The sequence below is a fragment of the Tenrec ecaudatus genome, chromosome 16 (genome assembly GCF_050624435.1).
Source record: "Tenrec ecaudatus isolate mTenEca1 chromosome 16, mTenEca1.hap1, whole genome shotgun sequence".
Classification (NCBI taxonomy): Eukaryota; Metazoa; Chordata; class Mammalia; order Afrosoricida; family Tenrecidae; genus Tenrec; species Tenrec ecaudatus.
The window spans coordinates 101,511,134-101,655,312 of record NC_134545.1 but is presented as its reverse complement, the minus strand read 5'-3'; the positions used below and the strand labels follow the sequence as shown (position 1 = coordinate 101,655,312).

The following is a 144,179-nucleotide window of genomic DNA, read 5'->3' as shown; positions in this document are numbered from 1 at the left end:
GGCAGTCGTTTGAACAGAATTGTAAGCCAAATAGCCAAATATACTGCTGTCAAGTCTATTATGACTCATTGAAACCCTGTCAGACAAGGAGGAACTGTCACTTTGGGTTTCTAAAGCTGGGAATCTTTCCAGAAGTAGAAAGCCTCATCTGTCTCTCATGGAGCAAGTGGTGGGTTTGAACTTCCGATCTTGTAATTAGCAGTCCAGCACATAACACATTACTCTAGCAGAGCTCGTGGCTTAAAATCAAGAACAATGTGTGTGTGTTATCTTTTTTCATCGTGCTTACTCAATCTTATGCTGAACAAATGAGCCAAGAAGTTGAAATATATGGAAAAGAATGCAGCGTCAGGGTTGAAGGAAGGCTTATTAACAACCTGAAATCTGCAGATGGTACAACCTTGCTTGTTGAAAATGAAGCCTACTTGAAGCTTGTACTGATGAAGATCAACAACTACAATTTTCAGTGCAGATTATAATTTAATATAAAGCAAACAATAATCCTGACAGCTGGAACAATAGACAGCATCTTGATAAACAGAGAAAAGACTAAAGTCAAGGAGTTCATTCCACTTGGACCTACAATCAATGCTCATGGAAGAAATAGTCAGGAAATCAAACAATATAGGGCACTGAATAAATCGCTAAAGAGCAATGAAATCACTGTGAGGACCACAAGGTGCACCTGACCCCACCATATTACTTTCGATGGCCTCATTTGCATGGGGACATTAAGCAGTGACTAGGGAGGGCCATGACATAACTGATGTCTTTGGGTGCTGATGCTGGTGAAGAGTAGGGAAAGTGCCTGGAACAAACACAGCTAGCTTGGAAGACGTGCAGACAGAACGCTCCTTTGATGTGAGGGTGGCGAGCCTTAGTCCCACATGCTTTGGACCTGTTATCCGGGAGGCTGGTCCCTGGAAATGGACATCGTGCTTGGTAGAGGGTCCATGAAAAAGAGGAAGACTCTTGATGTGGGGAACTGACCCAGTGTCTGCAACAATGGGCTCAAACCGAACAAATACTGTGAGATAGCACAGGCTCAGGCAATGGGTCTTTCTGCTGCGTATCAGGTCACTGTGAGTTAGAGGTATGCGGAAGGGACCCCATGCCATCTACATGTGGAGAGTTCTGCGTGTGAGGCTGGAGGACAGAGGTTTCATGAACGTGACCTCTATACAAAATGAGTGGTTTGTTTGCCCATCCTTTCGGCAATCGACGGTCTGCCCTCTACTTTGGTGCCAATTCCTGCTCACCCATTGCCATCGAGAACAGGCCCGGAGGGTTCCTCGGACTGGCTTCTCGGCAGGGGCAAACCTGCCACATCTTTCTCCTGTGGGTGGCTTGTGGGTTCAGCCCACTAATCCCTCCATTAGCATCCTAGCACTTAAAGACCAGGGCGCAGACAGGGCTCCTTGCTGGGGGGTTGGGGGGGAGGGGGGTCTCCACCAGGGCTCTAAGTAAGTGCAGGATTCCGGTGAGCGAGAAGCTTCCTTCTACATTTCTGGACTTTCGGGTTTCCATATTTTTGTAAAGTACGTATTCTGAGAAACTTTCAGGAGCTGTTTTTCTATGATTCCACCCTCTTCCAAAGGGCGGCTAAAACACAAGTGTCCAAGCGAGTTTAAATGAGGCCTGAGAATGGCAGAGCATTTCACGAGCCTCCACAGAGACCCGGGAGGGGCAGAGGCAAAGGGCAGAGTCGCCTGCGACTCCGCATTTCACGTTTTTAAACATTGCCTCTTCAATTATTGACGTTTGGCATTTGTGAAAAGTACTCTCCTGGATGACCCAGAAATCCCAGTGTTCTCCGTCTGAGGAGCGGGACACCTGCGTGGTAGCATGGCCCATCCTGGCATCTGTATTATTAATGCGTTTCGAACCCAAAGGCCATTACCTCATTCCCTCATCCAGTCTCAGGACCAGAGAGACAAAATCCCTCATTATGATGCTGGGGCTGAGTATATATCAGCAGAAACCGCCCGGCCTTTGCAGAATCTCATAAATAGACAGCCCTCCATTTCCACCCTGCCTATCTTTCCCCCTCTTATCAGTCCTGGGTTGAGAAATCCATTTGTAAAAGGGACTGCAAAGAAGTCAGTGCTTCTCTTACAAAGGTTGCCAAAGAAGTCCTGGGGGTGGGGGTGGCCAAAGGGGTACCGTGGGGGTTGTCAAGAGTGCAGCTTTGGGGCTTTACATGTCAGATCTCAAAGAACCATCAGGTCATGCAGGTGAGCGGCAGGGAAGACGGTTCAGAGCGACATTCTGATGGAGAGGCATCAATCAGGCTGTCCCTGAGCACCAAGTTGTTTGGTCAGTCAATGCACAGGTTCCTAAACGAATTTGGCCTCCCACTCCCTATTTAGAAAAAAATACTCGGCACTCCCCTGGCAACGAAAAGCCCATAATCCAGGGAAAAGTGTGGGTGTCTGCTTTTGTAGCCCTCCCCTCCCCACCTCCGGCATCGTGTTCTGGGGGTGGTATTGCTTCCTTTGGGAAATTCTGATTCAGCACTCAAAACTCTGGAGCCACACTGCCTAGATCCGAAAGGTGCCTGGTGACACAGAATGCTCCTGCTAGCCCCGGGGTCAGTAGTTCAATCCCAACAGCTGCTCCATAAGAGAGAGATGAGGCTGTCTGCCCTGGAAAGATTTACAGCCTCCGAAACCTGATACAGGGCTGCTATGAATCAGAAGGGACTTGATGGCAATGGGCTGGGTTTGGGTTCATTCATCAGCTAAGGAGCCCAGGCGGCACAGTGGTCTCCCTGGGCTTATCTGATTTATGGGCAGCTTGTCACGTAAGGAGAAAGAGATGCACATATAGCTGTACCAAAGAGTGTGCAAAAAACTTCAAAGAACTGTGCTAGCCTCTCTGTGTGTGTGCCTTCTGTTATTTACTTCTAAACTAGCTTTACCAAGACCATCTTTGCTTATCTAGACCTGGCCTGAATAGGAAAAGTAAAGGTGTGTACAAGAGTGACCATAAGTTGATCAGGGAAGAATGTCCCAGAGGCACAATGGCTCCTTAAAAATTTTCAGCCATTGATGAGAAGAAAGCAAAAGGCGGGAGCTATTGTGTCTTTATCGCTGTTGCTCTCTGCGGAGGAAATGACATGTAACCATCACCTTTCCTACCGGTCTTAGAACCTTTCAGGAAGATACTTCCCCTCCCTCTGCTTCAACAGTAAATATTTTTGGACTTGAAATTTCAAGAGGAATTAGTATAATAAATGAACACAGCCACTGTGTCAATCCACGTCTATGATGGTGGTCTGTGTTAAACACATATTATATTATTAGATGTCATACATATTAATACTTTGTACTAAATGATGACAATAGTACATCATAAGCATTTACCAAAAGAGTTGAGCCCTCAGCAGACTGTCAGTTGTTTATAATCTGACAGAAATCTCTGGAAATTCATTTAGAGCACTTCATTCAACAGCCCCTACCTGGCCCTTAATGAAGAGTAATTAAAATTCACAGTGGCATCCCCACTAGGTGACAGAGGGCTATTATGCACGCTGTCTATCAGAGGTAGACTGCAGATCGTGTGTGTAGTCTGCCCTTCCAGGTAGGCTTCAGCCCCAAGGAGGAAATTGAGACTTAATTCCAGTTTTCCCATTTCTAAAGGACTAAATCTAAAAATAGACAAAGAAAGAAAAGGACCACTGTCATCACATCAATCCCATCTCACAGCGCCCCAACTGCACTGCCACGCTTGGCGTGCGACGCTCCCCCAGCATCAGCTGCAGCGCCCCTGGGAGAGCTAAGTATTCTGTTCAAAATAACCGTTAGTTCCAAGGATGGACATTTCGACTTGATCCGTTTCCAGTGTAGCATGGGGTAGTTGAAGAGTACCAGTGGCAACGTCTAGCCCTGGTGTTGCCAATCCACGGTTTTGTGATGGACCTAGGGGAAGATCACCAATGTACGGTTCATCGAGTCGCACTAAAGACCTAGCTGTGATGTTCATTCTTCAAGAGACAGGAGATCCATGACAGTCACCCACTTGAGATCTTGGAGCAATGGACACTTGAATCATTTAGAAGTTTTACTCTCCCACTTCAAATGAGCCATGTCATGAGCAGACTCAGACCACCCAGGTTCAAACATGGACTAACAGGGTTGGACTTGAGAAACCAAGAATTTATGTATTTGGTTTTACTCTTATTTTAGTTTTCATTCTCCCCCAATGACTTTTAATTTCCCAGACAGGGGCAGCCAGCCTTTTGAAGAAACTCATTTATTTCAGCATTGCTCTGAGTTCTGAATGTAAATGTTTCGGGGGACTGTTTGGAAGAGCTAGGACAAACATTTCCACTAGTGCCGGGAGGCAATTTGCATCTCTTAAAGATGAAGAGACAGAGGTTAGACATCAGCTGAAATTCATCATGACTTATACACCATGAGTTTTTTTTTAAAAAAAATATCATTTCACACAAATCCACTTTTTCAAGTTGAATATGTGATTTCTAAAGTCAAATATCTGCAAAGGAAATTGGACTGACCCAGATCTGCCTTCGATGTTTAATGGTAAGGACGCTGTGAAATTTGAAGCAATTTTGTTTTCCATGCACATATTCTCTTTTAGGAAGAAAAATCTTTCTGTGTGCCGCATTCCTCTTTGTGCCCACAGAAATGCTTGATTTGGTTTGGTATGAGTCAAACAAACTGTTCTCATCTCAAGTGGAGCAAAGGGGAGAAAGGCTTTTCATTCAAGTGATGGGTTCTGGAAAAATTTGTGTAAAGGCTTTCTATGAGCCGGTAGTTTCTGGCCACTCTTTTGTGAGCTCTCTGCACCATCGTTATTTCTCTCCCTTACCCAACAGCAAAATAATGGGACATGAAAAACTTTCGCCCATTAAAGTGTAGGAAGTATGAAAAATGTGCTGTAGACCACCCTCCTCCCTGCTTCCACTTCAGCCTATGAAAGTTCATGTTCATCTAGAGAGAATTCTTTCTATCCTGACTCTTTCCAAGCTTGTGCCCGGCCTGTCTAACAGGTTTAAGAGTTGAGCCACAAGACAGGAACAATATCCAAGTCCGAATTTCACGTGATGGCAGGCTGCTGTGCTTGTGCTTAGGTACCGTTGAGCCGGTTCCAACCCACAGTGACTCTGTGCACAACAGAATCCAACACTGCTCAGTCTCGCACCATCCGCACAAATTGTTCCTGTGCGTGAGGTCCTTGCAACCACTGTGTGGATCCATGGCAATGGTAGTGGGCAGTCTATATTAAATCATCCCGACCGCTCATATCAACCATGGACTTCCAGAAGAACAAACACACCTGTCTTCAAAGAGGCACAGCCAGAGTGCTCCTTAGAAGTACGCGTGGCCAGACTTCGTCTTGTGGACCTTGCACATTATCAGGAGGGACCTTCTCCTGTCCCTGGAGAAGGTCGCCCTGCCTGGTAAAGCCGAGGAGCCACAAAAAAGAAGAGATGGAGTGATGCTATAGCGGTGGAGTGATGCTATAGCGGTGGCTATCGCTGTGGCTGATGGATGCCGGAGAGGACGGCGCAGGACCCAGCAGTGCTTCATTCTGTTTTAAGTAGGAATTGCCTAGGAATTGGAACGGACGGGATCACACTGAACAGTAATCACAACAACACTCTTGCTCTGAGTATGATTTAGTTACTGTCCTTTATTGAGATCATTACAATCCTTACATCACAGTATTTCGAGGTAAAGAGTGAACAAGAGAAAAATTAAGTGAGTTATAGATAGATGTGACCTGGCTAGACATTTCTTCTGATGCAGAAAGTTCCTCAGCAAATAACAACATAAAATACCACCAATGATCCCAGGGGCACAAAACCAAAGCCTTAGAAATGGCTCAGCCCGATCATCCTTTACAATCACGAGCAGATGCTAAAATCACCCCATGGTCCTTGGACAGAACTCACGGCAGCTCTGCAGGGATGTGGGCCACCCTCTCCTTAAGGCATTTTTTACAACTAAAACTCAAAAAACAAAGTCCCTGCTGTCGAGTCAATTCCAACTCAGAGTGACCCCATAGGACGTGGTAGAACTGCCCCTGCGGCCTTCTGAGACTGTAACTCTTCCTGGGAGCAGAAAACCTCATGTTTTCCCAGGGAATTGCCAGTGGGTTGAAACTGCTGACCTTGTGGTTGGCAGCCCAGCACGCCATCCCCTGTACCATCAGAGTTCTTCCACAGCAATGCTAGCAAATTACAATGTGTAAATTCCATAGAACGTTATTTTTTTTAAAAATCTAGCATATTCAGCAAAGCTGGAATATTGAAACTCGAGTTTGAACTCAAAATCAAACCAAAGGGCCTGGCACTGAGCTAACTCTGAGTCCTAGGCATGCTCTAGGACAGACTAGAACTGCCCCTGTAGCGGTCCAGCACTGTAACTCTTCATAGGAGTCGGAAACCTCATCTTTCTCCCTTGGAGCAGCTGACGGGTTCAAACTGCCCACCTGGCAATTGGCAACTCAACAGGTAAGCCACCAAAGCTTGATGGGACCTGACCAATCAAAGAGGGTTGGGTCACTGGTGAGGAAGCCTGGTGGCTTCAAGGGAGATGGGCTGACAGGCCAAGGGAGCATCATGACTTGCAGGAAATGACTTAAGAAGTCTCTTAAGCTCCTCTAGGTTTTTCATTGACTGATTTTTGGACATCGAGCTCCATGCCTTGCTTCCTAGTCTGGCTTCGTCTGGTGTGAAATAAAATCCTACAGATCACAACAGTCTGTGAGCGACATAATCACAGGACTGGTGCAGACACACCTGCGACGTTCCCGTGGGCATATAGGGTCTTCACGAGTCTGCGCCCATTCAATGACCACTAACAACCACAGCCTCGAATCCTCAGTCCAGGAAGAAGTAGTCAGCACCCCATGTCTGCCTGCAAGTCCCCAACCATGTCCACGTGGAAAAGCATTGAAGTCCAGCAGGGGATTAGCCACGACAATTTAGTTGCACTGTTGCAAATAACATCTTGGAGAACAGGTAGGTAGCTTGTCTTCTTGTCTGGGAAGCCTATATCGCACCAAAAGCATTTGTAGTTGGCTCCACAATCGCTGTTTGTCCTCAAATAAATCATCGCGCACAAGTGCCCACCGTGTCTGCAGTAAGGCCTCCAACTTCTCAAATCAGCTTTGGAAACGCTCACATTTTAGATGGTCTGTCATTCTGGTTTGAGATCTAGCCTGACTTAAAAACACTAACCCAATGTGTAAATGTCAAAAGATGAAAAAGGATCTTCTCCCATGTTCTGTTTTTCATAAAAAAAATAGAGATTTAATAAGTTTCTAAAGAAGAACAGAATGGCCATGCGAAAACACTGCCAAGCTTATAAACTCTGACAGTCCCACATACCGAGATGAACAGGAAAAATGCATTTCACCAGAAATAAAATACAGTTTTTGTCTTCTGGACTCATTGAAGATGAAGAAAAAACATCTGTCCTGCATTTCTTTGAAGCAACTGGATGACGCTCCATTTTCCTGAGCAACGATGCTCATTCTTTTCTACTAAGTTACCTTGGGTTAAAAAAATTTTAATGTTATAATATCATAGTTTTACACAAATAATGTATGCACAGTACCTTTTTCTTTATTTTTTTGGTGCGAATCACAGCCCCCTCACAATTTCCCATGCATACTGTGTGTGCTCTCCACTCGAGGGCTCAAACAAACAGTATTTGTTAGAAAGACAGTCAACAAACAAAATCAAGGAGACAAATTGAAAAAAAAAATGTTTGTCTGCATTAACCGCTCCGGGCTAGAACTAAACATTTTTCCCAGCTGCAGAAAGCATACCAATAAAAGGAATCAAATATTCATGATGTTGTCACCACAAAAGGGTTGCGTAATTACTATAGAATAATTTGTGGTCTTATATTGTCCTTTGCCCAAGGGGGATTGCCATATCACTTCATACCTCGCAGGAAATAGTATGTCACTGCAGTGCGCGTCAACACTGGATGAAGACGGCACAGAGACAGGAGCAATAGTGGAGCTACCCCCGCTGATTCACATCTTAGCACTGCTTCGCCATGGGCCAGATTCTTTACCTGCCTATGCCTCCATCTCCTCATCTCTAAAATGGGAAGAATCATAGTACTGGCCTTACAGAGTGGTTCTCAGGAGGAAACGCATTAAAATCAAAACTGCACTCACTGCCATCAAGTTGAGTCTGACTCATAGCAACCCCCTAAAAACAGCGAAGAATTGCCCTGGTGTGTTTCTGAGGCTTTATGGCCATGGCAAGCCTCATCTTTCTCCCGCGGAGCGGCTGCTGGTTTCCAACTGCTGACCTTTCAGTCAGCAGCCCATCCCCTAACCCATTGCACCACCAGGGTTCCAAAGTCGTGGTTGTTAGCTGCCACTGAGTGGGTCCCGGACAGACACTTCATGGACTTTCTGCAAATCATTCCTACTACTTCTGCTCTTAGGTGGTCTACTTTGTCTAACTGGTTGACCTGGGGACAGGTTGTAGTCACCTAAACGGCCAAGGATCTGGGAAGGCAAGCCTCAGGCCGCACCTTCACTGGAGTGCTAAGTCAGAGGTGAAAGGATGGGACCGCTACCGAGTCTAAATGATGGGACGATGCCACCAGGTCGCAAAGGGACAGAATGAGAAGAGCTTGTTTGACTCTAAGCACAGAGCGGGTCATGGGAAGGCCCAGGTCAAAGTGATTTCCGGTACCTCTCCCAGGGCCCAGCGGTGCTTTGGAACTCTCCTGAAGCTGCAGATGGGTGTGGCCTAGTGATTTAAGAGTAAAGGCAGGGACGAGAGAAGTCTCAGTACATTAGCTTCTTCCAACGGAGTTTAAAGCATGTCCTGGAAAGTATTACAAAATAACAAATATTAAAGACCTTTCAAATCAATCCCCCCCCCCCCTAAATAATAAAGTTAAAACATCGATTGTCCCATAGGAAAAAACAGTCTGAATCTGGTACTCTTGGTTTTCTTCTGGCTTTCCCCAAGCCATTTTATTGGGAGCTAATACAGACATCATACTGTTCCATAGTTCAATCACATCAAGCAGGATTGTAGAATTGCCAGCACAATCAATTTCAAAACATTCTCGTTCTTCTTGAACTCCTTGACATCAACTCCTTTTTACCAACACCCACTCCACCACCACACCCCCCAGAAACCCTTTATTGCGCTTGCTAATTCTAGAGGCTCATCAATTGGCCAATGCTCTCTGCAGTTGTAGATGATACATCAGGACCTTGAAGAACTGAATCAAACTGTCTTTCTAGATAATGCTGACCTTCTATCCCTCCATGGGGGCCAAATGATCTCTTCTAGCAGCACCCAATCCAGTAGAGATCCTTGAACCCATGTAAAAGATTGCCTGCGCGATTGTGTGACCTCGTGACTACTTTGGTAATTCACTGGGGAAAAGTTCAGTCAAGGCGTTGGAGACATCCATCCACCATGTGGGCTCTCTGTGGACCCAAGACCTGCTGCAGTGGTATTTGAACTGGATGTGCAAAAGTCCCTGGATGCGCAGAAGTCCTCTCTCTGTAGACGTGTTCTTTGTGCTCAAGCACAGACCACCTCCTCCTCTAGGAGAAAATAATTTACAATCATTCCTTTACGTTGGAGAGAAAGAAGTAGGGAGAAATTTCCCCAGACAGTTCTGCTCAAACGCCACTGGCATTAGAAATGCCTGCTGTGCTGGTTTGAAGAATGCAGATCCCTGGGTCCCACACTATACATGAGTTAGCATCTTTGGTCTGTAAGAAACAGTGGGGCGGTGCATCCAAGGATCGCAGAGAAAGATGATGGTCACAAAGTTTATGATCTGGGGACTTGATTCCCAAGCTTAGAAAAGAAGCCTCGTGTTGGAGTTATCTCCAAACCTAGTTCCCAAACCTCCCCTTGACTCACTGCCACGGAGTCAATTCAGACTCATGTTGACTTGCAGGAAAGAGTAGAAAATCCGAGACTCCAACTGTTTATGGGAGTAGAAAGCCTCATCTTTGTCCCGTGGGGCAGATGGTGATTATGAACTGCAGACCTTCCGGTTAGCACCCAGCACATAACCCAACAAGCCACCTCGCTCCATCTAAACCTGGTTTCCCTTGGTACGCGTTTGTGTGTGCTTAGATAAGTCCTGCTTTTCATAAAAAGCATGGAGTTCCCTTGTTTCTGACGAAGGCACAGTCGTATGGCATGAACCAGTACATAAATAAAGAAACGCATGCCTAGAGGCGTAAACGAAAGGGAAAAAAAGTCAACTGAAGACAAGAGCTTTCCCTTTTTACTATCTATGTTTTACGTGGCAGGAGATTCTCTAGTTTATTTTTAAAAGGATGTATTGTACCATGTGTGCCTAAAGAAATAGTCATAAGCTGTTCTTTCGTGAGAAGACAGATTAGACCCACTGAAATTCCTAAATACTACATTTTGGGGGCAAGATCGTAGCAATCACAACGCTGGCCTGTGTGAACAAAACTACTGCCATCCAAGATTGTAACTCTCGGGCTCTTCCAATACATCACAACCCTGTCCATTTTACCCCTTCAAGGGAAGTTTCTGAAGAGGAGATGATTTCCTGAGTTTGACGGGTGCTTCTCAGGTACTGAGTTGCTGTTTAGGGCGAGGAAAGCAGATCAAGGTCAAGAGTGGTGAAAGTTGTCCAACCAATCCGGTGATTCCTGCCTCCAAACTGTATGCTGAAAAGTATTTTAAGTGGCAAGTATTCTCAAATTTATACTTTTAGTTGCTATTGAGTCTGTCTTGGAAGTAGTACAGCTAGAAAGTGACCTGTCCCACAACTTTGGATGTGTTCTCGGGGGACACCAGTCCCCGGACACCAGACACCATGCTTGGTGAAGTAGAAGGGCAGTGAAGCAGAGAATGACCCTCCTTCACATGAATTGACACCGTGGCTGAAATAATGAGCGCAACCAAGAATGATGGTGAGGATGACATGGGACCAGGCAGCGTTTCCTTCTGTTGTACCTTGTATCTCTGTGAGTCTGAACTTGACGACACAGTAACATGGAGTTGGTTCTGCCTCCGAATGGCCTTTTACACAAGAGACTGAGAGGTTGACTGGTCCTGTGCCCTCTCCTTGTGTTTGAGTCCATTGGACATTATTCTGTGGGAATCTGCGGAATTCTCATTGGCTCATTTTTGATGTCAAGTCAGTTTCAGTTTTTGAACTCTAAAAGGCAGCCACTTGAAGTTCATTACCTCTCTACGATGGGTGATGTTGGTGGCACTTGAAAGGCTCATGGTGTAATTTCCAGCATCACACAACATGTAAGTCACCACAATACAATAAACCTGGGCGGTAAATATGAGTTTTACCACAATAACAACAAATGTTGTCCTTCCCTTCAACTTTGGAGTAGTGAATCCACCCTGATAAATGCCCAAGGACAATTTCTAGACATCCAGGCACTTGCCTTTAGTTTTTAGGTACCCCCAAAAAAGGTAACATGGACCTGCCCAATATTCACCTTTATGAAAGGAAATGATCAGTGAAGATAAGGAAGTGTGGTGAAGGAAACAGACGGTGCCCAGCTATCCAATTGGAACAGTGCCTAGGGTCTTAAAGGCTTGAATTCAAACAAGCAGCAAGGAGTCAACTAAGTCCATATAGAAGAAGCACACCAGCTTGTGTGATTCAAAGATGACAATAACAAAATTCAAATACAATAAAGGGAAAAGTACAAGAGCTAAAATTATGACCGCCCAATTGGTAGAAGGCTACGGAGGACAGTGGGAACCCAAACCCCATCTGCAGAGTAACTGGTTAGATTAAGCCACTGGCAGACCCGCTCTAGCCACAGGCAAGCATCTCGAACAGCCTTACTATCAGACAGAGATCATTGTCATCTTGATTATGTGTGATTAAACTTGATACATGGTCAGCTGACCTCCCTATTGATCCAACCTGAATTTGTTCAAGGTGCAATTATTTCTTATGTTTCCATGACCAAAATGTCTTCCCTGGCTTTTTAAATATTGAGGGTGGTCTTTTCTTTCTTATTAATTATTAGTATTTCTATCTTTATATTATTATTATTTTATCCTTATCATTTTATTTTGAATTCCGTTTTCATTGTTTCTATTGAGTTTCCCAGTTTGCAAAGCACAGACGGAATGGGTGCATAGAGATAATAACTGATACAAGGGCTTCTAGGGCATGTAGAGGTATGGGGTAGGAGATAGGGAGGGTGATAAGATTTGCGGAGTAAACAATGAAATGAAGAGGGGGAGGGAGCACTAGAATTGATTGGGATTACACAACTCATTTTAAGGGGGATGCTGTAAAATCGATTGTGGTAATGATTGTACAATTCTTGTTGATATGATTGAACAATTGAAGGATTGAGTTGTATGATATGTGGATGAGGTGCCAATAAAATGTAAATAGAGGTGAATTTTTTTAAAATGGTATTCAAGGAAGAAGTCCATGATACACTGAGACATCAAAAAGCAGTAATTGACAATATACCAATGAAAATGTTTCAACAAGTTGAAGAAGCACTGGATGCATTCATTTGTCTGTCCCAAGAAATGTGGAAGACAGTTACCTGGCCAACCAGCTAGAAGAGAGCCACATTTTTGCCTATTTCTAAGACAGGTGACCCAACAGGATTTGGAAATTATCAAATAATATCACTAATATCACATTTAAGTAATGTTTGTTGAAGATAACTCAAACTAGTTGCAGCAGTACATCGACAGAGAGTCAAGCCAGATTAAAAATAGAATTTGGGATGAGGAAGTTATCAAACAAAATCATTAATAGCACATTTAAGTAATGTTTGTTGGAGATAATTCAAAATAGTTGCAGCAGCATATGGACAGAAAGCCAAAGAGAATTCGGAATGAGGAATATCATTGCTAAAATCATATAGGTCTTGGCTGAAAGCAGAGAACACCAGAAATATGTTTACTTGTGTTTTATTGATGATGATGCAAAGTCACTTGAGCATGTGCCTCATAACAAACTGAATGACATTCAGAAGAAAGGGGATTTCAGAACATGTCATTAGGCTTATGTAGACCCTGGACATAGACCACAATACAACCATTCAAACAGAACAAGAGCATGATGCAGTTTAAGATCAGGAGAGATGTGTACCAAGGTTGTCTCTTTTGACGATATTTATTCAATCTGTACGCTGAGTGAAGAGTACTCAAAGCTAGGCTATATGAAGAAGATCATGGCATCAAGACTGGAGAAAGGCTTATTAACAACTTAAGATACACAGAGGGTACAACCTTGCATACTGAAAGCTCAGAAGGTTTGAAAAACTTGCTCATGAAAATCAACAACTGCATCCTTTATACCGGATTGCAACTCAGTGCTAAGAAAATCAAAATTCTCACAACCAGACCAATAAATAGCAACATGATAAGTGGAGAAAAGAGTGAAGTTGCCAAGGATTTCATTTTACTTCAATTCATAATCAAAGCTCCTGGAAACAGCAATCAAGAAGTCAAACAACAAATTGCATGGTGCAAATCTGCTGCACAAGATCTCTTTAAAGTGGTGTTGAAGAGCAAGGAATGTTGTTTGAGGACTAAGGTGCCCCTGAACCAAGCCATGATATTTTAAATAGCCTCATATACATGTGAAAATCGGACAATGGTTATAGAATAGAGAAAGTTGATGCACTTGAACTATAGTGTTGGAGAAGAATGTCGAAAGTACCATGGACTTCCAGAAGAACAAACAGGTATCTTGTAAGAAGTACAACCAGTACACTCCTTAGAAACATCAAACCAAAGGCCAAATTCATTGCTATTGAGTCAATTCCAACTCACTGCAACATGATAGGACAGGACAGAACTGTCCCTATGGGTTTCCAAGACTGTTTATGGGAGTAGAAAGGCACATCTTTCTCTCAAGGAGCTACCGGTGGATTCAACCTGTTGACCTTGCGGTTGGCAGCCCAAAGCATAATATAGAAGCACAGATGGTGAGAATCCATCTCATATACTTTGGACATGTTATCAGGAGAGACTATTCCCTGGAAAAGGACACCATGCTCGGTAAAGTAGAAGGGCAGCAAAAAAGAGGAGGACTCTCAAGGAGATGGACAGACACAACGACCGCAGCAATGGGCTCAGACAACAACAGCTACAAACAACAATAGTAACATAATATTCTCTGTCTCCTTTTCTACTTGATATCTGAACTTTGAGGATGGCTTCCCTCTGCTTCCTCCCTCATTTATTTCCTCGGCCATTACTTACTGGTCATTTCTGTCTAGGGGCTCAAGCACAGGTCCCTTCAGTGTCATGGATGTGATATCTGATGTGGTCACATGGGGTACAGATGCGCCCTGTTTCTGCAAAGAAAACAGCATACTTGGAAGATCAATGAATCAGAGCTGAGAACTAAGTCACACTAACAATAAGATAGCAAAAAAAATCACCATTCTTATAAAAGGGTCTTAGATGTTAACTTTTCTGGAAAAAGAAGAAAAGTTCAACCACCTCAACAGAACTATTCACTGGCTGAACTTGATGAGAAAATTAGTGCCCTCAAACAAGCCCTGCTCAGAAAATCAAGAGATGCAGAATCCATGGCAACTCACCACCGTGTGTGAACATCTCTCATCCTCGTCATTTTACATTGTCTAGACCTGTGTGTAACTGACACAGTAATGAAGTGAATGGATATGTAGTTTTCCATGTAGACTTCCCTGTGAAGTCAAAGTTTATTTTCAAGTGAGCCCAACTTGTAGCAAGTAATCTTTAAATATTCCAGGGAGTTTAGAAATAGTGAATGCATTAAGAATTGCATCGTGGAATTGTTTTCCCTTCTGTTATAAAGGAGATATTTTGGAAAGTGAAAAACCTAATTTGAAAGTACTTTTTGGGGGGTGGGGGTCAGTTATTTGTGGACCACAGAAAGGAGGATTTATTTTGCATAGTTACATTTAAAAGGACTTTATATTTGTAACCAACTTAATCAGTACCTTGTACATAACAGTCATTTGACCAAAAAAAGTTAACTGAATTTTAAATGCAAAAGTCTGGTCTGCTTTTTCCTTTTCAAATATCAGAAAGTTGTAATGTAAATAAATGCTGTATTGTTTCATAAAAAAAAAAAAGGTCTTAGAAGAGAGGTTTCCCAGAGCTTGTGGACTGAACTTCTACACCTGGCATGTTATTGTCACTATCCTTGTAGAAGCATCAAGAGCCGCTGTCTGATTGGATGCAGCCAATTTTAGGAGGGTGTTTACTCAAATGCTTCCCAAAGCCAAGCTGAAGGGATACTGCCCCCTTCTCGACCCGGTGGTTTCAAGGTGGGAAACGTGTCATCAAGGAATTCCTCAGCCTCTGGTCACCTTTGGTTGCGATTTCCATTCCCACTGCCCATGGAGAGAACACCCAGGGAGGGGAAACATGGAAAAGTGGTTTCAGTGACTTGGCCAGTTGGGGGTTTTGCTCGATTCAGTCAGGAGGGCCGGCTCTGAGGGTTTCTCTCGTGCTATAGCACTGGGCAAGTGATGTAAGTACTGTGGGGCCTCGGTTCTCTATTTGTAAAAATAAATTAATTGGACTAAATAGTCCCTAAAGTCATCTCTGACATGCGATGTTCTGCGTTCACTTGAGTAGATGTGATTAAGACTCATCCTCATTTCCTTCTTTAAAATCATCCCAGATAAAGACCTATTTCCCAGGACAAATACTGCCAAACCAACTGACACTAACTGGCTAAATACCCCCAAAGCCTTTTTCAACAGGATAGAAGGCCATGTAATATAACTACATATATGTAATGATAAATGGCTTAATGATAAACAAATACACAGATAGAATGCAGATGTTTATTGTTTCAGAAAAATGCCTGTAGCCTCTGAGGTATGGGAATGAAGCAACCGAAGGAAGTTACATATCCATCTCCGAGTCAAACCAAGCTCATAAACTAAATTGGATTGACATACATGATAGAGATCTTCTGGGAGTTATCTTTTAAGAAAGCTCTGACAGGAAGAGGTAGAAGCTATGTGCTTTCCCCCAGGGCCCTGTGCAACAACAATGGATGGCTTGCCTTAAAAAATGACTTGAGTGCTTCAAAAGGAGGTTAGCTAGCCAAGAGAAAATGGACTGAGCTGCTCCACCCACAGGGAAAGAAAAAAGACATGGATAAGGGCAGTGATTTTTCACCAGGGATAAATGAGTAAAACCTTACCGAAGGAACAGAAATATTGGCTAAGTACTCAGGTTAGCACTCTACTCTCACTGCAAAAGGAAGACCCTCTTGTTCTTCTTCCTCTTTTTAAAAAATCATTGTACTGGGTACTCATACAGCTCTTATCACGCTCCATCCATCCATCCATTCATTGTGTCAAGCACATATCTACATTTGTTGCCATCATCATTTTCAAAACATTTTCATTCTACTTGAGCCCTTGGTACTGGCTCCTCATTTTGTTTCCCTCTCTCCTTTTTCCCATGAGCCCTTGATAATTTATAAATTACTATTATTTTGTCATATCTTACACTGACCAATGTCTCCCTTTACCCACTTTTCTGTTCTCCATCCCCCAGGAAGGAGGTTATATGTAGATCATTGTAACCGGTTCCCCCTTTCTCCTCTCACCTTCCTCTTACCCTCCTGGTATCGCTACTCTCATTATTGTTCCTGAGGGGTTTATCTGTCCTGGATTCCCTTTGTTTCCAGATCTTATGTGTACCAGCGTGAACTAGCCGGATTTGTAAAGCAGAATCGAGGTCATGATGGTGGGGATTGCAAGAAAGCATTAAAGAACTAGAGGAAAGTTGTATGTTTCATTGTTGCTATACTGTACCCTGACTGGCTTGCCTCTTCCTTGTGACCCTTTTGTAAGGAGATGTTCAATTGTCTATAGAAGGGCTTTGGGTCTGCACTCTACATTCCCCCTCATTCACATTGATATGATATTTTTGTTCTGGGTCTTTGATGCCTGATACCTGATCCCATCGACACTTCATGATCACACATGCTGGTGTGTTTCTTCCACGTGGGCTTTGTTGCTTCTCAGCTAGATGGCTGCTTGTTTATCTTGCTATATCTTTTGATAACCAGGCACCATCAGCTTTCTTCACCACATTTGCTTATGCACCCATTTTGTCTTCAGTGATCGTGTTGGGAAGCTGAGCATCACAGAATGCCGGGTTATTAGAACAAAGTCTTCTTGCATTGAGGAAGTGCTTGAGTAGAGGCCTGATGTTTGTCTGCTACCTTAATGCTTAACGTATAAATAAATGTACATAGGTCTATTTCCCTATTGTTATATATAAATATATTTACATACGTACATGCCTGTATTTGGACCTCTATGAATGCCCATTTGCTTCCTAGTTCTTTCCTTCATTTCCTTTTATATTCCTCTTGTCCCGCTATAATGTTCGGCTTTCATTCAGGTTTCAATAATTCCTCTCAGTTATATTACCCTTGATCAAGTCCTACCAGGCATCCTATTCTCTCCTTGTCATCAATTTTAGATCACTTGTTCCCTTGTCCCTGGGTTTGTTAACACCCATTTCCTTTCTTCCACTTCCCCCTCTCCTGTGTTCCCCCCACCCCCTGCCACCAGAACCGTTGGTCCCCTTTTTTTCTCCTCCAGATTGTTTACCCCTTCTATCTTATCTAGATGGACATGCAGACAAAATAATAAGCACAAAAACAAGACAGAGTAAAACCAAACAACAAAAGGAAACTAAACAACAACAACGAAACCCCAATCACCGAAAAAGAGAGAAAAGCCTATAAATAGTTCCAGCTCTGTTTGTGGACCTTTAGGAGTGTTTTCCAGTCCAGTCTGATGGGTGCCATGAAGGAAAGGAATCATTCCAGTAAACAAGCAGCAAACCCAAACCAATCTCATTGCCATTGAGTCAATACCGACTCATGGCAACCCTACAGGGCAAAGTAGAACTGCTCCTGTGGGTTTTCAAAACTGCAACTATTTAGGGGAGTAGACAACCCCATCTATACCTCTCAGGGGGACTGGTCTTCTAGAACTGCCAACCTCACAGTTAGCAGGCCAATGCAGAACCTCTATGCCACTAGGGTTCCATTGTCAATAAGCACATTACAGTACAAATAAATTCTCCTTTGGAATTAAATATATAGAAGGACTTGTATGGTGAACAGGACTATTCTATGGCAATCTAATCTTCTATAGCAATTCAATTTCTGCTTGATGCCCTAAAAAGGATGAGGTGTGCTTCTGAACATTATAAGAACCATCATAATCATTTGCCTTTCCTAGTTTCCTGGAACTTCTGACTCAGTTAGGCTGTTAAGGGTTTCGGGATTTCCTAGTTAAATTTTTCCTTCGGAGCATGCAACTCACATCAAAATGAGCCCTGGTTGTGTCATGCACAACATTAAGCTGCTAATCACAAGGCCAGTGGTTCAAGCCCACTCACTACGCCACAGGAGAAAACTGAGGCAAAATTGTACTTGCATGTGATATCAGTGATATCTGGATAGATTTTGATTTGAGTATTCTATTAGGTCAACTTTCTTTGGAATAGGTACAAATATGGATCTTTTCCCTCAGCTAGCCAAGTAGCTAGCTTCCAAGTTGATATCACATGCAAGTTTAATTTGTCTGGAGATCATCTAACAATGGTTGTAGCAGTACCAGAGGTTCAAGCTGAATTAAGAAGAGGACATGGAGCAGGGACATCATTGCTGATGTCGGATAGCTCTTGGCTCACAGAAGAGAATACAGAAAGATACTTACTTGTGTTGTATTGACTATGCCAAGGCATTTGGCTGTGTGAACCATAATAAACTATGGATAACTTTGAGAATAGGAAATCCAGGACACTTCATTCTGCTTATATGGAATGTGTGCTTGGATCGGGAGGCAGTTGTGTGAATGGAACAAGAGAAAAGGTGTGGACAGGGTTGTATCCTTTATCCATACTTATTCAATCTGTATGGTGAGCAAGTAATCGGAGAAGCTGGATCCTATGAAGACTAATGTGTCGTCAGGATTGGAGGAAGGCTTATTAACAACCTTCGGTATGCAGATGACATGACCTTGCTTGCTGGGTGCGAGGAGGACTTGGAGCACTTGTTGATGAAGAGTGAGGATTGCAGCCGTCAGTGTGAATTACAACTTAATGTCAAGAAGATGAAAACCCTCACAGCCGGACCAATAAGTAACATTATGAGAAATGGAGATGAAGTCTACATTGCCAAGAATGTTTTCTTACTTGAATCCACAATCAAAGCTCATGGAAGCAGCAGTCAAAAGTTGAGTCACTGTTGCATAAGACCCCCTTAGAATCTTCAAAAGCAAGGAAATACTTTGAGGACTAAGGAGCGCCTGACCCAGCCATGGCATTGTCATTGCCTCACAGGTATATGCAAGTTGGACATTGAATAAGGAAGACTGAAGAAGAAAATTCGATGAATTTGAATTATGGTGCTAGTGAAGAATATCGAAAGTGCCAACGAGGACCAGCAAATCTGTCTTGGAAGAAGTAAGCCAGAATGTTCCTTAGAGGCAAGCATGGTGAGACTTTGTCTCATGTACTTTAGCCATATTGTCAGGAGAGGCGAGTCCTTGGAGAAGGATGTCATGTGCATAAAGTAGAGGAAAAGCAAACATGAGCTTCAGCAAAATAGATGGACACAGCGGCTGCAACAATGGACTCAGACACCAGAGCACTGGCGAGGGTGACCCAGGGCTGGGCAGTGTTCCGGTCTGGTGCACACGGGGTCGTATGCAGCAGAACCAACTCGGCAGCACCTAGCTCAAACCAACAAGAGCACACGAGAGAAGAAACCAGGGAGCAGGAGGGCAGTTGGCATGCACAGCGTACATCGGAGGTGTCTCCATGGAAGTCGGGTGCTTGTCAACTGCTCCTCATGGATAACCAGGAAGCTCTTCGACTTAAGGATCGCCGCCCAGCCTAGCAGTGAGGAGAGTTTTCCTCTTCCCAGAGGATGAAGCTTGCGTCTGTGGGCTCAATGTCTGAGACAAAGGTGGCTCTGTCCAGCCTGAGAGCTGACTGTGCTTCTGAAGCACACCGAAGAGGAGCCAGCTCCCGAGAAGACACAAGAGACTTTCCCACAGTAGACCATACCATCATCTACTGTTGGCTTCTAGGAAATAACGTGGACAGTAAGGCTTGAATGGACCCCTCCATTTTAAAAAATAAACTTTTTCTTAAGCATTCAGTTATTTTTATTAATAGCCTCCTGAGCAATATATCAGATCCGTCCCCTGTCCCCCCCAAAAAACCCTTGCCATTCGGACACGTAGTGATACTCTCTCTCTGTAGACACAGCGGGGTTTTGGAGCCTGAAAATCCCTACAGGAGCAGATAGCCCCCCCCCCTTTCTCCCGTGGAGCGGCTAGTGGGTTGACCTTGTGGTTAGTAGCCCCATGCTCTGTGGAGTGCCACAGGGCTCCCTGTATGCCATGTGGAGAGATAAATAATGAGCTACCCTGGGGGATGCAGGCATAGGAGATATTTCCCTTAATAAAAGGGCACCTTGTTTAATTTGCTCATCTAATTACATCATCTTTTCGGTCAGAAAGTTTTAAGGGACATTTTGAAAGGCTTACCATTTTCACTGTACACCACTGAAGATAGCTTTTGGAATGTGCCAAGAGGCAGTTTCCCCATATTGAATCCTGCCTTCTTTAAGTAAAAAAAAAAAAAACTCTGATTCTAATAAGAATTGCCCTAAAAAAAAGTTTATCAAGAGCTCTGTTCCAAAAAGCATAAGTCAGGTCGTTCAAAATGGTACCACTTGTTTCTCCTTAGAAATAGCAAGCTGTTTCTCACACCCGGACAACCTGCCTGATCTCCATGGCTGCATGAACAAGTGATATTATTCATTCGTTCATTCATCCAATGGAGGTAAATGCCAGGAGTATCCGGGCTCTCCAGTGGCGTCCCTCTTGGGGTGTAGGGGGTGTGCACTGCACCAGATGATAAATGTGTGGGTCATGTTTGTGCCATAGTGCAAACGCATCGATTCTTCTTCAGCGACTTTTATTCGGTGTTCAACTTTCACAGGCCTGTGAGCCAATGGAATGGGTCAGGCGCACCTTAGTCCTCAAAGTAACATCCTTGCTTGTCTACAACCATTAGTTCGGTGTCAAGAAATGCACCCTTCTCCATCCTTTCAGTCTTCCCCAGCTACCAGACAGCTACCTCAAGATCCACTCTACGATGTGCCCCCTTGAAGGACCAGGAAATAGATCCTAACTGTCTGTTCATTCCTATCTTCTGTGCTGATTCATCCTCAGTGCACACCTCTGACTAGGTGTAGGTGTTGGATTCATGGATGGGTGTGGGAACAGAACCAGGAAGAGAGTGTATGCAAGTGGACACAATCTCTATGTTCATATGTTAAGGAGATTGGGAGGTTGGGACTCTTGTGGGGGGAGACCTTTCATGTTTGTGGGTTGGAGATGGGTCCCACTCACGATGTCCTCCCCACCCCTGTAAAAATGCCCATTTTAAGGTGCTACTTGCAAGCACGTGGTTGCTACTATATATAGTGGATCTAAGGGAGGTTGTCTGCCATGAGAGTAGTCAGACCCAATTGTCTGTCCCGCCCTAAGTGTCTGTCCTGCTCCCTTCTGATAAGGATTATAGACTGTTTCCCCAGAGAAGAGCTCAGAGACACCCAAAGTCAAGCCAGCTTAGAGACGACTAAAGGCAGGCTGCCATCTTGACTCTAGAATCCGCCCATCTTGTTATGTATGTACCTTCCTGTCACGTGTGTGCCTCTAGTCCCCCCACTTCCTATTGCGTGTACACACCTAGCTCATGCCCCTCATGTTACACGGATGCATCTAAGACAGTGGTTCTCAGCCTTCTTGATGCCACAGCTCTTTCATACAATGCGTCATATTGTGGTGACCCCCAACCATAAAATTATTTTCGTTGCTACTTCATCACTGTCATGTTGCTGCTGTTGGGAATCATCATGTAAAAATCTCGTAGGCAGGATGTCTTTTCATTGTTACACATTGAACATAATCAAAGCATAGTGATTTATCACAAAACAATATGTCATTCTACCTTGTAAAATATTTATTTCTAATGACATGTTATCTTGAAGCATGCGTAGCATGGGTCACAGTCTTCATGGCGGGGACTCATAGGTGGGCATATGTGCATATGGGCGGATCCGCTTGGAGACGGATAGAAGAGGGGGTGTCTCGGTTCCTAAGACCATCAGAAATATGTGTTTTCCAATGGTCTTAGGTGACCCCTGTGAAAGGGTCATTCAACCCCCAAAGGGGTCATGGCCCACAGGTTGAGAACCGCTGCTCTAATACAACCCCTTCCTGTTATGTAGGTACATGCTTACTCTGGATTGCATGCCTGAGATTATATAAATTATATAAGCTTGTGAGAGAATACATTACTGCCTCATTCTGGTTCCGGTCACCATGGAAGAGGCGAGCCTTTGCATGCCTGTCTCATGTCTCGTTAATTTACCCCTCAATCACACAGCTGCCCTTGAGGACCCATCTGGATGTGGGGCTGGATCCCACAGATGGATAAATCAATCTGTTCTAGAAGAAAGTTCACCCTCCTCTGAGCCCATGCTCTCCCTTTATAGCAGCAGTTCTCAACCTGTGGGTAGCAACCTCTTTAGCGGTTGAATGACCCTTTCACAGGGGTCGCCCAATGCATAACAGTAGAAAAATGACAGGTATGCAGTAACAACAAAAATAATTTTATGGTTGAGGGGTCACCACAACATGAGGAACTGTATGAAAGGGTGGCGGCATGAGGAAGGAGGAGAATCACCGCTTTATAGGGTGTACTCAGCTCCCTTGAAGTACTCTGCCTATGTGTGCCTCTTCTCTTCCTGCTCCCCTTTCTCTCCCGTACCACGTAGTTGCCCGTGCATTGCAGGTGTTCAGTGACTGACTGATGGACAAATACATAAGCAAATGACTGAAATGGATGTTATCAGGCAACTTGTGACTGTCAACTTGCTTAAGACACTGGAGCCATTTCACCCTTGTCAAGATCCTCTAGAGGAGAGGTTCTCAACTTCTATGTCATGCCCTTTTTGGGAGTTGAATGACCCTTTCACAAGGGCACCTAAGACCATTGGAAAACACATATTTCTGATGGTCTTAGGAAACAAGATGAGACACTGCTCCCCTATCCGTCTCCAGGAGGGTCCATCCACATGCACATACGCCCACCTATGTGTACCCAGCATGAAGACTGTTACCCATGCTACACCATGCTTCAAGACAACATTTCATTGATTTGTCATTAGAAATAAATATTTCACAATATAGAATTACATATTGTTTTTGTGATGAATCACTATGGTTCAATTATGTTCAATTTGTAACAATGAAAAGACATCCTGCCTATCAGATTTTTACATGACGATTCCTAACAGTAGCAAAATGACAGTGATGAAGTAGCAATGAAAATCATTTTATGTAGATCTATTTGCACATAGCTCTATTTCCACACCCTCCTATATAAATATATTTACATATGTACATGCCTGTATTTAGACTTCTATACATAACCTTTGTCACTTAATTCTTTCCTCTTGTCCCACATCATGCTCAGCTTTCATTTGGGTTTCAGTAATTTCTCTCAGTTACATTTCCCTTGCTGAATCCGTACCTGGCCTCTCTCACTCTCCTTACCACTAATTTTGGATCACCTACGTACATATAGTTATAGGTTTAGTATTAAGGCAGCCGATGGACATTGGACCTCCACTCAAGTACTTACTCAATGCAAGGACATGTTGTTCTATTAAATTGGCATTCCATGATGCACACCTTCCTGACACGATCGCTGAGGACAAATGTGTGCATAAGCAAATGCGGTGAAGAAAGCTGATGGTGCCCAGCTATCAAAAGATATAGCATCTGGAGTCTAAAGGCTTGCAGATAAACAAGCAGCCATCTAGCTCAGAAGCAACAAAGCCCACATGGAAGAAGCACAACAGCCTGTGTGACCATGAGGTGTCGAAGGGATCAGGGATCAGGCATCAAATAATGAAAAATTATATCATTGTAAATGAGGGTGAGTGCAGAGTGGAGACTCAAAGCCCAATGGTAGCCAACCAGACACCCCTTACTGAAGGGTTGTGGGGAGGAGATGAGCCAGCCAGGGTGCAGGGTAGCAATGATGAAACACATAACTTTCCTCTAGTTCTTAATTGCTTCATTCTCCCCCACTATCATGATCCCAATTCTACCTTACAAATCTGGCTAGACCAGAGGATCAACTGGAAACACAGGGAATCCAGGACAGATGACTCCTTCAGGACCAGTGGTGAGAGTGGTAATGCCTGGAGGGTGGAGAGAATGTGGGTTGGAAAGGGGGTACCGATTATAAGAATCTACGTATAACCTCCTCTCTGGGGGATGGACAATAGAGAAGGGGGCAAGGGGAGACGTTGGACACTGTACAATATGACAAAATAATAATTTATGAATTATGAAGTGTTCATGAGGGAGGGGGAAGGGGAAGGATGGGTAAAATGAGCTGCTATCAAGGACTCAAATAGAAAGCAAATGTTTTGAGAATGATGATGGCAACAAATGTACAAATGTGCTTGACACAATGGATGGATGGATGGATTGTGATGAGAATTGTATGAGCCCCCAATAAATGATTTTTTAAAAATCATTTTATGGTTAGAGGTCACCACCACATGAGGAACTGTATGAAAGGGTCGCGGCACTGGGAAGGTTGAGAACCACTGCTAAGGAGGGCCCACCGAATTCACCAGTCGAGGCAAAGAGCATCTTTCTGCTGAGCAATGAGTATCATAGATAGCAAGGGGCAAGACACTCAGGATGCCCACGGACCTGCTGGACTCTTTGCTTTTTGAGCCACAAACTCACTTAGTGTAGTTTAGCCCATTACACGTTTGCTCAAGAAAACGCTAACTGATGTCAGATGCCATCAGAAACCCCTTCAAAGAAGCATTGCCTGTAGCTGGATCCAAAGACGAACACCTGGAAATGAGGCATGCTCTCAAACCCAAATAAATCATGCTATCCTCTCTATCTCTTAGAAATTTGCACATCCAGCCCCCAATGGCATCCATATTTTCTTAAAATGTAAGCCCACTACAAAAAAAGTTATAAATCATGTCCAAATAATAAAAAATCAAAACACTTAGGTATCTGAGTGAAGAGGATTTAGCCTGGATTTCTCTCCTTTCTCTTTGCAGTTACTCCAGGCTGTGATGCTATTTTTAGCAGGAGAAATGAACTCAAAGATCATCCTATTTATCAAATGAATAACCATAATAACAGTAATAATGCTTGACTTGCCCATAGGTAAGTGTCCATGAACTTCAACAGTTTAAGTTGACTTTAGAGAGCAAGGTGACCAATTTTAACAGCGGCCAGCACCCTCATCTAGGTTAAATGCCGGGCTCCAAACAATAGCATTTGTATCTATTCTTTTCTTTCAACTTCAGAAAACCAAAATAAAACTCGTGGTCCCTGAGTCCATGCTGGCTCATAGTGACCCTGTTGAACAGAGTAGAAATCCCCCTCTGAGTTTCTGAGAACTTAAAACATGATGGGAGTAGACAGCCTCATCTTTCCCCAATAGAGCAGCTGGTGGATTCGAACTACTGACCTTGTGGTTAGCGGTCCAGTGTGGAACCCTTTAGAGTTGCACAAGGCCAGTTGGTAGACAAATGATATGACTGTTATTACGGTTGTTTTCAGCTGCCGTCAAGTTGGTTCCCAACTCGCAGAGAAAATTGTAATCCATGGTGATTTTCAGAACCAGGTGTTTCTTCCTTGTTGATTTGTCTGGAAGTGCTGCTGAAACCTGTTTAGTATCCTAGCAACATGCAAGCATCCACTGACCAACAAGAGATAGCTGAGCTTTGTGGCACAGCCTAGAATTGAACCTGTGTCTCCTGCAAAGAAGGAGCAAATTCTACCCCTGGATGACCACTGCCTCATAAATGACCCAAACACACACACACACGCACAACAACAAACTCAAACTCACTGCCATCAAGTTGATTCTTACTCTAGAGGACAGGGGAGAACTGCTTTTGTGGGCTTCCAACTTTTTACAGGAGTAGAAAGCCTCATCTTTCTCCCATAGAGCACCTGGTGGTTTTGAACTACCGACCTTGAAGTGAACAGCACAACCTAACCTACCAGGGCTCCTGCCATAGGTGAGAGTTACCCCAGTTTTACTGGAATCATTTATATCTTGGCGTTTCTACTCACTCAGACCCTAATACCTCTTCCACTGTGCCTCACGGAATGTCAAATACTCCCAGGCGACGTTTTGCCCTCAAGATGCTCTTTAGCCAACTGTCAGAGGCTCTGGTCAAGTAGCTGTACTCTGTTAAGAATATGCTCAACGTCGTTGCCAACGTCTGTGTATCCGCAGCGCTTTCCTAAAGAGACAGCAAAGCTGGGCTTTCTGAAAGTAGTGTGGGAGAAGGAAATGAGATGTGGGAAAAATTAAGACTTTTTTTCCTCTCCTCCTGGTCATTTTATAGCTTGAACGTGGTTTATCTGAAATTTTGTGAACTTGATATGCTATTGTGTTCATGCATCAAGGCTGCCGAGTTCAAAAAGAGATGGTTTGTTTGAAATTATGACACCAAAATGTGTTTCCACTTTAGATTTTACAAAACAAATGCAGCAGGGGTTTCAAGACGGGGCGGGCTTGGAATCAGCCAACACTCGGGCTTCAGCTTGCAGAGCTCAGCATACAGTCTTTTGGTCCCAGGACCAAATTGACAATCGCATCTGTCAAGCCTCCTTTGGACTCTTCTCAGCCTTGAATGGAACACTCGAAAATGCCCCGGGGGGGGGGGGGGGGGTTTGTGCCTCTAGAAAACACGAGTCCGCTGTCCTCTGAGGACACTTCTCAAAAGATTGCTACTTCCCTGCAAACGCGGCTCCACTGAAAGCTACCGGGCAGCGAGCCTCGGCTCCCTGAGCTCCGAAGATGGAAAACTACAGAATGAACTGACTGAACAAAAACGTGTTTCCAAGTGGACAGTTTTGTCTTGAGATATTCTTCCCCACTTGATGGTGAATGGCCTGGAATTTAAATTTAATGGGGGAAGGAGTGTGTGTGTGTGTGTGTGTGTGTGTGTGTGTATTTGGGGGGTGGCAGTAGGCGTGCTTTGTGGTGCTTGGGTCCCTGCCCCCCCCCCACCTTCCCTGCGAGAGGGGCTGAGCGTGGTTAATTGTGCTCAGCCTTTTTGTTGCAACTCACAGGGAAGGGAGGGGGGAGGGGGGCCCTGTTAGAATGCTTGTGGGGGGCTGCTGCTGGGGGAGCGAGTGCACTTCAGAATGTCCATCCTGCCGGGAATCGGATCCCCTTCTCCTCTGAATCACTCCCCTGTACCGTGTAGCTTTAAAAGGCTGAAAGGCAAGCACGTAAGAGAGGCTCTTTGAGGAGCTACCGTTCCAAAAGTTATCCACAAAAGGCCTGCTGAAGGGTTGGCATATTCCAGCATCACTGTCCTGTTAGCCACTTAATCCTTGCTGGCAACTTTGTCTTAATTTTAAAAGAAAACCAACAAGCAACCCCCTCAGATTCATTTTGTTCAGCGCACGTAAATGCTTTCCAGGACCACACAAAATGTTGATGTGCTGCACATACGTACATATGAATATACATGCATACATTCATACATACATTACACATATATGTGAGCAGGGGGCTGCAACAGGTTCATGGGAGAAGGCCCTGGTCTTCACATTCCATTCTTCCACGCACTTTTTGAAGCTCCTTTATACACACATACCACCACCGCCCCCAATTGCTGTCAAGACGATTCTAAAACATGGCGGCCTCCCATATGTCAGAGGAGAGCTGTGTTCACTCCATAGGCTTTCAATGGCTGATTTTTCTCAAGAGAATCACCAGGCCCTTCTTCTGAGACGCATCTGGGTGAACTCTGTCAACCTCTTCCTAAGAATGATCACACACATGTGCACCTGTATGGACACAAACACACACAAGGGTAAGTCAAAACACACTGTACACACCCATAGAAACTTGTACAACACCAAAAAAACCAACATTGTTTTCAACGGGCTTGTCAACATCTTCCCCATCCGTCTATTCCCTTCGGAAGGTGGTGGTCTCGTCTCTCTGACCCTGCTCAGAAAGAGTCTGAGCTCTTGGATCTACACCACCTCAAAACGGCACTTTGGGGCATTCTCAGAAGACACAAATCATGTTCTTTGAATTTTGAGAACAAAAAGGAGTTGGAAGGGGAAAGAGCAGTGCTGTGGGTGGTGGTGGGGGGGGGGGTTTGAGGAGGGGCAGGTCCTGTGTTGTGAGGGAAAAGTAATCCTTTGGCACAATTCCTCTGGCCTTTTCCTCACCAATGTAGTTTCCAATGTTCTCAACGTCCCTTCAGGACAAATCCCTGTGGTTGTCCGCTGCCTTCAAGAACATCTATTCAGACGGCCCCCTGGGAACCAAAAACAGGATCACCAGAACTTTCTGAGCTGACCCTGTGCCCGGACTGTCACTGCCCCGCGACTCCTTCAGAAGCCAGCTTTGGTTGAGGCTGTGTTTTGAGGGCACCTAAGGAGACTCAGACGAGGTTATTGTTGAGCACAGTGGGGCGTTTCGAATTGCTGGCCTTGAGGCTAGCAGTACAGTGCATAACCCACCGGGGCTCCTCATACGTGTGTGTACCCCTAACCCGCTGCCCGAGTCTATCCCGATTTACGGTGTCCCTGTATGCATATATGACCATGATCTATGTATACAGTCATTATATGTGTGTGTTCATGCATGGATCTATTATAAGTTACATATTCATTTGTTTCTAAAATAGGTATATGAAGCACATGAGTATGCAGGAAAAGGGCTTTCCACCTGGAAGTTCGGCCCCCTGGGAAACATCGCTCTGAAGAGCCCCAAAGCAGAGCGACTTGAAAGACAGGTAGGAGGCGCAGGCACTGAGGCCTGGGTGGCCCCACGGCACTGCGGCATGTCCTCTTGCTGCTGCTTTTGCCAGGCTTGGCACCTCCTATTTTCCTGATCTGTCTATGACACAGAGGAGCCCTGGTGGCATAGTGGTGATGTGCTGGGCTGCTAACCACAAGGTCAGCAGTTCAAAACCACCAGCTGCTCTGCTGGAGAAAGGCAAAACCTCCTGCTTCCATAAAGAGCTACAGTCTCCGACCTTCAGGGTCAGTCCCACCCAGCCCTGTAGGTCATTATGAGGCGGCATGGGCTCAAGGGCAGAGAACTGAGTTTGGTTTGCGGCCCGCCCTGCTGACCTCAGCCTCCCTTCCAGCAATCCTGTCTTCCTCTCTTTCCATCCCTTACCTGGGCAGACGTTGACATGTTGACACATCCAAACCAAAACCCACCGCTGATGATCTGCTTCTGGCTCATAGTGACCCCATCGGAAAGTCAGAGTCAAACTCCCGCAGAGGGTTTCCAAGTCCGTACGTCTTTATGTGGGCAGACAGTCTCATGTGGCATGGCTGGTGGGTCCAAACGACTGACCTTTCAGTTAGCAGCCCAATGCTTACGCCACAGCAGCACCAGGTCCTTTGGATTACACATCGCCCTTTAGAAAGAAAAGGTCTGACACTCCCCATGTTCTCCAAAGAGAATAAGCAGCTAGGCAACTGAGCTTGCTTCACTGTGGAGATAAGGCTCCCCCGTCAGGACTCAACTCCTCATTCCTTCCTGAAACAACGGCAACACAAACTCCCTGGCATCAAGTTGATCCCAACTTATCACAACCCTGTTGGACAGACTAGAAATGTCCCTGTCAGCCTCTGAGATGGTAACCCTTTTCAGGAGTAATTGTCTTGGCTTTCTTGGCATAGCGGCTGGTAGCTTTGAACCACGGACCTCGGGGTTAACAGGGCAACTCCTAATCACCGTGCCACCAGGGCTTCAGTCCCCTCTGAAAGAGAATGTTATTTATTTATGGCCATTAACATGTTGGAGCTATGTAATTGTGTTTCTAAATTGCAGTTAAGAATTCTTTTTCAACATAATTTAACTGAGATCATAAATGGAGGAACACTTTTTTAACACGACGAGAAGATATGCAATTCTAAATTACATTTTTTATCCCTTGCATAATTGCTCAGGCCCTCATTTCATTTCATTTGAGTCCATAGCAAATGACGGCTGGATTTAGAAATCTGGTACTTTCCAGCTATGAATATAGAAAAATTAAAAACGAATACTATCTCTCCCTCCCCTTTTATGTTCTTAATTCACCTGGAAAATGCCTGCACAATCAGCCAGGAAGTTTTGTTCTGACTTTGGTTTTAAAATGAATGACGAACCTGAGGTATACCTGAAAAACAAGTCATTTCAAAGCGTTTACAAGGTAACATTGCCTTCCTGGATTCGAAAGCTCACTGACACAGTGATGATTTGATACAGGTTTCAGTCAGAGGCGAGGGGTCTGTTTTAAGCTAAGCCTGCCAACAAATCCTGTTCATTAAACAAAAAGGTGATTGGTGAAAAGACAGCTGACTGCATCCACTCTGGCCAGAGCATCCCTACTTGTAAAGGGGCCGGACAAATGAGGACCGAGCTCAGGCTCTGCCAGCTCCAAAAGTTCATGATCCTGAGTTTCTGTCTTCTCAAAGAAATTGAATATTAGTCTTAGGGTTGGAGCTAATAACTAAAAAAATGACTTTAAGCTAAATATTAGCCCGAAATTACATGCATCTTAGTTTATTCATGAAGTCCTGGCAACACTGATGGGCTAGTGTTAAGCTGCTAACATCAAGGTCAGTGGTTCAAATCCACCAGCTGCTCCACGGGAGACAGACAGGCTGTCTGCTTCCATAAAGATTTAGAAAGGCTTGGGATCTCTCAATAGGGTCCCTGTCAGTCAGAATTGCCTCGATGGCAGTGGGTTTAGGTTTGCAAGTTTATTCATAAGCATGTACCTAAATTGTTTGTGTTCGTGACTTTTCTTTTTAACAGTTTTATTAGCACTCCATCCAATATTTATAATTTCCTACCTTAAAATTATCTGACAGTTCAGTGACTAGCCCTAGTTAAATGTCATTTTTTAAGTTTGTGATTAAATATAAAACAAGTGTCCAATCGTTTCATGTATCAACATCACATGTCATGAAGAAAAAAATCCGTGAGTTAAATTCGTGCAATCTCAGATGCCTTATTTAAAGGCCTGATTGCAGTCTAATACAAAAATACATATAGCTGCGCATCATATATAAATCCATACCTATGCAAGGTCCTCATCTGATTTGACATAAGGTCTTAATGGTTGACAAAACAATTTTTTATATACTACTTACCACAGACTCCCAAATTTATTTGGCTTGCCACCCCTTTTCAGAAGGAAAATTACTCAGTGCCCCCTGGCCATTAAAATCTTTTATGCTATAGTCCATGTGTTTGGCAGGGTTCTATAGAGAAAGAAAACCAGGAGACTTATGATTATTTATATATATTTATATTATATAAAAATACATTATTTATATGTTTACTCACTTCCATGGAAGAGTTAACATACTGGAAGTCCTTCAAGTCATGTGGGTTGCCAGGTCCATGGTCAAGGAAGCAACAGAGGAGTCCTCCCTCAGGTTAGGCAAGCAGAGTCTGCCCACAGGCAGCAGACGAAGGAAGGGTAGGTCAGCAACAATCAGTAGCTCTGAAACGTAGCAAAGTAAATCCAGATGGGATATTGAACTCAAGCAATGCAAGATGGCAGGATTCACCAGCCTCAAGCTCAAAGGATGTACTAATGCACCAGCAATGTGGCAAATCAGGTCCTGAAAGAGCCTGAAACTCTAGCAAAATGATCCATGGGTTGGCTTGGCCCGGCCCACAGAAAGTGCAGCTCACAGGTTGAGGTAGAGAGCTAGCTAAAGCAGCAGAGCCTTTTATCTCTTTGTCCTCCAATCAAACTGCAGCCTGATTAATCCCACATGTTCCCATTAGCCAGGTTGGCACAATAAACCTAATGATCACATTCCATAATCCAGGATAAAGTGTAGGTATCTGCTTTTGCAGTGACCCCTGGATCCTTCAGAAACCCCCCGAAGGCAGTAATACCTACTTTGGGAAACATTGCCTTATGCTAAAAAAAAAAAAAAAAAATCCAAACCCAGAAGCACCCAACCAATTGCCATTAATTGGACTCATGGCAGCCTGATGTGTATACTGCACAGGGGTTTCAATGACTCACTCTTCCAGTCCCCAGGGACCACACCTTCCTTTCAAGGAAACTTTGGGCGGACTTGAATTGACACCTTTCATCAAGTAGTCATTTGTACCCCCTGGGGGGGTTTCAAACTAAAATAACCCAGTCTAGATAGAATACAAACTATGCTTCAGAGGTTTACCTTAAACACAGGCTGAAAGAAAAACAAGTTTTTCAGCTCAGAAAACTGAATTTTCATCGAGGAGAGTGCGAAGTGAGTCGAGGTGGGGGATATTAGGGAGATCCGTAGGATATTCTTTGGTTTCAACCTGGGTCTTCTCATTCACTATTCAGTTTATTTCTAAAAGAGAAACCTGTTGCCCTCACGTTAATTCTGAATCAAAGTGACTCCACAGTACAGAATAAACTGCCGTGGGGGTTCACAAAGCCATCATCTTTACGGCACAGACTGCCTGAGCTCCCTCCTGCAGAGCAGATGGGGTTCAAATCCCAGACACTTCACTTTGTGGCCAACCATGTGACCACGGCACTGCCAGGGCTTCTTCCTAAAAGGGATCATGCATCGCTATTCCATTCATCGTATTCCCAGTACTGATCTGTTCTGCGGGATCATTCAGGATACACCAGGATGTCGGGTGGCTGCTCATCTGCCACTTTGTTGGTTCCCTACTTGTTATGCTTCTGCAAACACCTCCAGGATGTCAAAGACCAGCAGGGTCACCCCTGGCAGGCCAGTTGCAGGGGAGCGCCCAGACTAAGGCAGACAAGAAGAGAGGTCTGGTGGTCTAGCTACTTCCAACAATTAGCCAGTGACCAAGTTCACAGCGGAAGCCCCTGGCTTGGAAGCCACGCAGATTACGTCGGCTGAAACGGCGAGCTTGCCAAGCCCAAGGATGACGAGGTGCACTTGCACAGGTATGCAAATGTTCAAAATTCACTCGCGCACCTCAGTTTTTCCAAATGTTCCATAGCTTCTGGCTCAGCTAGGCTAAGAAAGGCCTCAGAAGCTTCCAGCTAGATGTTTCAATGGGAGGTTGCTAGCAGCGGGAGCTCAGGGGGGGGGGGTGTGGTGGTTACATGTTGGGCTGCAATCCACATGGTCGGCAGTTCAAAACCACCAGCAGCTCTGCAGGACTAAGACTGGACTTCTGACTCCTGCAAAAAGATACGATCACAGAAACCCGCAGGGACTCCCTGTGAGGCAGCATGGACTCAATAGCAGCAAGTGTGGGTTTTGAGTAACATCAAAAGCCCCACACCTAGTGTGCAGTGGCAAGGTGATGAGCCGCTAACGGCAAGTCCAATGGTTTAACCACACCATTCACCGCGAGGGAGAAAGATGAGGCTGTCGGCTCCCATGCAGATTCTTAGGGAAGTTATACTCCATCCAAAAAGGTCACTATGAGCCAGAATTGACATCACAGCACTGGACTTTATGTTTATTGCTTTTAATGGATGCAAAGGAGGGGGAGCAGAGGGGGAGAAGCCCCACAACTCTAGGCAAGAAAATTAGGAGATCCTATTAGCTGCTGGTTCACAAACACACTCCCCAGTACACTATTGTATGCTCTAGATGTGATTTGCTTCCTAAGAACATGACCTGGAACAATTTTCCACAGGACACTAACTCAGGAGCTGGTGCTAAGAATGAATGAAGATTGATCAAGGACAAGGTAACTACTGAAACCCAAATGAAAGCTGAGCATGATAGTGGGACAAGAGGAAAGTAAATGGAAATAGAGGAAAGAGCTAGGAGGCAAAGGGCATTTATAGAGGTCTAAATACAAGTGTGTACATAATGTAAATATATTTATATATGACGTTGGATAAATAGATCTATGTGCATATGTTTATAGGTTTAGTATTAAGGTAGCAGATGGACATTGGGCCTCTACTCAGGTAATCCCTCAGTGTTCTATTAAACTGGCATTTCACGATGCTTACTTCCAGACACAATCACTGAAGACAAAGCAGGTGCTTAAGCAAATGTGGAGAAGAAAGCTGATGGTGCCTGGCTATCAAAAGATATAGCATCTGGGGTCTTACAGGCTTAAAGATAAACAAGTGGCCATCTAGCTGAGAATCAGGAAAGCCCACATGGAAGAAGCACACCAGCCTGTGTGATCATGAAGTGTAGATGGGATCAGGTATCAAAGAACAAAAAAACATATCATTGTGAATGAGGGGGAGTGTGCAGTGGAGACCCAAAGCCCATCTGTAGGCAACCGGACATCCCCTTACAGAAGGGTCGCGGGGAGGAGACAAGCCAGTCAGGGTAGAGTATAGCACCAATGAAACATAAAACGTTCCTCAAGTTCTTTAATGCTTCCTCCCCGTAATATCATGATCCAAATTCTACCTTACAAATCTGGCTAGACCAGAGGATGTACACTGGTACAGATAAGAGCTAGAAACACAGGGAATCCAGGACATATAAACCCTTCAGGACCAATCGTGAGAGTAGCGATACCAGGAGGGGGGAAGGAAGCTGGGGTGGAAAGGGGGAAACGGTCACACGGATCTACATATAATCCCTTCCCTGGGGGACGGACAACAGAAAAGTGGGTGAAGGGAGTATAATACATGACAAAATAATAATAATAATTTATAAATTATCAAGGCTTCAAGAGGGAGGGAAGTTGGGGGACAGAGGGAAAAAATAAGGAGCTGATAGCAAGGGCTCAAGTAGAATGAAAATGTTTTGAGAAAGATGATGGCAACAAATGTACAAATGTGATCAACACAATGGATGAATGTATGGATTGTGATAAGAATTGTACTAGCTCCCAATGAAATGATTAAAAAATAAAATAAAAAAGAATAGCAAGGGTGGGAAAAAAAAGAATGAATGAGTGAATAAGTGAGTAAATAAAATAGGTTGGAAACGCTAGCCATGTTAACTCCCCTTTGGGAATTTAATCACTATGGCAAAAAAAAAGTGCTCAATTTGTGTTGGGCTTTGTTGAAGGACTTTGTATCAATTCAAGGTGCTCTGGGGGTGCTGTTGGATGCACACTGGACTGCTAGCCCCAAGGTTGGCGATTCAAACCTACCAGTTATTCCATGGAAGAACGATGAGCCCATCTGCTCCTGTCAAGGTTTACAGCTTCAGAAATCCTAGGAGTCAAGATTGAGTCAATGGCAATAAGTTTGGGGAGTTTTTAATGCTAATATAGATGTATATTTTCAAGTAATCTTCAGCTGCCCTGAAGGAAATATCTTATTTCAAACTCCATTTGATCGGGGTGGAAATTGAGGCACCAGGATATGAAAGTGACTTGTCCAAGATCAAACATTTAGGAAGTACTTGAGTCCAACGTCAAGTCAAAGTCCGGCCTGTGAAGTTCACATGAGGTCACTCTAGTATATTGTCTCTGGGACAGTAAAGGGGTTTCTTCGGTTCTCTTTAGCCCATTGTTCTCCAACTTATTTGGCTCGCACATATCAATTGCTACCTTCTGGAACATTCTTTGGGGAAACACTTGAGGTAGTTCCTTGTAAGTCAACACTTACGCCCCTATAAATAGGGAAACGAAGCCAGGGCCAAAGTATGTTATTAGCGAAACACATGACCAATGAGACCATCCAGTGCACAAGGAGAGAGGGCTGAGAAATGCTCGGTGCCGACTGCGATCTCAGATGCTGAGCAGAAGAGTCTGGCGTCGAATTATGCCGCTGCACAACTCCAAAGTTTATTTCACCAAGCTTAGCTTTCAAGGTTCTGAGTTGATATAACTCTTGAACAAAAGAAATGTCCTTTGTGGATGGCTGTTCAGAATCGCACGCGTGTCCACTCTCATCGTCTTCCAAAGTTAAAGGTACAGTACCAGATACAGGCTCGGGATACATAAGGGATTCCTTGCGTGGCTCGATGGATGGCTTGAATTAATAAAAACATAGGGAAATTATTCTTTAAAACCACGAATTCACGACTACAAAGGCTATTTTTGCTTTGCTATTATTAATACAATAAGAGGCTTGACTTTGACCCTGGAATCATAAACGTGGAAAACATTAGCAGTATTATATTGACATGTTCTGATCTTCTCTTCTTCTGCATGAAACGGAGGCTTGTGATAACTTCGGAGGGGTCCAATGGCACCCCACGAAACCAAACAATTCATACGGGCTAAGATCAAGGAGGGCCAGCCAGCTGCCCGGTTCCAGCTCCGCCGTACAAAGAAGGCTGTTCGAAACCACTGGCCATTATTAATGTTATAAAGTGATCATTTAAGAAATGAAGTGTGTTAAAATAACAAATATTAACCTTTCAGAAAAGTCTGTTTTTTATAATGAGCTTTACGTCCGTGTTTTCAAAGACTTTTCAGATGTCCGTTGATGAAAATGCCTCCTTATTACTAACCTAGTCTTTTCCTTTTAAACATGATACACTTACTGTCTGTGGCTGCATAGAACCAAGAAAACAATGTCTGTTTCCCTCCAGTTCATTCTGCTGCATGGAAACCCTCTGGGGATGGGCGAGCCCCACTGCTTCTTCATAAAGTGGAAACAAAACCGCCAGGCCTTTCTTTGGCAGCATGGCCACGTGGCTTCTAACGGCTGACTTTCTGGTTCGGAGCCAAGTGCAAACCATTAAGATGTGTCATGTTAATGAAATAGTAGCACATCAAACCAGATCAACCCATTGATGTCGAATCAATTCCAACTTATGGGGACCTGACAGCCTGCAGAGTAGAGCTGGTCCACGGGGTTTTCTTGGTTAAGGTTTTGTGAAGGCAGATGGGCAAGTCTTCCTTCTGCAGTGCAGTTGAGTGGGTTCAGTCCACTTGTTATTGTTAAGGAGTCCCAGTGGTGTAGTGGTTTACCTGCTGGACTGCAATCCTCAAGGCCATCAGTTTAAACTCCCCTCCCCCTCTGCTCTGCAGGAGAAAGATGGGGGCTTTCTGCCCCCATAAAGAGTTACAGGCTAAGAAATTACATGGGCAGTTCTCCCCTGTCCTACAAGGTGACTGTGAGTTGGCATCGACTCCACGGCAGTGAGTCTGATTTGGACCTTGTTATCAGGTGCCTCTGAGTCCATTTCAGCTCATAGCGACTCCTGTGACAGCATGGGACTGTACCACAGGGTTTTTAAAAGTTGTATAGGTTTGCTTTTTTTGTTCTCCCCAGTGGGTTTAGGGTTACTTTTTAGTGGAACAAATCATTAGGTCTTTCTCCCAGGGAGCTACTGGGTGGATTTAAACCACCAACCTTTGGATTAGCAGCAGGAGTGAAGCACAATCTGTTTGTCCAGTGAAGGGTCTAAGGAGCACATCCATTACACACCTCCTTCATGCTGTCTCATTGTCTGGCTCTCTGTATTTATGACCACGGGGCGGGGCTACTATCTGATATCTTGCTCATTAACAACATACATGTGGCAGTCAGGCATGCAGAGGTGAGGGGCGAGAGTCACACTGGCTGTGATGATTAATGTATGTACCCACTTGGTGGCCCATGGTTCTCATGGTCTTGGCAGTTATATAATGATGTAATTTGGCAGTTGTGTAATGACACTGCATGTTGTGATCTGATAGGTCATCTATCGTTTCATATCACTGCGATTTTCACACTAACCACCTGGTCTTTGGAACCTAACCATGCCAATAAGTGAGGAGATGGCATTGTCACATTATAGTACCCTTTAAAATGGTATACGTCTCCTAGAAGCATTTAGGAGTCCTGGTGGCAGAATGGAGTCCTGGTGGTGTAGTGGTTACATGCTGGGCTGATAGCCATAAGGTCAGTAGTTTGAAACCACCAGCTGCTCAGTGGGAGAAAGATGAGGCTTTCTACTCTGGTGAAGAGTTAGTCTCAGAAACCCACGGGAGCAGTTCTACCCAGTCCTGTAGGGTCACTGTGAATCAATATTGACTCAATGGCAATGCGTTTTTGTGGCATAGTGGTATGCACCAGCCTCTTCATGGGAGAAGGACTTGGTTTTTTAAAAAAATCATTTTATTGGGGCTCATACAACTCTTATCACAATCCATACATACATCAATTGAGTAAAGCATCCTTATACATTCATTGCCCTCATCATTCTCTAAATTTGCCATCTGCTTGGGTTCCTGGAATCAGCTCATTTTCATTTTTTCCCTCCTCCTCCCTCCCCACTCCCCTCTCCCTCATGAACGCTTAATGATTTTTATTTATTTATTTTTTACCCTTAATAATTTATAAATTATTATTTTATCTTATCTTACACTGCCCGGCATCTCCCTTCACCCACTTTCCGGATGCCCAACCCCCAGAGAGGGGGTTATATGTAGATCCCCGAGATCGGTTCCCCCTTTCTACACCCCCTTTCCTACCAGTATCACCACTCTCACCGTTGGTTCTGAGGGGTTCATCTGTCCTATATTACCTGTGTTTCCAGATCCCAACTGTACCGCTGTGCATCCTCTGATCTAACCAGGTTTGCAAGGTAGAATTGGGATCATGATAGTTGGGGGGCAGGAAGTGTTTAAGAACTAGAGGAAGGTTGTGAGTTTGATTATTGCTACACTGAACCCTGAGTGACTCATCTCCTCCCCACTACCCCTCTGAAAGGGATGGCCAGTTGTCTACAGATTGGCATTGGGTCCCCATCATGCACTCCCCTCATTCACGATGATATGATTTTTTCCCCTGCCTTTGTTGCTTGAAACCTGGTCCCCTCGACCCTTCATGATCACACATGTTGGTGTGCTGCTTCCATGTGGGCTTTGGTGCTTCTGGGCTAGATGGCCACTTGTTTACTTTTAAGCCTTTAAGTCCCCAGACGCTATATCTCTCGATAGTCGGGCACCATCAGCCTTCTTCACCACACTTACTTATGCGCACATTCGTCTTCTGCGTTTATATGGGGAAAGTGATCACACAATGATGGTTTTTGTTCTTTGATGTCTGCTACCTGATCCCTTCAACACCTCATGTTCACTTAGGCTTGTGTGCTTCTTCTCTGTGGGTTTTGTTGCTTCCAAGCTTGATGGCCGCTTGTTTGCCTTCAAGCCTTTAAGACCCCAGACGCTATATCTTTTTGATAACTGGGCACCATCAGCTTTCTTCACCATGTTTGCTTATGCACACATCTGTCTTCAGCGATCATGTCGGGAAGGTGGGTATCATGGAATGACTGTTTAGCTGAGCAAAGTGCTATTGTATTGAGGGAGTGCATGCGAGGAGGCCCAATGTCCACCTGTTACCCTACTACTGGACCTATAAACATATGCATATAGGTCTATTTCCACACTAATCATAAATATATTTACATATGTACATGTCTGTATTTAGGCTTCTATGTGTGCCCTTTGCCTCCTACTCCTTTCCTCTATTTCCTTACGCTTTCCTCCTGTCCCACTACATGTTCACCTTCATTCTGGTTTCAGTATTTCCTCTCAGTTACCTTGCCCTTGGTCACTCCCTACCAGTCCTCCCATCCCCTCCCTCCACTGGTTTTGATCCATTTGTTGTTCACTTGTCCCTGGGTTGGCAAACACCTCCTCCCTTCCCCCACCTCCCACAGTCTCATGTTCCTCCAAGACCATTGGTCCCATTATTTTCTTCTCACATTGTTTTTCCAGCCTATCTTATCTAGCTGGACCTGCAGATACAGTAATATGTACATAAAAATGTGGATGGTTTTGACAGCACCAAAGTGGCACATAAGAACATGGTGTCGACAGCAGCAACACCAACACACTAACAAACAAAAAAGACAATGACATACAAAATTTAAAAGAAGAGAAAAAAATGAAACAGAAAGACAGCAAAAAACAAACAAATAAACCCCAAAAACCCTGTTAGTAGTTCGAGGTCTGTTTGTTGACCTTTGGGAGTGTTTTCCAGACGAGTCTGATGGGGTGCCACGTCTTGGCCCCAAAGTCCATCCTTTATCCTTTATACTCTCTCGGGACCTCCTTGCTCTGCTTCCCCTGCCACTCCATTGCATGCCCCCAGTGTTTTGCCTCAGAGTGGTGGGGTCAGCTCAGTCGCATATCCCCCACTGCATCTCAGGTGCTGTCCCGTGTAGGGCTATGGCTCAGTGAAGGATGTTGCATCTTGCCGTGGGACCGGTTATATGGTCCTCTCTGTACATTGGGTCCTTTGAGCTGGGTTATACTCCCATAAAGAGTTAAAGTCTCAGAAACCCACGAGGGGCAGCTGTACTCTGTCCTCCAGGGTCACTGTGAGTTGGAATGGACTCAGTGGCGGTGAGTGAAGCTGAGAAGAATTTAATATCTGCAATTGGACTTTGGCCACACAGAATCAAGGGAACTTTTGCAGATCATCAGTCTTTCCTTGGCAGTTACAGAGGGGGCTTTCAGTACGATAGCTGAGGTTTGCAGGACTACCCTGCGACACTGCAGCAGGAAAACATGTCACAGTGCAGACGACAATGGGGAGCACGGTGCTGTCTTGCCCTTGCTTTTCAATCTAAGGAGGTCAATAGCAATGGTCAGGATTGGGATAGGACACCCGCCAGGGATAGGGACAGAACAAAGAGGAGTTGCTGGGACGTGTCACCGGTCACCAGGCTCTGATAGCCCAAGCCAACGTTCCATCCTAGCTTTCTCTAAATAGGATATCGTATTCAGCAATACTTTCGCTGAATAGGCTGGAGACTTGGTTGGAAGCCTTTCAATCCTGAAAAGGGCTTGTGTGAATTGGAGTGCCTGTGAATAGTGCTGACTGCAAGCAGCTCCGCTGTTCTTTAGACAGCCCGCTTCCTTAGCCACCCTGCCGAAATCATGGCTCGGGTGAAGCTTATGGGAAGAACCACACGGCGGACGAGCATTGCTGTTGGAGAAATGAAGCAGAAGGGGAGAACTCGTGAGTCTTAGAAGGCTATTTCCTTTGAAGCAGAATTAAAGTTCACTCGTTTCTAAACTCTGAACATGGGGCGGCATTTGCAAGTGATCGAAATGGGCTTTGGTTTCCTCAGAAGGCAAGCGTGACGGCATTGTCCAGCTCAGAAGGTTGATAAAGGTGGGCTTTGTCAGTGGCCCAAGCGAGTGGTCTGTTCTCAGAAACCAGCAGCAGCAAAATAGCAGTTCGAATCCATCTTTTCTCAACTTCAAAAGGATACATTTTCATTCCACATCCCTGTACAGTTACGGTCACTAGAGTGCCCTATGGCTTTGCTTCAAGAGCCCCGGTGGCTTAGAAAACACTGTTACACGGGTGTGATGAGGCGAAATCGACCCAACAGCCCCTAACAACGATAGCATAGATTCCCTTGACAACTGTGAATGGGCCATGCCTTAGGCTGGGTTCACTAGACAGAAGAGGAAGTCGGTCAAGAACACAGGCTGGCAGCAGGTGCAGTGATGGCCTCACCACACCACTGATTGCGTGGATGGTCTAGGACCCAACAGTGCTGTGTTCTGTTGTGCGCAGGGTCCCTAAGAACGAGAATTGACTCACCAGCAATATAGGTTTATCTCAAACCAAACCTGACGGCACTGCCAGGGCTTATAGTGTGTGTGTGTGTGTGTGTGTGTGTGTGTGTGTGTGTGTAGTCTGGCAACTCCTAAGTTCATTGATGAGATAGATGTCAGCCTAGAGGCTCCTCCTAACACCGGTGGTCATTGGGCTATGGCTGTGCAGTGCCCTGGAGTACTCAGTGCTGAGTCACAGAACGCCTATGTACAACTGAAGGTAACACCCGTGCTTTTCAACACTTCTAAGAGGTCTTGTGCAGCAGATTCGCCCAGTGCAATGCGTCCATCCTTTGATCTCGTCCTACTGCTTCCATGAGCATTAATTGTGGATTCAAACAAGATGAATTCCTTGACAACATCAATCCTTTCTCCATCTCTCATACTGTTACCTATTGGTGCAGTTGTGAGGATTTTGGCATTACGTTATAATCCACACTGAGGGCTGCAACCCTTGATCTTGGTAGGTAACCCCCAACTTGGCAGGTCAGATGTCAGGCTGCTGGCTCACGGGGCTGCTGGAGTGGGTGAGTCCCCAGATCTGCTACTCAGATGGCAGGTTACTAGGCTTACATGCTGACATCGGAGCGTGAAGGATGGCAAGTAGTTTATAGGATGCAGAGAGAGCAAGCTTTGCCAGGGCAGTCTTATTTATTGAGTGAGGGACACACCCCCACGTAAGTTTCCCTTTCCACTGATTGGCTGCTCACAGCAGATCACAAAATAGAAGATGATTAGATCTTATCTGCCTAATCACTGAGAATCATGGCCTGCCCATGTGGAGACGTACCCTTCCCTCCGCAGGACCCGTGTTACCATAGCACTTTGTGAAACGTCCTCACTGGAACCATTTTCCAACATCCCGGACTGTGGTTTGTGGCAGTCTTTAGACTAGAGGAATGTTGTTGTTTTTTGTGTGATTAGTTGCCATCGAGCTGGTTCTAGCTCACAGTGAACCTGTGGGCCCAGAGTAGGGCTGTACTCCACAGCGTTTTTGAGGCTGCGGGGCTTGTTTGGGAAGCAGATGTGGTTAGATTGACATCACCAGCCTTCCATCACTGATCCGCTCACACCATCTTCAAAGCACAAGCACCCCGGTTCCTCTTCCCCATCGTTTCTAAGTGCCCAAGATGGTTTCTCCATTGGCTTTTGATTCTCACGATTGGTACCAAGATACATACAGAAGGCCTGGTTTTCTTTTAAACTTTAAGTTTAGTTCATAGATCTCACCAGTCTAGCAAATATTTGCAGTGGTTTTTTTTGGGGGGGGGGGCTTTGACTACTCTGTGGAACCCCCAAGCAATACAAATGGGTAAAACATCTGGCTGCCAACTGAAAGGTTGCAGATTCAAGTCCGCTCAGAAGCATTTGGAAGAAAGGTTTGGCCATCCACTCCTGAGAAACCATCCAGTGGAGCCCAGACAAGGAACATTTCACTCAGACACACACAGAAGTGGGAACTGACGAGACAGCAACAAGTGGTGCAGGAGGTGGTGGTGGTAAATAAAGCTTGGGCTTCCTATGTAAACACTTTAAACTTTGTGTATAAATTTAATATATTCAATATCTATTCCAAGTGCTTCCATGACTTGTATTATAGAAACTCTAGTGTATCTGGAATATACTTTTCTATAATTGCACAAAATATTATTTATTTTGTATATGTGTTAGTCTGGGTTGACTAGAGAAACAAATTCATAGACACTCATATGTGTATAAGAAAGAACTTTATATGCAAGAGACATTGAATATTGAGAAAACATCCCAACCCAGTTCAGATCAAGTCCATAAGTCCGCTATTAGCCTATTTGTCCAATAATAATCTATAAATTCATCTCCAGACTCACACAAAACATGCAATGATGCCGATTGCAGGAAGATCGCAGGCCAGTGGGTGGAATGTCTGTGGATCCAGTGGCAGTGGAAGCATCTCAGCACTAGCAGGGGTCTCCACATGGCTCCTCCAGCTCCAGGTCTTTGGTGTTGCTCCATGTGTCCCATCTTCAGGAATGTCTTGCAGGGAGTCAGAGTGTGTCATGTCTCCAGTAAGCTATTTATCTTCCAAACAAGGTCATCAAGTTGTGATTTGGTTAACAGGCTAAAGCCCACTCCTTCACTCTTAAGTGTCAAATTGACAATAGATTATGTAATTATCACTGTGTCTATAGCACATCAAACTCACAGACAAAATGTCACTAAAATTCTCTTGAAAGGTCCAATGTTGGGTGGGATTTTGGTGGATTCCAGTATAAATTCTCAAGCCTAAAGAAGAAGATTCACCCTCTCCAACTAATAGATTCTGGGACCTTCTGTTTGAAAAGCAGAACAGTCCTGGGCAAATAACAACTTCATCACAGTCAGTCAACACCATGCATTTCGACAGAAGGAACCTTGGTAGCACAGTAGTTATGTACTCGGCTGCTAACCGTAAAGTTGACGGTTCAGGTCCATTAGCAGCCACTTTGTGGGAGAAAGGCCAGGTCATCTGCTCCAGCCTAGGAAGCCTACAGGGGTGATTCCACTCTGTCACAGTAGGTCACCACGACTTGGAGGCTCCACCTACCAACAGCAATGGCCACCAAGGTAGAAAGGCGAGTCCGACAGCATAGACAGCCTGGCCTACAAAGCCAAGGGCTCAGACTGTTGAGCCAACAATGACTAAGATGACTTGACTGGCTAGCGACTGGATGCTGGGTAACTGGAACACCCCGTGGGGCCTGCCAGCACATCACACGGTCCCACTGCTGGAGGCTCAGCAGCTTTCAGTTAATTCTCATTTTGCTGGCATCTCGTGCTGTGGGCATCTACAGGGGACTTGCCAGTGCAGCTCAGTTAGACATCAAGTTCATGTGTGTTTACTATTGGAGACATTGAGCACTGCTCACAAGCTAAGAATGCATGTAACGTGTTCACGTTTTATTGGGCTTGTTCACTAGTTGGTCAATTAAGAAAAGTACCAAAGACAGGATTGAAAGTATGCTGAAAAGAGGACACCCCATTGATTATAAATCACAATGTTTCAGACCATTACATTTGGAACTTGAAATTGACAAGATATGTTGATTCGCCAGCAGCATAGTATGGTGAAACCTACTGAACCCTGCTTTGGCTAACCACTGTGGTTTCACTGGAACTAGAGCCAAACACTACCACTCAGGGGCCCTGGGAGCACAATGATTAAACTTGACACTGTTAACCCAAAGGCTGGCAGTTCAAACCCACCAGCTGCTCCATGAGAGAAAGAAGCTTCACAATTTGCCTCCCTGAAAATGACAGCCTAGAAGGTCCTAGAGGAGCCCTGGTGGCACCCTGTGGGTTCCCATTGGGTTGCCGACCGCAAGGTCAGCAATTCAAAACCATCAGCCGTTCTGGAGAAAGATGAGGCGTTCCAATTCCATAAAGATGTACAGTCTCTGAAACCCACAGACATCCTGCCGTGTCCTACAGGGTGACTGCGAGTTGGAATCGACCCGAGGGCAGTGAGCAGTGTGGTTTTGGAGGAAGCTTGATGGGGCAGCTATGAGTCAGAATCGATTGGAGGCTGTGTTAGTCTGGGTACTTTAGAGAAACAAATCCACAGAAACTCAGATGTATAAGAGAGAGTTGTATATAAAGCGTAAGTGCCTATCAAGAAAACATCCCAAGCCAGTGCTGCCAAGCCCACAAGTCCAACATTAGGCCATATGTCTGACACCAATCCACAAAGTCCTCCTCCATCTCACAAAACACACGCAATGACACTGACTGCAGGAGGAAAGCCGAGTCAGTGAATGTGTAAGCATCTCAGCCCTGGCAGAGGTCTCCACATGGCTGCTCCAGCACCCAGGGCTGCATCGGGGGAGGTCCATGTGGTTTCTCCTCGGAGATGTCTCGCAGGAAGTGAGCCTTGCCAGCCGCCGAAGCAGGGAACCGGTTAAGGCAGCTGCACCCTGGTCCGACCATCAGAGAACAAGAGACTCGAGGACTGGAAAGGCGAGGCTCATGGAGCCATTTATGTCTCTGCCCTTCAATTAATCCCACATGTGTTTATCAACCAGGTTGGCATAATAAATTTTTAACTATCTCAGAGGCGCACACAGACTAAAGCTCTGGGTAGCAGTACCATGGGAGGGGGAGCGGGTAGGATCCCTGCAATATTGCAGCCGTGTTCTGCATTGCCTCTATGGAGAAGGCTCAGCAAAGTTCAGGAAAACGATTTGGTTTTTCAGCTCATAACTCCTTTGCCAAATTAATATTTCCAGTATGTTGATTTTCTCCTTTCTTTCCGAATGGTGTTTAACCCCCCCATAAAAGCATTTACCTTTAAGAAGGAAGATTATTTGCTTTCAGTAACTGAGGTTTCTTTCTTTCTCTATTTCTTCTTCTTCTTCTTCTTCTTTTTTTTTTTTGCACATCAGCTCCAGCGTTGTAAGAGAAGGGAAAGGATCCTCTTCAATTAGCAGGATACAGTCACCATGTGAGGATACAAAACGTTGCCACTTAAAAAGTTTTAAAGTTGCAACTGAGATTATGAGTAACAAATTTAATCTCAATGGAAACATTTTTTTCTTTGTATACTCACAGAGAGAGCGGTGGCTTGCTTCACTCGGACATTTTAAAACACTTAGTAAAACAGCTACTTGACATTTAACATTCTTCCCTCTCAAAAACAAATTTATCTTTATAAGGGTTTGAAGTGATAAATATACGGAATGGGAAGAAACCCTTTGCAGTGACTTCTCATGCTTCTGCGCCTGTGCCATTAATGTATAATAAATAGTTGTTTTAAATATTTGCTCCTAGAGGTCTCTTCTTGAACTTACGCATAAGTTATCTAAACAGTTGGGAAAAGATTTATAGTTATGAAGAGGCCTCTATGTCAAGGAAAGTTTTATGATATGTTCCATAATAAATTAGCAATAAATGGATACAGGTGACTGTGGAATTTATGACCGTTAATGCTTTAATACTACACTAAAGAAAAACTAATTATTAAGGTCCTAAAGGGTAATATAAGAATACCATCTACAAATTGTCAAATTAAGCCATTAGGGCTAGCCTTTCACGGTGCTGCACAGCCAGGATAACAAATAAGGCAGATAACCAATAAATACATATCCGAAAACTCAGTGCTCTCAAGAAGCGGGGCATCAACAGACAGGCGTTCTAAACAGGACTTCTGAAGACTTTTCTTCTGCTGAAAAATAATCATTCTTTGAGTTCTTCCGCACAATGCTGTTAGAGAGAGAGGGGGAGTGAGAGAGAGACTAACTTTATTAGATTCTCACAGCACTTACTGCGTAAATTGCCCCCAAATGCCCATGAAAATGTTTGAAGGCAAGAGATCCTAGAAAAAGTTATCTGACTTTAAAAAAAAAGAAAAAAGAAAGAAAGAAAAGACTTAAGCTCCTTGTAGGTTTTAAGGCTGTTCTTTCAGGAAGACATCTCAATGAGAGCACTTGTTGTAATGAAGCATCCCGGCTTTCATCCCGGAGGTTTCTATCAGAAAAAAAAGAATTCACCCTTTTATTCTTCATTTGAACCTCACCAGGAGGTAAATGAGTTTATTTCCTAGAGGGAAGAGGCTATTGTAAACCCCCAGCCTCTAAAGTGATCTTCCTGTTTCCATTCTCTCACCCTCATAATCCATTCTCCACAGTGATTCCAGAATAGCCTTTCTTTAAAAAAAAAAATCTGATCATATCACATCCCTACTTAAAATCCTTTGATGACTCCATCTGCTTAGGATCAACTCCTTAGCAAGGCCTTTGACGCCTGTGTGAGCTAGCCCCCACCTAGCTTTCCATCCTAAGTCCCAGAACTCTTCGGTAGTCCAGTGTAACCACTGCTCACCACCAAGCTCATCTCAGGACCCCTCAGACCTTGTGTCCCCTTAGCTCCCCTTTTCTTGCTCAGATGTCACTTTGTATGTTACTTTGTAACCCCTTTGTCAGAAGCAATATCTATCCCAAGGTTTCCATGTCACTGTTAGCTTGCATGACAGTTCTTTGTGTGGGTGCGTATCTTACTTGTCTTTATGGCCAGGAAGCTTTTTCTGAGGGCTAAATGTACAGCTTGTAAATCATACCCGGGATCGTTTAGACAGGATGTTGTCACTGAGTGGAAGGTTAGACTAGGTCCGTGTTCCTAAAATACATGGACCCTGCCAGTACCATGCCTACCACTAATGGAGAAAAAGCAAGGGCAATGAATTAATTTAAAAGTTATTTATAGTTGAGCTAGCCATTTGGGAAAGGAATGATCTTTTATTCAGACCTACACCTGTTTCGTTCAAATTATGTGTGTGAATATTTCGAACTCTATTTTAGAAACCCTATTTTGTTATTGCTGCTGCGAACTCGGGCGGGGCTGTGGGCGTGGCAGTGAGCTAATATTGGAGGAGAAAGATGAGGCTGTCTGCTTCCATCAAGCTGTATATCTTGGATAGAGACTTAATTCAATGGCAGTGGATTGGGGGATTTTATGAAATAATGCTGATAGACAGGGTTTGATTTTGTTATTGTTTGTTTTCTCTTATTACTTGGAAAAAGTTTTAAATGGCCATTCTAATTCTCCATCACCATTTTCCCCTTCTAGTTCACCAAACTGTGATATCTGCCATTCCTGACTGACTGGATTACGCATCATTATGTGAACAGTTGGCCATTCACGTTGTCCTTTTTTTCTGTACTGATCTTTCTAGAGAGCACAGATCTAAACATTCTAACCTCTGACCCTCCCAAAACTAAAAATAAGGGTGGAAGTGAAAAATGCGGTGAGAAGTTTGGGGAATGAACTGGGAATTTATTCTGACACCTATAAACACAGACAAAGCTGTGAGGGGGGAGACAGAGGTTCCAGGGGGCACGGCTGATTTGAGCTGGACCTTGCTATGAGGGGGAGCCTCATATCCAGGCTGATGAGCGTGCAGGCTGGAGAAAGGCCCTGGCAGGAAAGCCTGAGGGGATTGTATCCTACACGAAATGATCCTGCACACCGTCAACTCCAAACTCAAATGCACTCTCATCAGGTTCACAACAACTCACAGAGACCCTATCGGACGGGGTAAAACTGCCCCTGTGGGCTTCTGAGACTGTAACTCTTTGTGGGAGTCAAAAGCCTCGGTTTTATTCCGAGGAGTGCCTGGTGGTCTTGAACAGTTGACCTTGTAGTTAACAGCCCAATTAGTAAGTAACCACGATGCACCCAGCTCCTCTACACTACATCAAGAAAGTTTAAATGGACACAGATAGGAACTAGCCAGTCTGTCTCGGGAGACTCCTCATAGCACAAAGAGAATAAGGTCATCATTTCCATACCCTTTTTTGGTTTAGTGATGAAGCTCTTTTATGTGCTAAATATGGTGGTGGGAGTAGGGGTGGGGTGGAGCTGAGTCTGAGCATTTGATATAGTTAAAGTTTATTGTGCCAACCTGGTCAATAAACAAATGTGGGGTTAATTGAAGGGTGGAGGGATAAATGGCTCAGTGAACCTCGCCTTTCTGGTTCTTGAGTCTCGTGTTGTCTGATGGTCGGACCAGGGTACAGCTGCCTTAGCCAGTTCTCTGCTTCAGCTGGCAAGGCTCACTTCCTGCAAGACATCCCTGAGGAGAAGCCACATGGAACTACCCCAATGCAGCCCTAGGTGCTGGAGCAGCCATGTGGAGACCCCTGCCAGCGCTGAGATGCTTGCACATTCACTGACTCAGCTTTCCTCCTGCAGTTGGCATCATTGCATGCGTTTTGTGAGCTGGAGGAGGACTTTGTGGATTGGTGTTGGACATAAGGGTTAATGTTGGACTTGTGGGCTTGGGCAGCACTGGGCTGGGATGCTTTCTTGATGTGCACCTACCCTTTATATAAAACTCTCTCTGATACATATGAGTTTCTGTGGATTTATTTCTCTAATGTACCCAGACTAACAGAGCATTGAATGATTGGATAAGATTTTTTTTAAGCTGAGTCCTTAAAGTCAATAAAAGTGCTATCTCAACAGTCTCAATATTTGTACTATTGAAATAAGCTGAGCCAGAGGAAAAGGAGAAGCAGGAAAAAGAGACGGGAACAGGAAATCCTGGAAAGGGTCAGCTCAGTCGTTGTTGTTTTAGTTAGGTGCTGCAGACTTGCGTCCACCACAGTGAACCGTGTGCAACAAAACCACCCCCGCGGCCCATGGCTGCAGTCACCGTGCCAGTGCATCTGTGCATGGTCTTCCGCTTCTTTCACTGCCCCTCTCCCACTGAAAGAATTCAGAGAGGGAGCACAAAGGCAGGGAAGGGCTGGTGACGGAACAGAGGGAGAAACTCCTCCACAGAACAGAAGGCTGCATTTCTCACTTTGTCTCATCACTTACAGCTGCGTTCACGAAGAACCATGGAAATAGCTGAGAGTTTGAAGGACTCTATTGTGGGGACTCTACTGGTTTCAGGGTCGACATGTGTGAAATGTCCATAATTGGTCTCTCGCCATAAAGCAAACAAGTGTGCTACGTCTTATAGAGGATCTATTTCCAGGAATTTTATCCAAGAGATTTCCAGTTGGGCTAGTTCCGAGGGCATGATCTTAAATCTTAATCCCTTTTCAAAATTAGTTACCAAGATCAATAGTTTGAGGATCTGGTCCTTCCAACTCATTCTCCCTGAAAGCTGTCTAGGAATTCTCCCAAGGTGGGTGCTGTGTCAATTCCTTATTGCCATGTAAGCAAAGACTACACGCTTGTTGGTTGGTTGTCATCAAGTCAGCTTCCAACTTATGATGGCCCAGGGACAATGAGACTGGGCCATTATTATACAGAGGGTTTGCATTGGTTGATTTTTAGAAGTAGATAGCTAGACCTTTCCCACACTCGCCCTCATCTGTCTTAGTCTGAAAGTTCTTCTGAGATCTGTTCACCATGGTAGCAATGTACAAACTTCCCATGACAGACAGTAGAGTCTAGGCTTGAGGTGCGTTGGCCGAGAATTGAACCCAAGTCTTATTCCACTGAACCATCCATGCCTTCAGTATGAACTCAGTGGCTAAACAAAACAAAACAAAGCACACATTTATGAACTTAAACAAACAAAGAAACAAAAAAAAAACACATTTATGGTCTTCAAATACATAAGGTTTAAGGGTCTGCCCTTGGCTTACCTGGCTCTTTTGCTGATGGGTTCACAGGGCTGAAAGGAAGGTATTGGCTGGCCTGGATTCTCAGCCAGAAACATGACTGAGGAGGAATTTGCTTCCAAACTCAGGTAGGTAGTTGGAAGAATAATTTCTTTTTGGTTATATGACTCTGACCCTCAGTTCCTAGAGGCTCCATTCCCTGCCACATGGATCTCTCCGAAGACCGCACAGAGGGAACTCCAGACTTAGCGAGACAGAGCCCTGCACTGTAATGAAATCGCCAGGCTACCATTTTATCAAGGTCACCATGTTCTTTTGGTGAAAATCAAGAGCTGGGTCTGCCCAGAAGCAACAGGAAGGTATTATATCAGTTCAGAAACACTAGAAAGAGCGGATCATTGCTGGTGTGTGTGTGTTTGGGGCAGGGCGGGGGGCATTATGTCACCATAGATTCTTCCTACCCGAGATGGGAAAGTAGGCTTTTTTGTATTTGGAGTGTAGTTTCGACACCATGACACTATGAGTCAGAATCAACTTGATGGCAGCGAGCCTGGCATTTTAGAGTAAAATACATATGACTGAAAAGAGGACGATAATCATCATATGGTATATTGCTTCACATACAACTCAAAGTACACTGCCCTCAAGCCAATTTTGACTCATCACTGGTGGCATAATGAGTTATGTATTGGGCTGCTAGTCTCAAGGTCAGCCATTTGAACCCACCCATGGCTCCACTGGAGAAAGAGGAAGCTTTCTGTTCCCATCAAGATTCAGAGCCTCAGAAACCCACAGGCACAGGTTTGCTCTGTCCTAGGGGGTTGCTGTGAAATGATTTGCTTAATATCGATGGAGACATTTGAAGTACAGAGAACAATACTTTAGAAGGTGCCAACTGTGAATTCTTTCAAAATACAATTGATAAATTCACATGCATGTTTTAAAAATTGTTTCATTAACAATGAGTGTAGAACTGAAAAGCAAAGTTTAATAACTAGTTTCTTGTCACGATGTTAGCAATATTGCCATCTGCTAAAATAGGATTTAGCCACAAACAAAGTTTAAAAAGAAGCAACAGCAGTGCAGCAGTCTGGAAGGAAATATTTGCAGCCTATTGAACACAATGAGGCTTGGTATCCAAAATACACAAGGAGCTCCAGCAAGCCACTAAAGGCAAAGCAAACAATCTCAGAGGAAAGCAGACAGAATGTGAGCAGGCACGCCACAAAGATCACAAATACTAAATACAGAGAAAAAGCCTCAGTCAGCCTCAGAAGAAAATAAATACAAAATCATAACAAAATATAAATGTCTACTCAATGAGAAATATAAAGATAATAGAAAATGGTCACTCAGGCTGTTAGTGGAAAGATAAGCCTTTTGGAAGGCTTAAAAAAAGACATTTATTTAATAATTTTATTGGGGGCTCATACTGCTCTTATCACAATACATACATGCAATCCATCGTGTCAAGCACATTTGTACACTTGCTGCCATAATTATTTTCAAAACATCTTCTTTGTACTTGAGCACTTGGTATCAGCTCCTCCTTGCCCCCTCCTTCCCTCCCTTCCAAATGCCTAATAATCTATCGATCATGATCTTTTTATGTGTTACACTGACCTATGACTCCTGTCACCCACTTTTCTGTTGTCCGTCCACCAGGCAGGGGAGTATATGTAGCTCATGTGTTCGGTTCCCCCTCTCCCCCCTTTCTCCTTACCCTTCTGGTTGAAAGACATTGGAGCGAAACCTATAAAACCTTAACTACAAAGATAACTCAAAAACTATTGCTCTTAAATCATAGAAACCCTGATTGAACAAGGATAACAAAATATGAAACCATCATCTCAAACTATCTTCCCTCTGCATCTACACACGTCTGAAGACGGTGCTTCCACTCTCAGACCCGTCCCGGAATTCTGCAGTCTTTGATTTACGCCATGTCAAAGTGACAATTGCAGCATCCTCGATGGACTCAAATTGTGTTCCTCGTAAATGTTCACTGAGTTTGGAGAACAAGTAGAAGTCTGAAGGGGCAAGAGCAGGGTGGTAAAGGAGATGGGACAAGGCTCTTGCAACCCTGGAATGAGCAAGTGCATTGCCTTGAAGGAAAAAATCCCTCAGTGCAACTTTCCCAGCCTTTTTCTGACAAGTGCAGTCTTTTTACTTTCATAAAATGTCTTCATAAGGCTGAGCATGATAGTGGGACAGGAGGAAAGTAAAAGGAAATAGATGAAAGAACTAGGAGCCAAAGGGCATTTTAGAGGTCTAAATACAGGCATGTACATATGTAAATATATTGATATATGATGTTGAGAAATAGATCTATGTGCATATATTTATAGATTTGGGATTAAGGTAGCAGATGGGCATTGGACCTCCACTCAAGTTCTCCCTCAATGCAAGAACAATTTGTTCGATTAAAGTGGCATTCCCTGATGCTTACCTTCCCAACACAATTGCTGAAGGCAAAGCAGGTGCATAAGCAAATGTGGTGAAGAAAGCTGATGGTGCCTGGCTATCAGAAGATATAGCATCTGGGGCCTTAAAGGCTTATAGATAAACAAGCAATCATCTAGCTGAGAAGCATCAAAGGCCACATGGAAGAAATACACCAGCCCGTGTGATCGTGAGGTGTCAATGGGATCAGGTATCAGGCATCAAAGAACAAAAAATCAAATCATTGTGAATGACGGGGAGTGTGGAGTGGAGACCCAAACCCCATCTGTAGGGAACTGGACACCTCCTTACAGAAGAGTGGTGGGGAGGAGATGAGCCACTCAGGGTGTAGTATAGCACCAATGAAACATACAACCTTCCTCTAGTTCTTTAATGCTTCCTCCTCCCAACTCCCCACTATCATGACCCCAATTCTACCTTACAAATCTGGCTAGACCAGAGGTTGTAAACTGGTACAGATAAGAACTGGAAACACAGGGAATCAGGACAGATAAACCCCCTCAGGACCAATAATGAGAGTAGCGATACCCCGAGGGTAAGGGAAGGTGGGGGAGAAAGTGGGAACCAACCACAGGGATCTACATATAACCCCCTCCCTGGGTGACAGACAACAGAAAAGTGGGTGAAAGGAAACATTAGACAGTGTAAGACATGACAAAACAATAATTTATAAATTATCAAGGTTTTGTGAGGGAGGGGTGGGGAAGGAGGGGAAAATGAGGAGCTGATACCAAGGGCTCAAGTAGAAAGGAAATGTTTACAGAGAGATGATGGCAACAAATGGACAAATGTGCTTGACACAATGGATGTAGGTATGGATTGTGATAAGAGTTGCATGAGTCCCCGATAAAATGATTTTTAAAAGGAAAAAATGAGGCTTTCCATTAAAAAAAAACAGTCTTCATAATAAATTCTTGTAATTTCTCTGTGTCCGTTAAGAAAATTGATCAACATTATCCCTTTTGTGTTTTCCCCAATAGTCACCACAGCCTTCTTAGCCGACCTCTCTGTCTTCATTTTAACTGGTCTATCCGATGTCCTCAGAAGCCCCTGTTTTGATTGGACCTTTTGTTTTATTGAAGACACCCTCATGAGACTAAGACAGATGTCCTAGTGAGAGCAGTTGCCTGCGGCTCTCCACTAATCACTGAGACATGTTTAAACATGTTTTGTTTGTAAAAAACCTGTGCACGTATGAACTGGAACCCGAGTAGAAATACTTTTTTTTTTTTTACTGTCCCCTGTAGACTTAGAATCTGACTCAGCAATGCCATTCCTAGGAAACTATCCTAAACAAATATGAAAAGGGCAGACCCAAGAATTGATGCATTTGAATTATGAGGTTAGCGATGAATCTTAAACGTTCCGTGGCCTCCCGGGACAACAAGCAAATCTGTCTGGGAAAAAGTACAACCAGGATGGTCCTTAGAAGCGAGGGTGACCAGACTTCATCTCACGAATGTTGCACATGTTATCAAGAGAAGACAGTTCCTTCCGAAGAAGATCATGCTTGGCAAAGTAGAAGGTCAGCCAAAACAAGGACAACCCTCGAAAAGAAGGATGTGCAAACTGGGTACAACAACGGACTGGGTCAGCAATTGTGAGGATGGCACAGGACCGGGCAGGGCTTCCTGCCTTTGTATGTAGGGTCACTGTGAATCGGAACAGACTTGATGGTACATAACAACAACAGCATACAAAGAAAGAAAATGACGTGTGTGTTGTTCTTTGGAAGGACCAGTAGGGCATAGTGAGTGAGAGGGCTGAAAACAATAGGTACATTGTGACCTTATTTGCATAAACAACAAATAGATGTGTACCCTGAGTTCTTGGCCACCAGAACCTTCAAGTGGCTCATGGGAGTCCGAGTGGGTCTGTGATGGTCAAGTTTTGTTCTGCATGGCTTGATTTGTTGGCTCATGAATGCCAAAAATGCACAGTGAGGATAGGAAAGCAAAATGAAGTGGCACTGTCTTGTTCAGTAGTGGGGAAATATAAAACCTCTTCATTAATTTATTTTCATTCATATTTCTTAAAAACAATTGCCTTGACGTATTTATGTTCTACCTTGTAAGTTGCTTGCTGAGCCAGCTAACTTTCTGGCTGATGATAAATATAAATAAGAGAGTCTAATCTATGTATCTAGCTAGAGTCTGTCTATCTATCCATCATCTAGCTATTCATCTGTCTTACCTGTCTATCTAGGTACCCCTGTGTGGTGGGAACAGCTAGATTATTAACCAAAAATTTGGGGGTTTGAGCTCACCCAGAGCATCTTGGAAGAATTCACTGGTGATTTGCTTCAAAAAGTCACTACCATGAAAACACAGTGGATGACAATTGTCTGAGTAATGTCATCATGAGTTGGAATCAACTTGAAGGCAATTGCTTTATCTGCCCATCCATCCATCCATCCATCCATCCATCCATCCATCCATCCATCCATCCATCCGCACCACCTGTATGTCAGTTGTACTGTAGTGGCGTGCACATTCCATGATGCTAGAAGAGATGTCACTACTATTTCAAATGTGATCAATAGGTTCATCCATACTGAACAGGTTTCAGTGGACCTTATAGACTATGAAGAAAGACCTACTGTTGACTCCTGAACACTAGCAAATGAAAGCCTTTTGGATCTCACATAACATTGTCTGATGTAGTCCTAGACCAAATCACTTGGAATAAACAGTGGTGGCAACCATGCACTCAACCCAGCCATCCTGGAGAGGGTCCTGGACCCGGCAGTGCTTCATTCCATCATCCAGGGGCCACCGTGCATTGAAACTGACTCAGCAGCAACTAAGAAATGTCCGTCGACTTGTCTGCCTCCCTTCCTGGCGTGATCATCTCTGCTCTGTCTGCTGCTCTCTCTTGATCGCTTATACTGCTTTTCATGCTTATCCTCACACTTCTACTTCTGCCTATTCAGGAAGATGTTTTTCAATTACTACAATTCCATAAGATCACATCAAACAGAGGGCCCGTGTCAAAAACACAACTGTGGCAGTGTGATGCTAGCTGAAAAAACCTTTCTCGTTTCTCCATGCCAAAGACTCCGGTCGCTTGTTTTTTCTTAGTAAGTTGATAACAAGCCATAATGGGCTTGGCATATAATTCCAATTTGTTTGGTCTCAGTGAAGAAGTCGTTCAAGTCTCCGAGTCTCACTTTTTTCCTGATCAGGGTGTTTGTTCCTGGAGGTGCCTTTTACGATGGCTCACTCCAGCCTTGTGCAAAGTAGCAAGTAAAAAAAAAATTAAGTTGATTGTCTTTCATTTACATAAAAAAATAAAATAAAGTGCTTCCAAATTAAACACCAAATTAAAAACACATGGACTTGAGTCTGTGCCTTTGATTGGGTAAATGTTCCTATAAATTATACTTCGACGCAAAGGTACTCACTGCTTGTTTTTGCTTTCTGCTTCCCCCAAGTCAGTGGAGTGCCTTGTAAAAATGTACCTATGCTGCAATCGTTCCATAAACTTTATGAAATAAAACACATCTTTTTGGCTCAGGCTCGTTCAGAAAATCTGGGTCTTCGCTCCTATAAATAGGTCATATTGCATTTACTGGCTAATAAAGTCTTAGAGAACAAGATTGCCCTTCTTTTCACAGCTTGATCCTTGACAAATGGACAAATGTAATGCCTTTAACCTACTTGAACCCGGCCCTGCCTCCCCACGCGAAGATGCTAGGCCAGAGCTGGTGTCTGTTCCGGGTTAGCCTGCCCAGGCTAACAGCGCAAAGGACCAGGAGGGCGCAGCCCCATGCCTGAGGGGTGCAGCTGGCCTCCCGCTAGAGTGTGCAGCCGGAGCTAATGAGGTTAATAAACCAAGGTCAATGCTGCAGCCAAAAGGAGAATGTGGGCCCTGAGAGGTATGCAGCCGGGACCTGGTATCAGAAGAGTCCGTCACAAGGCAAGAGCAACCACTCTTATCGAGTTGGGAACCAATTCCTGGAAAAACAAATAGAGATAAAAGCTGAAGAATGGGCCAGAGCCTTCGGAATGCAGGCACATGTTCCCTGTAAACCATCAACTGGTCAGGGCAAAAATGTTCAGCAGAGCTTCCGGTGTTTGACACTACAGCGCCTTACCTGTAGAGGAGAATGGGAGATTCATCTGGCCTGGAGGCGAGGAGGAGAGACTTGCAATAAAAAACCTTCAATAGCCACCCCTAGATCAAGTCACTGGAGTCCCTTTTACATAAAAGGCACATGTTAGACACCAAAGTTCCTGAGGAGGTAAATACGTACGGAAGAAATTATAATAGCACAGTAGATAACAGCCCAAAGGTAACCTTGGATAAAATATGTTTTCTTTTTTAATCAAACAAGGAAATGTTTTGTCTGTACCATGCAACGTATTCCAGATTGGAAGCAGCAAGCCAGTGAGTGTGGAGGAGGGAGGGAGGTCTGGGGGAGAGACGATGAGAGGAGAGAGGTGGGACACAGAGCTCCCTCTGAGAAGCAAGTTTCATCTCCCAGGTGAAAAAAAAAGGTTTAAAAAATGCCCTCCCAGTCATAGCCCTAGACAGAAACTTAGAAGTGATTCTCTAGCAAGCTTGGATCTTTTCCATCTTCCCTGGGTCTCTGACCCTGAGTCCATGGAAGTAAACAAAATGGATAAATGAGGCGCTTACTGCAGAGTTTCCACGTCAACAAACAAAATGCAGTGCAGAGGTTCTCTGAGCAATCGCAATTCAAGGCATTGGTAACCTAAAAGATTGGCCCAGTTCCCCATTCCATTTTGCCAGGTGTCCCCATGTGGCACAAAGGGTCACATGCTGCCACTCCGAGTCCTGAGGTTGGTGACCCGAACCCACCCACAGGAGCCCTGGAAGGCATTCCTAGCGTTCTGCTCCCCAAAGGGTCACAACCTTGAAAACCCTCTGGAGCAGCTCTGAGCTGCTCACCTTGGCTCCATGCATCGGAACTGACTTGTCAACCCCGAATGAACAAGAGCCCTTTGGTCTCCGTGGGAGCACAGAACAGTAAGTTTCATAGACGTGAAGTGCACACCTCGGATTTGCACTGCTGATTTTAAGTGGGCAGCTACCCCCATTCCTAGTGGGTCAGAGCCACCTCTAACCGCCTCTCTGCCTGGTCAAAGAAAACCAGTCCATGGTCATTGTCAGAAGGCTGCCACTCAAGTCTGATGTGTCACGAAGCTTTACAAAGAGACCTTTGAATGCACTTGGTGACTCCTGGTCAGATTTGGGGCTTTCTCCATCTTTTACAAATTTAGGGTCTTGTGCCATCATCAAGCCTTTGCATCTCAGCAAATAATTGTCCCTAGGTGAATGCAGGACCCTCAGGATATAAGGTTTTATAAGGTCTCTACTTGCCAGCATTTTAATCTGGATGAGAAGTCAAGTGCATGAACCTTGGGGGCAGCCTTGAGGGACAGAAGGGCAGCGTGAAGGTGGCTTGTGGAAGTCAGCAAAGGCAGATAAGGAGAGGTTAGAAGGGCGAAGCTTAAGGAGAATGTGTTCACAGAACAAATGTTTCCCTTTTGTACCTCCCCCAACACCCAGTGAAGAGATGGATTTGTTAGCAGAAGTCTCTGGGTGATGCCAAACAAAACCTCACTGCCATTAAGCTGATTCCAGTTCATGGAGACCCTATAGGACTGAGTAGAACTGCCTCCGTGGGTTTCCCAGACTGTAACTCTCTATGGGAGTAGAAAGCCTCATCATTCTCCTGAGGAGCGGCTGGTGGTTTCGAACTGCTGACCTTGATGTTCACAGCCCAATGTGTAACTACTATGTTGCAAGGGCGTCAGAAATGGCAGCCACTGAACACCTCGTGGAACACGGTTCTACTCTGACACACATGGCAACTGGATTGCTGGCGTGCCCTGGGAGGCCCTTACCGGCCCCTTGTTCTACCCCCACACAGCAGGGGACCGAAGCAGCAATCTTTAAATAAATAATCCGTGGTAAACAAAAACCACCCTACATTTCAAAGCTGGCATGCCAGTTGGTCTTTGTTTAACAAATGCTTCTGTCATCTTATCTTTATTTCTGATGCCTTTGATGCTCATGGAATTTTTCTTAAGTCTGAACATGAGAGGAGAGGCTTCCAGTGCAAAGCCTGTTGGCAGTGGTCAAGTGCGGGGCTGCAGCGTTTGGACATTCTGTGCTTATTCTTCACAACAGATACTTGGCACAGCTACTGTGTCTTAAATAGTAGCTCAAATGCTGAAGATATTATTGGGTGTTACCCAAGGAAAGATAAACATCCCCATTCAATTCAACATATGTATTGAGCAGCTTCCCTGGGTTGAGCACCCACAAAGAGTGGGGTGATACAAAAGAACTGTAAGAAGCGGATCCTGCTCTTTTCAGCGGAACAGAAAAACAGAAAGAACTCTGAGAGACAGCATGTAATTAAGTAGAAATGGTGTCTCACCAGGGACAAACATCTTGTGTTAAGCACAGGCTGAAGCGGTATTAAGAAATCACCTTGAACCCCCTCTCATTCTGGAGGTATGAGAGGACATAGGGAAAAAGTGGATTTTAAAGTCAGACAGTATCAACTCAGGTGATCAGCGGGGTTGAAACACTCCAGCCCTCTTATTCTGGCTAAGACTTGGGTCTGACTCCTGACCCCACTCTCCATTTGTGCTAAACTCTTAGGACAGATTTTCAACTTCCAATTTCAAACGAGGAGAATAATGTATGACTATTTATTTACTTTCAAGACTCAGTAAAGTGACATGCAAACACTACATGGTTTATTTTTTTTTATTTTCAAAATTTCTAGCACCACAGACAATTTAAAAAATCATTTTATTGGGGGTTCTTACAGCTTTTATAACAATCCATCCATTCTGTCAAGCACATTTGTACATATGTTGCCATCTTCCTTTTTAAAACATTGCCTCCTTGAGCCCTTGGTATCAACTCCTCATTTCTCTCCACTCTCCCCCCTTGTGAACACTTGATAAATTATAAATTATTATTATTTTCATACCTTACACCATCTGCTGTCTGCCTTCACCCATGTTTCTGTTGTTCATCACCCTGGGTGGGAAGAGATACACATCCATCTTTGAGATTGGTTTCTCCTTTCTCCCCCCACCTTCCCCCTATCCTCATGGTATCACTACTCCAATTTTTATTCCTGAGGGGTTTATCTGTCCTGGATTCCACGTGTCAAGTGCTCCTATCTGTACCCGTGTACATGCTCTGGTCTAGTTGGATTTGTAAGGTAGGATAGGGAACATGATAGTGGGGAAGGAAGCATTAAAGAGCTAGAAGAATGTTGTATGTTTCCTCAGAACTATACTGCACCTTGGCTGGCTTGTCCCTTCCTCGTGACCCTTCTCTGAGGGGATGTCCAGTTGTTTACAGATGGACTTTGGGTCTCCACTCTACTCCTACCCCTCGTTTGCCTAGATATGATTATTTGTTTTGGGTCTTCTGATGCCTGACACCTGATCCTGTGGACACCTCATGATCACACAGGCTGGTGTGCTTCTTCTGTGTACGCTCTGTTCATCACGGACAATGTTTAGGAAAGCAGGTACGCATGTTTACACAAGCTCTAAATACAATATGGCGGGTTCTTATTGTATTTGTCCTCAACATTTCTTACCAAGACCCTGATGAAACTCAGCTAAAATCAGGGAATTATTTTTGAAAATTGGGCTTTCGTTACTAAAATACGGGTTACAAATCCCTTTGTCCTGTTTCCCATTGTTTGTTTTTTGGATTGTTTTCTTTTGGTACAATCACTGCCTCGATGATTATTTTGGAGATATCTACATTTCTCATTTAACTGAAACTCTTACCATTCCTGAACATTTTGTTAAACAAAACCAACTTTTTGGCCCCCTATATTAAAAATGCTCCTTAGTCAGACTGCTCCTTAGCAGTGAGGGTGGTAAAACTTCTCATGTACCACGGACATGTTCTTAGGAAGGACAGCGTGCTGGAGAAAGACGTCATGGTTGGCAAGGTAGAGGAGCCATAAAGAAGAGGAAGCTTTTCAGTGCGATAGATTGACACAGTGGCAGTAAAACTCCCACAGCTCATCGATCTTTGATCATCAATGCTTAATGTATCAAATCAGTTCTTGAAATGATCTCTAAATTCAGGGGGGATATAGCCAGGGTCCTACTTTGGTTATTGTGGACTTGTTTTAATTTTCCACAGGTTCAACTTGAATTTGCATAGGAGCGATTGGTGGTCTGTTCTGTATTTGACACCTGACCTTGTTTGCACTTATGATATTGAACTTCACAACATTCTTCCCATCTTTAAAAAAATCAATCATGTGATCTCTATCATCTTTTCTTTCGCCAAGCTGTTTTCCCCAATTATTGATCCTTCCAATTTTCATATTCCAATCATCAGTAATTATCAACACATTTTGATTGTGTATTTGATCCATTTCAGGCAGCAGATGTTGGTTAAATGCTTCAATTTCTTTATCTTTGGCATCAGTGTTTACATTTGCATAAGTTTATTTCCTGGACTTCTGATGTGGATGTTGACATTTCCCGAAAGCACTGTACTTCAGGATAGATCTGGAAGTGTACTGTTTGACAAGGAATGTCACAATGTTCCCCTTCAATTGTCATCTGATCATCTGCCTGATTCAAAATGGCCAGGAATGGTCTGCGTGAGCTCACTAACACTTAGGACATCAATCCTCAAACATCCCATTGCATATTTTCCCGCTTCCAGTTTTCCAAGTTTCATATTTCACAAAGCCCAGAACCGAATGTTTTGGAAGATGCCTTGTATTCTAGATGAATGCTCACTTATGGCCACTCTGTGACAGAGAAGAACTACTGTGAAACTATAATTTGACTGTAATCTTTATGCAAACAGATAGACAAACTTTGTGACCCATGGAGTCACTGGATCAGTAACCATTTAGTCAGCTGCCAAGAGCAAATCACTTGCATCTACTCACTCACTCACTCACTCACTCACTCACTCACTCACTCACTCATCCACTCACTGACATCAAGTTGATTGAGATTATAGTGAGCCTATAGGACAGAGTAAAATGTGCCCTGTGGGCTTGAGACTGTAAATTTTTTATGGGAGTAGAAGGTCCCATTGTTCTCCCTGGTAGTTTTGAACTGCTGAGCCTGTGTTTAGCAGTCCAATGCATAATCCACTACACCACCAGAGCTCCATCTGCACCTTGTAGGCACCTTACACACAAAGAGCATAGTGGGTATGGGTCGGGCTGCCAACGGAAAGGTCAGCAAATTGAAACCATCAGCCACTTTGTGGGAGAAAGCTGAGGTGTTCTATTCCTGCTCAGAAACCCATGGGGGCAGTTCTATTCTGTCCTAGAAGGTCTCTATGAATCAGAATTGGTTTGATGGCAGTGAGAGAGAAAGACAGGCACCTTAAAACAAACAAACCCCACTGCAATCAAGTTGCTTCTAACCCATAGCAATCCAATATGTTTTTCCAAGGCTGTAAATTTTAACTTTATCAGGTAACTTCATCTTTCTCTGGCAGGGTGGCTGGTGGACTGGAATCACAAATCTTACAGTTCACAGTTCCATGCTTACCTTAACTAATTTAATGCCCATCGCTAATTTCTGTACGTTGACATACTCCTATGAGTTAAGGTGGAATTGCCCTTTATTGTAATAGGCCTCAGAAATTTTATCTTGGATCCATGAACAGGTCTTTCTGGTGGTTAATGGTTAACACAGCCCTTAGCAATATCTTCAACTGGCTTCATCATATTTTGGTCACTGAATGAAAACATGTATCTGGCATGGCTTACAAAGCAGAATTTACATCTAATTATTACCACTCCCTCACCTTTCCCTCACCTCAGGCATGTAGCTCAGGGGACTTGGAATGGAGAGGCAGGTTGGCCTCCTCTTTAAAGGGGCTGGAGCAGGAGAAGTAGGTCTGGTTGGAGATCATCCCTTGAAGAGCTTCCATCTTCGGAAGGAAGAAGGACCTTGTGGAGTAACTTATCATCAGTGTCATGGAGAAGTTCTTTGCCGGTTTCCTGCTGGGGCTGGTTTTACCTGCTGTTGGATGGATGGAGTGCATGACTTTCTCTGAACATAGACAATGTCCCACTGGTCCCTCTGTTGTTGATGTCCTACTCATCTTCTCTATCTGTCCCCACCTTTGGTCCAAAGATCTTTCTTGGTAGAGTACTGCCCCATTCTACCCCTTGCATCATCTCCGTTCCCTTTCACATCCAGCTGCAGGAAACACCGAGAAAGCGAAAGTAACAGAAAATTTTAGCGAGAATTAAACACCCACAGACCACAATCATGCCCCTTCCTCCTTCCTCATGATGCACAAATGCATTACATTGGCGATAATGCCTTTGTGTTTAAGAATGAGCATATCAGACTATTGTCTAAATTTACCTTTATAAGCATGCAACGGGAGGTGTGGAGATATGTACAGTTCCAAATGCAAATCTAACCTACTGTGACTTCATCCGCTTAGAAACTCGTGTGAGTTTACCATCCTGTCTGTCAAATTCTCGTCAAGAGCCCACGTGCTTGCCTATAGCTGCCACGGACTCAGCCCTTGACCCCTGGAGAATCGGTGGGTGACCTCCAAAGGGTTTTCTTGGTTGTGGTATTACAGTAACTGATCGCCAAGTCCTTTCCTTTCACGGAGCTGCTGGATGGATCAAATAACCAACCTTCAGGTTGATCAGACACCCCTTAAGCAGCCACGTCTTTAAACACTTCAGTCTCCTGTGAGGAGGAAGGGAGGGCTTGTCCTACCAGAGTGACTCCGACTCTCTCATTTGCCTGTTCGCTGTTGGTGCCGTCTTTTAATTGATCCTCGTTCATTCTGTGTCTCCCGGGTAGATGCTTCCTTATTGCTGTGTGTAGGCTCTCTCCAAGGTACGAGTATGTGCCAACACGAAAGACGGATCTTTCTTTTCATAACACTTTTCCGTGACATGTTTTCAGGACTCTTGCCATTTGGGGGTAGAGAGGGGGGATCCATAGGAGCATAGTGAGAAATATTTATAGCATATGAGTGTAATAAAAAAATGTAATCATGAACTAACAATACATTAAACTGGTAGGACACAGTTTACACTAGATCACAGGAACGAATATCAAAAATACAGACAATATTTTTGAAAAAAAACAGCCAGCGGTGAAAAATTTATTTATAATGCAAACCAGACACTGCAAAAATAATTTGCGGTTTACTTAATTCTTACCGTTCATCCTATATTCTTTTGACTACCCTAAAGGAAAGCACCCGAGTAACAATCTCAGCTGTTTTTGATTTTATTCTGAATTCTCTGTGAGATGAAAACTAGTCAGTATTAAAAAAGAGAGAGAGAGAGAGAGATGACATGTCATTTTTAGAAATTTAGATATTTTCCCCCTCGAACTAGATACATACTAGAGAGAAATGTATGATGATAAATTAATGATAATTTCAAATTGTCTCATTATTTCTGGGCAAACAATAATTGCATCTAAATTCCAAATCGAGGAATATCACATCGCATCTTATGGGTTCTGCAATATACACTCACAGAAAATCATTACAGCAGCAAAACCAGCTGCCTATAATAGAAAGCAAATGATTTACAATGTTATGATGAGAAACTACTTTATTTCATATTATCATAAAAAGAACAGAACTGAATATTTGCATGACAAACAGAAGAGTCCAGGAAATTCCAAACATAACTCAGTTGTGTTTTGTTTCAAATAGGTATTAATGCTGGAAGGTGATTTGAAAAGCCTCCTACTCTAGAGGATATTAGCAATTATAATTTGCAAATCCATTATTAGCTCAACAATTGAAAGGAAGAAAAAAATCTGCCAATGTTAACAGAATAAAGAAAGAAATACTTCGAGTCCTATGAACTTCGACAGCGCGGCATCCATGTGACCAGAGCTCAAGCTGATCGTTTTCAATGCCTGCGTTTTGTTAGGTGGTGAAAACCAAACCTCGCTCACTGCCACTGAGTCGACTTTGACTCATGGCGACCCTACAGGACAGGGTGGTACTGCCTCTGTGGGTACCAGAGACTGTAACTCTGTAGGGACTTAGAAAGCCTCATCTTTCTCCTCAGAGTGGGCTGATGGTTTTGAACTGCTGACCTTGCAATTAGCAGCCCAATGTGGAATCGCTTAGCCACCGGGGCTCCTCTTAGATGAACAAGTAGGATGCCATCTATGTTTCCAGACGGAAGCTTGACCCAGAAATCTGTGCCACGCCCAAAGTCTTCCATGTCCGCGTTAAAACATGTTGTCTATGCATGGTATCTGCTTGCCAACAACCCGGGCCAAGAGAATGACCCCATCACAGGTCTGATAAAGGCAAAAGCACCTCTGCTACCCCCAGGTCCAGCCTCTCCCTCTATCCAGCCCCAGCCACACGTGATGCAGGCAGAATCACCAGGAAGTAGCTGTCCCCAGAATTGAGCTGGCTAATGAGACCCCCATCTGGCAAAGAGAGTTTAAGCTGACTGTTTCCAGCTGAAGATCACAGCCAGAAGTCCTGGCAAAGCATCCCAGGATCAGGCAGGAGCTCTGGGGTAGCAGCAAGACACAGAGTCCAGGGACCCCGTGAATGGAAAGATGCACAAAGAGCCTGAGCAAGGAGACCTAGCCATGGTGAAACCCGTGGGCAGCCTGTGCCCACCTGCTGCCGAGGGCCCCAGCTCCTGTCTCCCCCATGCCCAGCCAGGGGTTGGTGCCTGCGTTTAAATATTCACATGATTCCATATACACATATCAATATGCTAAGACTCCCCTCGGCAAATTAACTGATATGAGCCCCAGGTTCCTGGGGGCCAAAAGAACCTATAAGAAAAAATATATGTACAGATATATATTACATAATAACTAGTATGCAGTAATGATTTATAGTTATATGTCTATGTGTTTGATTTATGCTACAGTGCAGTATAATATTTATAGATTTATGATAGAGGTATATAGTGATGATCTCTATAATATGTACATGCTTAAATCAGAGAAAGTCTAGGAGTGCAAAGCATTTAAATGATTATCAAGATATCATCAACCTTACATCCTCAGGAATGCATCTTTCCGAGAAACCAGTGAGTGTGCTACTCTGAAGTGCTTTAAATGTAACCTGTCTCAGCACAGTGGCTCCTGTTTCGCAATATTCCATTCGTTTGGGCCCATCGCATTTGTCTCTCTGAATTATCTTTTCCAGGTCCCTTCCTTTATAAAAATTAGGTTTAACATAGTTCGGATGATGGTACACTAGGATTGTCTTGCTTTTATAAACTGTTCACTTCTTGTTCTAAACCGCCACTGCTGCTAACCCTGCTGATGTCGTCAGGTAAGCGTTGGACTGCTAATGGTAAGGTTGGAGGTTCAAACCCACCAGCCATTCCTCAGGAGAAAGATGAAGCTGTCGGCCTCCCTAAAGATGCACGAGCTTTAAATGCCCTCCATAGCAGGACGGTGTGAGTCCACTCAGCTCAATGGCAGCAGGTAATTGATTGACGTTCAAGGGAAATGTGTGTATAAACTAAATAGGCGCAAGCCTAAAAACCATGATCCAATGTCCCAGGTGGACAGTTTTCGATTTTAAAAACCAAATGCTTTTACAGACATTCGTCCACTTGACACTCTGAATTTGTCGAATGCAGACGGAGGTCACAGATGAGCCTCGGTCTCCCTTCTGGAAATGCAATATTTTCCCACGAGGGACTGGCTGCTGATCAATGTATCGAGTGGGCCAGGAGCTGCAAAACAGACCGATTGTCTTTTGCTCATCTCCGTGCTTTCCCTCAAGCAGTCAGGCCCTGGGATTGCGTGAAGGATGCTCTGCTGATGCTTAGAGCCCATTGAAGAACAAGAGCTGCTTCACAGGGGCTGAAGGGCTCGCTTCCCAATTTCTTGCCGCATCCCGCCGCCGCCTGCAACGCTTAGGAGGGAAGGTCCTCCATGGCCTGACGTCCCGCTTCGTGAGGGGAAAGGGGCCGAAGGATGATGGCGCGGACAGTGGCTGAGCCTTCTCTCTTGCAAACGAAATGCGATTGTGCGGACAGAGGATTTAACATACATCGCGTCATCCGCAACCGTTTGCTATTATTATGAGCCAGGACGGAAATCGGGTGCTGAGACATAGAGGACCCTGTGGCTCAATAGGCAAGTGCTCTCAGCTGGTAACTGGAAAGTTGATGGCTCGAGTCTCTCCAGGGGCCCCGAGGGAGAAAAATCTGTCCCCTACCCCCACCCCTCACCCCCGTCAAGTTGATGGCCCGTGGGACAGCTTGGTTCCTCACATGGGGTGGCCATGAGTCAGAATTGATTGAATGGCACCCAGCAGCAATGACAAATGGGAAAGAAGAGACTGTTTAGCAGAAAGGAGCCCCGGTGGCATCATGGATTAAGCATTGGGCCGCAAACAGCAAGGTCAGTGGCTCAAAACCACCAGTCTCTCCAAGGGAGAAAGATGTGACTGTAAAAAATGAGTCTCAGAAACTCAAAGGGACACTTCTACCCTGTCCTATAGGGTTGCTCTGAGTCAGTATCAGCTCAACGGTCGCGGGTTTGGGTCTTAAGGGTTAGTAGAGTGTTTCGGTGAAACAAAAGATGTCAGGATTTTGTTTTGGAATTTATCCCAATGTTCTCCTCAAGGAATATCATGTATTTTAAAACACAATCTAGCTATATGGCCAGTTATTGGAGTTTGTGATTCAGCTACTTAAAGATACAGTAGGTATGTGATTTTGCCCTCTTTCATTTGTTTTGTGGGGTTTTTTTGGCAACTCCAAAATTGGATGGCTTCTCATAAAGTTATTCAAATGGCATTTAAAGAGTCCCAACCAAAATCTAAAGGAAGGTTGGAAAGCTACTAAGGAGTAATTTTGTTTTTGTGCTCGAAAAAAAAGAATGTCCCATAACATTCGCTCTAGCTTGAAACAGATATAGCTCAGGAGGTCCACTGACTGGACCACACTTGTGGGTTCAGAGAAGGAGCTATCGCCCTGGAACTTTAGTATGTGGCGAGGAGCCGCCCAGAACGCACAGGTTGGCCGCCCCGCCACCCTTTGGGTAGAAGCAGCGGCAGAAAGGGAGGTTGGATCATTCATTAACTCAACAGGCCACAGACCATTTATAAGCATGTTCTGCATTTTTACCTCATTCCCTCTTCCTGGAAACTCATCGAAAGGGGCCCTGGTGGCTCTATGAGCTAGATGTTGGGCTGTAAATGGCAAGGTTGGCAGTTCAAAATCACAAGCTGCGAGTGAGGGGAAAAATGAGGAGCTGATACCAAGGGCTCAAGTAGAAAGCAAATGTTTTGAGAACGATGATGGCAACAAATGTACAAATGTGCTTGACACAATGGATATATGTATGGATTGTGATAAGAGTTGGACGAGCCCCCAATAAAGTGATTTAAAAATGAAAACAAAACACCACCAGCTGCTCCTTCGGCGAAAGATGAGGCTGTCTTCTCCCGTACTACTTACCGTCTCAGCAACTCTATCTTGGGTCACGATGCATTAGATGTGAGGACGGCACAAGACTGGACAGGGTTTCATTCTGTTATGCATAGGGTCGATATGAGTTGGAACTGAGTCGACAGTGTGCATTGGAATTGATTCACCAGCACTGGAAATGGATACAAAGAAGCCCTGGTGGTGTAGTGGGTAAGGTGCTGGGCTGCTTACCACAAGATTGACAGTGTAAATTTACCAGTTACTCCACAGGAGAAGGAGCTCTGGGGGCATAGTAAGTTACACATTGGGTTGCCAACCACAGGTCAGCAGTTCAAAACCACCAGCCACTCTGAGACAGAATGAAGAGACATTCTACTCCGATAAAGAGTTAGTCTCAGAAATCCCCAGGGGCAGTTCTGCTCTGTCCTACAGGGTCACTGTGAGTCAGCATCAACTCAGTGGCAGCAAATGACCACACAGGAGAAAGATGAGCCCGTAAAGATGAGTTGGTAAAGATTTATCATCTTGGAAACCCTCGGGAGCAGCTCCTCTCTGTCCACAAGGTCACTCGGCCTTGGAAAGGACCAGAGGGCAGGGGGTCAGGTTTGTTGGGCATGTAGCCTTGCTTCGTTGCCTCAAGGAGACATGGAGCGATGACTCTGGAGCAAGGCCTGGTGAGGACTTGGTACTTACCTCTCTCTTCACTGCAGGACTGATGCTGTTCTGCGTGTTGGCCATGCCATGCCTATGCACCACAGACTTCTCGGCTGGAATCTTTACAGAAGGGTGATTTCCTCCGAGGCAGGCCTGCGGAGGCATCACCCATTAACTTTTCTCTGAGTAATCTAGAGCAGGGCTTGGCCAACGGTTGAGATGGCAGAGCCTGTCCCGTCCCTCACAACAATTTAAAAATCACTTGAGAGCCATAAATGTATATTTACAAACAAATGAAATCGCCTTTATCTGAAAAATATCCTTTAAAAATTTTCAATTTTACTTCAGAGCCATATGTATGCACCAAAAGAACCTAATATGGCTGGTGAGTCTCAGTTTGCTGAACCTGGGTCCAGAGCAAACCATTTGCATGACCCAGAAACCTGCTCCACAAATGCTTCACTGGAACAGCAGCTGTTGAATGAGATTCTCTATCGGAGGGAAGTTGGGAGCCACTCTTTTTTTAGAAAACATTGCCAGCCCTTCATTGCGATGGTGTCTACCATACCCATGTTCTGCTTGACGAAGCTAGCTTACTCCATGCCTTTCCAAATGTCCGTGTACACACTCCCAGTGCCAACCTCACTGCCATCGAGCCAAAGCTGCCTCAAAGCAACCCTACAGGACAGGGTAGGACTGCCCCTGTGGGGTTCGGAGACTGTGAAGAATGCCTTATCATCTATCTATCTATCTATCTATCTATCAATAGACAGATAGATAGATATAAATATATTTATATCCCAAACCAAAAAACTCTCAAGTTAACAAGGACATTTGGAAAAGGCTACTTAGAAACTCATGCAATGTACTTCAAGGAAAAAGAAAAACTTCCTTAACTTTTCTGAAAAGCTCATATTATAAAAGTACAATTAAAATAACAAATGTGAGAGCGGATATGGAAAACTGGCACCTCCATACACTGTCAGTGAGATGGCTGAACAGCCACCGGGAAAAGTTATGTGGGGCTTTCTTAAAATAATGGGAACAGAGGTACCACAGAACCCAGCCATCTCTGTACTCGGTACATATACCTTAAAGAAATAAGGAAAACAGGAACAGCTATATGCACACCCATGTTTATCACAGTGGTATTCACAATAGCTCAAGGATAGAAACCATCAAAATGCCTATGGGTGAAAAAATGGGTAAATGAGCTTGGTACATGGAAAATGGGATACTACGCATCCCTAAAGAATGATGATGAAATTGTCAAACACCTTACAGCAAAGTTAGTTATACCAGAAAGACAAATACAGTTGAGACCACTATTGTAAAAGAACAAGATTTAAAAAAAAAAAGGTTTTTCTCACCAAAAGAAGCAGAATATAAAGGGTACAGAAAAGCTAGGATGAGTGGGGAGGAGAAAAGAGGGAGGTGGAGAAAATAAATTTTATTATTAAAAGATGCATAGATAGTAATACACATAGATACATCGAAAAATAGAGTACAATTATAGGCACATATTATACAACCTATACCTTATCATCTTGAATAAACTCAATAAACAGCTAAAGTAAACACAGTTGCATGCTGATTTGGCAAGTCATTCCAAGTAATCTGAGACTCGAGTTTGGAGATGAAAGAGGCTTTCAAAGTCACTGGTTTACTAAAGGCTTACCAAACCGTTTCAGGGAGCAATGATATTGAAGGGGAAAAAATCTAAGCTGCACTGAAAGCATTAGCCAAAAACAAGGCTCCAGGAATTGATGGAACACCAACTGAACTGTTTCAACACTCCAATGAAGCACTGGACGCATTTATTCCTCTATGCCAGCAAATTTGGAAATCAGTTATCTGGTCACCTGACTGGAAAAGATCCATGTTTGTGCTCGTTCCAAAGAAAGATGACCCAAGCCAACGCTGATATGATTGGACAATGTCATTAACATCACATGCAAGTACATTTTTGCGGAAGCTCGTTCAACAGCGATTACAGGAGTACTCAACTGTGAGCAGCCAAAGTGTCAGCCTAAGTCAGACGAGGGTGTGGAACATGGGGTGTGATTGCTGAGGTCAGATGGATCTTGGCTCAAAGCAGAGACCAGATAGATGGTTTTGTGTGTTTTGTTGATTATGCAAGAACATTCAACTATATGAATCATAACAAAGAGTGGGTAGCATTGAAAAGAATGGGAATTCCGGAACATTTGATTGTGCTCATGTGGGACCTGTACATGAATCAAGAGGCAGTTGTTCAAAAATAAGGAGGGCCTACTGCATGATTCAAAATCAGGAAAGGTGTGCACCAGGGTGCACCCTTTCGCTATACTTACTCAATCGGTCTGCTTAGCAAATCATCAGAGAAGCTGAACTATGTGAGGAAGAACCCTGCATCGGGATTGGAGGACTCATAGCCTGCGATATGCAGAGGACACAATCTGGGTTGCTGAAAAGGTGAGGGGATCTTGAAGCCCTTGCTGATGAAGATCAAGGATGGAAACCTTCACTACGGATTACAACTTGACGTGAGGGAAAAAGGAAATACCACAGGATTGTAGTAGTTGAGCAGTTGAGAAATCAAATGACATATTGCACTGGTCACATCAATTGCACAAGACAAATGTAAAGTGTTGAAGAGCCAGAATGTTACTTTGAAGACTAACGTGTGCCTGAACCAAGCCACATCGTTTTCAATGGCCTCAGTTGCATGAGAAAGCTGGACGTTGAAAAAGCAAGACCTGAGACAAATGCATTTGAATTGTGCTGGTGAAGAATATTGAAAATATCAGAGCAAACCAGCCTCTAAGGGTCGGCTATAATATATAAAGATGATAGTAAAGTCATAGAAGATAGGAGACAGAGGAGAGGAAAGTAAAATAAAGGAGTCAGACACATTTTATGGTAGCATGCTCACCTCTGGGACGGCCATGATCTCAGCAGCCTGGTCCACGCAGAGAGAGAGAGAGAGAGTATATATCCAATCACAGCTTATATATACTTAGGAGGTGTGCAAGCCCCCTGATTACAGGTAACCACATACATAACTGGAAGGGGCTGTACGATAGACATGAGTCACAGGAAGGGGATGAGCTAGGTGTGTATATGCAATAGGAAGGGGAGGGCTAGGGGTACACATGTGACAAGATGGGCGGATTCTAGATTCAAGCTGACAGCCTAACCTTGGTCCTCCTTGAGTTGGCTTGACCTTGTCTTTGGGCTCTCCTTCAGGGATGTAATCCACTATCCTTTTCTGCAGGGAGTGGGCCCTACTGAGAGGGGGACAGACTATAGAGCAGTGGTTCTCAACCTTCCTAATGCTGCGACCCTTTAATATAGTTCCTCATATTGTGGTGACCCCCCCCCCCCCAGTCATAAAATTATTTTTGCTGCTGCTTCATAACTGTGCTCTTGCTCATGTGATGAATTGGGTAACCCCCGTGAAAGGGTCTTTCGACCCCTAAAGGGGGCATGCCCCACAGGTTGAGAACCGCTGCGATAGAGTCTGATTGCTCTAGATGGCTGATAGCTTCAAGGAGACAAGTGTGCAGTCATTGACCATGTGTTGCAAGCAGCGTCCTAGATTTGGCATATATGTTGGGGGGTGGGGGAGACCACCTGGGGAAAAAAACCTTGTGTATCCCACATTGAAAGAACCAGTGACTGCCAGGAAAACGAACAGGTTTGGTAAGAAGTGCCGCCAGAATGCTGCTTGAAAGCGAGGATGGTGAGACGTCATTTCACATATGTTGGGCATCTTATCAGGAGAGACAGTCCCTGGAGAAGGGCTTCATGCTTGGTAAAGTAGAATAGCAGCAAAAAAGAGGAAGGCCCTCAACAAGACAGATGGACACAGGGGCTGCAACAGTGGACTCAGAGACAGGAACAATTGTGAGGACGGCACAGGACCAGGTGGTGCTTCCTTCTGTTGTACATCAGGTCCCTATGAGTCAGAACCAACTTACGAGCACCTAACAACAACAACAACAACAACAACAGTTCCTGAAGGAGAACCTGCCATTCTCAAGGTCCTACACATCATTAGTCCATTGAGCCAGATGGCTTCTCTTCGTTCAAGGCACCTTCCGTGATGCTTCCTAGGAAATCTTTCTTCTGTGTCCACCTTGTCAAGGTGAAGTCATGCTTCACCTTAGCCATGCAGACCATTCCTGAGGACTCGCAATGGCGAGCCAGTAAAGCATTTGATGTGGAGCCCATTCTGAGGTCCCCGGGGTTCTTCCAGCTAATGTCCCTTCAGTAGATTGCCAGGCCTTTCTCCCTACTTGCGCCTCTGGGTGGATGAGGTCTCCAACCTTTTGGTTAGCAGCTAAACATGTTGCCACCCAAGACTCATTCCATTATGGTAAGTTAGAAATCATTGCTGTCATGCTGATCTGTCACACCTCCACATCACAACCCAAGTGTTGGGAAAGTGATGTGATCTACGATGTGTAAATGATGAGTTCCCACTTCTGAGCTCAAACTTTTTTAGTATCAGATATTTGAGTATATTCCAACATTGTTTGGGCTAGTTGAAAGCTGATTAGGAGAAATGGTTTAAAATCTCAGCCTGGTACAACTTTAATCTGTGCCTCAAAATGCTCCCTCATAGCCCCCTGCCCAGACTTTACATCAGAGGCAACATCCTAAGGATCCTTTACTTGTTGTTTCCAAAAATAAAAAATCAATTTCACTGCCATCGAGTTGATCCTGACCTGATAGGGCAGGTAGAACTGGCCCTGTGGGTTTCTGAAACTGTAACTCTTGACAAGAGTAGAAAGCCTCATCTTTCTCTGGAGGAGTAGCTGGTGGTTTTGAACTGCTGACCTTGCATTTAGCAGCCCAATTTTTAACCACTACATAGTTCAAATAAGTGGAAAGGAAGCCCTAAATAACTCACCACCACCAAATGGTTTTGCTAGGTGGTTACCAGTTCAATATTCTCAAGATTCTATCATCTATCCATCCATTATCTATCTATCCATCCATCATCTATCTATCATCCATCTATCATCTATCCAATCTATGTTTCAGTAAATGGTATGATTTTATAAAAAATCTAATAATTCTAATCCTTTATCTCCTGTTAAAAATATCCCATACTTTAGATTTATTTTAACTAAGCATTAAAAATGCAAACAGATGTTTACAAAGGATAATGTAGATTGGTGCACATTTCTTTCAGTAATAACCCAAATTCTCCAGACCTTGCTAACCTTGACCTAATCCATGCATGGCAACTGTATAACTCTAGCCTGCAGGGTTTTAGTAAGATTGGTGATGATGAGATCAATGAAATTTGAAGACAAATGCATGATCGGTTACAGAACCTATTTCTTTCTGTGGCAGCACTTTTTCAGCTGTATGAGAGGGCTTCAAAATCTTCATGGAAAAAGAAGACTTGAAAGATAATGGAATTTCTCCATGAACTTTTTGAAGCTCCCTGATAAATACAGGTATGCACCACTAATGTCCACAAAATGCTCTGTGAAATAGGATCTTCTGTAATTGGACGTTGCATGAACACCGCGTTAGCTACTTAGCACACAGAAACACCTACTCATTGGACAATAGCAACACGGATTCTATTATCTATCTATCTATCTATCTATCTATCTATCTATCTATCTATCTATCTATCTATCTATCTATCTATCTATCCATCCATCTATCATCTTCCTGTTGTTTAATAACTTTCATTTCATGTCCACATTTGACCTCTTGGCCATAGTTCCCTGCAGCTGTTGTCATTAATACAGGTTGTGCTGCGTTTGGGGTGGGGGTGGGGGGCAGGATGCATGTCATGGTAATAGTTCCCAAGGAAACTTAAAATGAGAAACCATGCTACAAAGACTCAGGTGGTACATGAGATCAGACGCTGTTGCCTACAAATCCAGGGAGACATTATTGTACAGTCAACTTCTTATTTGGGAAAATTCACATGAAAACAATGATGCATGCACTGTGCAGTAAGTACACAGGTCAGTAGCATGGGTCATTTATCATGACTACCAAGACATATGTAGTGTGGGTTATCGACGTCCTGCACCATGATATGTTTGGCAGAGCCATCGTTTTCTCTTTAACAGACACCAGGTTTGCCTGTTGGGGGTGGGAAGCTGCTACATTCACATATCTACTTATCTCCACTATGACTTGTTTTCTGACTGGAGTTTCTAAATTCTATTACTGTCTTACGAGAACATGTATAACTCATACATGTGGCTGTTTAGATGTTGCCCAGAAGGACATTGTATGGCACATGATTATACAGATAGATAGACCGGGAGGGTGGAGGGAAGGTGGGGCAGAAAGGGGGAATCGATCACAAGGATCTACATATAACCTCCTCTCTGGGGGACAGACAACAGAAAAGTGGGTGAAGAGAGACATCAGATAGTGTAAGATATGAAAAGATAATAATAATTTATAAACTATCAAGGTTTCATGAAGGAGGGGGGAACGGGGAAGAAGGAGGAAAAATGAGGAGCAGATACCAAGGGCTTAAGTGGAGAGCAAATGTTTTGAGAAATGACGAGGGAAACAAGTGTACAAATGTGCTTGACACACTAGATGTACATATGGATTGTGCTAAGAGTTGTAAGAGCCCCCAATAAATGATTTTTTTAAAAGATAGAGAAATGATTATGTATCTTCGAGATAGAGTGATTCCTGGTGGTATAACGAGCCAGTAACTGAAGAGTGAGCTGTTCGGATTGACCCAGAAAGGCCTGGCAATTGGCTTCCCAAAGAGGACCGCCTAGGAAACTCAGTGCAGCAGTTGAACTTGGCCACACAGCGTGGCTAGGAGTTGAACATGGACTTCCAGGTGCCCAACACCACCAGCATACGTGGATAGACACAGAGAGGTTGGGAGTTGGAATGCGTCTCCAAGGCCAGGAAGACCAGGATTTGCCAGGTCCCAATCTCTTCAGAGACATCTCCAACGAGAACTTGGTTTCCTGATGCTGCGGTCTGTGAGTTTTCCCACCACCCCATGAACCACCTTCACTGCCCTCTGTATCTCATGCATCACCAAACTCAATATGAACCTCCCTGCCATCATTGTGTTGATTCCAACTCGTAGGGACCCTACGGGATAGTGGTTCTCAACCTTTCTAATGCCACCACCCTTTAAATACCGTTCCTCTTGCTGTGGTGACCCCAACCATAAAATTATTTTCCTTGCTACTTCATAACTATAATTTTGCTACTGTTATGAATTGGGTGACCCCTGTGAAAGGGTCATCCACAACAACCCACAGGTTGAGAACCGCTGCTATAGGAAAGGTGGAACTATCTCTGTGGGTTTCCAGGACTATAACTCTTTATGGGCGTAGAAAGCCTCATCTTTCTTCCAAGGAGTAGCTAGTGGTTTTGAACTGCTGACATTGAGGTTACAGCCCAATGTTTAACCCAATATACCACCAGAGTTCCTCCTGCACCACCAGAGAGCAGTTAAAGTGAATGGGTTCTAGTTCTACCTGTTAACATGTGTTCGTTTGCTTGAGCCACAAAAAACTGTCTAACATAATTATAGGATGATGTAAAAAAATTAAGACATCCACACAAAACATTCATACATATCAATATGTATTTTACTCCATAAATGCTTCCCTTTTAATATGTGTTAGTTTGAAACAAAAAAAAAAAAACCTTCCAAATGAGTAGAAGCTGTTTATTGCAACAAATGAAACATTAATGACTTTTCAAAATGACTTACACTGACATGTAATTTCATTCAAATCTTGGTCTGTTGGCGTCACTTCTTCAGGCAGAGCCTGTCAATAAAAATGATACTTACCGGCCTTTGACGGGCAACTCACTGATTCAAGATACAAACTAACCTTCCTGCTCCAACAGCTGCATAAATCCAGCTTAGAGACCGCCTATGGCAGGGCACTGGCTCGCTGTCCGAGGTTGCCTGGGCTTCCTTCCCGTGATCATTAATTGTTTTCATTTGGGAGCGAGAGCTCTCAGGACATCTCGAGGAAGATCCCTGCTCCACTCCCCGCCGCCTCCCCCCGCCCCCCCCCCCCCCCCGGAATCAGAGAGTCCTTCATTAAGAAATGAAAAGGGAATCTGCTTTCGTATGGTCACCAAATTCAATGAGATGATTACAATGCCATTTGCTTCATTGTGTCGGGGATGTACTTCGCATTATTAAATGTTAGAGGACGCTTTAGCGGTTTCTATTAGAGAGCCCCTGAGTTTACAGATGAAGAAACAGACGCCCAAAGAAGGAAAATTACTTCCCGCAAGATAAACAAGTATCGTTGGTAAGAGGCGGAGCTGGCTGGCAGGGTCACCCCAGCAGCAGCCCACGCTGTCCCCCCGCGGCCCGACCCAGAAGACAGGCCTCTCCAGACCGCGAGGACAACAAAAGCCCCCAGTCACCCCCAGGAACCCCAACCGGCTAACTTCAAATCAGTCCGTCAAATGGCTTTGTTGAGTTCACTTTGGGTTTGGCTACGTGGAACTCTATCTAACTCCAAGGTCACGCCCAGTCGGACGCCTGGCACCGCTGCTCCCGAAGTAGTCTTTTGAAGGCCATGACCGTAGGGCAGTAGGGTGCCACACCTGTCGTTCGAGGGACCGCGGGATGAGTTTGACTTGTCCACCTTGAGGGTAACAGTCAAACGCTTAATTGTTACACGGTTGTGACATGTGAAAGGAGGGGTCTGAAGTCTGAAAGTTGTGATGGTACCTCGGGGAACGACGCTTGCTATCATTAGTTCTCTGAAACGCCATCTGGAAGATAATTAACATCCGTACAAAGTGGGAGCCTTCCCGTGATTGATCAAATGGGTCCTGTGAACACCGGGAGCATTACAACTGTCCCCCAATAGATTTATACGATGTTCTCAGAGCAATGCTGACAGCCAAAGGAAACATTTCCTCGAGCTCGGAATCAGTCCCCCTATGGGCTAGGCTGAAAAGGGATGGTATGGGGTGAATATTTTTATCTGTGGAATCTGCTACTACTAGGGCAAAAAAAACATCTATCATTTTGTTTCTGTTTCCTGGTCCAATCATTTTTAGTCATGGCAGCTGTGTACATTTTCCATTTTAGCAATGTCAAGTTAGGAGTTTCAGCATTTCCCCCCTTTAAGATACATATTTTATCCAAACCCTTGGATATGTATGGACTTCCGCCAAACCGTTCTGGATATCTCAGTCATAGAATTAAAAAGATGAAGAGGACTCGCTTCAATTCTGGTCTGGAGTCTTTACACGTACGCCTTCCCTTTCTAAGTTACCGTTCACGGTATCTCAAAGTTAGTAAAGAGAACATTTAACATTGCAAGACAACGAATATTTTGGTAGCACAACTTGGACCCCCCGAGCTTATATAAAAGCCAGAGTTTTCATTCTGAGCCAACCAGGTGTTTGGTCCAAGTGACAGTTTGCTCTCTTAATACAAATGATCAAAACCAAACCAAACCAAACCCAACCCAAATGATTCTCCCATAGGAAATCATTTCACACATGGATAAAACAATTCCAGAATCTATTTAACTCCTTTTTGTTTGTTTGTTTCCCTGGGAAACAAAAAGTGTGCCGTTTCCTCACTCTGATTTACAAAGTCCTAGCTTTGTAAGACTCTGAAATCATAGCTCCTGATCCTGCCAGATAGCACAACGAAACCCTTTTTGGCTCTAGCTAGGTTTGGGCGGCACTCAAAAGAAAGGTCGGCGCTACAGGAAGGTGTGCGAGTACTCTTCGTTGTTCAGCTTCAGCCTTTAGAGAGTATTCCCTGCCTTGTGTTGCAGTTGTTTTTGCGTTGCTGTGAATCGCTGCTGCCAATTTCCACCCTAGAGATGGCGATGGTTCAGAGATGAGTGAAATGCTACTTGTAAACAGGTTGATCATCATTAATAAAGCTTACCAAACAATTTAAGCTCTTCAGAAACACACATCCACGCTCATAATTAATTGCCCATTGTTTAATTATAACCTTTAATAGAGTCGCGAGGACTTTTAAAGCTGCAACTTAGAAGAATTCTAAACTTAATTAAGGACGAGTTCATGACGCTTCTTTTGCGTTTGTGAGTTTCGGTGTCAAAGCATTTCTCCCTGGAGATCTGGGGGAAATTCTACCACGGACTGCTCCCGGGTTCTCCTTCAACATCCTTCACCCTTTGTTTAAAGTTGGCAATTGCCGACCCACGTGCTCTGTTTGCAGTACTGTGATTTGGTTCTGGTTTGTACACATGGCTTTTTAAAAAAAATTCAATGAATGGCCGACACCCAGATCTTTTCAACCAACATAGGTTCACTTCTTCACTGCCATTGAGTCATTCCTGACTGCGGGATCCTAGGACAGCAGGGTTTCTGAGACTACACATCTTTCCAGGAGTGGAAAACCTCATCTTTCTCAGGTGGAGTGGCTGGTGAGTTTGAACTGCTGACCTTGTGGTTAGCAAGCCATTATGCCACATGGGCTCCTTAGGTGGAGCTCAAGATTATTCCAGATTTAACTGTTGTTCATCTTCCTGAAGATCTCCATGCTAAATGAAGCTGACCTTTCTTTTGAAAGTGCCTACAGGGCCTCCAGAGTCAGAATTCACTTGATGGCAGGGAGTGATTTTGTTTGTTTGTTTGATTTACTGTACTGTGTGTATGCCGAGCTCACTCCAGCCGTTTTGGGTAAGTAGTGCTAAAAAAAAAAACAAACCTGAAATTTCCAACAAATGAAGTGAAGTCTTTAGATATCTGCCAAGTAAGTGTTGGCAGAGTCTTTAAAGAAGGCCCTGGAATCTGAGCGATCTGTGAGGGCCGGCATGTTTATCCTTACTGTGTAGTCCTCTTGGCTCTAAGGCTCTGCAGCTGTACAGGCCTACCTTGCCTTCTTGCGCTTCGGTGTATTTCACTCGGAGATCCTGCTTTGTGTTTGTGTTTTCATGGTAACTAATGAAGGTTTGTGTTATTCCTGCGCTGACTATCGATGCTACAGAGTGCGCTCACTCTTATGCTTGTGTCTCACAGGCTAGTTATTCTCACACTATTGCAAACTTTTTCATAATGCTGTTACACACTTAAAAGACTCCAGCATCGTGCCAACATAATTTCAATATGAACTAGGAAACCAAACGAAAACAAAACCTCAATAGAGGAGAAAGGGGAAACCGATGGCAATGATTGACACATACCCCCCACCCAAGGGGATGAACAACAGAAACTGTTGGGGGAGTCAGTGGTTGGTGTAAGATATGAAAATAATAATTTATAATTTTTTGCGGGTGGGAGGAGGGGAGGGAAAAGGAGGAGCTGATACCAAGGGCTCGAATAGAAAGTAAATGCTTAGAAAATAATGATGGCAATATATGAACAACTATGCTTGATACAATTGATGTATGGATAAAATGATCTTTGAAAAATAATAGTGACTGGCTGTATTGCAGTGTTTGTCTCATGGCACCGGTGTGAAACCAGCCTGCAGTACCTTGGGGGTCTGCCTGTGGTTGCTCTTGTGACTAACTCGTCTATCAGGTTCTCATGGTCCCCAAACCTTTATCTTTCCTTGTTTTGTAGTTTTCAGTGCTGCAGCTGGGATCCTGGTAAACATGGAGGCGCTGAGAAAACAGAAAGCCCTCTGAGAAAATGCCAACATGGCAGGGGCACCTGATCTCTGATTTTACAAGCGAGAAGGATAATCAAACTCCACATTGGCCCCTGTATTGGACAGGGTTCTCTAGAGAGACAAACCAGATTGCTAGTAATTATATATAAATATATTTATAAAGATAGATATATAATTCAAGAAATAAACTGTTAAATAATATACAGATAGATAATACAAGAAATTAACAGTTAAGTTATAAAGCAGTGAGACACTAGCAGTCCTTCAAGTTTTGAGAGCTGCCAGTTGCCAGTCCCCTTCTGTAGAGAGAGGTGGGCTATATATACCCATGCAGCAAACAGCAAGGCAGGTCCCCAACTGCCATCAACTGTCAGTCCCCAGCTCCAGAGATGAACATTCCAATCGTGTGGGCTTAAAGGGACCTCAACTTACAGCGACACAGTCCACAGGCTAGGCATCCCACAGGTAGTGTGCCCTTTAAACTGAGGCACAGAACAAGCAAGGTGAGGCTCACTGAGCCATTTATCCCTCTGCCCTTTAGTTAATCCTACTTGTGTTTATCGGCCAGGCTGGCACAATAAACTATAGCAGCCCCAGACTGATTCTTAAAAAGTTGGGACTCAAAAATGCCTCTATCCTCTGACCTTCCTAACCAATTCTGATAGCAACCATCCCTGAGGGCTGTCCTGTTTATCCTTCAGAGAAGTTCCTCCGCTTCCGAGTACTTCATCCTTCAGAGCACTGTATCCTTCAGAGAAGTACCTGTGTAAGGTTATGCCAGGCTGTGAAATCATACTGCCTCTAGGGCTCTTCAGCTATACAGGCCAACCTGGTTTCACTGAGCTCCACTTTACTGCACTTGGAACACAGTGGGGTGTGTGTGTGTGTGTACGTCTCTGTTGGCTTCGAGAATTCATTGCAGGGCCCATGCAGAACTTGCAGACTGAGTTTACTAGGGGAGTGAACTTCTAGTGAAAATCAAGGCTTTCTATCCCCCACGGACAGTTACAGTCTTGGAACCCCATATGGGCAGTTCTACCCTGTCCTATAGGGTCGCCGTGAATTGGAATTCACTCAATGGCAGTGAGTGAGTGAGTGAAGTGAAAAGGTTCGAATTCGGGATCAGAAATGCTCAGGATGTAATTCTTAGGTTAGGACAGCCTCTTCTCAGCCATCCTTGCGGGCAAGCCTTTCTCTGCCTCTTGGCCTCTCAGTCACACAGCTCCTTGGGCCTCTGCCTTCCTTTAGCAATGTTACAAAGTTCTTGGAGTGTTGCCAATAAGTGTCCACAGGCCACTCTACTCTGCAAACAAGCCTGGCCTGAAAGGGCCTAGCTTTCTGTCTCTGTGGGCCAGAAAGCCTAACACTCCATGTGCTCTTGGTGCTGTTACTTCTGCTGCCACCTCTTCTCTGCCATCCTGGTGTCATAGTTCTTGGTCTCCTGGATCGAGGAGGCCAAGTATGCTGGGACCTTAGGGCCAAAAGTCACACCCCTCTCCTGGTTCTTTAAAAATGACCAACCCTTACCTTAGAGATTGCATTTTCATGGGAGCCCTGTATCTTTTTTTTTTTTATTAGCAAGAGGAAGGCCCTGGAGAAGATGCATTGACACAGTGTCTGCAACAATGGGCTCAAACATGGCACAGGACTGGGCAATATTGTGGTGTGTAGTACATAGAGTGCTATGGGTTGGAACCGAATCGATGGTACCTAACAACAACTACAGCAAGCTATCCAATTCCCTTGGTGGGCCACCAAACATCTTTGCATAGTCCTCCTACCCAGTCTTTTGGTGGGAATCACAAAGACTGGCGAGGAGGAGCCCTGGAGATGAAATGACTTGACTGGTATCGGCATTTGGGGGTATGGGACCAGATATTCTTACTCCAGCCCAATGCCTACTCCCATCTCTATTGCCCATGTGCTAGTTCTGGGATGGCGCAATGGGCGAAGTCTTGGGCTGCTACCTCTCCCAGGAGCTGCTCCCTGGGTGAAAGATCAGTCTCCGATGCACTAAGGAGCTGGTCTACTCTGCTCTATGGGCTGGATGGCAGTGGGTTATATTTGGCATCTTTTGTGCTTGTCCCTCTCTCCATTGGGGTGGGGATGTCATCTCCTGGCTAATGGCAGGTCTCTCTCGTTTTGGGAAAAGTGTTTCCAGTCCACAAAGGGGACCAGTTCTTTCCAGCACCACTGCTGGAATGCCTGCATCCAGGGATGAATTCCCAGGCCTGAAACATGAAAAGTGGTCTCTCATTAGTTAACAGCAGGTCCCAGGGTTAGATAATCTCCTCTCGGACAGTCTCAGGCACCCCCGTGTCCCCCCGCCCCCCACTTGGCCTGACACACTCCCTTTCCCCTGGTCCACCAGCATCCAGCACCCAGAAACGCGCTGGGCCCAGCATCCAGCAGCAAGCAGGAGAATCCCATCCTCAGCGCCCACTCCAAGCACGCAGCAGCCGGCGCCGCGCGCCCTCGGTCGCCTGGCAACCAGGGAGGCGCTGACCTCTGACCCTACGGCCCCTCCCGGCCCCGCCCCTTCGCGTTCCGGAGATCAACATGGAGCGCAGCAACCCGGAAGTGCCGCCGCCGCTGCCGCCGCCGCCGCCCGCCGGGTGCTAGGAGCCGCCGGCCGGGCTCGCCCAGGCCCCGCGCCCGCCACCCTCGGCCCGCCGCGGGGAGGAGGAGCCAGGCGCCCGGGGCGGCGGAGGACGGCGAGGCGGCGGCCCGCAGCGAGGCCGCGCAGCCGCGGGCGGTTCGTATCACCCGGGTCGGGCGAGCGGCGGGGCCCGGCCCAAGGCGAGCGCGGCGCGGGCGGCGGCGCCGGGGGCTCGGCAGCCTCTTCTCCCGAGGGAGGCCTCAGTATCCCCGCAGCCCCCGCCGGCCCGGGGGTCCGGCCTCGCCTGCGACGCCGGGACGTGGAGGCGCGGGGCGCAGGGGTCGGCGCGGAGGCCTGGAGCGCGGCCCGGGGGATGGTGGGCCCGCGCAGCTCCGGAGGAAAGGACACCCGCTCAGCGTCCGCGTCCCCGGGCTGCCCCCCGCGGGCGTTTTGACCTGAGCCCCGGGGAAGTGGGGGCCGCGCTGAGGAGTCCGCCAGGTGTCCGCCCCCTAAAGTGTCCTTAGGATGCAGGGATCAAAGCCTTAGGCTCTCCCCGCCCCAGGGACCCTTGCCCGTGCTGGGCCACGCCGCGCGCAGACCGAGGGCCAGGATGATGCTGTCGGAGCAAGCCCAAAAGTGGTTTCCAACCCACGTGCAGGTCACAGTGCTCCAAGCCAAAGATCTTAAGCCCAAAGGCAAAAGTGGCACCAATGACACGTACACCATTATTCAGCTGGGCAAGGAGAAGTACTCGACCTCGGTGGCCGAGAAAACCCTGGAGCCCGTCTGGAAGGAAGAGGCCTCCTTTGAGCTGCCTGGGTTGCTGATGCAAGGGAACCCCGAGAAATACATCCTGTTCCTCGTAGTCATGCACAGGTCCCTGGTGGGGCTGGATAAGTTTTTAGGGCAGGTGGCGATCAATCTCAATGACATCTTTGAGGACAAACAGAGAAGGAAAACAGAGTAAGTGATGCCATTTATTTTTAATTTGGGGGCTCTGCGGGCCAAAGCGCTCGCCTGCGAACCAAAAGATCCGGTGGTTCGAAACCCACCAACAGCTCCTCGGGAGAACAACGTGGCAGTCTGCTTCTGGGGACGGGTTGATGACCTTGCAGTCCTTAAGGGGGCAGGTGTAGGGTCCTTGCCGTATAGGGTCCCTGCGTAGGAATCTATTTCCCATCAGTGAGTGGGTAAGTAAATCTATCTTGCTCTTGGATTTTTTTGTTGTTCATTGATTTTTGGGGTTGAAATATGACCCAGTTTGAAGCACCATGTTTGCAAGGATCTTCCCAAATAAAAATAGCTTTTCGAAGAACACTTTATTTTTAATGGAGTCTGTGAGGAAGGGCTCTGGTCTCTCATTCCTGTTGGGGGTAAACAGTTAAATGGATACCTCGCACTGGATTTTAAGTAAATCCAGGACTGGATCAGCCTGTTGAACCACCGAAGGGCCAGGCCCCAGTGTAAGTGGTAATGATTCTTAATTAAACATCGAACTTTTCCCTGCAACAGATCATAAGACAATTCAATCAGCTGGCAGAGCATCATAATATAAACAGGGAAGCTTGAAGCTGACAAAGACCACCGAACTTAGAACTCGGTATTTCCTTCCATGTTCATTTCAGGATGGTGAGGACCGTTGGCCGGTGTTTTAACGCGATGGTTTCTCCGGGTCAGTGCATCGTGATGGGGTGGAGTCTAAAGTTGTTGAGAGAGGGGTGAAAGTTTCAAAACGTGTGCACAGATGTTCCCAACTTTGAACGGACTGGTGGTGTTTTCCTTTGAATTGACCTTGTATGGGCTTGCTAGTGTGTGGTTTCTGAATTAGTTCTGCCAGGCCAGTGTGTTTGGACCACATTAAGCATTGTGATATTGGAGATCATTCTTGTGATGAAATGATTTAAGGACATGTTCAGTGAAAACAAAGTCTTTTGTGACTTTCAAACCTGGGTGAGAAATTTTGTAATTAAAAAAAGGGGGGGGGGGGCAATAGAAGTTAGCACCGGAATACAGTATCTTAGGATGTTTTCAAAACTAGGTATATCGTTTCATTTTTGGCTCCTGAGAGAACTTAACCTTTTAATTTCCTAAATAGCTAGGATACTTCTTCCGCTCAGGAATTTTTTTCTTAAAAATTAAAAAAAAATAATGACTCTTTAATATGTCACATTATTTTTTTCATACTTAAAACAACCAGTCTCTTGTTCTTCTCTATGCTTTCCTGCCTGTGGGCTTCTCTTGATTGGATTTTAAAAAAAATCAGGTCTTTACCCTTTACCCAAGATTTAATATATACAGTGGAGTCAAACGGTAAAGAGATAAGAAATCGTAGGAAGGCAAGAGGAACAATGGTAAATAATCTATGAGAAGATGAAAACCTTTTAAGTAACAGGAGAGAAAAGGTTAAAAACAAGTGGGAGGTTGAATATATATCAATCAGTGTCTTTAGTAACAATGATTTTGAGATCTGAAGTGTTTTTCAGATATCAAATGCAAAATGGATGATTGCTGAATGATTGGTATCATTTTAAGTGAAGGTGTTTTAAAAAAAGTTTTTCACGTAGTTACTTCAGATTTCTTAGTTCTGGCCAAATTCTGAAGACTAATAAGTGAGGCATCACAGGCCTTCTCTGAAAGAATGCATTTTCCAAGTGGAAGTCGGCCCAAGAGGGAAAGCACAGATTCTGAGGGGAAAGAACCTTTTCAAGTGACTTCTTGGTTAACTCCTGGTCTGGCTCCATCACAGTTAGCGTGCATTTGGCCGAGAGCGCTCCCCTAATATCACTCTGCCTGGAGTCACTGTGTACTGGCTGTGAAGCAGGATTGATTAGAACTTTAGGGGGCAAGGGAAAAGCTGCTTTGAAATAATATCAGGGCTTGCCATGTTGCTGCCGTCAAAGCGGATTTTCATCTCTTGCTGTACTGCACCCATAACACTTCCTTAACTTTGTGGGTAAGTGGGGACCACATACTTGATGAGCTATCTTTATGGGCAATAATTCTCATTTTTTAATATATTTAATAGTTTCCTTTTTCCCCCCAGCCCAGCTGCACATGTGGCTCAGTAAGGGACAGGCTGGAATCACCGGTGTATCGCAAGAAAGATATTTAATATTCTGCACATTGCCGAACTGTGTCTGCAGAGTCCCAAGGGCTTTATAGAAAACCCGTGTGAGTGATGAAGGCTACCAGCTGATTTAGAAGCCCCAGGAAAAGTGCTGGGGCGGGGGCACACATCTTACTTTTTTGACGCTGAAGACAAGTGTTTTATAGCCTGTCTTCCAGTTGTGTCAGGATAGGCAAGAACGTGTGATTGCTGGAACCGCTGCCCCCCTTGGGGGCTTGTGGAAGGGAGAGTCTGAGCCAAAACACTTAGTGGGCGAGGGTATGGAAAGAGAAGGCGTGTATCTCTCACTTTAATGGGTGTCTGGATTGATTCTGGCACAAGATTTAAGGAAATAATACAATGTTTAATAATAGAATGGTGAAATCATTCAAGCTGTTACGTAATATCTATTGATTCCTCTTTTTTTTTACAACAGAAGTGGGTGATGGTGGTTTTTATTTATTGCTTGTGAAAAGTAATGATGCTCGGGGGTGGGGGAGGTGGGGTCCCCAGAGGTAGGTATGGCGCGCACACATGCAGATCTCAAGCTCGGTTTGGGGGGCTTCGTGCGACACCTGCGTCCTGTCCTCTGGCACCCTCACTGCCAGTCCAGGCTCCGGCCCCCCCTCTCTGACCACACAGCCGGGGAATAGTTCCCACATGGCGTAGTGGTTTTCGCACATGGACCTGTGCCCACTGAAAATCGAACAGAGGCCATATACAGTTTAAATCCAGCACTCCAGAGGTGGAAAGAGACAGAAAAAAAGCCTCATGACTCCACTAAGCCCCAAAGGCCAGGTCTTCATTATATCTTTATGCAGCCTCAGAAACCGCGTGCTGCCCCTGGAATGATTCTGGAAGGTCTCAGAAAGACTTGCCTCATAGAGATCCGTCTTGGGATAAAGCAGTGAAAGTCATCTGTCATGCCTTTGCATAGACTTGTATATTTAGTTACCTTAAAAACTCTGTGCAGCTTTTACATTTAATATGAGATGGGAGAGAAACGGTTGTGTATTTACAGTTGGCATGCAAGCACTGATTCCGCCTGGCTCTACGGCTCACCTAAATCTTCAGACTTTCCCCAAAGACAGAAACAAGCAAACCCTGAAACCAAACAGCAGCACACCCCCTACACACACATTATAACTTGATTTTTGAGGAATATGATTCTTTAAAGAAGAAAGCAAACAGTTGTATGTGGTGCAAGACTAGCTTGCATCAAGGAGCTTCCATTTTCACTTTGGGAAAGCAGTGCTGACGTCCTCATTGGCTTGGGTGGCTTCTGAGGCCATGGGGGCCGGCACTAGAGGACCAGGTGTATGTGCGACCTGATTGGCGTGTGGCTCATCCGGTGGAACATCTGTTGTCTTGCCCGTGTTACTCCTCAACTCTTAGAATTCTAACGCATTGGTTTTAGCCCAGCACTGGGAAGTCACTTGCTCTGTCTGCCTTGATTCCTGTCCTTGGCTCCCCCTTCCCCCACCCCCGCCGATGGTTCGTTTGGTGTGTACAGAATTCAGTGAATGTTGATGACCCTCTTCCCATTTCACTGGGTTTTTAGTGTGTTTTCTTAGATTTGTTCTAATTTGTCACACCCTTGGGAGTCTTACCCACAGCTTTATGCTGGGGGTGGCGGGTGGCGAGGGGTTAGGGGTTGGTATGTGTTGTCAAGTGTGATTGCTGATTTTCTAGGAAGCCAGATAATGTAACAGAATATTACTCATCAGAAGTAGTGCCTCCCTTCAAAATGGCTCTGTTTTCCACAGCTGTGAGTTAGTAACTAGGTACAGCACCATAGCTCGTTGTCAGATTTTTTTGGGGGGGGAGGGTTGAAGTTGGTTGGAGGCCTCAATCTTGGGTGGTTCAAGGTTCTCTATTCCAAAGTTTATTGCTGCGACTTCTTGCTCATAGCAGTTTTTTTCTGCTCAGGATTTTTTTCAATTTAGGTATGAATTTGTAAGACTGGCTGCTGTAGAGAGAGGACCATCTCCAGAGCTGAAGTTGAGCATGGAGGTGAAATGGGGGTTGGATTTCTGGTTGGGGACACAGCTTCAGCTCAGGATTTTCACTTGTAGGCCCAGGGTTTCCAGTGCCCCAGAGTCGGGTGAAAGGAAGGATATTGCAAAAAGGGTAGACCCCAGACATACCGGGGTGACTCAGAAGTAGCTTCGAGCTCTTGGGGCCAGTGACTGGGCACCCACCTCCAACAGGTTGCATTCCTTGGTCGTGGCCTTCAGCGGGACCCCAGTGTTTCCGTCCACAAAGGAAGGCTGGTCCTGGCATCCCTCACAAACCTGGTTTTTCTCAGAAGATCACAGAGGGACAGTATCCCTCCCGCCCAGCTTGAGGGCCTCGCAGGCGCCATCAGCATTGGCTCTTTTATTGGTTGCTTTCTATCATGTGTGTTCTTGGCAGGGATGGACTGTCACTGTATTGTCTGCCCCCTTTGTTTTGCTTGGTTCTCCTGTAGTGAGACTTAGCCTTATGTAGGGCCCTCCTGGGCATGATTCGTAACTAAATTACGACTCTTGTAGGTTTTGAGGGCTGTGTGGGAGAGCTTTGGGAAAGATAGCTGCTCAGTTGCTTGATCATCCTTGCTAAAGGAGGTTGACTCATGGAATGTGTTGAAATATTTTATTTAGGCTGAGGCTCTCTGAATAGGCTGCCTATCAAGGCCAGGGTGAAATGAGATCATCAGGTGTGTGCTTTCTTTCAAGCATATGTCGATGCAAATGTGTAATTACTTAATAATCTGTGTGGTTCTATACCCCTGGAACCCTGATGACTCAGGAGATGAAGCACATGGCTGCTATCTGCCCGTCAGGAGTTTGAAACCACCAGCCTCTTTGAGAGGAAGACCTGCAGCCGTAAAAGCCTTTTGGGGCAATTCTTTGTCCTATGGGGTTGCTGCAAGTCAGCATCTGCTTGATGGTAATGTTTTGTGTGTGTGTTTCATTTCTTTCTTTCTCTAGAGTAGGATAAAAGTGAAGTAGAAGCAAGCTTGGTGCAGAATTCCTAGGCTGATGATGGCATACATGTGTCAGAGAAGGCAGGATTGCATCCTGCCCTGATGCCTCTGGAGGTGTGTTAGAGTGGGGCAAGGGCTAGCCCGGCAGCATACTCTAGATGCCTTTGAACCCTGCAAGCCTCTGCAGCTGCTACCGAGTGACATTCATGAGAGTCAGACTTGGAGAGCCTGGGAAGCATTTGTAGAATTGTGGCCCTGTTAACGTTTTTCCCTGTTTCTTCTTATACCCGTATAAATGCCCATGCATATTGTTATATATGCTATTGCTATTTAATTGCTTTGATTTTCTGGAGTGTGGTGGACAGGAAGGTGTAAAGGAGTCCCTTGAAATTAAAAAAACAAACAAACAGCAGTGGGATAAGACTGATGATAAATGGAGGTGTCTTTTCTTTCTACAGTAATTCTCCACGAATGAAATTTCCATGTATTCGGAAGTAATTGATAATTATTTAAATATCTCAACCCACAATTTACCTTAAACATCCCATCCTAGGCTATCTTTACAGTAATTCTCAAGTATAATGGGCTCTGGCATATAACCCTCCCCATGGACACAGGAAGCCAGCGGCCCAGTTTGTAAAAACACAAAGGGTGCTCAGATTATTGCACTTAAAAAAAAAAAAAGGCAAAACAGCACTCAGTGCATCTTGGGCAGGCCCGCCTCCCTGGAAAGACCCGTGACCCAGCGTTCCACATGATGGGTAGCAAATATCATCTTTGGGCTTATTCTGTTGGTAACAATGAGAATAAACTACTGTAAAATTAGATCAGAGTTCTTTTATGGCTAAGAAAATTTGTTATACTTCATTAGAGCTATGTTTAAATAATAACCTGTCTACAGGAATGAGTACTAAGCTTCGCTATTAAGCAAAGTGGAAACTTTGTGGAAATTCTCTTCCGGGCTTCATGTAGCCGGGTGGTCTCCTTTCCTTTCCTTTGCTTTTGCGCTGTTGGCCGTGTGGCACGACCATTGTGACACGGACACCTGGAGAACCAGGCGTGGATCAAAATACTATAGACAAAGCCCACATAAGCAGCATCTCCTCTCTCACCTACCAGCGGGCGGTGTGAAAGAGTGGAGAGGCCGAGGATTTAAGATTTGGTTCCGTTTGCAATAGCTTTCTTTGGGCATGGTCGCAGTAGCAATAGTAAATGAGGCAAATGACATCTAGCAGGAAACATGTAAGCTTTTTTACTCCTCTCCCCTCCTCACAGTCTTCACAAGATTTATTATTAGTCGTTGTCACTTCTTGCATTTTACTCATTTTGCACATTTTCCTCAGGGACAGGCTTTGATCCACTTGATAGGGCTCCCAAGGTATAAATCGCATCATGTGCCATTTTCATGGTGCGGAACCTGTGTGTGGTGGTCTCCCAGTTTTACAGCTATCCCTTTCATGCTTTGCACGGCAGCACTGGTTTGGGGACTAAAGGGTTGTTTCATAAACAAGGCCGTGATTTGTCATTTACGTTACTTGGCATCACTTAAATTGATGAATGCTTAAGAAGCGTTTTTAGGCCATAAGCAATATTTCCTCTAAATGAAACATTAGCTCACCTTGACAAGAACTTTGGGTGTGTGGTTTTTCCTCCTAAAAAAAAAAATCAAACAAAAACAAACTGGAAACCTTTCCACAGGTAAAGACATGCTCTTAGGGTGCAGGTCACAGCGCAGACACAGGCTCAGGTCTTGGGTCGATGGAGCCGCGTTCAGTGCTTCAGTCTCCTGGACGGGTGGTGGCTTTGCCGGAAGTGTCATTGCTGCGGGCCGTGGTGTAAGTCATTTTCTTCCCTTTCTCTTTCTCCTGAAGGTGGTTTAGATTAGAGTCCAAACAAGGAAAAAGAGTCAAGAACCGGGGTGAAATAAAGGTCAACATCCAGTTCATGAGGAACAACATGACAGCCAGCATGTTTGACTTGTCAATGAAGGACAAAACAAGATCACCCTTCGCGAAATTAAAAGATAAAATGAAAGGCCGAAAAACCGACGGGGCATTTTCCGACACATCTTCTGCGATCATTCCAAGCACTCACTTGCCGGATGCCAATCCTGAATTTCCCAGCAGTGAGATCCAGATGAAATCCAAACCGAAAAAGCCTTTTCTCTTGGGTCCTCAGAGGCTCTCATCCGCACACTCCATGTCCGATTTAACGGGGTCCCACGTGTCTTCGGAGAAACTGAAGGCCGGCACCATGGCTCAGACACATCTTGGGCGCCACATGGACTCCTTCGGCGCAGTTCCGGAAAGCGGTAAGCCGGGTACCCTTTTCTCCTGATACCCTCCGCGGCCCCAAATCCACCGCGACTCGGCGTGGTTTCACTTATAAAGTTGGAGAGTAAACAGGTGTGGGCGTATCCTCTAAATATAGTTCTTCATCCAGGATTTACTGAGCTCCCAAGATGGGCAGGTTCATGGACATGAGAGCTGGTTTGCACTTGAATGATTCGATGAAGGTGCAATGCGTTCTGGCTCCATTTCTGGGCCTGCCTTCATTTTATAGCCGTAAACAGTACCTAGAAAAGTACTTTTCTGCTCAGAAGAAAGAAATGCAGTTGAATGCTCAGAGAGGATTAAAGAGTCTGACAGTCAGTCGATGGCGGTAGCGTGCCCTAATGGTTCTGCTGCTGCCCTCTGCGCCGAGTCAGTTGCCTGTTGTGTGGCAAGACGCTGCTTGCTGCTGGCCTAGGCACTGCAGGCAACCTTGGAGGTTTGTGTATAGCTGCTGGTGCCCTTCTCATTTCGGGCCGTGGGCTCCCGGGACCATGTCTGGGTGGGATGTGCCGTCGTACCGACTGCATTAACCACACAATTGTTTGCAGGGAGTCTCAACTCTCCACACAGAAGAACACTAAGCTTTGACACGTCTAAAATGAACCAGCCCGATGGCAGCGTGGACGAGGCCGAGTCGCCCTTTGGAAGACAGAACGACCCATTTACAAACGTGAGTGCTTCCTTACCCCAGAAGTTCGCAACACTGCCACGGAAGAAGAACCCATTTGAAGAAAGCAGCGAGCCGTGGGGCAGCAGCGTGAATCTGTTCCCCAAGCCGGTGGACGTCCGAAAAGAGAACAAAAGGGAGAAGAGGGAGAAAGTGAGCCTGTTTGAAAGAGTGACGGGGAAAAAGGAGAGCCGGAGGTCGGACAAACTCAGCAACGGGGGCTCCCAGGACAGTTCTTGTGACCTGAAATCACCCAATGCGTTCAGCGACCCTCGGCAGGACTATTTTGATTATGAGTCCACCAATCCGTTTACAACCAAGTTCAGGGCTTCAACTACCATGCCATCTTCAAGGTAAGCTTGCCCTGGGGGAGGCGGTGCTATTCCGGGAAAAACTGCACATGATGAAAGTTGATCACATATTCCTTTGAAATAATTGACTACTTCCGATGTCCTTTTATTGACCTGAAACCATTTCTTGCTTTATTTTTTGAATTAACTGTGGAGCCAGGTATTGCTGCGGACTCCTTTGAATCCCACTTTTCATGCAGCGGTATTGAAATGTCTAGTCTTTCTCCCAGCTGGATGAGGTCCCTTTCTGTGAGTTGTAAACTCTACTGAAACGTAAGGAGGGACTGGCCGGGCCTCTGCTAAGATGCAGCAAGAACGTATCACCAGTGGGTGCTAACCCAAGTCAGAAATGTAGATCAGTTGTATTTCCAAATATTATTTTCCCGGGATTAGTTCTCGGGCCATTGCTAGAGGATGAGCGGACCAGTCGTCACCTATGGGAAGCCCTTGAGGAAATGCTGGCTTAGGTTAAGTATTAATTGTCTTAATAGAGGTTAACTATCTTTATTAAATGGCTATTTAAAAATAACTTAATCTATGAATAATAATAGCAATTTCTCTTCCCTTACGAGTACTATAAAAACACCTGAGTATTTTAACGACCTGTAGTCACGAAAGCCAGTTACTATCAGGGTAAAGTTTAGATTTCTCAAGCTAAAGCTTTTCCTTTACATGTATGATATGTGTAATGACACTGTTCCTATTCCTTGATAGAAGAAAGCACTGTGCATTTACATATGATTTTGCACACGTGAACAAGGAACAGATGACATGGGAAACCTTCAGGGGAATACTTGTGTGCCCCCACCCAGTCGTTGGGTGGGAGTGCAAAGGCTACGGATAGAGAAGCCATAGCAGGCCATTCAACTGCATCCAGCATGTCAGGCCTTTTACTTCCTAACAGTGCTTTGGTCCCTGCAAATGGAAACTGTCTCATCAGTCACCCTCTAAGGCTGGGCTCCGCCAGCTCGCTATCAGATGCACGCCACTGCATCTGGAACTTTCAGAGAGTACATCTCTTTAATCTATACGTGGAGATTTGCTGTGGTTTTAGAAAGTGTCATCCGCTGTTTTGTTCCTTCAACTCTAGAGGAATATGTATTTATCATATGGTATTCATCTTTTACTTTTGAGTCCATCGTTTTGATATGCTATCCCAAACCATTTTATTTTGATCTTTCACAGAGTATGTCACTATTGCCATAAGCCCTAAGTTGTAGCTGGTTTCCTTTTACTGATCTTTTGTTGTTGTTTACTAAAGATTGGTGAAAATAATTTAGAGACTAAGAAAAGCAGTACAAATGGGAAATGGCAGGAATATAGTTCCTTTAAACTGTGGAAGCATATGGCCACTTGAGTGCCGTCAGATCTTAAGTTACCTGTACGTGGACTGTCTATGTGGACCGCCTCTCCAAACAGTTGTTGCATTTTGCCAAATTTGGGTTGGCTTCCTATGGGGTTACTTCAGTGTTACTGCTGTTGTATTAAAATTGGAGCTTTGTCATGAGACATGTACAAAGTTGTGGCAAGCATGTTCCCCACCCACCCAAAAGTGTGTTTTTAAGGCTTTCCCATATATACCTATATATCGAGGTGGCACATGTAAGAGCCAAAACAAAACAGTAAAAACTACCTAAAACCAATCATAATAAAACTCTGTCCCACCCATTGCTGTCCAGTTGATTCCAAGTAAGCTGTGGCCGTCCAACTGAACTTAGTAGAACAGCCTGCCTCGTACGGTTTCTGTTGTGTTGGGTCAGTCAGCCGCATCTTTTTCTCTTTGGTGGGTGTGAATCACTGGTCCATGGTTAGCAGCCCACACATTTGGTAGAGTCCATGGAAGTTACTAAACATCTTTTGAGTCACCACCTTTTGTTGCAAATGTAGTGTTTTCAAAAAAGTGCTCGCTCTGCTTGGTGGAGCAGGAGGATGGTGGTGAAGCGTGGGTGGTTGGCGTCAAGGCTGTTTGGTCTTTGTACAGCAGTGCCTTTGTGCGTGCTTGTCTTCCTGGTGCTGTCCCTCCGGAACAGGGGTCAGTGTCCACATCCCAACCAAACGAACTTCCTCAGCCACACACTCCCAGGCATCCTCAGCAGCCACTCTCCCAACCCACAGTGCCACCAGGCCTCTCTTGCATTAGCCCAAATCTGCCATGAAGTGCCCGAAGAACCCACAAATCTGCTTTAGAAAAAGTCCAGTTTGCAGACCAATAAGCACTACTATAAATGGACAATATGTTGACCTTATCAAGGATTTCACATTATCATAATAAATGTTTGTGAGAGTAGCAGCCAAGGAAATCGAATGACATATTACATCGGGTAACCGCGGCACACGACCTCTTCAATGTATTGAAGAGCAAGGAGAAAAAAAAAGTCCAGTTTGCCTAGAGTAAGCCGACGAAAACCACTACTGCCAGTGGATCCAGTTTGAAGGACCGCTCCCCAGCCAGCTCCTTATAATTCCGACACGTGGCGACCCCAAGTGTATAGCGTTCGACTGTTCTGAAGTGTCTGTTGTTATTTTTTGTTGGTTGCCCCGGAGTTGGATCCAATGCATAGCAAGTGTTCGACTGTTCCGAAGTGTGTGTTATTATTTTTTGTGATTGCCCCGGAGTTGGATCCAATGCGTAGTGACCTGTGTGCACAAGAGAATGAACGAACAAAGTACTACCCACTCTTGTCCGTCCTCAGAATTGTTACGTTGTAGACCATGGTGGCATCCACTGTGTATCTTTCAACGAGGCCTCTTTTTCACTCCTCAAACTTGTCCTTCAGAGACCGGTCTCTTCTGATAACCACATCCAAAGGGCTGAGATTGAAGTCTCGCCCTTCCAGCTCCAGCTCTGCTTTTTCCAAGACAGATGTGCTGGTTCTGTTAGCAGTCAGTGGTGTAATCAGTATTCTCCACCAACACTATCATTCAAACACACCACTTCTTTTCCGTCTCATTTGCCCAAGACAAAATGTGTTTTTGTTTTGTTTCTTGATACTACTGCTTCCAGGAGCAATGATTGAACATGAAATCCTTTACAACTGCATTCATTTCTCTACTTAATTAGGATGTTGCTTATTGATCTAGTTATGAGGATTTTTTTTTAAGTTGAGGTGCAATCCATACTGAAGGCTGTTGTCTTGGATCTTTATCAGTAAATACTTCAAGTCCTCCTCACTTTCAGCAAGCAAGCTTGTGTCATTTGCACACCATAGGTTGTTAATAAGCCCTCCTTCGACCCCGATGCTGCATTTTTATAGTTCAACCTTTTGGACTTTACTCAGCATACAGATTGAATAAGTGTAGTGACAGGGTACAACTTTGACACATACCTGTCCTGATTTTAAAACCGTATCCCCTCGTTCCTTCTGAATACTTGCCTCTTAGTCTATGTATAGGTTCTGCATGAGCACAATTAAGTGTTCTGGAATTTCCCATTCTTCGAAATAGTATCCATAATTTTTTATGTCCCACATTGCTGGATGCCTCTGTAGAATCAATAAAAGACAGGTGAGTATTTTTTTTCTTTTTGGTATTCTCTGCTTTTAGCCAAGATCCATGTGATGTGAACAGTGATGGGTCTTGTTTTACTCCTCTTTGGACTTTGGATTCGATATCTGGCAACCTACTGCTGCAGCCATTTAAAAATGATCCTTAACACAATTGGTGCGTGTGTGTGATTTAATGATCTTTTTAATGATAATTTCTACATTTTGTTGGATTATCCATCTTTGAAATGGTACAAATATGGATCTCTTCCAGTCAGGGAGCCAGGTGACTGTCTTCCACATGTTTTAGCATGGGTACGTGCATGCTCTCTGCTTGCATCCATTTGGTGAAACATCTCAATTGGTCCCCCATCAATTCTTGTACCTTTGTGTTTCACCAAAGCCTTCAAGACAACTTGGACATCTTCCATTCACACCATTGGTTCTGATCACCCGCTCCCTCCTGAACCGGTTGAACATTGACCGAATGTTTTTGGTACTCTGTGAGTTACCAGCAACTGATTATTTTTTCCTTCAGTTCTTTCAGTAGAAAGATACTGAGGGTGTTCTTCCCCTTTTGATTTTCCAACTGCACATCTTTGCCTGTTTCATTATAACACTTTGTCCTCTTACGCTAACTTTTAAAATCTCCGCCCATCTCTTTTCTTCATCCTTTCTCCTGTTTGCTTTACCTGCTCGACATCTGGGAGCCAGCTGCAGAGTCTCTCCTGGTGTCCATTTGATTGACGGCAGCCATTTATTGAGATGCTCTGTGAATTCAGGTGCAATATACCCCAATCATACTTAGGCTCTTGTTGGAATTTTCCTCAGCTTCAGCTTGAATTTGCCTGTGATCAATTGGATAGTCTGTTCCATGGGCCTTGTTCTGACTGATGATTTTGAACTTCATTATCTCCTACCATGAATGTAGGCAATTTGATTCCTGGTTATTGCACCTGAAGAAGTCCATGTGTCCCTTTATTCTCGTCACAGTAAACCACATGATCGTACGATCCCAAACGGCCACTTTCAGCCCGCTCACTCCTGAGAGAGCAATTTTTATGCGTTCCATTTCCTCTTTGAGACTTCCAATTTTCTTAGCTTCATACTTCATACATTCCACATTTTAATTTTCCAGGGATATTTGCAGCTGTTTCTTCTCATCTAGATGCTTGGCACATTAGCCCCCGAAGATCCTGAAAGCTTTACTGCATCCATGTCATTAAAGTCAGCTCGACTCTATAGGGGCAGGCCTGAAGTCATGGTCTCCATGGCTGGTTTTTCAGAAATAGGTCACTAGACCTTTGGTCCAACATTGCCTCTAATTGAGCATGAACCTCCAACCTAAGGAGACTTAGACCCATGAAAAAGATGAGTATTGAAGAACTCCACCTAGTTATGAAAATTGTGTTCTTACCCAATTGGTTGTGTACATCTTGTTTTGAAAGTTTCACCTTTATTTTCTTATTTTATACCTATAAATAATGTAAGCACCCTCTGGGTGATGAACCAGTACTGTCTGATGTGAGAGGACTAGCTGAGAAGAGTAAGAATTAGTAGGGGTGTCTTTATCAAGAGACCACTCATATCCTTCTGCTTGTGACTTGCACAGAGGCAGCACTTCTTCCTCCTTACGTTCTGCTGTACTGGAATTGTGAATTCTATGGAATAAACTCTTAGGTTGCTCAGAGGTAGTGGAGTCATGTGTTGTACCACTGCTGGTATTATTGATGATCTGAGAGCAGCGAAGTCCGTTTGTCAAATCTGCTGTAGAACTTGTGCTGCCCAACTTTTTAGCTGGTGAACTTAGACCAAACATTTCTTTTTGTAAGGTTATACCGAAATAGCCCCTAAGGCCAGAACCTCCTGTCTATCGATGATCGATAGGATCAGATCTGACAGGACAGCATGCCTTTCGTTCTCGGTTCCACAGGAACCTACCTCCCTTGCAGCCTTAACTAGTCATTTCCCGTCAGTGGTTGGGTTGTTACACCTTTCTCAGAAGTTACCAAAACACAAAACAAAAAAATGGCGACCTAGAATGTAGATTGAATGTATTTTTAATTTCACAAATCCGAATTCTTCATGGGCCTATAAAGCATGTAACCGTTATTATGAGGCTGTTCATAAACGAGAAGAAAGTGGGCTTCAATTTTGCTTTAGACAAAGTTACCGTAAACAATGATGCTAAAGATCCTGCTCATAGTTCTGAAACCTTCAGTTTTATATTGCTCCTTCCTGACTTTAATTTCCCTAGAGTTCCATCATTTTGTCTTTGGCCTCATCAGTGTTAACCCTATAGCTGTTATAGGGTCACCGTGAGTCAGAGGACTGTAGCTAACAACAACAAAGACAACGACAAGGTTTATTTTAACCAAATAGCAAAAGTTTTACAACTTTGCTCCTATTTGTTCAATGTCTGAGGGTGGAAATCACCTGCCTGTTAATTCTCGGCAGGCTGCACCTCCCCCACCCAGCTGGAACTTTGTAGCCTTATTTACAAGACGGAAAACAAAAACTTTTGCACTGAATTTTAGAGCCATTAATCCATTAGTGCCCAGGGATTTACAGAATGCATCCAGTAAAACATTGCCTGGGACCATGAAATATGCAATGTGATTAGGTCTCTTAACAGTAACGAGAACTTTTATGCTTAACTCCCCAGATAATACTCGAAACTTTTTTATCCTTTGTCATCCTAATACTCATTATAATAACTCTCATTAATTGGTGCATCTCCCAATGGGTTAATTTGCAGATACCAACCATGCCATCCTTTTGCTCACTCGCCACTGCAAATTGATATTTATAGTCACTGAAATTGAAAACAAAACCAAAAAAAAAAAAAGAAGGCTCTAACAAAAAGGACCAAACTTTGTTGATTTCCTTATTGGGAACCGGAGAGATGGAAATACTTAGAGGTTCTGTGTGTGTGTGTGTGTGTGTGTGTGTGAGAGAGAGAGAGAGAGAGAGAGAGAGAGAGAGAGAGAGAGAGAGAGAGAGAGAGAGAGAGAGAGAGAGAGAGAGAAGAGAGAAGAGAGAGAGAGAGAGAGAGAGAGAGAGAGAGAGAGAGAGAGAGAGAGAGAGAGAGAAGAAAACGAGCTTTGGAGGAGGGGAAAGTCCACAGAAACTACTGTAGGCTAATAAACTGATGTGAAAATTTCTCAATTTACAGCACTTGACAGGTGCTAAAAGAAAAGCATCTTTAATTTTAATGTGTTGTTAGGACCTCTTTAGAGAGACTGTACAAGTTATTAACAAGGTCCTCTGAGACAGGAGACGGGTAATTAACAAGACCTATGGAGATATAGTTTAGGTAATTAACGAGCTCTTAGGCACTGGACACAGGATAACACATAGCGAGTCCAATAGTTAAAGAGAACAGGTTGTTGCGATATGATCAAATACGAGATGAAGCATGGAGGTCCTCTTGAGGCTTCTGGAGGGAAGCATTAAGATTGCATCGCAGTGACCCCAGGGCACTGGGTTTTTTTTTTGCAAATCAGAGTTCAGGTGGTTCAGTTTAGTCTTGGAGGTGGGTTTGGGGAGAATTCTTCCTTTGTAAAACCAGGAGGAAGGGGAGCTTGTTCCATATAGATAGATCATCTTTGTTAATTAATTGCCATCTGTGCACCATGGATATGTTGAGAAAAAATAACACTGGAAACCTGCTAAGTTCTACGATTTTAAACCATTGGCTTCAGCATGTATTTGCCCCTGGAGACCACTCTTGCTTTGTCCAAATTAGCCCGGCTCTCCTTTCCAAAAAAAACTCAACTGCCATCAAGTTGGTGCCAAATCATAGCTTTCTTTCCCCACCTTAAAACTGTCGTCGGCCTTTGGGCACAGAGGCGACTTGCCAGGACACAGGTTTGGCATTGACCTAACCTGTCAGTTTCCTTCAACCACGCTCCTACCCGTCCCATAAGTTGGCCCCTCTGCTAGACATCAGGACCAATTATGCCCTGTGCAAATTTAAAATTGTTGGGATGAAAGTCTTGCTTTGGAGTCCAGAGCACTCCAGCCTTCCTTCCGCCAGCACGGGTCATATGAGTAGGGTGAGTTTGAGACTGTGGCCCAGCTGGAGACGGCCCCTCCTTCTCCACGGGCATCGAGAAGATGGTCTGCTCCAAATTCCCGAGCTCATCCTCAGGGATAGATTGATTGGTTTTCTGAATGTCCACAGTGCACAGGCAGGAATGGTCTACCTGTATCACTTCGCTGTAGCACACCCTGTAGATAATTGCAGTTTTCCCAAATGGAAACCCTGTGGCAACCAGCATTGAGCAAGTCTGTTGGCACCACTTTGCCTGCAACAGCCCGTGCTCGTTTCCTGTTCCTCATATTTTGGTGATTCTCGGCAGTATTTCAGATTTCTGTGTAATGCTGTTGTGATCTTAATTCTGCTCTCACTTCCACTGTCCTTGTGCTGATTCTCACTCATTAGCGCCCCTCTGTGCGACAAAGTAGCATTACCCTCTTAGGGATTCTGAGACTTTAAGTCCTGCAGAGCAAGTGGGTTTGAACCACCAACCTTATTGTCGAGCCTCACACCTAACCTACAGCACCGTGGGGGCTCCCTAGCATACTTCGTATACCACCAACAGCCAACCAACCCAGTGCCATTTAGTAGATTCTGACTCATAGTGCCCCCATAGGACAGAGTAGATTGGTTTCTGAGAGATTGCAAATCTTTACAGGAGTAGACTTTGTTTTCTCTCCTGTAGAGCAGATAGTAGCTCTGAACCACCAGCCTCCTGGTTAGCAGTCTAACACTTAACCCACTGTGTTACCACTCACCTTTTAATAGGCGACCATAATAAGGTGAATCTTGTAATAAAGCAAGTCATACAAAACTTTGGGCTTTCCTAGTATCACATATAAAAATTATCTTTACACTATTCTGTAGTCATTGGTATAAATATAAGTTTTATATATACTAGGAAACCCCCAAATGGGTGTGACTTGCTTTATTGAAACATTCACCTTTTGGCAGTGGTCTGGACTGAATCTTCAATATCTCTGAGGTATGCCGCTCCCAGGAAGTCAGAGATGATGAAAACATGAAGCCTGCTCCCTGAAGACAGCCGCCCAGAACAAGCAGGTGCATGAACGGGCTGTGTGAAGGGTTTGGAGTTGAGGCTAAGGGCTGGGCAGTATGCAGGCATTGAGGTACCGGGGAAGGTATTAAATTGGGATGTGATCTGATCACATTCATGTTTCCAACTGACAGACAGCTCAGGACTCGCGTGGGAGAGCTGTTGGGAGCAAGGGTGAGGAGGGTGAGGAGATGGCCAGGCAGGACAGCTAGTTCAAGTTGTTGAGGCAAGAGCCGCTGGGAGGCACTTGGCAGCGGGGATGGGAAAGAAGGGGTCATCTCTGAGACTTATGTGGGGCTTCATAGCATTCCTGGAGCAAATTTCTTTGTTCTCCCAAGAGTATTTCGAAGCCCCTCCTATTTCTGAGTAAAAGAGCACGTGTCCATTCTGTTGGTTGGGAGCAGGGCCCTCAAAGGAAGCGCTGGAACAAGGAGCTCCAAGGTCCCGTCTCTTCCATCAGTGCTCTAATCTGATGGAGCACAGCATTTTATAAACAGCATTTCTTGGAGCACGATGGCAGTGCAGGTCTGGGGGTCTTTGAATCAGATGATGGAAAAGGGTGTGGATGTGGTTAGCGTGACGAGGCAGGTAGAACAGAATTTCCGATTCACAAGGACTCCAGACTTGCTGAAGTCATGGAGGTCACATAAAGCCCTGAACGTTACCTTGAGAGCATCTGTAACACATAAACCAGCACACGCCCTTGGAGTTCTCTGAATCCAAACCACAGTTGAGCTTAACTAGTGAAAAATGTCTGCCTTAACCCCTGTGCTCTTCTACAAACTATATACGCTCAAATTGAAGGCAGCAACTTGGAAGATTAAATAGGAATCAAACTAATCCTATATATATTTTAAAGTTATATGGGATTAAAAGAAAGCAAGCGATGGACTTTAAGGGGGCGGTGCTTGTGTGTCGCTGGTGGGGACAGCGACTCGAGGTAGGAGGGTGAGGAGGACAATGCCACAGGAGTGAATGCAATCAGTCACAGCAGCGTTGGCGGGGGGGGGGGGGGGGGGGGGGGGGGGGGGGGGAGACACAGACTGGTGAACTGGGGTGTTTTGCTGTGAATGTTCTCAGCACAACAACAAAATACGTAGAAACATCAACAGGGTTTTCGTACTGATGGAGAGCGTTGAGTTTTAAATTACTAGGTGCTATCTTGCTTATTTTCATTTTTAAAATGAGAGCTCAGGAATCAAACTGCTTTGAACTGTTTGAGACTAATTTAAGTACCCCAAACAGTAGCAGTTCTTGAAGCATGTATTTTTGAGCACTGAAGCGCGGCTCTGGCTGCTTCGAGTGCAGATGTCGGTAACGTGTACTGGCTTTTATCCATCTCAAGTGCCTTCACTTCCATAGCTTTTGCTGGAGTGATTTTGGCTTCACTTACTACTTACCCTGATGAGTTTCCTTTTTGAAGGCGGGACTGCCTGTTTTTCCCCTAACTGGTTGGTCATTATTGCTGAGAAGACTATGTTTTCCAGACTTGTATGCCACCCCCCATAAAAAAAAAAATAAAATAAAACAAAACATCGTCATCAAGTTGATTCTGATTCATATTGCCCTTGTATAGGGTTCCCAAGATTGTGAATCTCTTAGGAAACGATTTGATCTTTTTTTCTTCGAAGCAGCCAGCAGCCTGACACTTCTCCCCCAGTGCCAAGAGGACTCCATGGTTCAGTCTTGAGAACCTTTCCATTGGGGCCACTAAGACCACAGCCCCCATTGATACATCTTTGTATAATAGAGCTTTGACTTTGGAACGTAGGTGATGTTTCTCTGTATTTAATTGCCTTGTAGTCCACACATTCTAGGTAGCTGTTGGTGATACTTAATAAAGCATTTAGTTTATGAATTTTTTTTCTCCTGAGGATAGCTAGTTTCTATGACTATTAGGGTCAAGGCATTTGACTTTATTTTTTTCAAACTCCTATTTTGAGGAAAGAATATTGTTCTCTGCTTTGATGCATGAAGCATACAGTGGCATAGCATTATATATGTTCTGCAATCTTTCAGAAAACCACTGAACTCTGTCTGATGCCACTGACCCCATAATTAACGTGAGTGGACTTGATCTGCATAGACAGTGAAACTTAATTTATGTTGGCAGTTTTTGGTTTAATAGTCATGATTGCTTGAGTAGACATGTCTCTCAAACTCTTCTCGAATGATTCTAGACATGGAAGGCAAGTCCTGGCCACAGTAGTGAAGAAGAGGGGTATGTAAGAAAAGACTTGTGATCAGAGCAGAATGAACGATGGTGATCAGATATAGAAGGAGCCCCCTTCTCCCTCTTTTCATCTCGATGATTTGCCTATTTTTTAAGATGCATGTATTAAAATTAATTTGTAAGCCCAGGAGCCCTTGAGGCATAGTGGTTGCATGTGGGACTACAATCCAAAGGATAAGCCGTTCAGGGCCACCAGCCAGCTCCCTGGCAGAAAAGAAAGACTGGGCTTTCTACCACCTTAACCAGTTATCGTCTCGAAAACACACAGGAACAGTTCTACCCTGTTCTCTAGGGTCGCTGTGAGTCAGGGTAGACTCGATGGCAGTTGAGTTTATGTGCGATATTTCCAGCCCCCAAAGACAGACAGAGATGGGCTTTATAAAGAACCCGATGATCAAAGACCATCACGGCAGCCACAAAGGTGCTGGACTTGGACTGGTGGAGTCATCAGAACAGAACCCGGGCCCCATCCTAAGTCAGGCTGCTAGTACAAAGAGTGTGCCGTGGGACGGACGGTAGAGGAAAGAGGGAAAGCAGTTGAGTCTCTCGAAAAGGGAACAAGCCTTTGAGCTCGTCGGAAGTGACTCCGTACGTAGCCGTGCAAGTAAGTAGATAGATAAACAGCCAGGAAGCCAGTGAAAACCAGATGCATTTTGAAGGACTGTTTTGTAACTAGTGATCGACTCTACTATTATATCCGGAAGCTCGTTTGTACAACACGGTCATCTTGCTAGATTTCTCCTCCCAGCCCGCTCTTCTCTGCCTGCTGGTTCTTGCCTGATAGCCTCCTGGGTTCGTGTGCGCGCGCGCGTGCTACTTGAGGCGACTGAGGAGCCAATTAGTAAGTGCCTTGCCGCAGCCCACGTTAAGCATAATGAAGGCTTTGTTGTGGAGCCTGGCGTGGTGATGGGGCCGTACCAGTTAATCACCTGTTTTGTTCACAAGAGGTGTGCAACTTACTTGTTTCAGTTAGATTTTTTTATCCTCCAAGAGCTAGCAAACTGAGCCCCTTCCGGAGGAGGCTTCAGTCTGAAGACACTCAGCTCTTTAGTTCTGTAGGTCGGCATGCCTAGCTCCGTGAGTAAGTGCCTGGGGCACCCCAGAGGGGGCTGGGAAATGCTGTAAAGCGTTTTCCGTGGGCAGCGCTTGTCCTTCATACTAGATGACCAATTCCTTTGTTAAAGGGTTCAGAAAACTTACCTTGATCTTACCCCCACAAGGGTGTTGTGCACCTTATTTGCATTATTAGCAAGCTGTCCACTCCCTTTAGTTGGCACTAGCACCTTATTTGCATAAAACATTCATTGCCATAGAGTCGATGCCAACCCTATAGGACAAGGTAGCATTGCCCCTGTGAGTTTCCAAGACTAGCTAAGTAACTCCACTGCAGAACAAGAACATTATTCTATCAGAAATTTACAGGTAGCTCATTAACTCAGTGGGTTACTTGTATTTTAAATTTTCTTAAATAAGATATATGTATTATACTAATGAAGCGCTCAGAGAATGCCAACAGATAGATAATGTACAGTTTGCATTAGGGTTTTATTGTATCCATCTACTTTTGGGGGGAGGACAGAGGGTGAATTTTTACTCAAAAATAGTGTGCTCTTTTTTCAGAAAAAGTTTTTGTCGCCCTATTAGAAAAGCTCTTAATGTCCAAGAAGGTTTCAAGGGCACACTTTCCAGCGTGACGCATGGGCCGCAGCCAGCGGACCAGGGTCCACTCTGAACAGGTCAAACCCACCCCACCTTCCCAGTGCCGACTTTCCTAAAGACCTCAAAGGAAAACATTCTTTTTATGTCCAGACAACCCTGTAGGACAGTTCTACCCTCACCTGCGTAGTTGCTGTAAGTCAGAATCTACTCAGTGGCAGATTCGACACGATTATATTACATTTCAAGACAGACCTGATTGTATTATAGAATGAGTTAAACGTGAAATGGCACAGACTTAAATGCCTGTAGCTTGATTTCTTTTTCTACTTATTAGGGTTACTATAGAGGATAAAATTGAGGAAGCTTAGTTTTAAAGGGACGATGCTTGGAAACTTGTGAATTCTTTGCTTGACCAACTTAGCTTTGATATAGCAAGGAAAACAGTAAACCTGACTTGAGTAGTATATTCTTGATGAAAAATGCCTCCATTTTGGAGATAAATTGTCAGATTTTAAGACTTTTCTTCAGCAACCTATTTATTCATATCCATGATGGAAAAGCACCAAGGTCTGAGTGTGCTGTCCATGATTTTTGGTGTCACTGACCACACTTTTTAATTGTCTTGCCTGGGAGAGCTCATAAAATAGATCCCGTGAGAATATTAATAAGTAAATTACTGTTAATCCCCATAGACACTTACGTATTAGGTCCTGTTTTGTCATCCAGGTGTTTTGTTTACATGTCCCATCCCAGGAGAGGTAATATAGTATTTTAATCTATATTTTCTAAAAGGAAAGGGAAGGGTAAAAAAAAAACAATACTGAGTTTCACCTTCCCTCTTAACTATTTGTACGTGTGATAAGCCTAATTGAAAAATGTTACAGGCTCTGTTGGTAATAGAATTCCCCCTTCATTTTATAAGGCATTTGGAAAGGGAATCATAAAAATAAACAGACATCATTTCTAGGGAATGAATAATTCTTCAGGATTTATTAAAATAACTTCAAATTTATCTGTATTGTGGCCAAAAACATAAGCCGGTAGGTGTACCGGAAGTCGAACACTTGAACCGGAAGTTCAACCGGAAGTTGTTAGTAAGTTGAATTGATCTGATTAGAATGGCACCAGTTTGATGATGACATGCCGTTGCTATTTAGGTGACAGTGAATCTGTTCCAACTCAACAGTCACCCTTTGTACCACAGAATGAAACATCACTCAGCCCTGCACCGTCCTCACAAGCACTGCTACCCCTGACCCCATTGTTAACAGCAGTGGGTCAGTCCATCGCACCGAAGGGGTTCCTCTTTTTTTTTTTGCTGGTCCTCTACTTTGCCAAGCACCCCATCTTTCTCTGGGAGCTGGTCCATCCTTTTGTCTCAGGAGCATTCTCTTTGTACTTCTTCTAAGGTAGAGTTTTTCTGGCAGTCCACGGTATATTCAGTATTGTATTCACCAACACACTGATGCATGCGCATCAGTTCTTCTTTAGTCTCATTTTTCTGCTCATCTACCCCTTCACCCAAGTTAACACCTGTCTAGCTTCTTGCCTATTACCACCTTTTCCCTCCCTTCTCCACACATCCCTGGTGGCCATCAGCATCAGTTCTTCAATCTTTTAATTTTCTCCTGTCTAGCTTTCACATGCATAAAAGGTGATTGAGAGCCTTCACATTGGCTTAGGCCAGTCATACCTTTACTCTCCAAATGTGTCGTATTTGCCTCTTCATACTTTAAAGAGTGACTCGGCAGCAGATTGACCCATTGCCATGCATCATCCATTATCTCCACTGCTGCTTCCACTTAGTATGAGGCTTGCCTATTGGTCTGGTGCTGAGGGATTTTCTTTTCTTGACATTGAGGTGAGGTGTAATCAGGTAGTCTTTCAAGGTTGTCTTCTTTGATTTTCATCAGTGAGCCTCGAGCCCTGTTTGTTTTCATCAAGTAAGGTTGTGCCATTTGCATATCACAGACTGTGACTGAGCCTGCCTTCAGTCCTAATGCTGTGTTCTTTACCTAGTTCAGATTGTCTGCTCAGCATACAGATTGAGTAAGTATGGCAAAAGAATCCAGCCCTGACACATACGGAGGCTGATTTTCAGCCATGCAGCACCCCCTTGTTCTGTTCTAACAACTGCCTTTTGGTCTATGTACAGGTAGTGCAGGATATCATCTCTGTTTTTCACAGCTGTAGCCATAATTTGGCTAAAGTAGAGGGGCTGCATAAAAGAGGAAAGCCCTCCACAAGATGGAAGAACACAGTGGCTGCAACAAAGGGCGCAGGCAGAGGAACGATTGTGAGAGGGGCGCAGACCAGCCTGGTTTCCTTCTGCTGTGCTAAGGGTCCCCATGGAGAGGCACCGACTTGATGGCATCCAGCAACCACCACCCACTGCTTGTGGACCACTTTACATAGTCAATAAAAACGTACAGTTACTGTGGCAGTTACATAATCTGTCAACTTGAGCGAAGGGGTAGAGTTTAGCCTGTCAATCAGGTCATAGCCCCCAGGTGGACATGGCCTTCTTCTGAGGATTCTGGGAACTCCTGTCTTCCTCCCAGGAGGTGGGACACACTCACTCTCTGCTTCCTCTTCCTACTGACAAGCAACATGGAACTATGCTGATAGAGCCAGAGTCCTAGAGCTGGAGGAGCCATGTGGCAGTGCTAAGATGCTTCCACCACCACTGAATCCACAAGACTTTATGCCCAATAGCCTATGATCTTCCATTGCATGTGTTGCATGAGTCTGAAGAGGAATATATGGACTGGTATTGGACATATGGGCTAATATTGGACTTGATTTGGACTAGGCTGGGATGTTTTCTTGATATACAATTGATCTTTTTTATAAAGCTCTTTCTTATGCATATATGATTGTCTATGAATTTGTTCTCTAGTCAACCAGGACTAACACAATTACTTATATTCTCATCGACAGTTGTAAATTGAGAGGGTAATCCAGTCCCTTACACGTCATCACAGGTCTGGTAGGCGCAATTGTACGGCAATAATAAGTAAAGATTATAGTAAAGTCATAAACAGCATGAGAGATAGAAGAGAGACAGAAATAATGGAGTCAGAAACATTTAATGGTAGCATGCTCACCTCAGCCTCACTTGGTGGTCCATGTGGAGAGAGAGGGAGGGGAAGGAGGACAAGGGGAAAGGGAACAGGGGAGCGAGACCGAGAGAGGAGAGGGGGACCCAATGAGAGGCCAAGGGAGGAGCCCGAGAGAGCGAGCTCTTTATTGCTAACCCAGACCTATCTACCTTTGATGGGAGTGCAAGCCCACTAATTACAGGTCCAGACATACGTCACAGGAAGGGGCTGCACTGTAGGTTGTACAGCAATGAGAGGGCGACAATCTAGAGATAAACACTTTTGCAATAGGAAGATGAGGGATTGGGGGTATAGTCCTGACAAAATGGGCGAATCCTAGATACAGGAAGGCAACATAACTTTTGAATGTCACTTTGAATGCCTGTTTGACCTGTTCCCAGGCTCAACTGTAGAGACTATTAACAGTAGGGTGTGAACTCCACCTGCAAGGAACCAAGCGAATGGTTGCTCACCTTTAGGGAGAAGTAGCCCATTGTCCTTAACAGCAGGGGGTGGACCCAACTAGTCCAGACAGTTGGCTGGCAACTGACTGCTTTCAGGGAAGTATCTTTTTTTTTTTTAATGTATTGTTTTTTAATTTTAATTTTTTTAATTAAAAAACATTTTATTAGGGGCTCATACAACTCTTATCACAATCCATACATATACATACATCAATTGTATAAAACACATCTGTACATTCTTTGCCCTAATCTTTTTCTTTTTTTTTTTAATTTTAACAATTTATTAGGGGCTCATACAATTCTTATCACAGTTCATACATATACATACATCAATTGTATAAAGCACATCTGTACAGTCCCTGCCCTAATCATTTTTTTCTCCTCTTTTCTTTTTTTACATGCTTCCTCCCCCCAACTACCATGATCCGAATTCTACCTTGCAGGACTGGATAGGGCAGAGGCTGTACACTGGTACATATGAGGGCTGGAGGTACAGGGAATCCAGGGTGGATGATACCTTCAGGACCAAGGGTGTGAGGGGTGATGCTGGGAGAGTGGAGGGTGCGTGGGTTGGAAGGGGAGAACTGATTACAAGGATCCACATGTGACCTCTTCCCTGGGAGAGGGACAGCAGAGAAGGGGGGAAGGGAGACTCCGGATAGGGCAAGATATGACAAAATAACGAGGTATAAATTACCAAGGGCACATGAGGGAGGGGGGAAAGGGGAGGGAGGGAAAAAAAAAAGAGGACCTGATGCAAAGGGCTTAAGTGGAGAGCAAATGCTTTGAGAATGATTGGGGCAGGGAATGTATGGATGTGCTTTATACAATTGATGTATGTATATGTATGGATGGTGATAAGAGTTATATGGGTCCCTAATAAAATGTAAAAAAAGAAAATCAGGGAGGTATCTTGACAATTATTTACCATTAGCTGCAAGCAGTGTCCTAAGTCTAAAATATTTGGGGAAGACAAAGCTGGGGAAAAGTCTCTTTATAATCCCACAGTAAATATTGAAGTCATTTTTCCTGTTTTAAGGAGACTTGATGTATGAATACATGAGTACCATCAGGTCTAGATATAAGTAATCTCGGTTACTCAGGAAAACAATTTCTGGCTTTCTTTGGGGCACTTGATATGTTCCTGGATGACCTCCTCCCAGTGATTTTCTGTGTCACCTATTAGGCCAATTTTTAGTGAACATTGGTTACTAATGTCTTCATTAGTACGTTAGAAGCAAAGAACAGTGGCTGGAAGATAAAGCCTTTCTGGTAGGAAACGAGACCACATGGTGGGATTTTGTAAGACCAACCGCTTTGTCACAAATACCTTTTGTCAGTAACATAATGGTCACTGTACATGTAGACTTCTCTAGATGGAACACACAGAAATCAAATTGACAGTATCTGTGGGAGGAGACATGGAAAAGCTCACTATCAGCAACTGAAACAAGGCTGGGGGCTGACTGTGGAGCAGACCATCAATTGCTCATATGTAAGTTCAAGTTGAAGCTGAAGAGAATTTTTAAAAGTCCACAAGACCTAAAGTATGACCTTGAGTGTATACACCTGGTTTTTGAAAACCTCTTTAAGAATAGATTTGACCGTTTGAATGCTAGTGACAGAGAACCTGATGAATGGTGGGATGACATCAAGACCATCATACGTGAAGAAGGCATTAAAGAAGTAAAGAAAGCTCAAAGTGGATGTAATAAGAGATTCAGAAACGTGTTCTTAATTGTAGAGTATCTAAACAAATGGAAGAAATGAAGTCAGAGAGCTAAACAGAAAATTTCAAAGGGCAGCCTGAGAAGACAAAGTGCAATATTACCATGAAATGTGCAAAGACCTATTGTCAGGAAACCAAAGAGGGAGACTATACTCAGCATATCTTAAGCTGAAAGAAGTGAAGAAAAAAATTCAAGCCTCGAGTAGTAATGTTGAAAGATTCTATGGGAAAAATATCGAGCAGTGCAGGATACATCACAAGAAGGTAGAAGGAATACAAATAGTCACTGTAGCAAAGAGATCTAGTTGACCTCCAACCATTTCAAGAGGTAGCGCATGATGATACCGATGACACTGAGCAAACATGTCTAAGCTGCACTGAGACATAATGCAAAACAAGGATCCCCAAATTGACAGAATACCAGTTGAAATGTTTCAGCAGGCTGATGTTGCCTATGCCAAGAGATTTGGAAGACAGCTACTTGGCCAGCTTACTGGAAGAGACCCCTGTTGGTAACACCCTTGCCAAAGAAAGGCGACCCAGTGGAGTCGAGATTATAGAACAATATCATTGATACTACATGTAAATAAAATTTTGCTGAAGATCATTCAGCATCATTTGCAGCAATACATTGATAAGGAGCTGCCAGAAATCCAGGTGGATTCAGAAGAGGATGTGGAACAAGGGATATCATTGCTGATGTCAGAGAAAACCAGAAAGATGTTTACTTGTGTTTTACTGACTGTACAAAGCCATTTGACTGTGTGGATCATAAACTATGGATGGTTTTGAGAAAAATGGGAATTTCATAACACTTCATTGTGCTCATGTATAACCTATCCATGGATCAAGAGGCAGTTACGTGAACAGAGCACTGGAATGCTACATGAGTGAAAGCCAGAGAAGGTGTGTATCAGGGCTGTGTCCTCTCACCATGTTTATTCAACGTGCATGCTGAGCAAATAATCCAAGAAGCCGGATGATAGGAAGAATGTGGTATCAGGCTTCTTGAATGCTTTTTAACAAGCCATTATGAAGACACAAGTTTGCTTGCTGAAAGTGAAGAGATCTTGAAGCACGTGCTGATGAAGTTCAAAGATTGGAACCTTCAATGTGGATCAAAGCTCAGCGTAAAGAAAACTGAAATTCTCATAACTGGACTAATCAGTAAAACCATAATAGACAGGAAAAGACCGAAATTGTTAAGAATTTCACCTTGCTGGGGGACGACAATCAGTGCTTATGGAAACAGCAGCCAAGAAATCAAAGGACACATTGTATTGGAGAAAACTGTTGAACAAGACCTACGGATGTCACTTTGAGGCCTAAAGTGTACTTGACCTGAGCCATTTTCAATGGCATTAGATGCATGGGAAAGTCACACATTGAATGAGGGAAGAAGGTCGAAGAAGAATCGCTGTATTTGGATTGTGGGGCTGGTGAAAAATACTGAAAGTGCCGCACACTGCCGAAAGAACGACTCTGCCACGGAAGTAGGACACAGACAGCTGCCCCTTAGAAGAGAAGGCGGCAAGGCTTCAACTCATGGACTTTGGACATGTTACAAGGAGAGACCAGTCCCTGGACAAGGGTACCATGCTTGGTAAAATGGAAAGGCAGTGAAAGAGAGGATGGTGCTGGACATGATGGCTTTGCACAGAGGCTGCCACAATGGACCCAGATGGCACAGGGCCAGGCAGCGTGTCATTCTGTTGGATACAGGGTTGCTATGAGTTGGGAACAACTCAGTGGCACCCCACAACAACACGCATGAATTCAGTTTCTGGCATGCCATGGGTACTGTGCCAGGTCTGAAGACCAGAGAGATGAATGAGGGTCTATTGCCTTTAAGTGACTCATAGTAGAAAGAAATGGGGAGAGAGGTTAAGGTAGACAGGCAATAATTTGAATAGTGCTTTGTCACATGAAATATTTGCATGTTTGTCTCTTCTAGTCTTCTTTTAATTACATAAGCCTTTTTGAAATGGGTACTAGTATTTCTGTTCCTTAAGGGAAACTCGAAACAAAATAAAGTATGGCCCTTGGGGAATAGGCAGTCACTCCCAAAAGGTAAACGGAGTTAAATCTACTTAGCTTTGAATACCATTCTGAAAAACTTCCATCATTATCCAGGAAGAAGTTGGAAAGACCATACTTCTCAGGGACATATCAGCCGAATGGACAAAGCAGGCTGGCAGTGACTGTTTAAGAGACCTGTAGTCTCGGGAGTAGCTAGGGTGGTCTTGAGATAATTGGGATAGCAGTGTGAGGAAGCAGCTCCATGGATGGAGCTTGATTGGGAGGATCTGGAAGCTTGTAAATGAGACCTGCTAGCTGCAGACTGGACTCAGGGTGACCAGGACCCTCGTTTTATCAGAGGCAGAAAATCAGACTGAACTGATATCAAAGAGAAGATGACTGGCTTGAGCCTTGACTTTGAAGTACAGATGGGATATTCAGAATTTCAACGAGTACCATATATACTTGTGTATAAGCTGAGTTTTTTTTAATAAATCATTTTATTGGGACTCATACAACTCTTATCACAATCCATACATACATCAATTGAGTAAAGCACTGTTATACATTAATTGCCCTCCTCATTCTAAAAATTCGCCTTCCACTTGGGTTCCTGGAATCAGCTCATTTTCCTTTTTTCCTTCCCCTTCCTTCCCCGCTCCCCCCTTCCTCACGAACCCTTAATAACTTATAAATTATTACTCTATCCTATCTTATACTGCCCGGCGTCTCCCCTCACCCACTTTCCAGTTGCCCTTCCCCCAGAGAGGAGGTTACATGTAGATCCCCAAAATCGGGTCCCCCTTTCTACACCCACTTCCCTCCCAGTGTCGCCACTCTCACTGCTGGTTCTGAGGGGTTCATCCGTCCTAGATTCCCTGTGTTTCCAGATCCCTACTGCACCGATAAGCCAAGTTTTTTCAGCACATTTTTAATGCAGTTTTTGTGGTAAAAGGTGCTGCGACTGATATTTGGGTTGGCTTCTACTCGAGTATATACAGTATTTATGAAGTGATATGTTATAAAGGACAAAGATTGTGCCTGAGCAGTCACATGTCTGTAGAGTGGTGTAAATGAAAGTGGTAGGAGAGTAAGAGATCACCCAGATGGAATAGAGCAGCAGTTCTCAACCCGTGGGTCGCGACCCCTTTGGGGGGTCAAACAACCCTTTCACAGGGGTTGCCCAATTCATAACAGTAGCAAAATTACAGTGATGAAGTAGCAACAAAAATCACTTTATGGTTGGGGGGTCACCACCACATGAGGAAGTATGAAAGGGTCGTGGCAGGAGGAAGGTTGAGCTGCAGTAGAATAGAGAAAAGCGGGTATAGACAGAAAACCCTAAGAAATACCCAGTGTTTCCCACTTGTGGCAGGAAAGAGGAGGAGGACGTGGGGGAATTGGGAAAACGGAGATAATTTAGATAGTCAGCTAGCTCAGAAGAGAGTTGTTTGAAAAGAAAGCACAATCTTTGTTACCTCATGGACACGAAGGCAATCGAGATTATTGATTAGGAGAAGAAGCTGTGGAAGGCAGCAGTAACTGCTGCGGGAGAGGGTGTGCTTCAGATGACAGACAGTGAGTGGGAGAGTAACAACTTTGGCAGCGATTACTTGAGAGACCACAGATTCGTGAAATTGAAGTGGTGGGAGGCTCAAATTGTAGTGGATTATGAGGTTGCTTCGGAAGGCGGGCTGAATACATGCAGCCGGGTTAGGAAATGGGTTGGGATGATCGGCCCAAAAAACCAGGTTACATAAGAGGAAAACCAAAAAGTGAGGAGCTTGAACAGGTGGGATTTTGATTGTTCCAGGGGTTAGGAATGAAGTGCCTGACAGTGACGGCCTGTCTCCCACCTTACAGATGGCTTTTCCTTTGCAAGTGCCATCAAAGTCTAGTTCTGAAAATGGACTGCGAACTGTAAGACCACGTGTAAATCAGAGACGCTACCGTTAACTCAGGAACCCTGGTGGCAGGTGGTTAAGCACCCAGCTGCTAACTGAAAGGTCAGCGGTTTGAAGCCACCAGCCACTTTGTAGGGGAAAGATGGGCAGTTTGCTCTCCATAATGAGCACAGCCCCAGAAACCCTGTTGGGCAGTTTTGTGCTCGACAGGGTTGCTATGAGCTGAAATCAACTTGGCGGCAATGGGCTGGTACTCAAACCAGTCACTTTAAGCAATTCAGGTATTTTCAAACCCATGAGAGCAGTCTTTAATATATAACCCTAAATTGAAACTAATTTTGAACACAAGTAGCTTAGTTCTATGAATGTGAAATTGTTCAATGATGCCAGGAAGCATCTGCTAGTGGCACGCAGGGAATTACTGCTTACAAGGTAGGAGACAAGTGTATTTTGAGAAGACACACGCACACACACACGCACACACTTAAAATGAGTAGTCCTAGCACATAAGCCAGAAATTAAAGCGAAAAGGGGAGTGTTGATAGTGTATGTGACCACTCATGGACGATCATTTTTTATTCTCCCTTTCTAATAGAGAAATAGAATGAACCTTTGTCCTCAACCACTTAAAATGATGTGAATAGCTCGTGGTGTTTCTTGTGGAGTCTTGTTGCTGTTAGTCCCAGCAGGAAACCAGTGACACACTCAGAAGGGGTAATTGAAGACAGCTTAATGAAGAGACTATTTACAGATGTGCGGTCAGGGTTAAGGACGCCAAGTAGGACTAGAGCAGCACCGGGGACCGCAACCTGTGGAGGCGACCGCCATGCATAGGTGTGAAGAGACCGCTGTTGCAGCAGCTGGGGCTGTAGGTATTTGAGGTGCTTTTGACCCTGCGGCCCTCAGAGAGGAAGGGTGCGGGTGAGGGAGGCTGAGTGTCTCCTCTACCCCAGTCTCCTGCAGGTGCCACCCAGCAGCAGGGCATTCCTGTAAGCCCTGGTGAGGGTCTGCAGAGTGAGCCCACCGGCAAGTGGGCAGGAGCAGAGCACAAGGGGCCAACAGATAGGAGTGAGCACGATTCTTTCAAAAGCCAGTTTCCTGCCAGTTGTTCGCCTGTGTCTTCCGGACTCTTTGAACTTAGGCCTCCTCTTAGCCCTGTCTGCAGCCACCCGAGCCCACAGCACCTCTCAGCCAGGGCCAATGTGTGGGAGCAACCGGGTTCATGGTTCCAGAGCTTTGAAGGTGGTAAGCTCAGAGCCTGTTTCCTCACCTGTAATTGGAGACACAGATACTACTTAATTTACAGGATTGTGGCGCAGGGAGCTTAGTCCTTGGGCTGCTAACAGCCAAGTTAGCAGTTCAAACCCACCAGCCGCTCCACAAGAAAAAGATGAGACTCTCTGCCCCCATACGGATAAGCAGTCTCGGAAACACAAAAAAACCAGTTCTGCCCTGTCATTTAGGGTCTCTCTGTGTTGGAATTAACTTTATGACAGTGGATTGAGGAGCAACTCTACCTTAACCCAAAGAGTTTCGATAAATTGGAGTTGAATTGAGGACAGTGAGTTGGGACTTGGCTTAAAGGATTGCTCTGAGGGTTAGGCGAGTTAACATGTGAAGTGGCCAGAAAGGGATTGGTCCTATGGCTGGAAGTTGAAGCAATGCCGGTGTCATTCTTGGCCCTGTATTGTAATGAGACAGTTCTCTTCTTTTGCATCTGACGAAAGATCAAATTCAGAATTTGACACAGAACTTGGTATATTTCCCTCCCCACTGCATTTGTCACCAAAGGGAAGCCCTGGGGTCTAGAGCCCATTTGTGCTGGTTGGACAAGAAGATTAAGAAAATAACTTTTAAAATAACTGACAGCTCATTTAAGATACAACTATAGTCACTTCCCATGTGCACTGAAGAAATTCACAGTGTCTGAAAAGTTCCACCTTGTCCTACCTTGCCCTTTCCCCACGGGGTGGGAGAGAGCTAGCGATGAGATACCTCCAGGATTTGGAAAATAACTTGAAGTAATTAAATATAAAATGGGTCAATTTGGGCTATGTGGACTGTGCATTCTAATTTTATCAGTAATGGAGCTTGAAAGAATACATTATGGAAATGTAATAATGTTCTAATAAGATTTATTTTAAAATGCCTGTACAAGAACATGAGGCGTGGTTATGTGAACTTCAGCTTGCTTGCATCGTCTTCTCTTTTAGCATGGTTGAGCACTTTTCACTTTCAGGATCTTTGTTCCTTTTGTGCGTCTGGTGTGTTCACAAGTATTTTGTGTTTTTTCCACTCTGGGTTATCTTCTTAAAGAACGTATGTATGCGTCTCAAGGAGAGCAGAACGAAAGAGAAAAGAAAACTGATCACCATGCAATGCTTTTGCCTTCCCGAGTCGCCATTTGTATCACTTTATAAAGTTTGGTCTATTTCCCTGCCTATTATAGAAAATGGGTTCGTAGCACAAACTGAAGGGCAATTTTGAGTGTGATCCTTATTTCTTTACTCATTAGTTAGGCTAACTTTAGGATGTATTATTATAAAAGGACTTCAAAACCTTGAGACAAAATTCCATTAGCATCCAATTCCAAATGTCCAAGAATTTAGGAAGACCGCTTGCGAGTGATGTTGCCGTAGAAGAAATTCTAGTGGCTCCCAGGAATAGAATCTTAGGATTTCGAGCTTCAAATTGTAAAGTTAGAATTTACGTGAGAACAAAAGCTTGGAAAATTGGTTTAGAAAGATGTGCACTCTTTTGGTTCCAAGTGAATGTTAAGTGAGAACATTTTTGTCAGTTTACTATTTTTTTAACCTAAATCATTTTATTGGGAGCTCTTACCTGTACTATAACAATCCATAATTCCATTAGATCAAGCATAGTTGTACAATTGCCATCTTTTTATTTTTAAGAATTTTTTATCAGTTTAAAAGTGACTTTACAATTTCTCCGTCACCCCCAAGCTTTAGTTCGTGCTGTTTAAAATGAAATCTTTTACATTCTGAAGCGGAGCTTTTTGCCCACCTGTTGTTGTTCAGCATGAGCTTGTCTCCGCGTACTTTAGCCCTGACTACAAGCCCCTCCTTCCAGAGTCTGCCAGCAGCTCAGCTGAGCAGTCAGGGGCATGATGCCGTATCTGGTCTGACAAGAGGACGGCCGCCAGAAGAGAAAGATAGCACAAATGGGTGCCACACTTCTATAAATGGAGACATTTTATTTTTCACCAAGCTAATTCAATCCAGTTCAGTTCACTCTTTTTTCCCCCCTGAAGAGGCAGCTCAAAAAAGGCAGCCATGAATGACCGAGTTCATCATGAGTTTGACACATCAGTGTGTGAGTGAAAAGCCGCCCACGAGGGAGGGTTTTCTGCCTTTAGAGTTCAGACAATACCCAGCCCCTCAGCCTGCTCCCTGGGCGCCCCTCCCCGATGGGGAGACCCGGTGGGCGGGACCGGGGGCCTAGCTCCCTCCTTATGACAGGTGCAGTGGAACTGGCTGTGCTGGCCACAAGGTCCCCTTCCAGTCTTGACCTGTTCACTTGAATCACTCTCAATTTTCAGGTGGTGGTTGGACATCATTGAAGTTCCATAGGCTAGAGCCAGGGAGTGGGACACATTGTTAGCTTGGCTGTTTCAATAAGATCCTTGTCACGGGTGCCTGTCCTTTAAAATCTCTTATGGCATTGACTTATATGACCTTTGTTATTTAATCATTTCTTTCTGAGACATTTCTACAGCCCTACTGTTGCTTATCCATCATGGACATCATGGGATAATGGTGCTATCAGACTTGGGACAATTCAGTAAAATTTATGTGAGAAGATGAACATTGTCCGCAGACTGGGTCAGGTCTGAGGGTCTCACCTTCTGCATCAGAACCCTGAAAGGGCATTTTCCTTCCCCACTGCCTTTGGTTCCAGATCTGCAATAGTCCTCACCCCCACCCCCGCCCCCAACCACCCACCCAGAAGCCCCACTCCAGAGCATGTGGCTATGAAATCCTCTGTCCTTAGTCAACCCCACCTGGTGTCCATGTAGCTCCACATCCTGCGTTTCCCATGAAGCAGGCCTTCGGTGGACTGATTGATCCCCTCTGCGTTGATGGTCCGATGGATGGGTGCCTTCCTCTTAGCTCCCACAAGAGCAGGTCTGCCCGGGACTAACTCTCAGGCAAGGGACTCTCTGCTGTCTTCATGGTCTCTGTGTCCATTACTGAGTGGTCCTCACCCTTATTCACTGCCATCGAGTCAAATCTAACTCAGAAGCCCTGTAGGGCAGCGGGGAACTGCCCCGGTGGGTTTCTGAAACGGTAACTCATTATAGGAATAGAAAGCCCTGTCTTTCTCCCAAGAAACAGCTGGTGATTTTGAACTGCTGACCTTGGGGATCGCTACCCAATGTGTAAGGACACCACCATCAGGGCTCCTGAGTCGCCCTGTACGTGGAACTTGAGGACAGGTTCTCAAGCCAGGCAACTCCCACACGTTACCAACTCTGTAGACTTGTTTCTAAAATGAGGAAAACTTTCTAGGTTTGGGGCTCAGGGTTATGAGGATTAAATGACTTAAAATCAGGCACAGATTAAGCACTAAGGAAATATTTCCTCAATGAAATAATTCATTGAGCATGTTCTGTGTGTTAGTCATGGTGCTAAGTGTTTTTGTATTGTTAACTCCTTCAATCTTCACAACAGTCCTACATGGTAGGTGCTGCTGCTGTCTCCATTTCCCAGATGAGGGGATGGGGGCACACTAAAGGTTACAAAGATATATTTTGCTCAGGATCACACAACCAGTGTAGGACTTCGCTGGTGCAGGGAGTTTAGCCCAGACGTTAAAGAACACTGTAAAGACACATCTGGGGAGTGTGGGAAATGTGTTGGCCACTAACACCTATAACCGGCACCGGGTAGGTACTTAAAACATGTCACATCCTTTTCTGTCATATCATCCAGCCCTCCTGAAATGCTCATTTTCACCCTTAGTTCATAGCCAATTCTGCCGAGTGGAATCTTAATCAAAACAAATGCAGCCTGGTCAGTGTACGCCATTTTCTGCTGAGCTGGCTGAACTGAAGCACATGCCGGTGCGCCCGCAGGTGTTACTGCTCAGGAGATGCGGCCGAAGCAGTAAGAGAGGTTCCAAAGTTTACAGAGGAAAAGATAATGGCATTTTCCCACCAACTTTTTAAAGCCCCTTCTCAGGAGACCTTCCAGACTTTATTTATATTTAATGTTTGTATTTTATTGTGTAGCCCCTCAATGTTTTAAAAGTGCATTTCTTAGCATTTTTAAGGATGTGATCATTTTCTTTACACAGTGATAATAATGCATTGGTCGTGAAAGAAAATCCCGTTCAGTTGGCGTTTTGCTGGCTTTTTTCTTTCCGGTACTAATAGAAAGGCCACGCCTATGCAGGTTTTAATGGCTCCCACTCTCAAGTGCTGGGTAAGAATTAAACTTGAATAGCAACGATGAAATATCTACTCATCGGATGGCTTTGATGTTAGCTTCTTTCTGGTCCCAGTCCCCTCCCTAATGGACAGGTTTCAAAGAAGAAAATGATTACAGCTTTCAGCTGGGATGTTTTCTTATTCTCGCTGTGGAAGAAGTCAATCTGTTTTGTTTTGGGCCATTTGGGTCTTGACGTTTTGACGACTGACAGAAATGGTTCAGACAAATCTGAATTCGCTCTCCTTGATAGGGTCATGGATTAAGAGTCAACTTTTGATGTCTGTAGCCTTTCAAAAAGGTTGTACTATCAACTCTTTTATCTTGTCTACTCGTAACGTAAGTGGATGTAGTCCTCCGTGGTTGTACATGAGAAGGCCTAAGGTGAGTGATGTGTGTGTGTGTGTGTGTGTGTGTGTGTGTGTGTGTGTGTGTGAAACGTGAGTCCTTTAAAATAGATAACAGAGCTTCCTAAGACATCTCCCTGCGTCACACGGATGGTTTCTGTCGGCTTGAGACCACACGGACTGAGTTGTGTGCCTCCTCAGTTCTGCTAATGGCAGGGTGTCCTCGACAGTGGACAACGAGAGTGGCTTTTTAAGAATGCTTAGTCATTCGTTTTTCTTTTCCATTTGGGCCGAATAGTCACTCTTCTGAACTGTTTAGGATTTCAGCAATTGTTACTGCAATATTGTTGAAACACATTCTTCCCATGTGGATTTTTAACATGATGTTTGTCTTTTTTTAAACTCAGTTTTCATATGAATCCGACAAGCAATGAAGACCTCAGGAAAATCTTGGTAAGTTCCTGAAGGGGTTAGAGAGTTACCCAAGACCCCCTCTCCGAGCCCACAGTCTTCCCGACTGACTGACCTCATCTGCCCAGCTGTGGAAGAAGGCAAGCAAATGCAGACATTGTCTTGATGTAGGCGAAGGGACGTCTCCACTGCATTATCTGTGAGAGTTCACGCAAACGTTATGCTGATCACTGAAGCCCGCTCAGAACGTGTGTGTCTGCGTGTGTATACACATAAATGGTTTGTTTGCTGACTTTCAAAATTAATATGAAAATCTATGCTAAGGTCAGCATTATCATTATGAAATAAGAGCACGTGGAAAAACTTTAACTTTCTTGTTGTTGGGACAAGAACTGGAATAGGAACAGAGCAGCTTGTTAACATCCAACAATAGGGAAAAACTCCCGACAAGTGATCCAGTTAACCAGGAAAGCATTTGGAAAAACCTTTAGGCCGTGTATCTCCCTAGTCAAGGCAGTGCCAGATAGCCCAGGAGGCTTGGTGATGGCAGCTGGCAGCAACAGTGAGTGACCTGTTACGTTGAGTAGTTCAGGTGGAGTCCAAAACCTTCCTTGCATTTTATCGCTGTTTGGAGCCCTGTCTTGGCTCTTCCTCCAGCTTTCCATCGCATGTATTGAGCCCAGAGAGTAAGTTACTTTACAGAAAGCTCGGGCAAGTGTTCTTGGTAGAAGGCTAAGTTTTCACTGCCTAGCAGAAACAGGTCCTTTACTCCATGAGGCCGCTGATGGCTGTTTGAGCCATCTGTCCCTAGTGTGTGTGATCCAGATGCTTTAATAAGAATTTTTTTCTAAGTGATAACATATCAAAATGTTCTCTGATGTGATCTGGCTGGCAGAAACCCTAGTGGTGGTGTAGTTTATTTTATAAATGAGACTAAATGTAGTTATTTCTTTTAAAACTGTAGAAAGCACTCTAGAAGCATAAGACTTTGTACTCTGTTTTTTTCTTGTACTCTGGTGAGTTTTTTTTGCCGTTTTATGTAAATGATTTGTAAGTTTTGATGTTTCATAAATACGCGAGTCTTTTTAATATGGCAGTCTGGCAAGAAATGTCAGAAGATATGAAGCCGGCCTTTGATCAGATAATAAAATGCATTCTATCAGGGAGTTACTTAATCTCGAATGAAACTGCAACATCAAAAAAATCGATTTAATGTGTAGCTATTGTTTATTAAGTAACCTTAATTATAATTTCTATGTGCTTGTAAATGCACTTTTCTAAATCTTGTAATTTATTGCTGTAAGTGCATCCTTAGCATTCTTTAAAGAAATAAAATGTGAAAATTGTTTTAGTTAGAGGATTTAAAGGTGATAAAAGACTCCTTGATGTGTGATTACTTTTCTCCGGAATACTGACTATTCTAAATGACAGTTGAAGGATTACTAGGTGCTGTTAATTTACTGCAAGATACAATTAAGAGGAGAAGGCGAGTTCACATTCTGCTTTTTTTTGAGAAGTATTTGGACGATTTTTATGTGGAAGATTCTGAGATGTTTGAAGTCATTTACATTAAATCCTCCGATAATAGCCAATCCACCAAGTTTTGTTGTTGTTGTTGATTCCCCCCACCCCCTCCTTCTGGACATAGTATTTTGTAATTAAGTTTGTATGTCTTCCCTGCTAGTGCCAACACCTGTCTGTGAAAGCTGAGTGTTTCAACAGGAGCAGTAGCCAGTTGAAAGGGCAGTGTGAGCTCTTTAGGGCCTAATTAAGAACTGAAAGGGAGATGAAGGGAGTGGGCCAAAAGATGTGAAAGTAGCTGGGATGATGTTCCCAGAGCAAAGTTCCTCATTAGAACAATAATGAGATGATCAGAGAATGCCAAGCCTTCATCCTATCTCTCCCTCTCCCTCTCCCCTCCAGTTGCCCGGCATGTCCCTTAGTACTTCACCAATATTTGGTTGCCAGGACAACCTTTCTTTAAATCTTCAGTTATTTTGAGTCCTGGTAATTTGCTTTTGCTTAAATTTAAATAATTGTCGAAAATATATATGTGTATGCATATGTACATAGACTTTATATACACATATACATTTCCTAATTTAAAAGACTAGACTACGAGTAAAGTAAAAATATATCACTAGTAATTCTCTGAGTCTACCCCCCCCCATAACTATATGATTTTAAAATTCTGATTTAAAAAAATGTACTATAATACTTTCTACTTTTATTCTTTGGCTCGGTCCACATTTTTCAATCTTTGCATATGAAAAATTTTAACAAAGGTTGGGTAGGCACGAAAGAGCGCTGGTTGTAGACGGCGAAGCGAGAATATTTAGCATTAGATTTTAAAAGAAGCAAACATCTTAAAAACACGTGTGCCGTCTCTGTGGACCACTGTAGGGAAGAATCCTGAGAGCCCAGGGTCCATTAGAGGCTGACTTTTTAGTCTCCACCAGCTGGGGGGTTTAGAAGACTTTTCAGAAATCATATTAAATGAACAATTTTGGAAGAAAATTTACAAAGAAAAACACATACCTAAAAGTGTTCATCTGTAAGTGAAATAATGTCTTTTCTTATACTGATGTTCTCACTGTGGTAGCAGTGAGCAGAGGCTAAGTACTGAATGGGTATGCCGGCAGTTTAAACATCTTTGGTTGAAAAATAGAAGGTGTACGTGGTTCCCTAATCTGAGGACTGTTCAAGCATAAAACGGTTCTTGACTATTTCCCATTCTTCCCCAGTACATAGTTTTTAAGTACACGTGCTTCTAAGATGTTTTCTTGCCCAGAAACCTGATGTAGAAGTTTTCACAGAGAAACAAATAAATGGAACAGTGACTAAAGAGGCCAGCATTGTGTTTTCAGGAGCTGTCAGTGGTCTGGTATCAGATGGATGGCCGTGGAGGGAGACCCCTAGCACATAATGTCTCCGTGTCTCGTGGATCTGTGCTCTCCAGGGTTGAACACTCTCCGGGATGGTGATGATTGTGAGATTGCAGACACGGTTCGCATGCTACAGTACCATGGCATTAACTCAAAACGAGTCCTGTCCAAATAGAGAGGCTTTTGATAGGCTTTTTCGTCCTCCGTGTGTTGAAAAGGGGGACTTAATACATTATCTGATGGTACTGGATAGTGTTGAAAATAACAGTGCAAGTGAGTTTTTGACTTTATATCATCGCTTAATGAGTTTAGAGAAACCCGTTCCTATATGGATAATTTGATTGAGATTAGAGAAATTAGAGCAGATGCTATTACTATGTTAAGTTTAAAAGCATAAAGCAGTCAACTAATTATTAATGAATTCCATGTAGTTTAAATTCATTAATCCCTGTGATTCTCACAAGAACTCTCCTTTTCAGCAGATTTTTTATTGCATCCACATTGGCTGGATTTTTATTACTCTTAGACATGTCACTCAGAAAATTCATGCTGTAAATCAGGGAAGGTTAGTGTTGAAAGGGCCCTTGGCGAACATCTCATTTACCACCTAACGACGGACAGTGAGCCCTCGGTGTGTCTTAGACCTGTGCCGAGCTGAGCTAACGTTAAGAAATGTTTGACCATTTAAACTTAAAAATAGATACAGACTTGATCTGTGACGGGTCCTATTTTTTTAATGATAACTTGCTTAGCGTATTAAATGATAGGCGTGGAGTTAGGGAATTTTTTAATACGAGTGTGATTCTACATTGTCCATGACCAAATACAGCAAACTACTAAAATTGTGTGTGCGCGTGTGGGTAGATTTATTTATTTTTTAGATTTAATTTTATAAAAACAAAATGATAAACTGCTTTGAATACAAAGTTAACCAATATTTGTGTTTACCTCAGAATTTTTATTTAATCGCCTTTGAGCAATATTCTGAAAAATATTTAGGGATAAAGGTACTATAACTCATAAAACTATATTTGTGGCCAGTGTTTAGTGCTCAAATAAGTTCTAGACTTGTCTCAGGAAGCTCGGAGTCACTCCTCTCCTGTTTTCACTCTCGTCCCACCCCTCCAGGTCGAGGGTCTCTCGGTTTCAGTAGCCGGGTCTTCTCAGCCCCTGTCCCTGACCCAGCTTCATCCAATTGCTGGTGCGACTCTCATTGTCCTCAGTCAAAACGTCTCTCACATCACTGCCCTCCCTGCTGAGAGACCTCCAGTGACTCTGTTTTCTAAAGTAAAATGTCTACAGATCCTTCACAGTGGAATTCCACATCCTCAGTGGTGATCTCTTTGCCATGCGAACATTTCAGCCTGCTCTTCCCTCCCTCACCTGTTCTTTATTTCCCAGCTGTGCTCAGACAGATCCCCTGCTCTTGGCCCTGTGTCTCGAGCCTTCTTTCCCATGTGATAAAGCAGAACCTACCTACCGTGTTGAGCTGCCTGCCAAAATCATTGAAGAGCTCATCAAACGATCGTTTCTACAGAACTCGAGAGAGTCTATGGGATTGGAGAAGTGTTTTCAACCCTGAGTTGATGTTTTTGTGGGTTGGTTGGTTGGTTTTCCCCATTTTTTTTTTTCCTAGAGAGCAGGGCATGCCTGTCCTCTTACCCAGACACCTGACTGATGGCTGGACCCTCGCTGCCTCCATTTCTCTGGGGCTGGCAAAGACCCTCTGTCCCGAGACATCTCCAGGAGTTGAATTTTGCCTTTGCTGATGAGAACTGCTGTCCACGCAGCACAACTAAAGCACCCTGAAAACAAGTAGAAACTAGATTTTACCCTTACACACCCACCGCCGCCCAGAAAAGACCCTCCTCCCCCTCCTTGCATGCATGTCAGTCTTTAAACTCAGAAAGTCAGTGTCCTTAGTATTTTGTGGTTTTCTTTTCCTTTGTCTTCTGCTAAAAGATCACTTTATTGAGGGTTCTTACATATTTTGTGTTTTCTTTAAAGCCAAAAGCCCTGCCAAGTTGTTGAGTTTACTCCTAGAACTATTTGCAAAAAGACACAAACCTTATGTAGGTGTGTTGTATTTCATGGAACGAAAAATGGAAATACTACATATCTGAGTATAAAAATATTCATATATCTGAGGCTCCGATGACTTCTTTTTTCCCCCTATGACTGCTTGAGAAATTCTTCTGTAATCTTGGTTTTCACATTAATATTAGTGTGCTTTGAATAAAAAAATAAGTTTATTTGAGTGGGACTTGGCGGCGGGGGGCTATATTTATACTTTTGTGTAAAAAGAATTTTTATCCAAAAGACCAGGTTCCAAAATAAGTAAATGAAATGGGTGACGATGCAAATATGTGGGCCCTAGATAGTGACACTCTTCAGGTTGAACTCTTGAGTTTTGCGATAACAAAGAAAAAGGGGGAAATAAAATTAACTCACTTAGCTCTTCGTACTGAAGGGAGGAAGTAGATCAGTGAAGTTATTCAGAGGGGGGGAAAGCTCTTCCTGCTTCAAAATGCAGACAGTGGACTTGTTATGAGCCACTCATTGACTTGGTCCCGAATGCCCTTAGCAGTTCATAGCAGACGTGACATGGATGCTTCCTGTCACAATCTCTAGTAAAAACACAAAGGCCTGGCATAAGGCCACAATTCCAAGGAAGCAAATCCACGGGCCTAATGCCATGTCCATCTGTGTCGTTCAGTTTTTAGGAGCTCTTGATCGTTCCTTGAGTTACTTTGAAACCTTCCATTTTCATCCTGGTTAGCTAAACGTGTGGTAGAACACTTTAAATTTAGTCTTTATAAATAAAGAGGATTAGTCGGTCTCTGATAATGAGCAAATTACCCATAGGGTTTAAAACACAAAAGGGGTGGGGCTGAGAAGAATCCAGAATGATCATCAAAGCGTTTTGGTGCACCTGTCAGTCCTGGCTCCCCAGTCTGAGCTGTCACCTTAGTTTTGGCCACAGCCAGAGTCCCAGTGAGTTTGAAAAAGCCTCAGTTCTTGCTCCAAATAATCCCTCCTGTCTGTCCCCAGCACCACAGCGGCCCAAGTGACTGTCTGTCTGTCTTCTGTTGTAGGACAACAACCCTTTCGATGCCACTGCTGGGTACCGCAACCTGACCCACGAGGAGGTCCTCCAGGAGCTAGTGAAGCACAAGGAGCTCCTGCGAAGGAAGGACACCCACATCCGGGAGCTGGAGGACTATATCGACAACCTCCTGGTCCGGGTGATGGAGGAGACGCCCAGTATTCTGCGAGTGCCCTACGAGCCCTCCAGGAAGGCAGGCAGATTCTCCAGCAGTTAATCAGCCAGTCTGCCTGTGTCATTCGGACGCAAATGACAGAGCCAGAAGGGAGAGCAAAGGAAGAACCGAAGGAGGACGGAAACCTCGTCCTCTAAAGAGATGACGTGCTCAGGTTTCACCCCGTGTACTTCCGTTTCATGTAGAAAAAGGATTTCGCCTGTACATATTAGCAGGAAACTAGCAAAAGCTTGACCTTGGAAGTGAGATAAATAATCGAAACTTTTCCATGGCAATGGGCCGGCATCTCGGTGAATAAGCTGCCCCTTAGAATTCACTTAGGTGCTGGTGCTGGCCCACGAGCCTACCAGGGGCCCCGCTGGGCTTCAGAAGGACATGACTCAATCCTCAGGAACTGATCTCCCACCGAGCAGGATGGACAACGTAGTTGCTGTCTCAGCATCCATTTGTAGACCCGTTTAGTAGCCGGAAGGCTGCGTATTATAAAAACACTACTAAGAGAAAACACCGTCTTTTATACACATACGTACGTACATGGATATATGCCCATGTATCTTGGTGTATAAAGTACGTGCATATACCTCAAACACGATGTGTTTTTAGAACAGAACAAAACAGGTTGCCTCTAACGTTGGGATGCCAGGTACGTGATTGGAGCACACTCGGGGCAGAACAAGCTGTCTTTACTGGGACTGTGGATCGGCACACAGATGTGGCCGCCAGGCACTTGACTCCACGAAGCTCGGTCGCAAAATGAGCTGCTCCACATTTTCCCAGCATCCAACGATTGCTCTTTCACTGAGAGTGGTGACCCCATACACCTTTCTGAAAGAGGAGCAAGCGATCTGGCGAAGCATCTTAGCTTCTCGACAGCATGAAATTTTTCTGAATCGCTTTCTTTTCCCTTGTTCTTAAATCCTCATGCCTTGAGTTTTGTTGAAGCTATAAGCTAACGATCAGCTCGTGTTATTTGTGCCGTGGGGATTCTGCATGCCATTAAGTCCCTAGTAAAGAAAATATTAGCCAGTTGTATCTGAAAGACAAGTTGAGGGGAAAATAAGGGATGTAAATTACCTGATGGCTGATTCCCCAAAGCACTGGGCAAGTTCTAGGAATGGATTAGGCTTGGTTTCCAGTTGCATAAAGGAGAGAACAGACAGTTGCCTTTGGGTCCCGAAGCAAAACAAACGGCACTCGAGGAGGAGGAAGGTGTTAGGACAGCAGACACTACCAGGGTGACGCGGTCCACGACACTACCACCCTTTAAGGATTCGTTTTTAATTGTGAAATGCCTAAACTCTTGAATTCAATCCTCAGAGATGCTCACTACTCTCATGAATTATCTTAGTCGTAGGTGTTCAAACAGAACCTGAAATTTTCCGTGGAAGCCAGGGTATGAAACCGGGACTAATCACCTTTAGTTTTCAACCCTAAAATATCTACACCGCTTACTGATGACACATGGGGAGTATCTGTGTCTTTAAATTTAAAATGAGAACTTTTACCAATGGAGACTTGTATGTCCTCAAGTCTTTTAAAGGGCTGCTTTGTTTTCTAATGTGTCTCTTTTGAGACTTCATTAAAAGTAAACAGACATATTTGCTTTTTTCACTATAACATTTCAAATCAGATAATACTAAGTCAATTCCATATACATAAGCTAAAGTCCCTGGTTGCCTTCCTTTTTTTTTAGATCCTCTGAATACATAATCTTTAAATTCTGAAAAAATTTTCCCAAATGTAAAAAATAATTTTCTAAAATTACAGAGAAAAAAGTAGCCTTTGCCAGATTTCCCACTTTACATACAGTTAAAAGTTCTGTAATGAATCTGAAACTAGTGTAGAATTTTATTTTCTCATTGGACATTGTAGTACTTTGTTTTGTAAACCCAGTGCCATATTTTACTAACATGTGCTAAATAGTAACAATTCTTAGCATTTGGATTTTGGGTTATTTATATAACCAAGGCAACCTAGACTTTTTTTTTAATACCCAAGTTAATGGATTTCCAGTATTATGACTTATCTGCTGACATTTTAATCTACTCTGACCAAATTTTCTTTATAAAATGAAACATGATACCAGTTTTGTATTGGGGGCTGGTTTGATAGGAACAACCCACTAAAAGGAATGGTTCAGGGGCTGCTGTTCTTTTTATGGGGAAGTGCATTTTGAAAGAGTATCTCTTTTGCCTCCATTTGAAAACAAAAAATAAATATATAAAAATAAACATCAAGGATAAAAGTTAGTGATCAGGAATTGCCGTTTTATCTTTAAACCTGAGACAAGTATTGTATTAAAGGCAGAGTCCACATTTAGCGTTGCCTGAGATTTTCCTAGTCCCAGTGCTCATGGATTTTCACCGCTGACCTTGAGTAGAACATACTAGCTGTTTTCGTAAGCCGTCCACTTAATAAACTGAAAGCAGAAACACGCCATGTGTCTTGTGTTTGGGTGGAAGTACACAAAGGCCATTTTCATTTCTAATGTGGCAGGAACAAAAAAAAATGGCCCCAAAGATCACTAGGGTTTATTCTTGCAAACCCTAACTTCCAAGTTGGTGCCGTTAGTTTGTCCGGGGCGGAGGGATGGGAAGCCTGCGCGCATGCGTTAAAAGCGTGCTCAGCAGGACACTTGCCAACATTCTTTTTGCCTTTTTGTTTAAAAGCATGTGTGCTCAACAGCATTTCATTGTAGGGTGTTTTAAAATCTGATATTTCTCTCCAACCTCTCTTAAGCTCTTGTTTTAAAAAAAAAAGTATTACCATATCAACTCTCCCACCCCTCCCCCCTTCAAACCCAGCGCTGAAAGTATTGGCCACATCGTCCTCCCACACTTGCTCCCTGGGACCGCCAGGGCATATGTGCGAGTTGTGAGAGTGATGTGTAACTCATTCATGAAAATTCCACCAAGGATTTCGGTTTGCTGCTCTTGCCTGCCTCGAGTCAAGTTTTGCTATCCTCCAGCGAACGGAGTGTTCTCGTTAGATTACACAGAACCGCGTCTATTGCTTTTGGCAGTAAATCAAGATTTCGTTGTAATTTTCCAGCTGTGAAAATGTTGCCTTGTATTGTAAAAGGGTTTTCATGAATGGAAACCTAAAACTAAGCTTATTAGTGACGGGCCGGCTTCTCTCCCATCCTTCCACCACTACCCCCACACCCCCTCCCTACAACCCCCCAAAGACGCTTATTCTTTAAGCGGAGAATTTTAAAAAGAAGGGGAGAGAAGGGTGGGGGGCTCTGCTGCCTTTAATAGAGCTATAGTAATTGTTACACTGGAGCTTTATTTGCCTCTGGAGCTTTAGACAAAGCAACGACACATTTGTAAGCCCAGCCGAAGCTTTTTGAAGTCCGTGTGCTCCTGTACTCGTGTCTTAGCCATCAGCCAGGTGTTGCCAGTGCGCGCGTGCGCAGACGCAGCATGCTCGTTCACTGGATTTGAAGTTAGAGGCGAAAAGGGCTGCGGTGCTGCTGCTGGCCGGGAGGGTCCAGGAAAGGGTCTGTCAGCACACTGCCGAAAGCCCCCGTTTTCACGGACCATCTAACTTTAATCATCCAGATGCAATCATTGGGAGTATGTAATCTGCAGTAGGTAGCACCTTAACCAATTAATCTCCACACGAAGGGTTTTCTGATGTATTTCATAAGTGTAGAAGCTTTTCAAGCATTAAACTAGAGTTGGCGTTTTATTGCATCCATTTCTATGTCAAAACAAAACCCACGCTTACAAAGCAATTGAAGTCTGTAACCCGTGATACACTTGGGCCTCTTAATCTTGGAAGCTTCCAGATGGTTTGTATTTTTGAGGTACAAAAAATGCTGCAGATCTAGTTATGTATATATTTAGTAGGTACGTGAACAACATAAGCTTTATTTATTACTGAAGAGTATTGTACTTAATCTTATTAAGCAAATTATCTTAATCACTTGTATACATTTTTGAGGTCTAAACCCCCAAACACGTAAGCATTGCATAAAGTGACAATTGTATAATTTATGTAATCTGATGCATGAATCAGAATTTTTATATAATATATGGTTATTGATTTATTATCGTTGATTAAAGTGTTTGATCTTATTTCACTTGTTAAGATTTCTTCTCGGCAGATAAAAAGTGCTACCACACACCGCAGTATGCAAACCCCCCCGTCTTTTAAAAACTTAGTGTGCCTCTCACTTGATATTGTACAGCAGATGCTCCATCCAACTTACCGTCGGCCTTCATTGGGGAAACTCTTTCCCATGAAGAGTCTGGAAAGTCATTCAGAGAATAGTGTCTTTGTTATTGTTGTTAATTGCTGTGGAATCAGTTCTCACTCATAAAGACCCTCTGTACAACAGAACAAAAGACCCACCCATCAAGCAGCGTCCTTGCACATGTTCTTAGGTTGGAACTCATTCTTTTGTTCTAATGTGCCAATTGATCCCAAGCGAGGGCCTTCTTCTTTTCCACTGCCCCTTCATTTTACCAAGCTGATGTCCTTCTCCAGGAATGAGTCTCTCCTGTCCAAAGCGCTTGAGACAAAGTCTTGCCACCATTGCCTCTCAGGAGTATTAGCTGTACTTCCAAGACAGGTTGGTTGTTCTTTTTGCATTCCATGGCACTTTCAATATGCTTCACCAACATCATCGTTCAAATGCATCAATTTTTCTTCTCTTCCTTATTCAATGTCTAATGTTCATATGCAAGTGAGGTGATTGAAAATATTATTGCTTGGGTCAGGAGTACCATCATCCTCAAAGGGACATCTTTGTGCAGGAAATTTACACAATGAGATTTGTCGTTTGATCTCTTGACTGCTGCTTCCATGAGGATTGTGGATCCAAGCAAGATGAATTCCTTGACAACTTCAATCTTTTCTCCCTTCTCGTGCGGGTCAGTTGTGAGGATTTGAGTCCTCATTTTGAGTTGTAATTCATTCTGAAGCCTTCAGTCCTTAGTCTTGCATCAGCATGTGTTTAAGTCATCACTGCAGATCACAGGATGTTAAAAAGCCGCCTCCCAATCCTGGTGCCGCATTCTTCTTCATATAACCCAGCTTCTCTAATGATTGGCTGAGCATCCAGACTTCTTAAGTATGGACAGCTTATGCAACCTTCACACACACCTTTCTTGATTTTAAACCATGCAGTAAGTCCCTGTTGTGATCACACAGCTGCTTCTTGACCCAGGCTCATGTTCCATAGCACAATGAAGCGTTCTTGGAATTCCCATGCTTCTCACGGCTGTCTAGTTTGTTCTGATCCACACAGTGGACGGCCTTTGCACAGTCACTGAAACACAAGTAATCACCTTTCTGGTCTCTGCTTTGAGCCAAGACCCCTCTGATGGTGGCAATAATATCCCTCATCCCACTTCCTCTGAATCCAGCTTGGACCTCTGGAAGCTCCCTGCCAATATACTGCTGCAACCATTGTTGAATGATCTTCTGCAAAATTTTACATGTCTATAGTACCAGTGATATAATTTATAATTCTCACATTCTGTTGGGTCACCTTTCTTTGGAATGAATGCCAGTGTGGATCTCTTCCAATCAGGTGGCCAAATGTCTTGGCATAGACCAATGGGTGCTTCCAGTGCTTCATCAGCTTGTTGAAACATTTCAATTTGATATTCCAGAGTAGTTTCTTAGTGTGAGCATTCTCGATGGAAGATGAGAATTCCCTGTCTGTAAGACACTGTGCATAACACTGACATCAAGTCCATTCCAACTGGTAGCCAATGTGGGGCTGACTCACAGAGCTTCCCAGGTTGTATGTCTACAGAAGCTGACTGCCTCACCTCCTGTGGAGCAGCTAGTGGGTTTGAACCACCTGTTAGTTTCTTAAACTTTGCACCAACCTGTTAGTTTCTTAAACTGCACCACCAAGACTCCTTACTGTGCTTAGGATGTGGGAAGAAATAATGAGCAAGATCCGCTCATCCAAGGGGATGAGCTGAGAGTTTGGTTGAAGAGGCCTTTTGAGCGTTCACATATAGGTTACGGTCTTTTATTGCATGCTTTTTAAAGTATCTCTTGTATCCTGACAGCAACCCTGGAAGATTTGGACTATATGAGGTGGATTCACAATTTTTTTTTCTTTTTGGAAAAATCTATATAAATGTTCCCACTAGCTTTTAGAAGTGCCTTTGTATTAAGCGTCCGGGGGAAATGTGAAACAACTAATAAACCATTTGTGGGGCTCAAAAGCTCGCAGCTAGTGGTGGCGAGCTTGGCAAACCGAACGCATTCATCAGATGATGTAAATCACTGAGTCCTCCAGATTAGCGACGGCGCAAACAGGCCCAAGGAGGTGCGAATGTGAAGCGCTACGTGTGGATCTGGTTGTGCACGCTGACAGTGGATGGCATTGGAGATGACCTGTGGCTCACACACAATCTTGTATATCAAGCAAAGACATTTATAGCAAGGCCTCCACTTCCCCTATTACCTCCCCTAGATTGGTCTTCCCACCTCGCCCCAACACACACACGAGGGGCTTCAAAGAGTTCATGGAAAAATGCCATGAAAAGATCATAGACTTTCTCCATGAACTTGAAGCCCCTTCATCTTTCCTTTTCCTGAGTCCAATGGGACAAATGCGTTGGGGACAATGTAGAAGTAAGGCTTGACGATTGCTCTCGCCAAGTGCCTGTTTTATCACGACCTGTCTTTCTCAGAGAGGTGACCGTTTACTTTCCAAAGTAATAAGCTTACGAGCTGGGTGTCCAACATTTTCCCCCACTAAATTATATTACATGACAATTCAGATCTCACACTTCTAAATGTTTATTCAAGGCTAAGGCCTTTTAAGCAATCTTGTTATAGCTGTGCCATTACATGACCTGGAAGTGCTTGATTTTGCTCAACCTCTCACCCCCTAAAACTTGACACTTGAATTTCAGGGTTCCATCATTACAGCAAAATGCCAGGATTGAAGCTGGGAAGCGCAGAATCGAATCTCTCCATGAGAGGTTTCAAACATGGTGTGTTGTGCTCACACTTAAGATAGGGGCCAGTGAATCACTAATATGAGTGCCCAAGTTGGCAAATGCCTTCTCTTTATAAATTAGACCAGATTATTGCCCTTCCTGTGCGGCTCCCAGTCCAGTATTTCCACGTGGAAGGATAGAGAAGTGTGGAAGTGGCACTACAGCTTACAGTTCCCAGAAACCTTCCCTTAGCATGGGGATTGCAACCTCAGACATCCCCACGACTGGGCTAGTAAGGCCGGGGTAGCAGAAGTGGACTCACTAAGGAAGTGACCTGGAGCTCCCCTCCCCACTAAGAGGAAGCGATGCTCACTTAGCTTCAGCTGCCATGTGAAAACGAGGGCTAGCCCTGGGTTGCTAACCCTTTCTGAGAAAACTGAAAATACAGATTTTTACGTGAAATCTTAATTTTTAAAAAAAATCTTAATTCTAAGTGTTGGCTACTGCTACCACTAATCCCACCCCAAATAATGTAGGTCCAACAGTCCAGGGGCTACTAGTTAGAATCTGTTTTCAAATAGTGGGTGTGGCATATTGCCCTGAAAAGGGGTTTTGTATTTAATCAAAAACTCATGCAGCTTCATGAGTTTGAGACTTTTAGCTTCAAATACATTAGACTGCATGTCCTTGGGCTTAAGTAGTTTACCTTGCCAGTCTTGGTTTTATTTACGAGCCTCTATTTTTAGTCTCTGGCTGGGCAGAAGTTTCATAAGATAAGGCACAATGAGTCAGGGTGTTTTCTTGGTGTGATAAAGAGTTGGTATTGTGATTGAGCATTGGTTAGAAAGAAAACAAACCCAAACATCAGGATCTTCATGTAAAGTTGCCAGAACGTTCCTCTCTGGTGTGTTGTGGCTATTCCACATTTGGTTATGTGGGGTAACCTAGCTTCACTAAAGCCCAAGATAAAAGATGGTAGAATGGAAAAGGAGACGGAATGCAGATAGGGAAGTGTAGTATAATAAAGTTTTTAATATGTGTGTGAATTATTTAATGGACTTGATCAATGAAGCAGCTTTGTGGCCTTGGTGAGAGATTTTACTTAACAGCACTTTGAAACTTTCCCATCTGACTAATCCTTTAGTCAAATCATTTACTGATTTCCCAAAAGTGGACTTTCTCTTCACAGTCACAGGGTGGCTGAGTTCTCATTTTCATTTGTATCGAGACCAGTGGTGCGGTAGGGTCACCCGAGAGAAATCTAGGAGGAAATTGAAAAGTCTTTTTAGGTCTTGCATCAAATGCCAGAAACACTAAATGATTAGGAAACAGGTCCTTGTGCATTAGCGTAAATAACAATTTCAAATAAAGGTGCAGTGAGGGAGAGAGAGCATCCAACAGGAGAGCGTTTTATTGACTTCTCTTTCAGTGGAATGAAACCTGGAACCTAAACCATTCGCAGTGGGTCCCCAACCACTGAACGCCGGCAAAAGTCAGCAAGAGTAGGCTAATGCTGTAACTTTTCAACCATCATGCAAACCGTCAAGAAAATGTCAACGCCAGGCATGAAATGTGCATGCCAAGAAACCAGACAATTGGGAAACTAGACAAAGCTTAATTAAAACCACTGTGAATTCGGAGTCCTGCCTGTGAACTTGGAGTTGAACTTTCTTCAGCATACCGTTGCCACGTACAGCTGAAAGTCACAGTAAGGATTCTGAGCTTAATAGAGCCAGCAACAAGAATTGGTCCCCCTTGGCAATGAAGAGCATTTGTACGATAGTCCAGAATCCAGGATAAAGTGTAGGTATCTGCTTTGGCAGGCCTCCCACGTAGATGATTCTGTTGCTGCTAGGGGGCAGTCTCACCTACTTTGGGAAACTAGATCAGGGACAGGAAACACCTGTTTTAAGAAAGCATTCATTTCTCATCAACAGTTGCTGACTGATCCAAGAGCAGGATTAAATGTTTTTGTTTACATTTAAGGGCAAGGATTTTTTTGGTTATTAATGTACTGTTATTGAACATCTTTCATGATTTATAAGCTGTAAAATATTTTAATTCTTGACTCATTTGTTTACCAAGCTCTTCATTTAATGCTATATAATATGTAGCAGTTGAGACCATCTGTTGAGAATATTTGAATAATAGGCACGCTGTGAAGAGATATGTACAGCAAATAAAGTGCAAAACACATGAAATATTCAGGAAGAATTTGTGATGAAGAACATCCTTGTATTTTAATTAAAAGGAAAAAAAAAGATGAGGCCTGCAATCTATCCAGCAGGAAGTTTTTCGCAAAATGTAGCTCTATCTTCTTGACAAATTCCTGGGCAGAGAAGACCCTAAGCTGCCATTTTAACTCTTAAGTGAGTTGACTTTGTTTTAAAAATACGTCCACCTATATTTTGGATTCAATGCGAATGAGATTATCAGCATGAGAAGTCAGGGTAGAGTACTACTGCCTCGGGCCAAGGAGGGGGCTGTTACTAGGAGGGGGCAACTCAGGTGTGTGTGGGGGTCGCCTCTGGAGGGAGTGCCAGGTTTGATTTGGTAACCATGGAAACTCAACCATTGGAGCCTAAGCCTATTTGTTTACTACTCTTTCCTCTCAACTGTGGGGAGGGACAACTGGGGGCTAGAGCGCCTTGAGCCCTCCCAAGGTCCCAGGCAAGGGACCTTGTGGAAAATTGAAAACTGAGGGTACCAAATCGCTCAGCCACCTACAGGCGCTAGGATTTGAGGGCCCGCCCCCACCCCCCCTTTGGTCCAGAGTATTTCAAGGAACTCTGGTGGAGTTGGTTACATGTTGGGCTGCGAACTGCAAGGTCAGGAGCTCATATCCACCCACCGCTCTGCCGGAGAAAGATGCAGCTTTCTGCTCCCTTTAAGAGCACAGCCTTGGAAGCCCAGGGGCAGATCCACTCTGTGGTATGAGGTCCTAGGAGTCAGAATCCGCTCAGAGGCAGGGAGGATTCAATCCAAGGAAGCTCCACCCACTCCTGGTATCCATGTTTTCACTTCAGGGCTGCCCCACTGGAGGATTTGTTCGTGGTTTAGATGGACCTCCTAACGCCTTCTCTAATAATGTGTCCACTGGGACACCCAGGGGACAGAACCTGGTTCCCACCAGCCCCAGGGAGGGTCTGCCCTAAGTCTCTCAACTCCTGTGTTTTGATGCCTACACCAAGTCTTTTTTAAAAAATCATTTTATTGGGGTCTTATACAATTCGTATCACAATCCATACATACATCCACTGTGTCAAGCACATTTGTACATTTCTTGCCATCATCATTCTCAAAACATTTGCTTTCTACTTGAGCCCTTGGTATCAGCTCCTCATTTCCCCCCTCCCTCCCCATTCTCCCTCTCTCCCTTACGAACCCTTGATAATTTATAAATTATTATTTTTTCATGTCTTACACTGTCTGATGTCTTCCTTCACCCACTTTTCTGTTGTCTGTCCCCCAGAGAGGGGGTTATATGTAGATCATTGTGATGGGTTCCCCCTTTCTCCTCCCACCCTACCCTTCCCCTCGTGGTATCATTACTCTCATTATTGATTTTGAGGGGTTTATTTGTCCTAGATTCCTTGTGTTTCCAGCTCTGATCTGTAGCAGTGTACATCCTCTTGTCTAGCCGGACTGTAAGGTAGAATTGGGATCATGATAGTGGTGGGGGTGTGGGCTACACCAAGTCTTATTAGGATTAAAATAATTCATTTTCTTAGTGCTACTTATTTATTGGTCTAGAGTCCCTGGACAGGAGGGCAAAGGCTTAGTGTGCTCACCTGCTACTTGAAAACTTGGGGTGGATCATGGGGGGGCGGGGGGTTTTAGTCTACCCAGAGGTGCCTCAGAGGAAAGGCCTGCTCACTGACTTCTAAAAATGCATCATAAAAATCCCTCTAACACAAATGGTCAGCCACCAGGGCTCAGAGTCAACTGTCTGACAACTAGTAAACTCAAAATTCAATTCTATGAAAACAAAAATCACAACTCAATTATGACTCATAGTGACCCTCTGGGACAGGGAAGAAGTGCCCCTGTGATTTTCCAAGACTGTAACTTTCGACAGCAGTGGGGTTAGCAGCCCAGCATGTAAGCACTACACCAGCAGGACTCCTAACAGGTTAATAGGAACCACAGAGGAATCTAGTGCCCTCTTCTAAAATGGTCAGCTGACTCTGTTATCTTTTTCATGGCCCTGTTTCTCTTTACCTTGACTCCTTTGGTTTCTGTTTCTCTCATCATTTTGAGCTCCATTGTGCCTTTTCTGAACCACCTCCATTAATGGATGGTACAAATACATTTTTCATCTGGCATTTCTTCGAATCTTGCCCTTTCTGCTTCCAGCAGAGCGGTTCATCTCATCTTGCTGACCTCCAGAAAACCCCTGTCTTGTATGTGTATTTGTCCTTATTTCTGGCTCCACTGCTATTATATATATATGTTAGGAATTCCCAGCCCAGGGCAAGAGCCCCCTCATCATAGTCCTGACCTGGTAAAACTTGGCACTCAGCAAATATTTGTTGAGTGGTTGAACAAGTTGTTCTTATTAAGACCCCTAGGTTTGTTATGGGAAATTATTAGAAACTGTGGCATTATGTAGAAGCTCCCTCTTTCAGTGAACTGAAAAATAAAGGGTGGGTGGTTTCTAACCGGCAGTGGGAATTGGAACTAGGGAAGAGAGGATTACTGCGAAACTCTGCCTGGGAACAGGACTGAAAGAAACGGTCAGCTCAAATTACAGGCAGTCCACCAAAAGTAGATGAGCATGCTTAATCAATTTCTTCATTCCTTTATTTTAGCGAGGCCTTGTATTCTCCCGTAGCTATTTATTTATGTGTCTATGTTCCCTGCCTGTCTGTGTACATGTTGAACAGAACAAAGCACCTGCTCACCTCTGCTTCCCTCTGCTTGCAGGTCACACGCCACATTCCAAGTCTGCCGGCGATGCGTGCTCGAGACAGCAGGGAGGGAGGGGTGCTTTAGGGGTGGCCAGCTCTTGGAAATATGGTCTAAGGAGGTTTTCGGTTTTTTCTTGTATGTGATTTGGATGGCACCATGCTGAGCTTTTAATTGTCTGCACTTTAAAATATTGCAACCGTGGCTCTTATAAAACATTTTCCATTGTCCTTGATGATGGGAGGGGCCCCCATTCTAATTTGACTTATATTTGTAATTAGTGACCAAGAAAGGAGCCTTGGTGGTCCCTAATTGAAACGGGGAGTGCATTGATCCACGTGGCTCGTTGAGGAGTCTTCCTACTGAGCCAGACAGTCTTTCCTGACCCGAGTGCTTGACTTACAGAACACGTCTTCCACTGAGAGAGGAAATCAATTTCATCTTGAGTGTTAATTGATCAATCAGCAGCTGTGGCTGTGTTGTGGAAGTTGGTGAGGCCTCCTTTGGATTTTTCCACCAATCCATTGATCCAACCCAGTATTCATCCATCTGTTCGTTCTTCCTTCCACTAAACAAATAAGATATTGAATGTTACCTGTGTACAAAACACGAGTCTAAAGACTAACGATACAGAATTGAACAAGACGGAGAAAGGAAAGCAGTTCCATGCTCAATGAGTGGTGTCAAGAACCCAAGACATCCCTGCTCTGTCCCCTGCCCACTCTTCCCCCCATTTTAAAAAGGGAATTAGAAGAAATAGCTACTCAAGGTACTCAAAGTAACTAATTCAGAACTCTTGGAGTAATCACATATGAATCAACTGAAGGAATTTATTAGCTTCTTGAGAATATGGAACTTCATACCATTTGACCAATGCTGGTCCAAGACAATGAGTTAATGAGAGCTACACCTCACAGCATCAAGAACCAATTCTGAGCCCACGTGCAATCATCCATGAGGCTCTTAGTTAACCCTTGAGTTTTAATTTTGACCCAAAGTAGTTGAAACCTGGGAGTTGTTTTGAACAAAGACTGAAAAAATATACTGAATTTTTTCAATATAGGGACAGCTCTTGAATATTTAAACATAATGATGTGATTACATGATTTTTTTTCTGTGTTGCAGAAGATTCATTATCATTCTTTACCTGGAATATCAACCATATTATTCAGAGATGGACGATGAATGAAGGTTAGGAGGCAGCTTTCGATAGCCATCACATGGGAATTCTTTGGTGTGGAGAAAAATAAGTACCAAGCAGCTGGATGGATTAGAGCTGTGTCTAAGAAGAATCATTTTACAGTAGCTTCTAAATTGAATAAGTCTAACTGGAAAATTTTCAAACCCATGATTTAATGAGAGCTGATTTATAAAGCATATTTGTTGAGAATAAAGTATGACTGAGAATATCAGAAAGATGTTAGCCTATATTTTATTGATTGTGCAAATGCCTTCAGTGGTGTAGGTCATAACAAACGCTGGCTAGCATTGAGGTGAGTGGGATTTCCAGAACACTCCAATGGGCTCCTGTGGAACTTATACCTAGACCAAGAGGCAACAGTTTACATAGCGTAAGTGGGCACCGCTTGGTTTGAGATTAGGAAGGGTTTGTGCCAGGTCTGTATCCTTTCCCTATATTTGCTCAGTCTCGTCGCTATCTGAAGAAGAATGCAGCATCAGAATCAGAAGTGGACCCATTAACCTGTGATCTGCAGATGACACAATCTTGCTTACTGAAGATGAAGAGGACGTAAAGCACTTAGGAATAAAGACCCAGGACTTCTGCCTGCACTGTGGCATACACTTCAACATCAGGGAAACAAAAAATCTTTACAACTGGATCAATAAGCAACCTCCTGGTGAACAAATAAAATTTTGAAGTTGTCAAGGATTTTATCTTGCTTGGGTTCACAATCAATACCCACGGAAGCAGCAGTCCAAAAAATCAAACAATGTGTTGCATGGGTCAAATTTGCTGCAAAAGACCTCTTTACAGTGTTGAAAAGCAAAGCTGTCACCTAGAGAAGTCAGGAGTGCCCGACCCAAGATGTGGTGTTTTCAGTCACCTTCTAGGTAGAGGAAAGCTGGATAATGAACGAGGATGACTGAAAATGAATTGATACATTTGAATTACAGTGTTGGTGAATGCCTTGGTTTGCGAGGTGAATTACACAAATCTGCCTTAGAAGAAGCCAGCCAGACTGCTGCTTAGACATGAGGATAGGAGGCATGTTATCAGAAGAGCCCAATTTCTAGAGAAGGCCATCATGCTTGGTGAGGTCGAGTGTTCGAGAAAAACAATGAAGACCTTCAACAAGATGGATTGGTACAGTGATCGCAAATACTGGACTCCACCGTGGCAACAAGCTTACGTACGGCACAAGCCTTGACATAGTTTCTTTGCCCCAGCTCCACGACTTTTCTTTGAGGCCATCTGTTGGATTACATTAGATTCCCCCTTTGTTCCATCTTGGCCCTCTGCAAGACTGGAAATGGCTGTACAAGTTTTACACTTGTAGCAATTACCCAAGAATTTTCACCATGCCTATTTAGTTTAGCAAAACAAAAATTTTGATTTGCTGATCATCTCAACAATACAAGACCTTAGAAAAATTTAACTCATCATCTACTTGCCAATTTATGTATCATTGGTTGTTGGGTGAGCATTGAACTTGTTCCATGGGAGAAAGATGAAGGTGTCAACTCCAATAAAGATTCGCGGCCTCAGAAACCCTTTCATAGGGATCACGGTCAGTCAGAGTCCACTAGACAGCAGTGGTATGGTCAAATTTTCTTTCCAGCTTCTCTTCAGCCCATTCAGGGTTACTTTAAAAAAATTTTTTTAATTAAAAATTTTTCTTTCTTCTCTGACTTTCCCCCTAGGATTATTTTCTTTTTACTGAAGTATATCCAAAATAATTTATTCAATAAAGTCTCTATATATGATAAGATTTTTAAAGTTTTGTTTGAAGAAAATGTAGTTTATCATAGCTCTTAAATATAGCTTCACTGACTATACATTTCTGTCATTCAGTTTTCTGTCAGACCTATGGAAATACCATTACTGATGTTAAGATTTCTCTTATCAGCGAACTCTACTTCCTTTCTAGGTTGGTTGTTTTTTTTCCTTCCACCATTTTCTCTTTGGTGTCAGAACGTTTCATTGTGATGTATTCATACGTATTTGGTTTGCTTGTTTTGCACTCAGTAGACTTTCTGAAAATGAAAATTTGTATTTTTCAAGATGCCTTTTCAAGGAAGATTTATGCCTGTATCTCTTTGAATAGTGTATTGCCTCTTGCCTTGTTCTCTAGTATTTTCTGCAATTTTGATTGGATTTATTCTATTCTATGTGATATATATACACACATACTGCTGTGTACAACCATACATAAACACTAACGGCATTGAAGTTTGCCACAGTTTTCATTCTAGTTTCTTTTTAGCTTCACACATTGTACACATTCGAGGTTGCTTATACCCACACATATGCACACACCTCTATAGAATATAGATACTATACTCAGACATATATACACACATATGTATATTACACACACACACACACACATATTCACCCTGTCTCCATAGCCTTTAGCCTCTTCTTGTATTTCATCTCATTGTCTCCCTGCACATTGTTGTTGTTGTCGGTGCCGTGGAGTTGGTGCTGACCCATAGCGACGCTGTGCACAGCAGAGTGAAGCACTGCCGCTCCCGTGCCATCCTCACCATTGTTCCTACGTGCGAGCCCCTCAATGCAGCCCCGGTGTCAGTCCATCTTGCTCAAGGTCTATCTCCCTTTCACTGTCCTGCCCACTTTGCCCAGCATGATGTCCTTCTCCAGGGACTGGTCTCCCCGGACAACATGTCCAAAGGATGTGAGCCAAAGTTGTACCATCTTTGCCTCTAAGGCGCATTCTGGGTGGATGTACTTCTTCCAAGATGTTTTTGTTGTTCTTGTGCTTTTGGCAGTCCATAGTACTGTCAATATTCATCACCAGCACCATAATTCAAATGCATTGATTCTTCTTGGGCCATCCTTATCCAATCTCCAACTTTCATATGCATACGAGGTAACTGAAAATATCATGGTTTTGGTCTGGTGAACCTTAGTCCTTGTTTTTTTAAAAACACTTTAAAGTGGTCTTACGCAGCACATTTACCCAGTGCAATGTGTTGTTCGGTTTGTTACCCACTCCTTCCATGAGCTTTGGTTGTGGGTCCAAGCAAGAAGAAATCTGTGCATTCGTATGAGTAATTTCTGCATAGCTGTATTCCACTCCACTTAGTCTCTCTCTAGCTAGCTTTAGGTATTTAACCTGTCCTTTTGACTTTTATTTAAATAATACATTTTATTTATACTTGAACTTCTTTGTCACTGTCCCTCTGCCATATTTATATACCTCCCTACCAAATGCTGTGGAGTAAAAGAGATATCTGTGAATATGTAAAAAAAATTAAAACATTTAAACCACAGCAAAAAGAAACAAACACAGCAAATGAAGTCGAAAGACAAATGAAAAATGGCGGAAAGATTAAAGCACAAAGGTCGTTTTTTATTTGTAAGAACCACTAAATACCTTATACGAAAGAGACAAGCAGGCAGAATAAGTACAAGTATACTTGTATAATTTACAAATTAAAAGGAACAAGGATGATGCCAGATTCCACCCAGCATATTGGTGAAGCTTGTTGATACACTCTGGGTTTGCAAAGAGAAAGAAAAACCAGCTTACTCACCCACGTGTTAGAGGACAAGTTGAGACAAGCTCTTCCGTGGCTAATTTCACTTCTACCCACGTCGTAGATTCATGCCTCTTCAGTTCAGCCATTGCCCCTGCAGACTTTGTCTCAGAGGTCGTCTAGAGCTCACAGAGAAATGTGCGCTTACCAAGATGACAGTTGCAGCATGGTTGATAACAGCAGACAAACTGGGAAGAGGTGGCGAGCAAACACATGGTTGGTGCTTCAATTTAAGGGAAGACTATGCAGCAAGGAAAACATGTGCGGGAGAACTGTATACTTTGGCATGTGCAAAAACTCATGATGCATGGTAGAGGGGAAAGCAAAAAGCAACAGTAAAGGATATATCCCGCCTTCCAGTAATTTCTATGTTGAGATGTATGTGTTTGCCAGAGCATCATTAGAAGAACGTCAGAGACGGGTGGCAGTTATTTCCGAGAAAGATGACTTCCGTATCCACAGAGGAGACAGATCTAGCATCTCTTAAAGTCCTCTTTTTGCCTGTTTGACTTTTTAACCACGTGCTTTTCAAAACTGAATAAGATACAGCTTCGGCTAAAGCTTAGGAATATTTGACTCATATTATTCTCCGACTCTGGGCATTAGCCACTCTTTCTTTAGTTCTGGGTCTGCATGGGGGAAGGACCGTGTCTGGAGCCAGGAGTCAACCCTTGCCCTGCAGAGGAGTGGTTCACCATCTGGTGGAGAATAGGAGTCAGCCTCCTCAATTTTCCAAACTGTCAGCTTTCCCACTGCACATCTGGCATCCAGAGC

At 44.2% G+C, this 144,179-nt stretch overlaps 1 protein-coding gene across 1 annotated transcript; it reads left to right on the top strand.

Annotated features, from left to right (window-relative positions):
* Positions 1 to 83,706: 83,706 nt before the first annotated feature.
* Positions 83,707 to 129,356, top strand: RAB11FIP2 (RAB11 family interacting protein 2). Its single transcript, XM_075534834.1, has 5 exons — positions 83,707 to 84,315; positions 91,298 to 91,737; positions 92,308 to 92,779; positions 120,668 to 120,713; positions 126,652 to 129,356. The coding sequence occupies exons 1-5, from the start codon at positions 83,963 to 83,965 to the stop codon at positions 126,877 to 126,879; spliced, it is 1,539 nt and encodes a 512-aa protein (XP_075390949.1). The 5' UTR covers positions 83,707 to 83,962; the 3' UTR covers positions 126,880 to 129,356.
* Positions 129,357 to 144,179: the final 14,823 nt, after the last annotated feature.

What these genes read in the sequence shown, in the direction of transcription:
- RAB11FIP2 (XM_075534834.1), top strand. Translation starts at nt 83,963, where the DNA reads ATGATGCTGTCGGAGCAAGCCCAAAAGTGGTTTCCAACCCACGTGCAG. An exon ending in CGGCGCAGTTCCGGAAAGCG is followed by an intron (nt 91,738 to 92,307) that starts GTAAGCCGGGTA and finishes AATTGTTTGCAG; the next exon opens with GGAGTCTCAACTCTCCACAC. An exon ending in ACTACCATGCCATCTTCAAG is followed by an intron (nt 92,780 to 120,667) that starts GTAAGCTTGCCC and finishes TTTTAAACTCAG; the next exon opens with TTTTCATATGAATCCGACAA.